At 44.9% G+C, this 142682-nt stretch overlaps 5 protein-coding genes across 5 annotated transcripts in view; 3 read left to right on the top strand and 2 right to left on the bottom strand.

Moving 5' to 3' along the window:
- Positions 1 to 48274: 48274 nt before the first annotated feature.
- On the top strand, positions 48275 to 69918 carry KEL (Kell metallo-endopeptidase (Kell blood group)). The gene is made up of 19 exons (XM_025379536.1): positions 48275 to 48761; positions 49092 to 49169; positions 49471 to 49612; positions 49865 to 50041; positions 52539 to 52663; positions 52994 to 53140; positions 56397 to 56459; positions 56552 to 56740; positions 56968 to 57116; positions 58276 to 58405; positions 64712 to 64822; positions 66292 to 66390; positions 66646 to 66723; positions 67161 to 67261; positions 67448 to 67558; positions 67701 to 67768; positions 67983 to 68152; positions 68499 to 68594; positions 69619 to 69918. The coding sequence occupies exons 2-19, from the start codon at positions 49146 to 49148 to the stop codon at positions 69778 to 69780; spliced, it is 2142 nt and encodes a 713-aa protein (XP_025235321.1). The 5' UTR covers positions 48275 to 48761; positions 49092 to 49145; the 3' UTR covers positions 69781 to 69918.
- A 244-nt stretch (positions 69919 to 70162) lies between these two features.
- On the bottom strand, positions 70163 to 71517 carry LLCFC1 (LLLL and CFNLAS motif containing 1). The gene is made up of 2 exons (XM_025379537.1): positions 71269 to 71517; positions 70163 to 70679 (listed from the first exon to the last, which is right to left on the bottom strand). Exons 1-2 carry the CDS (start codon positions 71399 to 71401, stop codon positions 70444 to 70446), a joined length of 369 nt encoding a protein of 122 aa, XP_025235322.1. The 5' UTR covers positions 71402 to 71517; the 3' UTR covers positions 70163 to 70443.
- A 5598-nt stretch (positions 71518 to 77115) lies between these two features.
- TRPV5 (transient receptor potential cation channel subfamily V member 5) lies at positions 77116 to 102284 on the top strand. Its single transcript, XM_025380742.1, has 15 exons — positions 77116 to 77500; positions 80373 to 80470; positions 80639 to 80761; positions 81256 to 81393; positions 81700 to 81798; positions 81954 to 82129; positions 82582 to 82728; positions 85077 to 85289; positions 94397 to 94483; positions 94582 to 94658; positions 94920 to 95085; positions 95262 to 95328; positions 97198 to 97466; positions 100378 to 100484; positions 101169 to 102284. Exons 1-15 carry the CDS (start codon positions 77373 to 77375, stop codon positions 101461 to 101463), a joined length of 2190 nt encoding a protein of 729 aa, XP_025236527.1. The 5' UTR covers positions 77116 to 77372; the 3' UTR covers positions 101464 to 102284.
- A 20119-nt stretch (positions 102285 to 122403) lies between these two features.
- TRPV6 (transient receptor potential cation channel subfamily V member 6) lies at positions 122404 to 137584 on the top strand. The gene is made up of 15 exons (XM_025380743.1): positions 122404 to 122754; positions 130309 to 130406; positions 130562 to 130684; positions 131051 to 131188; positions 131494 to 131592; positions 131748 to 131923; positions 132429 to 132575; positions 132965 to 133177; positions 133479 to 133565; positions 133665 to 133741; positions 133989 to 134154; positions 134501 to 134567; positions 134931 to 135199; positions 136302 to 136408; positions 136791 to 137584. Exons 1-15 carry the CDS (start codon positions 122627 to 122629, stop codon positions 137071 to 137073), a joined length of 2178 nt encoding a protein of 725 aa, XP_025236528.1. The 5' UTR covers positions 122404 to 122626; the 3' UTR covers positions 137074 to 137584.
- A 108-nt stretch (positions 137585 to 137692) lies between these two features.
- EPHB6 (EPH receptor B6) overlaps positions 137693 to 142682 on the bottom strand; it is a 9132-nt gene continuing 4142 nt past the window's right edge. The window contains exons 6-16 of the mRNA XM_025380741.1: positions 142526 to 142650; positions 141984 to 142146; positions 141049 to 141163; positions 140722 to 140774; positions 140412 to 140531; positions 140034 to 140281; positions 139627 to 139800; positions 138832 to 138981; positions 138398 to 138591; positions 138123 to 138278; positions 137693 to 138011 (exon numbers count right to left, since the gene is read on the bottom strand). Coding sequence (XP_025236526.1) covers positions 137903 to 138011; positions 138123 to 138278; positions 138398 to 138591; positions 138832 to 138981; positions 139627 to 139800; positions 140034 to 140281; positions 140412 to 140531; positions 140722 to 140774; positions 141049 to 141163; positions 141984 to 142146; positions 142526 to 142650 — 1607 coding nt within the window. The 3' untranslated portion in view covers positions 137693 to 137902. The remainder of the gene's footprint in view (positions 138012 to 138122; positions 138279 to 138397; positions 138592 to 138831; positions 138982 to 139626; positions 139801 to 140033; positions 140282 to 140411; positions 140532 to 140721; positions 140775 to 141048; positions 141164 to 141983; positions 142147 to 142525; positions 142651 to 142682) is intronic.

The following is a 142682-nucleotide window of genomic DNA, read 5'->3' as shown; positions in this document are numbered from 1 at the left end:
CTGAGTTGTATGAGCTTAGGTCAGGTATCCACTCCTGTGACTATGAGAGGGACCACTTCTTAGGAGATGAAGAACGTAAAAAATACAGGAGCAGGTTCACATCTGGCCATAAGGAGCAGGTTCACATTTAAGGAGCAGGTTCACATTCAAAGGAGCAGGTTCACATCTGGCCATAAGCTTCAGAGGTGGAAGAGCCATCTGAGATCATCTACACTTTTCTTTGATCTTTGGATTTCTTTTTTCTTTGAATTTGGGCAGTAAATCACTGGTTACATGGTTGGTCATGTCCATGCTAGGAACCAAGCTTGGGTCTGCTGAAAGATAAAACAGAAGGTAGACTAGGGAGGAAACGGTGCAAGGGAAATAACACACATATGTATTCTTCTTTTTTTTTTTTTAAGATGGAGTCTTGCTCTGTTGCCCAGGCTGGAGTGCAGTGGTGCAATCTTGGCTCACCACAACCTCTGCCTCCCGGGTTCAAGAGATTCTCCTGCCTCAACCCCCCAAGTAGCTGGGACTACAGGCATGTGCCACCTCACCCGGCTAATTTTTATATTTTTAGTAGAGACTGGGTTTCACCACATTGGCCAGACTGGTCTCGAACTCCTGACCTCGTGATCTGCCTGCCTCAGCCTCCTAAAGTGCTAGGATTACAGGGGTGAGTCACTGCGCCTGGCCAAGAAAACACATATGTATTTTTTTTCCCTTCCCTTGCACCTCTTCCTATTTTTTATATATATATATATATATATATATATGAGATCCATATATATTTTCACAGGATATTATATATAACATATATAAAATACATATATAATATATGTTTTACATACAATACACAAAAATATATTATATATGTAATAGAAAAAGGTGCAAGGGAAAGAATATGTAAATAATAATATATATATATTTATATTTCATAGGCAAATTAACAGTAACAAAGACTGCAAGTTGGTTAGATTGCCCAGGGAACCAATGGAAATAGAGGAAGATTCATAGTCAAATCCTAAAAAGAATTTCCCAGGGTGCAGAAATGTAACTAAAATATGAAAGGAGGGAAACATAAATAAGTGAATGTTGATAGGTGAAGGAGTCTGTCTGTTCATTAATCTATAAGCAAGATTACCAACTCAAAGTAAGATGACCCAGCCCTTCCAAGGGCAGGCCAGACGTGACAGAAGCAGAAACCTGTGGCAGGGGCCACAGGGCAGGGGACAGCTGCCTGACCAAGCCTTTCGACTGCCGCTGTGTTCCCCTCTGTATGCCAAGATCTGCTGCTTTGCAGAAAGCTCGAGACCCAGGCCATGGTAAGAGAGAAGGGGCCCAGGTCAAAAATGTTGGCAGCAGTGACTTTTGGGCCTTTTGAGAAAGAAAGGTGGTATTACGGTGAGTAATGCTTCTAGAATGTTGTGTATGATGGAGGGAGAAAGAGTATGAGCTATATGCATAGATCATGCAGTGTTGCGAGATGAAATATACAACTAAACACTTCGAAAGAAGTCAGTGTGCAGAATTAACGTGTTAGAAGAAGTTTCAGATGAAAAAAATAATTAGAAAGATTGACTTGTCTAATGATGTAAATTGGCCAGTATCTTATTCATATCGATTATGTTTATATTTTTCCCTTGAGCTAAAATAAATGTATGATGTGTTGATATAAATTTGAGTGAGAAACTGGAGAGATGGGGAAGATGGAGAGACGTGTGAGTAGATATCAAGATAACTGAAGACCTTCAATGTGTGGAGGGACAGAGACAGATGGAAGGAGACTTGGGGACTGAGTAAGGAAGAAAAGACTAGACGTTAGAGAGGATGATTCAGCTTAGAGCAGAACCAGAGACGACTTGAGGCGGTGAAAGGAAGATTCATGAAGTCAGGGCTGGGGAACAAGGAACACAGGTGGGGGCTGGTGGAGCTAGGGAGAGTTCCAGCATGCAAATTCCGGGGGACACTAGCTCAACTGGCTGACACTGGGGCAGAAAAGCTGGTGTCCAGTAGGCAAAGATGGGAGAGTCTCTAAATATCACAGAAACAGCAAAGCTGCTTAGGAGTGAAACTTAGCTTTTAGCAATAACGACTACCATTACTGACAACATACTTCCAGCCCTCATGATGAAGACATTGCATACATTATTGCTTTTTTAAAAAAAAATCGTATTAAATTTAAGAGGTAATTTTGTTAAATGCATAGATTGCATAGTAGTTAGGGGTTTTAGGGTATCCATCTCTCAAGTAGTGTTTATTGTACCCATTAAGTAATTTCCCATCATCCATCCTTCTTTTCCTCCCCGCTCTTCTGAGTTTTCATTGTCTATCATTCCACACTCCTGTGAGCACATCATTTAACTCCCAATTATAAATGAGAACGTGCAGTATTTGTCTTTCTGTGTCTCAGTTGTTTCACTCAAGATAATGACCTCCAGTCTCAGCCATCGCATACATTGTTTCTAATACTCACAATAACCTTGCTAGGAAAAGGTTATTATCTCCATTTTACAGGTGAAGAGTGTGAGGGCCACAGAGGTTAAGAAACATCTTGAAAGTGACAGAAGTTGTATTTCAACTTGGTTCTGGCTGATGCCAAAGAGCTACCTTGAGGTTTCCCAGCCATTATTGTGAGGTGCTCACAAACCTCTGCCAATGCACTGACTGAATAGTACTGGCGACATTCAAGCGTATGCAGCTGATGCTCCTACAAAGAAAATGCCCACCCACTGAAAAGTACTGCTGATTTTGCAGTTTTGTATTGCATGAGTTTTCTCAAGAAGGGATAAAAAGGATCCATTTAATAACTTTGTGTCAGGTGGGGGATTCTGACAATTTGTTAAGGGAGTTCTGCAGCTGAAGGAGTTTGGTAACCGCTGTGTGCTGCCTTTCCCAAATCAGCCATGCTCTGCAGCCTGTGTAATCTCCAGGCCAATAGCATGCACAAAGTACTCAGTTCAAGGACCTTGACCGTGTGCAAAAGGCACTGTGCACTGCCTGCAGATGTGTGAATGTGAGGCGCTCAGAGGAACACACTGCAGAACGAATGAGGTGAAGGAGAGACGAATGGGCTGAGCCTGGGGTATTAAACTGGATCTGTATGAGAGGAAGTCGCCGTTTTCCGTGGATGCTGCTAATTACAGCGACCAGAGGTAACATGAAATGATTTTTGCTTGAGACAGTTTCTGCTATCATTGTATTTTTCTCATTTTCCAAGTTAAGTGATGTTTATTAGCAATTTGTTGTTACCGCCTACCTTCCAAAGAAAGAATCAGGACCCAGAGAGGCCGCGATGCCAAGTGTCAGAGGCGTGTGCGGTCTCAGAGGTGTGGATTCAGCTCCACCTGGTGGCAGCTCTACGTAGTGCAGCGGTGGTTCCGGGGCGCTCAGGCCTGGGACTGCAAAGCGTGTTCCCTGGAGGATGAAGGGAGAAAGGGGGCAGAGCCTGTGCTTATTGCCAGAGTGAGGGGGAGAGTAAAAAACACAAAAGATAGAAAATATCGGGGACAATGTTTTGAAAACTTGAAACAAAAATAAGAGACATTCTGAAGCAAATCGAATTTTAAAAAATGGTTTGAGGGAGACCCACGAATCGAGAGACTCACTGAGAACAATCGGAGAGACTCGCTGAGAATAATCCGAGACTCGCTGAGAATAATCCGAGACTCGCTGAGAATAACCCGGGAGACTCGCTGAGAATAATCCGAGACTCACAGAGAATAATCCGAGACTAACTGAGAAGAACCCGGGAGACTCACTGAGAAGAACCCGGGAGACTCACTGAGAATAATCCGAGACTCGCTGAAAATAATCCGGGAGACTTACTGAGAATAATCCGAGACTCACTGAGAATAACCCAGGAGACTCACTGAGAATAATCCGAGACTCGCTGAGAATAACCCGGGAGACTCACTGAGAATAATCCGAGACTCCCTGAGAATAACCCGGGAGACTCACTGAGAATAATCCGAGACTCCCTGAGAATAATCCAAGAGACTCACTGAGAATAATCCGAGACTCGCTGAGAATAACCTGGGAGACTCACTGAGAATAATCCAAGAGACTCACTGAGAATAACCCGGGAGACTTACTGAGAATAATCCGAGACTCACTGAGAATAATCCAAGAGACTCACTGAGAATAATCCGAGACTCGCTGAGAATAACCCGGGAAACTCACAGAGAATAATCCGAGACTCACTGAGAATAATCCAAGAGACTCCCTGAGAATAATCCAAGAGACTCACTGAGAATAATCCGAGACTCGCTGAGAATAACCTGGGAGACTTACTGAGAATAATCCGAGACTCACTGAGAATAACCCAGGAGACTCACTGAGAATAATCTGAGACTCCCTGAGAATAATCCAAGAGACTCACTGAGAATAATCCGAGACTCGCTGAGAATAACCCGGGAAACTCACTGAGAATAATCCGAGACTCACTGAGAATAACCCAGGAGACTCACTGAGAATAATCTGAGACTCACTGAGAATAACCCAGGAGACTCACTGAGAATAATCCGAGACTCGCTGAGAATAACCTGGGAGACTCACTGAGAATAACCCGGGAGACTTACTGAGAATAACCTGGGAGACTCACTGAGAGTAATCCGAGACTCGCTGAGAATAACCTGGGAGACTCACTGAGAATAATCCGAGACTCGCTGAGAATAACCTGGGAGACTTACTGAGAATAACCCGGGAGACTTACTGAGAATAACCTGGGAGACTCACTGAGAATAATCCGAGACTCGCTGAGAATAATCCTGGAGACTCACTGAGAATAATCCAAGAGACTCACTGAGAATAATCCGAGACTCACTGAGAATAACCCGGGAGACTTACTGAGAATAATCTGAGACTCACTGAGAATAACCTGGGAGACTCACTGAGAATAATCCGAGAGACTCGCTGAGAATAATCCGAAACTCGCTGAGAATAATCCGAGACTCACTGAGAATAATAACAGAATGATTTCCATGAATAGGGAAACACAATTTAACTTTTTTTTTTTTTTTTTGAGATGAAATTTCGCTCTCGTTGCCCAGGCTGGAGTGCAGTGGCACTATCTTGGCTCCCTGCAACCTCTGCCTCCTGGGTTTAAGCTATTCTCCTGCCTCTGCCTTCTGAGTAGCTGGGATTACAGGCATCTGCCACCAGGCCCAGCTAATTTTTTGTATTTTTAGTAGAGATGTGGTTTTGCCACGCTGGCCAGGCTGGTCTCCAACTCCTGACCTCAGGTGATCCACCCACTTCAGCCTCCCAAAATGCTGGGATTACTGGCGTGAGCCCCCACTCCTGGCCAATTTAACTAATTTTTAAAAGTTCGATTGAACTGTGATCTTAAGAAGAAAGGTTAATTGAAAGGGATTCAATGCTGTGTTGATTCCCTCCAGAAGAGCCTGGGGCAGAGGCTGATAAAATGGTTAGAGCTGTAAACCCAGGTTGCTATGACTGGGAAAATCCTGTTCTCAGGTATGCATTTAACTGGGCTGTTATTAACACGTTTACTGTCTTCTTGGGGATTACAGGAGGCACAGATTATACTGTTTTTACTGAATATATTGAATGCTACCAATAATATAACCAGTCCGTGGAGCACTTGCCATGAAGTAGGTCTGTCAGAGGGATATTACCTGCCTTGTCCTCACCACAACCATGTAAATTAAATACTCTGTCCCACGTTAAGGATAAGGAAAACAGGGATTCGGAGATGTCAAGTAACTTGCCCGAGTTCTAACTACACAAACGCCAAGAGGAGATTTAAATTCAGGTCCCTAATTCCAGATCCTGTTCTTTCCATTCTATCATGGTGCTTTTCTTTGAACCACGTGCATTTGAAATTTGATTTTAAAGTTTGTTTTAAATTGATTTGTCAAATTATTAATAAATTCAAACGGCATAAAGTTCAAAAAGTACACAAGTAAAGGACCGCGTGAAAACAAAGAACATATGAAAAGCAATCTCTCTCCTAGCCATCCAACCTCACTTCCCTGAGGCAGCTGTGTTGTCAGAGCCTTGTATATCTTTCCAGGGTATATGACCATGTGTAGGATTAAGAAATGTCAGCATCAAAATGATTGAGTCTCTAGCATTATAAAAAATTTTATTTGCATAACTAAGGCAAAAAGTCACAATAAGAGGTTAATTGACTTAAACATCAAAATTAAAACAACTTTGCTTGCTCCAACAGAAATTTAAATTCAGTCAAAAGCTAAGCACAGAGGAGGTTCAAAATAAAATGTGTTAATTCACCATTCAGTCTTTTGAATAGTTTTGAGTCACTACTAATGGAAGGCTTCAAAATGATTGGGTAAATTTTCTCCGAAGCTTTATGCACATTTCCAAAACCCTGTTAGAAAGCTCCGAATTATCCAGCCTGTCTTCCTTTCCTTTATTTTATCAAAAATGTTGTTCTGATATCCAGGTCTATTTCGTGGTTATTAGATTGGCCATTAGCCAACCAAGTGAATGTTGGCTAGAGATACTCATCAAGATTCTGGGCCAAAATGTCAGTTTGGATTTTATTTCTGGTTATATTATGGACACACTAGATGGTCATTTCTCTAAGAAAACATCTTGAAGTCTTAAAAATGCTCCCAAACTCTTTCCCCCACACGTTGTTTTGTCAGTATGAGTCCAGTTTTCACATGCAAAGTGAATCAGATCTATCACACGCAGTTTTAAGTACATTTTTGCAAGAGGTCCCATTTTTAGCCAAGTCACAGCTGAGCTTTACTTTCAGCTAATTAGTACTTGTTCTTAAATTGGGCAGTTCCAACCCAAGCTAGGAGATGAGATGCAATTTACTTCCTCTCTACTTTCCTAAAATTAACTGAGCTGTAAAATGTGAGTGTTCCCTTGTTTTTCCCTGGGTTTGGTTCCATCATAAGGAATTCAACAGAACTCAGAATATTTCAACAAGTCTTGCTGTTCTCATTTGAACAGTAATAGAGTACTTCCTTTCAAAACCTCAGCTCTTTGGTTGCCAAGCAACCATTAATTTATTGTAACTAACTAGTTTTAAAATATATGTGATGATGAAATGCAACAATATGCTTTTCTTGCTCCTGAACGTACGCAGCATTGGCCAGATCCGAAAGAATATGGCGGTCTTGAAGTATCAAAAACAATCATGAAGAATGCTTTCTGAGATCAAGAGAAGAAGAAATCTGTTCCCTGTATGAGCTCCTTAAGAGTGGCCTTAGGGAATACAGGAATCTGTAAGGGTTATAAGGTTTACACAATTCGATGTCCACAAAATTAGAGAAGCCCCAGGCACTGGAAGATCCCTAAAGAGTGACATGAACTAGGAATAAGATATAGGGTTCCCTTGAAGGGCCCTGACAATACTTCCATTCAGTTCATTGGCAGAACCTTTTAATTCATCCTGTATTATGTAAGGATGTTATAAAGTGTGTGTAGTCGATTTATTAAATGTGCTAAATTCAATGGGATAGAAATAGGACAGACCATATTTTTCCCTCTCCCTTTGCCTCCAACAGGCTCCATCAGGTCTCCCTGTCCTTCCCCTGTCACATTTAGGGTAGATCCTGTAATTTTCCTCGCTTTGCTTAAAAATGCCTTCATAGTGTCCATGAAGACCCATTATGAGGTGTTAAATTGTGCTTTTCAATCTATATTAGAGCTTCAATATTGAAAGTTCCAATTTAAAGAACTTCTTTTCCACTGGTCATAGCTGACTGGCTATTTAGAGACCTGCAGGTGGAGAGCAGGAATGGTTTGCTCTTTTCACTCCTCCTTGCTCATCTACTCCAATCGCCCATCTCTGCCTGGATCCTATGGTATTAAGACAGGGAAGAGGAGGTCGGGGGAAGGGGATGATGTCTTTTCACTTGTCTGGAGCTGTTTGTCCCATCCCTAGCTGCTGATGCCCTTTCGTGGGGCAAGCATCCAAATGGTATCTTTCTTACTGGGTGCATTTGTGGATTCTTTAGATACCTTGTAGGAATACCTGCATTTCACATTGCCTTGTGATCCCCTTCAATTCCTGTGCTTGTTAAACTTATAGCCTCTCAATGCTGGGGTCTCCTCATTTGAGGAGGTAGCGTTTTTGGGCCAGGAACCTTCAAGGTTCATCATTCCCATGGCATCCACGTGGCCCCTTTTGCCCTATCAATGATAGGAATACCAGCTTGCTATCATAACTTCCCATTGATAAGACAAGAGGACTCTTTGCTCTCTCAGACTCTGAAGATAGGTGTTCATTGCTGTAACAGTGAAATAGCAAGAGAACTAACATAACTAACTCCATTTTTGTTTCAGGGGCCTTTACCCATTCCTGCATGTAGGCTAGGATAATTTTAGAGCACTGAGATATTACATAAAAACGGCAATCATGTAGTTTTAAAAACTGACTCTGGGATTAAAGGAGACTTATGTAAACAATTAACTATGTTTTGTTAAAGATTTATAGGAGCATCGTGACCTGACCAAAGACAAAGAAGTTCCCCGCCTCCTCAGACCCTTGCTGGTGCCCGGATGTCTGTGAGGTCATTGGTCACCTCTGCATCCCAACCCCCTCCTCCTTCTCCAGCATTAACATAAAAAGAGTACAATTCGTACTGACTTAAGATGGTACTTTAGGATGCAATTCCATCATCGTCTCGGTTTGCTGGCTCTCCGAATGAGCATGCTTTTCCTCCCACCAATTCGTGTCTCATTTTGGGCTTTTCAGCAATGAGCAGCTGAATCAGGGTTCGGCTACATTGCTTCCTGAGATTCTCTCACCATGTCACTCCCCTGGGGGCACCAGGGTGGGTCTCTTGGGGCTTTGTGTTCAACCAGGAAGTGGTGTAAGAAACAGACCTAATTTCTATAGGATAAGTAAAGGACCTAAGCCTCTTGGAGATTGCCTTTACTTGCCTAGGGCATGGGGGAGAAGGAGCTATAAAACTGTACTACTGTGAATTTCCTCCCTCTAGTAAACACCCTTTTTCTTTCTAGCATGGGTGGGTGGTGAAACAAAGGCCAATGGGTTGTCATGGCATTTTTAATAAGTCTTACAGATCTGTGACTGGCACTTTTTAAAATTATTTTGGTACTAAATGCCTATTTCTTGTGGCCTTGAAATTCTGTGATATATGAAAATGTTAATTTTCGTATGTCATTATAGAGGCAACCACAAGAGGGCAATGTTTCAGCAGCAGAAACAAAACCCTAGGAGAAGATGGCTGCCCTCCTTGGAATCCACTGATGTTGCTCTGATGCCTTTGGTCTACTTAGGTTGAAAGCTAGATAGAAAGTTCAGAATTGGGACAAGGTCAGGGGTCACATCAAGAGAATGCAAAGAGGGAAAGGTGTAGCAACGCAGCAGGACACCAGACAGGCAGACAAAGACTAGAAAGTTTGGGAAGAAATCTGCAGTTGAGAAATGGGAAGTAAAGCATTCTTTTCTCACTTCTACTCTTACCCTACAAACCTGCTCCAGGCTATTCCACTCTGTGGTAGGTGGAGTCTTCCAAGAAGTAGACACCCAGAAGGATCAGAAGTCTGAGCAATTTCTTTGGGAAAATACGGAGAGAGAAAGAAGAAGCCTGGCATTGGGAAGGCAGGGAGAGCCATCAGATAGTAATGGGGGCATGAACATTATGAAGGAGAGAGTCAAGGTGGGAAGATTGAGTGGAAGATCTGCAACAGCTGTGCAGCTCCAACAAAGTCCAACAAGGGCACCGAGTTGTTCTTAAGTTTACATTGCTTACTTGAGTGGCTCCCTGCCAGCCACAGTCATTAGCTGGGAGCAGTCTGTGGGAAGCAAGACCTAACAAAGACATGAGAAGGATTTTGGAGCATAGCAGCTAGGGCTGCCAGTCAGCTGTGCTCCCTATCGTTAGAGATATGAGAGGGGCATTTGCAGGGCCACTGCACTCCCTAAACAATGAATGAATGAATGAATGCCCTTTTCTTATAGTTGTTTAACCACTACGTTACCATCCAATCTTATATCTATTTCCTGCAAAGCTTTTGAAATACAAGTACATACCCACTGTTATTATTTCCATACTTCACATGCATTTTTTTTAATCCACAGCAAGTTGGATTCTCCTTCCCACTGTCCACTGAAACTGTTCCAGCCAAGGTGATCAGTGACTTCCCATTTATTTGCCCTATTTCCAAAGACTGCAGGAATTTGGAGCTCAGAAATAAAGTCAAGTGGGGAACATAATGGTGGATACAGAGATATTTGAACAGCCAAAAATGCGAGAGAGGGAAGGGAGATAAAGCTTTGAACATTTTATAAAAGAGAAGGAAGAAAAGAAGAAGACTGAGAGGTTAAAGAAAGCATGGACTTTAAAAAAAAACTTCTGGGATACTGAAAAATCTTTTCAAGCAGGTGAATCAGGCAAACCCAGGGACTTTGTGATCACATGAAATTGAAGTGGAAAAAAGAACCAATCAAATCTTCCATCTTCTGGCTACCCTCAGATTTACCAGAAGAGGTCAGCAAAGACATCGACATCAGTCTTTGCCCTCCCTGGAGGAAGGATGGTGGGTTAGAAAGTGCTTTCTGCCACTTTGATTAGAATTTATGCAAGGCTTCCATTATCCATACCCTTATCTTTTTTAGGCCCTCTTTCCAGAGTTTAACAGCTGCCTGAGCTCCTGGTGAGAGGACGGATCAATCCAAAATAAATAATAACACACATAATCTGTGTGTCTTATGGAATGACAGATCTTCAACTTAAATTTATGTACTGCATCTCTATGTAAACTAATTAAAATTTCTGGCATGTTAGCCTATGCAATTAGACAAGAGAAAAAAATGCAGGGGCAAGATGTTAAAAAGGAGGAGTAAATAAGATTAACATGAATTTTAAATAATTTGTTTATCTGGAAATCTCAACAAAATAAAGTAAAAAACCCATGTGGCTGGGCACAAAATTTATATTGAGAGTCAAAAAACTTCACATATAAAACATATTAAGTTAGACAATGTAGTGGAAGAAAAGAACCTCATTTACAGAAGCAAAAACAAATATAACATTATTAAGAATAAGCTTGACAAGTAACGATTTGCATTTAAACGAGATTGACACTTAAAAAAAATGCTCCTGAAAGACACAAAAGTAGATTTGAACAGATGGAAAGGTGGAGTAAACAATATAAAGATATCAATTCTCCCCTAAGTGTATCCATAAAAATGTTACAATCACAATTAAAAATTCAATAGTATTTTTTAAAGCTAGACAAGCAGATTATATTTTATTAATTCATTCATTCATTATTTCATTCATTTATATTTTTAGAGACAGAGTCTTGCTCTGTCACCCAGGCTAGAGTGTAGTGGCATGATCATAGCTCACTGCAGACTTGAACTGCTGGACTCAAGTGATCCTCCCACCTCAGCCCCTTGAATAGCTGGGATTACACACATAAGCCATTGTGCCAAGCTCAGATTATATTTTTCATTATGGAAAAATAAACAAGCAAAAAATTTTCAAAAACATTCTGAAATGGAGGCATAATGAGGAATAACTATATCTGTAAAACAGATTATATAGCTATAATTTAAACACTCAGTACTATCATTGGGAAAAAATGAATTATTTAATAAATGGTCAAACTAGGCAGCTACCTAAAAAACAAAAGTTAATTCCATTACTGCCTATGTCATACCAAGCTGTTTAAAATGGGTCAAATATTTAAATGTAAAAAAAAAAAAAAAACATAGATTTAACATAAGAAATAAAAGAATGTTTATAAAAATGGGTAAGACCTTTCTTAGGATGACATAAAACACAGATGTCATAGAAGATTGACAAACCTGACTTTATTAAGAATTTTTTAAAAATTTGCTTGGTTAATACTACCCCAAGGTAAATAGACACACGAAAACATCAGAAAGTATTTTCAACTCATATCACAAAAGGTTAATTTGTGTCATGTGTAAAAGCTCCTATAAGAAAAAATATAACTTCTCAGCAGAAAAATGGGCAAAAGATAAGCACATATGAGAATATTTTCATCTTCATCCATAAAGAGAACAATAAAAATTAAAACCATATTAAGATACTATTTTCACTTATTAAACTGGCAAATGTCAAAAAGTTTTATAATACACTGCGTGAAAATAGGTAGTGTAAAATGTAATCACCTGCATGAAGGGCAGTTATGTAATATATATTAAAGCGACAAATGCTTTTACGCTTTGGTCTAGCAGTTCCTCTTCTAGAAACTGTCATTTAGATATTCCGGTACAGAGAAATAATGTATGTATTCCATTTGGTGGAATAATCTGGAGTTATTAAAAAAGGAAACAAGAACCAAGAATGTCTTATGTATAAATATACAGTGATCTGTACTGCATAGGACATATGTTCAATATACTACCATTTGTACAAAAAGAAAATGTGCTTGTATGCATTTACTTATGCAGACGTATATGCTTAAAATTACCTCTGTAAAGACATAGAAGAAAGTGATAACATTGGTTGCCTTGAGGGAGGAGGATCAGGTAGAAAAGTGTTTCAAAGTATCCTTTAAAATTTTGAACCACGCGAGTATATTATGCTTTGATGCTTTAATATTTGAGTATAGTTATATCTTCTTTTGATATTCTGGCACTTTTAAAAACGTCTGTATTTGAGGTACTCTATGATCCTGATTCTCTAGGTGTTATAATTAACATGTATGTCTTATTAATCCAAAACTCAACTATGTAGTCTTTCTAGAACATAGCTAGGCATCAGAAAACAGCAAAATAAACCAGCAAGCAGGCAAAATAAATGTGGCAAAGTCCATGAACTACATAAAGCTTAGTCACTTTACTCACAGGAAGTCTGTTAGAATCCCTTTTATCTGTTTATTTATTCATTGGAAATAAGCTTGATAAAATGATTTACTCATAGAAAGGAGATAAGAAAAGGCAGGGTCTGTTGAAAACAACAAGCAGTGTGTTAGCTCTCAGTCAAGAGGCATGTTGGGAGAAATTTAAAACCAACTCTACAAAGCTGACCCAAGGACTTAAGACATTTTTGTTTGTTTAGTGCAGGAGCGAACCTTCTCCGAGATCATGTGTATATGACAGGGGCGTCTAATGATGGTCTTGAGAAACCAAGAAGACATTCAGATATGCTCAATAGAATCTGTTAAGACTGATTTTCATACCTAACATTTAAATACAATATAAAAACTTTTGATGATTAAGTCTAAAACTTAGGGTCTCTGGAAAATGGAATAACACATTTCCGGTTGGTGGTGTTTTGGAGTATATTTTTAAATGCTTAACTGAAGATGTCACCAAATGCCAGAGTAATTGGTCAGAGATTTCTTTTTCTATTGAACACAAATGAAAACATCAGTATCAAAAATTAGCAGTAGATATGCAAAAAGGGAGTCAGGAAAATTATTCTTGCACAAGAAAACAACTTTATAGTGCATAAGAAGTCAGGAGAAACTTCTAACTTTTCTGCAATGGAATGACTCCAACAATCACAGTGAAAATATAAAGAATGGGTAATATGTTTTAGCAAATAAATGAGAGGAATTGTAGCAGTCATTAATCTAGGACAGGTTAGAATAAAAGCGATAGTAACATAATGATTAACTATAACAGAGTAACTAGTACTATTGCTGGCATACTCTTTGACCCAGCTATCCATTTCTTGGAATTGCTTTTCTAAATGTACTTACACGAGGGTGCGGAGATATGTACAAAAGGACCCATATACCCTTGTTGGAAACATATATATCCCTTGTTGGAAACATGTATATCTTTTGCTTTAAAATAATTCAGTTTGGCTGGGTGCAGTGGCTCACACCTATAATTCCAGCACTTTGGGAGGCCGAGGCAGAAGGAATGCTTATGCTCGGGAGTTTAAAACCAGCCTGGGAAACATAGGAAGACCCCCATCTCTACAAATAATTTTAAAAATTGGCTGGGCTTGGTGGTGGACACTTGTAGTCCCAGCTACTCAGGAGGCTGAGGTGGGAGGATCGACCCTGGGAGGTCAAGGTTTCAGTGAAGTGTGATCACACCACTGCACTCCAGCCTGAGGAACAAAGTAAGACTTTGTCTCAAAAAAAATAAAATAAAATAAAAGAATGCAACTGGAAGCAGCTTAAGTGTCTAAGGAAAGGGAAGTGATTAAATAAATTCTGTTATATTTATTAAATGGAATACTTACTATGCAACCATTAAATAGAAGTGGGGAATACTATGTATATTGATATATAAAATTGACTACTTTAAAATAAGTAAAAAGAGCTATAGAATACCATACAAGGTATCATATATTTTGTTTTAAAACATTTCTCTGTTTGTGTGTGTGTTTTAGGATATGATTAGGAAAAGGGTTAGAAAGATACCCACCGACCTGTTTTATGTCACTTGGCTGGAGATTTAGGGTACATGGACAACGGGCCAGAAATATTCACATTACTTTATGCATAGCTGTAGTTCTTGATTTTGTAAAGTTATTTTAAAAATGTCTATAAAGAAGATTATTGTTGTTAACCTTGAAAAGTTAATTGATGGGATAGACCAGGAAATCAAACCCAAACTATAACTGGATTAAAATAAAACATTAAAAATGACAAAACTTAAGAATGGTGTATAATAATCTGTCTTGAATATAAAGAGAATTTCTGAATAGGTGGTGTCAAATGAGTAAAAGTTATTATAATGAATAGGAATTGTTTTGTCTGCCTAGAATGCCTTCCTCCTTTCTCTGAGGAAGCAACTTTTTCCCTTGGGAAATGCTTCTTTCACCTTTGCAAACATTTGGCTTAAGAACACGTGATTTTCCTTCCCAGTCTATGCACCTGACCACAAATAATGATAGGCCTGAGGTGCACACATAACTCAAACTGAGCCAACCATTTAGACAACACTTCACCCCTCCAGTGATAAGAGATGGTGTTGGTGTCTACCTGACTCGAGCAAGACCAATCATAGCTCTCCCTCAGCATATGCCAAACTGGACTTGGAGGGGAAGGAGTGTCATTGCTTTGCCGACACTGGGACTCAAAGGTGCATTCCTAGAGCACCCACGTGGAGGAAACCAGGTTGCAGAAGAGATAATGGAGCCAGTGTTAGAAAGAAGCTATGATAAGGGGTGGAGGGCAAAATAGTCCAGCTATACCACTGCTCCTCTTCCTTTCTTGTGGTTACATAGGAAAAAATATTCTCTTTTTGACGACATTAGTTCGGGTTGGGTATCAGTCGTTCACATCCAGAAACAGACTGACCAATAATAGAAAAAAAAAGAAAAACTGGTGAACAAGCCCACGCAGTTACTTGCTTCCACCTTTCATTTCAATGGCAATGTAATGATGATACATGAATCTAAAAATAAGCTGATAATATTCAAAATATTGAAGACTACAACTTTTATTCTTTTTTGTTTTTCTTTCTTTTTGAGACAGAGTTTTGCTCTTGTTGCCCAGACTGGAGTGCAGTGGCACGATCTTGGCTCGTTGCAACCTCTGCCTACTGGGTTCAAGCGAGTCTCCTGCCTCAGCCTCCCGCCTCAGCCTCCCGAGTAGTTGGGACTACTGGTGGCTGCCACCACACCCAGCTAATTCTTGTATTTTTTTTTAGTAAAGATGGGATTTCACCATGTTGGCCAGGCTGGTCTCAAACTCCTGACCTCAAATGATCCACCCACCTCGGCCTCCCAAAGTGTTGGGATTACAGGCGTGAGCCACTGTGCCTAGCCTAGGATGACTACAACTTTTAGAACCTATATAATAAAATCCTTGAAGAGGACAATATTGGTAAGTTATTGAAGCAAACCTACTCCCCCAAAGACCATTTTTTCTGATTAGGTGATCATTTATTTGGGAACAAAACAAAAAGTAGAAAAATTACAGATTCAAAGGCCAGAGAGAGATTTGCTGACCACATTTATTATCTCTGAATAACATTTAAAGTTATTTTTCTAAGAAACTTACTGAGTGGGAAAATCATGTTGAAAGCTATCATTGAGAACCCTGACAGCTAATGGATTGATGTCATGACTAGTATAATACTGGATTTAAAACCCTAGATGAGATAAAAAAAGAGAATGGAGACAAACATTTGAACATAAAACCACTAGTACAAAACTTCACATTAAAGAAAGAAATCCAACATTTCTATTTCCAGTTTAGAAATAGAAATTTTGTTTACACTTTAAAAAAATTGAGGTAAAATACATGTATAAAATTTACCGTCTTTACCATTTTAAATGTACCATAATAATAAATACATTTATATTATTATTTTCCCGTTTATTCCTCCCTCCCTCTTACCCTTCCTGGCTTCTGGGTAACCACCATTTTATTCTCTGTCTTCATGAGATTTACTTTTTTAGCTTATATAAGTGAGATCATGCAATATGTATCTCTCTGTGCATGGCTCATTTCACTGAACATAATGGTATCTAGTTCCACCCATGTTTCTGCAAATGACAAGATTTTACTCTTTTTATGGCTGAATAATATTTCATTGTGTATATGTAGCTTTTTTTTTTTTTTATCCATTCATCTGTTGATGGGTACTTAGGTTGATTCCACATTTTGGCTATTTTGAATAGTGCTGCGTTAAACATGAGAGTGTAGAGACTCCACACTCTGTTTAATATATTGCTTTCCTTTGTTTTGGATGTGTGCCCAGTAGTAAAACTGCTGGATGGCATGGCAGTTCTATCTTTAGTTTTGTGAGGAACCTCCATGCTATTATAGGGGCTGTAATAATTTACATTGCCCCCAGCAGTGTGTGAGGACTCCCCTGTCTAGACATCCTCACCAGCATCTGCTTTGCCTATCTTTTTGATACGAGTCATTTTAACTGGGATGAGATGATATCTCATCGTGGTTTTGATTTGCATTTCTCAGATGATTAGTGATGTTGAACATTGTTTTCAAATACCTGTTGATCATTTGTATGCCTTCTTTTGAGAAATGTCTGTTCAGATCTTTTGACCATTTTAAAACTGAATTATTTTTGTTTGTTTACTTTGCTATTGAGTTCTTCAAGCACCTTATGTATTCTGGCTGTTATTAATCGCTTGTCAGGTGGATACTTTGCAAATATTTTATCCCATTATGAGAATTGTCTTCTCACTTTGTTGACTGTTTCCTTTGCTGTGCAGAAGTTTTTTAGCTTGCTGTAATCTCATCATATTTTTGCTTTGGTTGTCTGTGATTTTGAGATCTCAGACAAATAAAATTTTCACCAGATCAATGTGCTGGAATATTTCCTCAAAGTTTTCTTCCAGCAGTTTCATAGTTTCAGGTCTTTGATTTAAGTTTTTAATCAATTTTGATTTGATTTGTATATGTGATGAGGGATAAGGGTCTAATTTCATTCTTCTGCATATCCCAGTACCATGTATTGAAAAGATTATCCTTTCCCCATTGTATGTTCTTGGCGTCTGTCAAAGATGAGTTGGCTGTAAATGCATGGGTTTATATCTCAGTTCTCTAGTATGTTCCATTGTCTATATGTCTGCTTTGATGCCAGTACCATGCTGTGTCGATGACTATAGCTTTGTAGTAAATATTGAAGTCAGGTGGTGTGATGTCCCCTACTTTGTACTTTTTGCTCAAGATTGAGCTGGCTGTTTGCGATATTTCGTGGTTGCTTATACATTTAGGATTTTTTTTCTATTTTTGTGAAGAATATCACTGACATTTTGATAGAGATTGCATTGAATCTGTAAGATGCTTTTGGTATATTGTCATTTTAACATTATTATTTTTTCCAATTCATGAGCATGAAATATCTTTCCATTTTTCTTGTCCTCTTCACTTTCTTTCATCAGAGTTTTGCAGTTTTCCTTGTATAGATCTTTCATGTCTTTAGTCAGATTGATTCTTATGTATTTTATATTTTTTGTAGCTATTGTAAGTGGGATCGCTTTCTTGATTATTTTTTCAGATTGTTTGACATTGGTGCATATAAATGCTGCTAAATTTTGTATGTTGATTTTTGTATCCTGCAACTGTATTGAACTAATTTATCAGCTCTAACAGTTTTTTTTTTTTTTTTTTGAGGGGTGCAGTCTAGGTTTTTCTAGTTATAAGAACATGTCATTTGCAAATAAGGCTAATTTGACTTCTTTCTTTCCAATCTGGATGCCCTTTATTTCTTTATCTTGCCTAATTGCTCTGGCCATGACTTCTAGTATTATATTGAATAACAGTAGTGAGAGTGTGCATCCTTACCTTGTTCCAGTCCTTAGAGGAGAGACCTTCAATTTTTAAGCTGTTCAATATGATGTTAGCTGTGAGTTTGTTATATATGGCCTTTATTGCTTTGAAATATGTTCCTTCTATATATATTTTTATGAGAAATTCTATCATGAAGGGATGTTGAATTTTATAAAATACTTTTTCAGCATTTATTGAAATAATTATATGGTTTTTTGTTCTTGATTCTGTTAATCTGATCTCCTTAGGGTTAGTCACTGAATTTTTGCTTTGTCCTTTTGGAGAGGCCATGGTTCTCTGTCTGCAGTTGTTTCTTGTGGAAATATTTCCTAGTTTTTGCATGGGAGGATTATTTATTCCAATCTTCTCTGTCCGGCTTGTTTTGGTTTCTAATGGATACATTTGCTTACTGAATCTTTACTGCTAGGTTGCTGTCTAATTTTAAATTTTTATTTACATTCTCTCCTAGAATACTTCCTTTTAAAATTTTACTTTAAGTTCTGGGATACATGTCGAGAACATGCAGGGTTGTTACATAGGTATACAATATGTGCCATGGTGCTTTGCTGCACCTATCAAACCATCATCTAGTTTTTAAGCCACACATGCATTAGATATTTGTCCTAATGCTCTCCCTCCCCTTACCCCCCACCCCCGACAGGCTCCAGTGTGTGATGTTCCCCTCCCTGTGTCCATGTGCTCTCATTGTTCAACTCCCACTTACGAGTGAGAACATGTGGTGTTTGGTTTTCTGTTCCTGTGTTAGTTTACCAAGAATGATGACTTCCAACTTCATCTATGTCCCTACAAAGGACATGAACTCATTCTTTTTTATGACTGCATAGTATTCCATGGTGTATATGTGCCACATTTTCTTTATCCACTCTATCACTGATGGGCATTGGGGTTGGTTCCAAGAATACTTCTACATGCTCCTTTATCTTTGCAATGAATAGCCATGCCAACTCAGATACGTGCTATTATAACATTCCTCCTCATTAATAACAACATCTTTGTACTGAATAACATCTCTAGCTCATCATTACAGGTGATTATTTTAGTCTTTATGTTAAACAATTGAAATTGTTTTGATCAAAACATCTTTTTAAAGTGAGATTTAAGTTTTATTATTTATTTATTTTCCTTCCAAATTTTATTTTAGGTTCAGGGGGTACATGTGCAGGTTTGCTACATGAGTAAATTGCATGTCGCAGGGGGTTGGTGTACAGATTATTTCACTACCCAAAACTGTGACTTCGAATTCTTGGTCAGAGAGCTCACATATTGCCATCTCATTAGGGTCAGTCACTGTATTTTTGCTTTATCCTTTTGGGAAGGTCATGGTTGCAGTTGTTTCTTGTGGGTATATGTCTGTGTCTTTGCAATGAAGGATTGTTCTTTTCAATCTTCTCTGTCCAGCTTGTTTTGGTTTTTACTGGACATACGTGCTTAGTGAATCTTTACTGCTAGGTTGCTGCCCTGTTTTTGGCTCAAGATGGGGCTAGGTTCACCTCAGCTGTAGTAAATGATCAGAGCACTGCCTATCCTGAATGGGGGAGATTCCAAAGGGATTATCTAGATGGTATCAAGGCTGGCTAGGGCTTTGTGCCCAGGAGACCTGTGGAATGTACCTTCTAAAGCATGGTGCTGCTGAACAACCGCTCTGATTTGGTGTCTTCTTTGGCTAAGTAATAGATCAATTTCCATAGCTGTGGATGTTAGTCCTTCCTACACACCTTGTCTCTGCCTCTCCCTAGGGATATTTCTCCCTTTAGGCCATCATGATGCTTTCTATGGGTTAAGGCAAGAAAAAGTCTCCTGCCAGAGCACCCAAGATGATGGGGAAGCTGGTTAACCCCCTCAATCATATTTTTCAAGTGTAGGTTGTGTTGGGGGCGATTTTCCATGTATTTGGTGCTGGACAGAATGGTGGGGGAGGAGCTTTGCAGATGTGTAAGTCCAATTCTCTTACCATCTGCTTAGTTTTCTTCACTTCTTTGTGGCCTTGGAAACTATTTCATTCTCGTATTTGACTTCTGGGTGGCTGCTGGTGAAAATCTCGGCACTATATAATTGTTCTCAGTTTTTTGGGGGGAAAGTGAAACCATCTTGCTTCTATATTGCCATTTTGGAACTAGAAGCAAAAAATCTTTGTATTAGTTAACTTTGTAGAATTGAATTAAATAAAGCTATCTTCAACTCATTTTAGAAGAACATGTAAATATTGTCTACATATAAAAAGGCATAAATGTTAAAGCAGAGCAGGATAAGAAGTATAGGCAGGTGGCAAAACAATTTCGTTGAGTGGATTTCAACCATAATTACTATTTTGGAAAGCAAAAACAAAAACAAAACCCATCTCTCAGAAAACTATCATTCTATATTGAGAAATAAAGTCAATTTATACAATTTCAAAAATTGAAGATGAGCTATGACATTTCTAAATTACAGGGAAAGTATAAATAATATTCAAAATAGTAGAAATCATAGCGTGGCATAGTGGCTTAGGCCTGTAATCCTAGCACTGTGGGAGGCCAAGGTGGGCAGATCAGTTAAGACCAGGAGTTTGAGACCAGCCTGGCCAACATGGTGAAACCCCGTCTCTACTAAAGAATTGTTTGAACCCAGGAGGTGGAAGTTACAGTGAGCCAAGATTGCATCACTGCACTCCAGCCTGGGTGACAGAGTGAGACTCTGTCTCAAAAAAAAAGTAGAAATCAATACATAAATTATTAAGCATAGTGGTAACTATATAATGTAATGAAAAGGCACAATAGAAAAGAACACTTAACACCTTTACATTCAATTAAACAGTATATCATTAAAACATTAATGCACAATTGTTTAACATGGAGGAGAATGTGGCAGCCATCAAAATTCTCTTTGCAAACCTCCAAGTATATGGAGCTAATTGAGGAGAGTTCCAGCTGCCAGCTTTGGAATCCATCTCTATGGGAGGCTATGCCACCTACATACTGCTCTCATGGGATTTAAGGCACAACCTATTCCTGGAGACTAGGATTATCTCTGACTGCAACTTTCGATTGAGGACTCCCCGTTGGTTTTCCCAACCTTCTTAGACAATGTAGAAAGTTTCCACTCACCTTGTCTCTCTGCATCCTTCACTCCAGGTCAGACTTGCTTTGTGGCTTGATGACTCTTCCCAATGTGCTCTGGTTCCTTCTCCATATTCCTTCACAGACATTTCCCCCTAATAAGCACCTGCATGGTTAATCTGGTTTTGACATCCGCTTCTCTGAGAACATGGGAAAACACAAAAAGAATCACAAAATAATGCATTTGTGGAGAAAGATCTGAATTGCACATCATTGAAGTTAGCAAGTTCAAGCAGCAGGCATACTAGAACCTCAATATTTCACGTGTGGCAGAAAAATGACTTTCTAAGAGGGGTAGACACTAGTGGCAAAGATTTCTTTTGGCAGAATTCAATGTTTTGAGAAGATCCCAAGTAGTAGTAGGTCTCCAATGCAGGATGCATCAGCACTGGGAAGTAAATGGGAATGCATAATTGTGGTTGACTCCTCTCTTCACCCAGCTACTGAGGGTTTAGGGAGCAAAATCAAGCTCCCCAGGGAACAACAGTGGTCAAGGTGGAGCTGATATCCAGTCCTAGAGTTTTTGCAACCAGAAATGGGGGCCGAATTTCTATTGCATCAGTCGATACAGAGGTCATGGTCAGAAAGCAATCACTCTGGAAGCTCACCCAGTCATCACAAATAACCTCTTAGGAAAAAGAGGACTCATCACAGACTTCTTGTATGGGCAGTAGTAATACCTTGGATGTAATTCTTCTTGGTCAGGATTACCTCAAAAAAGAATGGTGGTTCTTAGGAGTGGGTAAGGCAGGGACTGAAAATATCAAGATGATAAAACTAATTAATGAAAATATTGAATACTTGGACAATCCAGTTATTCAGGCAACTTCAATAAATTGTAAACTTGGATGAGTTTACAATTAATTAAAATTACAACAAATTAAAACTATATCGGTGTATAGCTGTTACCAAAAAAATCTTAAATAAGCCATAAGGATATATTTACAAATATTAACCACCAACCTCTTAATGGCAGAAATTCTGCCCAATACATGCTTTAACCATATTTTAAAAAGAAGTAAATAATGAGAATATTGACAAATTGTTTAATTTTTTAATATTAAAAATAATTTTTTATAAGTAAAAATTGGCTTAGGAAACAAATTAAGAATGCAATAAAAATCTATTTTAAAGTAATAATAAACACAGCTCTGCATATTAAAATGTATTGGGATGTAGGCCAAAACAGTGTTTAGAAGAAAATGTACTCACTTAAAGGTCTTTAATAAGAAGAAATGAAAAAGAGATATTCACAGAAAAATGATTATACTGTAGAATTCTGGAACAGAATAAAGTATTAATTTAAAGCAAAATAGGGAAGCAATATAAAAGCATAAATTAATAACTTGGAAAATAAGTGGCATAATTATATACAAAATTAAAAGCCAGTTATTTGATGAGAGGAAGAAAATTGAGAAACCTGTGATAAAAATGTAATTTTTAAAATATAGAATAATTCTAGTGCATAAATATATTTGTGTGGATACCACAATATGACATATCCAATTTGAAAACATCAGGCTGGGCATGGTGGCTCACATCTGAAATCCCAGCACTTTGGGAGGCTGAGTTGGGTGGACCACTTGAGGTTGGAGTTTGAGACCAACCTGGCCAAAATGGTGAAGCCTGTCTATTTTAAAAATACAAAAATTAGCTGGGCATGGTGGTGCATGCCTGTAATCCCAGTTACTTGAGAGGCTGAGGCAGGAGAATCACTTGAACCTGGGAGGCAGAGGTTGCAGTGAGCAGAGATCACTCTACTGCACTCCAGCCTGGGTGACAGAGGAAGACTCCATCTCTAAATAAATAAATAAATAAATAAATAAATAAATAAATAAATAATCAATATACACACCTAGAGAGAGAGAGAGAGAAAAAAAAATCCTAACGTTCTTTAAATTAATCTCCTTTCCTGGGTACCCTATTCAGTAAATGGTGCTGTGAAAACTGGGGAGCCATATGCAGAAGAATGAAACTGAACCCCTATCTCTTGCCACATACCAAAGTTAATTCAAGGTGGATTAAAGACTTAAATGTAAGACTTGAAGCTATAAAAATCCTAGAAGGAAATCTAGGAAAACTTCTTCTAGACATTGGCCTAGGCAAAGAATTTATGATAAAAACCCCAAAAGCAAATGCATCAAAATAAAAAATAGACAAATTAGCTTCAACTAAACTAAAAGGATTCTGCACAGCAAAAGAAATAATCAACAGAGTAAACGGAATCTACAAAAAACTCAAGTAACTCAATTGGAAAGAAAAACCTGTTAAAAAGAGGGCAAAGGATAAGAACAGATGTTTCTCAAGAACACATAAAAGCAGCCAACCAACATAGGAAAAAAAGCTTAACACCACTAATCATCAGAGAAATGCAACTTAGAACCACAACGAGACACCGTCTTACACCAGTCAGAATGGCTATTAATAAAAAGTCAAAAGACAACAGATGTTGGCAAAAATACAGATAAAAGGAAACACTTATATACTGTTGTTGGGAATGTAAACAAGTACAACCTCCATTGGGAACAGTATGGAAATTTTTCAGAGAACTAAAAATAGAACTACTGTTTGACCCAGCAATCCCTAAGTGAGTGAATCTCTAGGTATGAAGGAAGCATGCTAGCTTTGACCCACCACTGCTCACAGAAGAGGATCTCAAACTAAAGTATACAGTATTACTGTAGGGCTTCTCACTACCCCAGGCACAGTGTGTTTGGAAATATTGAGAGAGAAGTTGTGGCGGGGCAGGGGAAGAGGGGCTCCTCATGTCAGTCTGGAGGCCCTCAAGGCAACTGGCTGTCCTCAGGTTTAGTCAGTGGAGGAACAACAGTTTTAAGTGGGTTTCTGTAGGTTCCACAGTAGAAGCCAGAACAGGGTGCATGTCATGTAGCTTTAGACATTCACAGCCAGCCAGCTTCTGGGTCATCTCTTTTTTGAGTGAACAGAGTGTGGTTCTGACCCTTCTCAGAAGTTGTTAGGTATTCCAGGCTCAAGTAACCCACTAGTCTTTTAAATATAGATAGTACAAATCCAATAACACTCTTACATTTCAACATAGCATTGGCACCAAAACCCAGACTGCTGTAATAAAATCAAGTTACATCCGCCAGTTCTATATTTATGGACCACAGGCTTTAGAAAATTTAGAGGACAATCTGGAAAGCAAAGTAAGAAAATTTTATTTCAAAATAGGATTTGCTTGGGAGACTCCAGGTCCCCAAAAGAGAATTATCATAGAGACCCCTTACCAAGACAGCCACACAAGTAGATCTAGAGTAGGTTTAGAGCCAAAATACACATTTTGCTTTGTCAAATGATAAATCTGTATAAATCTTATCTTGTTCAACTAAGAAGTAAAAGCAACAATCTGGGTCTAGACCTCTGAGATTATGATGCTAGAGAGTCTAATAATGGGATGAAGACATAGTTTCAGCCTACGGCTTCAATATGGTTTGTCTCTACCAAAACTCACGCTGAAATCTGATCCCCAATGTAGTGGTGTTGGGAGGTGGAGCCTAATGAGAAGGATGTGGGTCATGGGGATGGATGCCTCATTAATTACTTGGTGCTGTTCTCACTGTAGTGAGTGAGTGAGTCTTTTTGAGAATTGATTAATTCTGAGCCTGGACTCGTTTTTTTGAGAATTGATGAGTTCCCTGAGAATTGGTTATTATAAAGACAGGGCTCTCCTTGATTTTGCCTCTTTGCACACATTTGCTTCCCTTTTGATTTTCCACCATGTTGTGAGGCAACGTGAAGACCTCACCGAAAGCAGAGCGGATACCAGTGCCATGCCCATTGAACTTTCCAGCCTGCAGAACCATGAGCAAAATAAACCTCTTTTCTTTATAAATTACCCAGTCTCAGACATTCTGTTACAGCAACACAACATGGACTAAGACAATTTTTTATTTTTATTTTTAATTCCATCTCCTGAGTATAAGATGTATTTCCAGATAGATAGGTTTCAAGCAGCTCTGGAGCTAAATGCTTTCTCCCTTGTGCTAGTCAGGCCTGGATGGTGGTCTTATCCTAACAAACATATGTCTTGGGCTCCTTTAAAACTAGACCAACATAGGTCATGTGCCCACTCCTGAACCGATCACCATGATAAGGAGTGCCAGACACTGCAGGGTTTAACTATAACTCTACCTGAACTAATCACATTGGGCAGGGGAATAAAATCACTGTGGTTTGCTCAGGTCAAATATGATCCATCCCGGATATAATGGTAGAGTGAATCCCATCGAAACCTCATGTCTGTTTTACAATGGGGTATGGGTGGAATGGATAATGGGGTGTTTATTACTGCTATTACTAGGTGTATTACAGCTACTTTTACTAAAATAAAAATGATTTTTTTCTTCTGTGTGCTTTTATGATTTTCAGTGTTGCTATAATAAACATGTATTTTGTAATAAAAAGGAAATACAAAATAAAATTAGAAATAGAGAGGATATATAGCAATGGAGAACAATGTTAAAACTAAGAAGGGTTAGGCACAGTTATATGCTAATAAAATTGGAAAGATAAGTGAAATGTATGTGTTTCCATAAAAATACAACATATTAATATTGAATCAAGAAATAGAGAACACCAAGAACTGAAGGAGAAAGTGGGTAATTTATCAAAGAAACATACTCCCTTCTCCCTCCTACCTACTCTATCCAGCAGAACTTGAAAATTTTCTTTAGATCTTTAAAAAGCAAATTTAGTCTCTTAGTTACAAAACGTGGTATTCTATCTGTAGTGGACATTTGTTGTGTTTGTAACTGAAAAGTATCTTTTGAACATCTCTCTATATTTGGAGAATTTCCCATATTATAAATCCCTCTTCTCCAAGATAGAAATCAGACCATGCTCTCCCAGACTCCCTTGCAGTCAGGCACAGGCTTTGACCAGGGCTTTGCTAATGAGATGCATCTGCATCAGACTTCAGTTGCCAAGTAAAACATGGGAGAAAGAGTACATAGTGTAGATCAACTTTTGGCAAATATAGTGCCAGGGCCTCTGGCAACCTGCTTTCACCACAGGCCTCTGGAACCTGGCAGGAGGAGACTCCTCAACCACCATGGACACTCGAGTTGGCAGGGAGCACTGCTTAGAGAAGCAGTAGAGGCAGCAAGGCAGCTGACATGGAGCCTAAGGGTTTGATGTGGGAGTGTCTGCAGTGGAGCACCTCCAGGGATGGCCATCCCCCAGGCCTGACTTGCTCCCACAGGGGACTTTAACCCTAGGGGAACTGTCACACCTGATCTTTCAGGGTGGTCTTGCCCAACAGACCAGGTTGGTCTGACCTGAACACCCGTTGGTCTGCTGGCCTCTCCTAGGGCCCTAGCCAGGCCACACCTGCTTGCAGGGCAGTCTCCAGTGCCCTGGGGGCCCACGACCATAGCTTCTGTGCTGGTGGACTGTGCCTGATCAGTGGAGAGCTCCAGCTGGGTTGCTCCATGGCCACACACCAGCCTACCCATTCCCTCCCCATACTGTAGATTCCTCCAGGCACATAGCAACTCCCCACATCTCTTTGCTGGCACATGCCAACACGAGTGGGAGGGGTTTGCTTTCTTTTCCCTGTCAGTGGAGGGGAGTGCAGTCTGCTCCACTTCCCTTTGCAGGCTGCCATTGCAGATGGAACCTTGGTGGGCACAGAGTCAGAAGCCCCATCCCTGCCAGTGCCTGGCCCTGAACTAACACTGTGCAGAGAACAGCAGATCCTCCTCCACCCTGAACAATCACTTCTGCTTGTGGGTCATAGAGAAGGCACCCTGCACCAGCCAGCAGCCCACACCAGACCCAACACTACCTCCAGTGCGACCATACTCACAGTCTCCAGCAGGGCCCCTCACCCCACTGTCCTCCACCCCAGCTGCATTGCCTGTGTCACTGTGGTGATCACCTGCAAGGAGGCATTCACTTGGCACCCACTAGCAGTCTGCCACAGCTGCTGCACCTCACCACACTACCCCCACCACCAGCACATTGTATTCCATGACTCAAGGAGCGAGAGAACAAAACTGGGGCCTAATGCAAGTCCTCCAGTTAGAGAACACAGTACAGGAGTTGGAGCTAAGCACTGGCCTACTAAAATCCTTCAGAAATGAAGCCAGTTGGCTGAACCCACCTTATACTACAAACAAACCCTCAAGGTCACCAAATAGGTTTAAAAAAAAATCCAAAGGTCAACAACCTCAAAGATTGAAGGTAGATAAGCCCACAAAGATGAGAAAAAATACTAATGCAAGAACCCTCAAAACTTGAATAAAAAGAAAAGAAAAACTGCAGTCCCTTCTTTCCTCCAAATATCCACATCACCTCTCCAGCAAGCGTTCTGAACTGGGCTGCCATGGATGAAATGACAGAAATAGAATTCAGAATATGGATAGAAATGAAGATCATTGAGATACAGGAGTTTGTTGAAACCCAATGCAAGGAGGCTGAAAATCATGATAAAGCAATGCAGGAGCTGACAGACAAAATAGCCAGTATAGAAAAGATTATAACTAAGCTGATAGAGCTGAAAAACACACTGTGAGAATTTCATAATGTAATCACAAGTATTAGTAGCAGAGTAGACCATGTGGAAGAAAGAATTTCAGAGCTTGAAGACTGGCTTTCTGAAATAAGATAGTCAGACAAAAATGGAGAAAAAAGAATGAAAAGGGATGAACAAAACCTCTGAGAAATATGAGATTATGTAAAGAGACTGAGTCTTTAACTCATTATTGTCCCTGAAAGATATTGGGAAGAATGGAACCAACTTAGACAACTTATTTCAGAATATAATCCATGAGAACCTCTCCAACCTAGCCAGAGAGGCCAACATTCAAATTCAGGAAATGCAGATAACTCCAGTAAGATACTACAGAAGAAGAACATTCCCAAGACACATAATCATCAGATTCTCCAAGGTTAAAACGTTAAAGGCAGCTAGAGAGAAAGGTCAGGTCGCCTACAAAGTGAATCCCATCAGACTAACAGTGGACCTCTCGACTGGGTGCAGTGGCTCATGCCTGTAATCCCAGCACTTTGGGAGACCAAGGCAGGTGGATTACCTGAGGTCAGGAGTTCAAGACCAGCCTTGCCAACATGGCAAAATCTCATCTCTACTAAAAATATAAAATTTAGCTGGGCATGGTGGTGTGCACCTATAATCCTAGCTACCCAGGAGGCTGAGGCACAAGAATCCCTGGAGCCTGGGGGGCAGAGGCTGCAGTGAGCCGAGATTGCACCACTGCACTGCAGCCTGGGTGACAGAGCAAGACTCCATCTCAAAAACAAAACAAAACAGTGGACCTCTCAGCAGAAACTCTACAAGCCAGAGGAGATTGGGGGCAAGAAATTCCAAACCAGAATTTCATATCTGGCTAAACTAAGCTTCATAAGCAGAGAAATAAGATCCTTTTCAGACAAGCAAATGCTGAGGGAATTTGTTACCAACAGATGTGCCTTACAAGAGCTCCTGAAGGAAGCACTAAACATGGAAAGGAAAGACTGTTGCCAGCCACTACAAAAACACACTGAAGTACACAGACTAGTGACACTATAAAGCAAACACATTAACAAGTCTGCAAAATAACCAGCTAACATCATGATGAAAGAATCAAATTCATATATATCAATACTAACCTTAAAAGTAAATGGGCTAAATACCCTAATTAAAAGACACAGAGTGGGAAGCTGGATAAAAGAACTATGGCCCATTGGTACGCTGCCTTCAAGAGACCCATTTCACATGCAGTGACATACATAGGCTCAAAATTAAGGGAAGGAGAAAAGTCTACCAAGATAATGGAAAACAGAAGAAAACAGGGATTGCAATCCTTATTTCTGACAAAACAGACTTTAAACCAACAAAGACAAAAAAGACAAAGAAAGACATTATGTAATGGTAAAGGGTTCAAGTTAACAGGAAAAACTATCTATCTTAAATATATATGCACCCAATACAGGAGCACCCAGATTCATAAAGCAAGTTCTTAGAGACCTACAAAGAGAGACTTATACTCACACAATAATAGAGGGAGATTTTATCACCCCATTGTCTAACATATTGACAATACTAGACAGATCATAGAGACAGAAAATTAACAAAGATATTCAGGGCCTGAATGCAGCACTGGATCAAATGGACCTGATAGGTATCTATAGAACTCCATCCAAAAGCAACAGGATGTATATTCTTCTCATCGTCACATGGCACATACTGTAAAATTGATCACATAATCAGAAGTAAAACACTCCTCAGCAAATACAAAATAACTGAATTCATAAAAAACAATTTCTTACACCACAGTGCAATCAAATTAGAAATCAAGACTAAGAAATTCCCTCAAAGCCATAAAATTACATGGAAATTGAATAACTTGCTTCTGAATGACTTTTGGGTAAATAATGAAATTAAGGCAGAAATCAAGAAGTTCTCTGAAAGTAATGAGAACAAAGATACAACATATCAGAATCTCTGAAACACAGCTAAGGAAGTGTTAAGAAGGAAATTTATAGCATTAAATGCCCACATCAAAAAGTTAGAAAGATTTCAAGTTAACAACCTAACATCACAACTAAAAATGCTAGAGAACCAAGAGCAAACAAATCTCAAAGCAACCAGAAGACAAGAAATAACCAAAATTAGAGCTGAACTGAAGGAGACTGACCAGGAGCAGTTTTTTTTTTTTTTGAATAAAATAATAAAATAGATATACCACTAGCTAGACTAATAAGGAAGAAAAAAGAGAAGATTCAAATAAACACAAATAGAAATGACAAAGGGGATATTACACTGACCCCACGGAAATACAAACACCATCAGAAAATATTATGAACACTGCTATGCAAATAAACTAGAACATCTAGAAGAAATGGATAAATTCCTGGAGACATACATCCCCGCAAGACTGAACCAAGAAGAAACAGAATCCCTGAACAGACCAATGATGAGCTCTGAAATTGAGTCAGTAATAAATAGCCTACTAAAACAAAACAAACAAACAAACAAAAAAACAAGCCCAGGACCAGAGAGATTTACGGCTGAATTCTACCAGATATACAAAAGAGAGCTGGTACCATTCTTGTTGGAACTATTTCAAAAAATTGAGGAGAAAGGACTCCTCCCTAACTCATCTGCAAGGCTAGCATCATCCTGATACCAAAACCTGGAAGAGGCACAACAACAGAAAAGAAAATTTCAGGCCAATATTCTTGATGAACATCAGTGCAAAAATCCTCAACAAAATACTAGCAAACCAAATCCAGCAGCACATCGAAAAGCTTATTCACCATGATCAAGTAGGCTTTATCCCTGGGATACAAGGTTGGTTAAACATATGCAAATCAATAAATGTGATTCATCACATAAACAGAACTAAAGACAAAAAAACACATGATTATCTCAATAGAGGCAGAAAAGTCTTTTGATACAATTCAACATCCCTTCATGTTAGAAACTCTCAATAAAATAGACATTGAAGGAACATACTTTGAAATAATAAAAGCCATCTATGGGAAACCCACAGCCAACATCATACTGAATGGGCAAAAACTGGAAGCAGTCCCTTTGAAAATCACCACAAGAAAAGGATGTCCTCTCTCACCACTCTTATTCAACATAGTATTGGATGTCCTGACCAGGACAATCAGGCGAGAGAAAGAAGTGAAGGGCATCCAAACAGGAAGACAGGAGGTCGAACTATCTCTATTTGTTGATGACATGATCCTATATCTAGAAAAGTCTATAGTCTCATTCCAAAAACTTTTTAAGCTGATAAACAATTTCAGCAAAGGCTCAGGATGCAAAATCAATGTGCAAAAGTCACTAACATTCTTTTCCACCAATAACAGTCAATCTGAGAGCCAAATCAGGAACAAAATCCCATTTACAACTATCACAAAAAGAATAAAATATGTAGGAATACAGCTAACCAGGGAAATGAAAGGTCTGTACAAGGAGAACTACAAAACACTGCTCAAAGAAGCCAGAGATGACACTAACAAATGAAAAATCATTCCATGCTCATGGATAGGAATAAGTGATATCATGAAAATGGCCACACTGCCCAAAACAATTTATTGATTCAGTGCTATTCCTATTAAACTACCATTGAGATTCTTCACAAAACTGGAAAAACTATTTTAAAATTCATATGGATCTGAAAAAGAGCTGAATAACCAAGGCAATGCTAAGCAAAAAGAACAAAGCTGGAGGCATCATGCTACCTGACTTCAAACTATACTACAGGGCTACAGTAACCAGAACAGCATGGCACTGGCACAAAAACAGACACACAGACCAATGGAACAGGATAGAGAGGCCAGAAATAAGACTGCACACCTACAGCCATCTGATCGTCAATAAATCTGACCATAACAAGCAATAGGAAAAGGATTTCCTATTCAATAAATGGTGCTGAGATAACTGGCTAGCAATATGCAGAAGATTGAAACTGAACCAGTTCCTTATGCCATATACAAAATTAACTCAAGATAGATTAAAGACATAAATATGAAACCCAAAACTATAAAAACCCTGGAAGGCAACCTAGACAATACCATTCAGGAGATGTAAATGAGCAATGATTTCATGTCAAAGACACCAAAAGCAATTGCAACAAAAGTAAAAATTGACAAACGGGATCTAATTAAACTAAAAAGCTTCTACACAGCAAAGGAAACTATCAGCAGAGTGAACAATCCACGGAATGGCAGAAAGTTTTTGCAAACTATGCGTCTGACAAAGGTCTAATATCCAGCATCTATAGGAACTTGTAAACAAATTTACAAAAAAAAAAAAAAAAAAGGTCCATTAAAAAAAGTGGGCAAAGGACATGAACAGATATTTTTCAAAAGAAGACATACATGTGGCCAAGAATCAAATGACAAAAAGCTGAATATCACTGATAGTTAGAGAAATGCAAATTAAAACCACGATGAGATACCATCTCACATCAATTAGAATGGCTATTATTAAAAAGACAAAAAATTACAGAGGCTGGCAAGGTTGCAGAGAAAAAGGAATGCTTATACATTGTTGGTGGGAGTGTAAATTAGTTCATCCACTGTGGAAGACAGTGTGGTAATTCCTTAAAGACCTAAGAACAGAAATACCATTCAACTTGGCAATCCCATTCCTGAGTATATACCCAAAGGAATATAAATCATTCTATTTTAAAGACACATGCACACATATGTTCATTGCAACACTATGCACAATAGCAAAGTCATGGAATCAAACTAAATGCCAATCAATGATAGACTGGATAAAGAAAATATGGTACATATACACCATGGAATACTATGCAGACATGAAAAAGAATGATACCATCCATGTCCTTTGCAGGAACATGTATGGAGCTGGTGGCTATTATCCTTAGTAAACTAATGCAGGAACAGAAAACCAAATAATGCACATTCTCACTTATAAGTGGGAGCTAAGTGATGAGAACGCATGGACACATAGAGAGAACGACACACACTGGGGCCTATCAGAGGGTAGAGGGTGGGAGAAAGGAGAGGATTTGGAAAAATAACGAATGGGTACTAGGTTTAATACCTCAGTGATGAAATAATTTGAGAATACACCTTCATGACACAAATTTACCTATATAACAAACCTGCACATGTACTCCTGAACTTAAAAGTTTAAAAAAGTTTACTCCTTTTTACTACTGAGTATTATTCCATGGTATAAATTACTACAGTTTGTTTAACCATTCACTCATTGAAGGACATCAGAATGTGACCAGATTGTTTATTATGAATAAAGTTACCATAAACATTTGCATACAGAGTTTATGTGAACATAACATTTTATGTCTCTACAAAACTATATGATTTTACTTACAGTTTCACCACCAATGTATGAGTGATCCAGTTTTTCCACATACTCTCTAGTATTTGGTTGTCATAATTTGTTTTAGCCATTCTGATAGATATGCGGTGATATCTCACTGCCATTTAAAGTACATTTTCCTGATGGTTAATAATTTTAAACATTTTTCAATGTGCTTATTTGCCATTTTTTATATTATCTTTGATGAAATATCTCTTCATGTCTATTGCCCTTTTCAAATTGAATTTTTTGTTTTTTTAATGTTGAGTTGTGGAATGTTTTTATATATTCTAGATATGAGTCTTTTGTCAGATACATAATTGCAAGTATTTTTTTCCCAGTCTCTAGCCTATCTTTTAATCCTCTTATTATGGTTGATTGCAGAGCAAAATTGATAATTTTGACAAAGTCCTACTTATTCTTCTTTTTGTGGATTGTGCTTTTGGTGTCAAGTCTCAGAAATCTTTGTCTAGCCCTATGTTGCAAAGATTTTCTCCTATGCTTTTTCCTGTCAATTTTATATTTTTATGTTTTATACTTAAGTCCATCATCTATTTGGGGTTATTTTCTGTATAAGATGGGAGGTTGAGGTCAAGGCTCATTTATTTGCCTATAATGTCCAGTTGTTTTAGCAACATTTGTTGAAAAGGATTTCTTCCAATGAATTGCTTTTGCACTTCATCAAAAATCAGCTTGATGTGTTTATGTGGGCCTATTTATGGGTTCTCTCTTCTATTCTGTTTCATTGATCTCTATGTCCCTCCAGCACCACCATTGTTAATTACTGTAACTATGTAATCACTCCTGATACCAGGTAAATGGATTTCTCCTACTTCATTCTTATTTTACAAAATTGCTTTATATATTCTTTTTCCTTTTCCTTTTCATATAAATTATAGAATAACTTTGTCTATACCAACAAAAAATCATACATACATGTACAGTCACGCACCATACAATGACGTTTTGGTCAATGACAGACCATGTATACAACAGTGGTCTCCTAAGATTATAAGGGAGCTGAAAAAATCCTTTTCCATGGATGTGTTTAGATGCACATATACTTACCATTGTATTACAATTGCCTGCACCATTCAGTATAGTAACATGCTGTACAGGTTTATAACCGAGGAGCAATACACTATACCACATAGCCTACGTGTATAGTAGGCTATAATATCTAGGTTTGTGTAAATGCATTCTATGATGTTCTCATGATGAGATTGCATAGTCACGTTTCTCAGCATATCCCCATTGTTAGGCAATGCATGACTATATATACATATCCTGTTGGGTCTACTTCTTTGAAGAACCTTGACTATTACACTTTTTGTTTGCTAAGTATTTTTTGAGTGACTATAAACATCATTATATTTTTAATTTGAGTGTCTATGTGTTCATGACCAGCAAATAAAAACACAACTGTTTTTGGTATGTTTATCTTGTATGCTGTGACCTTAATGAACTCACATTTGCGTTTTAAAAATTTTTTGTATATTCTTTGGAATTTTCTATGTAGGCAATCATGTTATCTTCAAATAGAAACCATTTTAATTCTTTTTTTTTCTTATCTGTATTGCCTCTATTTCTTTTTATTTCTTTGTTGTAGTTATTATAGCTTCTAGCACTACATTGAATAAGAGTGATTGGAGTGGATTAGGCATGCTTACCTTGTTCCTGATCTTATGGGGAAAACATTCAGTTTCTTATCACACATCATGTTAGCTATAGGATTTTTTTTTTTTTTTTTTTTAAACGGAGCCCAGGCTGGAGTGCAGTGGTGTGATATTGGCTGACTGCAATCTCCACCTCCTGGGTTCAATCAATTCTCCTGTCTCAGCCTCTTGAGTAGCTGGGACTACAGGCACATGCCACCACACCAGGCTAATTTTTGTATTTTCAGTTCAGATGGAGTTTCACCATATTGGTCAGGCTGGTCTCAAACTCCTGACTTCAGGTGATCCACCTGACTCGGCCTCCCAAAGTGCTGGGATTACAGGCATGAGCCACTGCGCCTAGCCAGCTATAGGATTTTTGTAGATGCACTGTGTCAAATCTAGTCCTATTTTTCTGAGAGTTGTTATCATGAATAGGTGTTGAATTTTGTCAAATGTTTTTTCTGAATTACCTGATACGATTATATGATTTTTCTTCTTTACCCCATTAATCTGGTGGATTACATTGATTAATTTTCAATGTTAAACCTATGTTGCATCCCTAGAATAAATTCTACTTGGCCATGGAGAATAATATTTATATATTACTGAATTCTATTTTATAATATTTTATTAAGAAATTTTAATCTATGTGAGGATTATTGGTCTGCAGGGTTTGTGTGTGTGTGTGTGTGTGTGTGTGTGTGTGTGTGTGTGTTTGGTCTGGTTTTGGCATTAGGGTGAAAGTGGCTTCATAAAATGAATTGGAAAGTATTTCTTCCTCTCATATTTTCTGGAAGAGATTGTATGTAGAATTGGTGTTAATTCTTCTGTAAATGTTTATTAGTTTTCCCCATAAAATCACTAGAGGCTGGCAATATCTCATTTGGGAGTTCTCAATTACAAGTTAAATTTCCTTTTAAGGCTATTCAAATTCTCTACTTTATCTTAAATCCAGTGTAAGAGTTTGTATTTTTTTAATAAATCAATTGATTTTTATTGAGGTTGTCAAATTATGCATGTAGAGTTGTTCATGGAATTTTGATGTTTGCAGGGACAGTGTTATCCCCTGCTTCATTTCTGATATTGATGATGTGGTGATTTGTGTCTTCTCTTTCTCACTCTCTCTTTTTGTCAGACTTGCCAGAGATTTGTCAGTTTTAATCATTATCTTTTTAAAGATCCAGCTCTTTTTCATTAGTTTTCTCTTCTGTTTTTTAATTGTATTGATTTCTGTTCTCATATTTATTATTTTCTTCTTTCTGATTGCTTTGGGTTTATTTGATTCCTTTTTGGCTGAGTTCAGTTCTTTTTTTTTTTTTTTCTTTGAGACAGAGTCTTGCTCTGTGGCCCAGGCTGGAGCGCAGTTCATGGGAACCTCCACCTCCTGGGTTCAAGTGATTCTCCTGCCTCAGCCTCCCAAGTAGCTTGGACTACAGGCAGCCGTGCCATCTCACCCAACTAGTTTTTCTATATTTTGTAGAGACAAGGTTTCAGCATGTTGACCAGGCTGATCTCAAACTCCTGACCTCAAGTCATCTGCCCACCTCAGCCCCACAAAGTACTGGGATTACAGGTGTGAGCACTGTGCCCAGCCTCTGACTCAGTTCTTAAAGTGGGAACTTACATTGTTGATCTGACACTATTCTTCTTTTCTAATGTGTGCATTTGGCACTATAAGTTTCCCTCTCAATCCTTCTGTGTGGCACAAATTTTGATGTATTGTGTTTTCATTTTCATTTAATTCACTGTATTAAAAAAATCCCTCGAGACTTCCTTTTTGACCTACAGATTAAGAGGTATGTTGCCTAATTTACAAGTGTTCAGAAACTTTCCTGTTATCTTTCTGGTCTTTGATTTCCACTGACTGGAGAACACAGTCTGTATGATTTCAATTCTCTTAAAATTTTTGAGTTTTACAAAAGGATATCGTCTACTTTGGTACACGTTTTGTAGGCTTGAAGAGAATGTCTATTCTGCTGTTAGGTGCAGCGTGCTATACGTGTTAACTAGAACATTGACTTCTTTTATATCCTTGAGGATTTTTTGTCTACATAGTTTATAATTTGTTGAGAAGGGGTGTTAAAATCTCCAACTATAAGTGTGACTTTATCTATTTCTCTTCCCATTCTATCAGTTTTTGTTTCACATATTTTTCAGTTCTGTTGTTTGGTGCACATAATTTTAGGACTGCTATGTCTTTTTGGCGGATTAATCTTATATAATATCTCTGTCTCTGATGATTTTCTTTGCTGTGAAGTCTATTACATATGGTATTAATAAAACTACTCCTCCTTTTTTTTTTTTTTTTGAGACGGAGTCTTGCACTGTCACCCAGGCTGGAGTGCAGTGGCACGATCTCAGCTCACTGCAAGCTCTGCCTCCTGGGTTCACGCCATTCTCCTGCCTCAGCCTCCCAAGTAGCTGGGACTATAGGCGCCCGCCACCACACCTGGCTAATTTTATTTGTATTTTTAGTAGAGACAGGGTTTCACCGTGTTAGCCAGGATGGTCTCCATCTCCTGACCTCGTGATCCACCCGCCTCAGCCTCCCAAAGTGCTGGGATTACAGGAATGAGCTACCGTGCCCAGTCCCCTCCTTTCTTTTGATTAATGTTTGCATGATATACCATTTTCCAGTATTTTACTTTTAAGCTGTCTATATCATTGTATTTTAAGTGAATTCTTTGCAGCAAGCATATAAGGGGGAGATGTTTGTAACCTACTCTGCCAGTCTCTGTCCTTAACTTGGTTCAGCAGACTACTTACATTTGATGTAATTATTGGTGCATTAAAGTGTTACATTTATTTAATTTTTTGTTTTACCGCTTCTTGGCCTTTTAGCTAAGATTGAGTGTAATTTTTTGTTTTATGTTTAGTCTCTTTTATTTTTGTATTTTTGCATGGCTTTCTGTGGGTTACTTGAACATTTTTCAAACTATTTTGATTTATTTATAATCTTTTTGGGTGTATTTCTTGCATATATATATACATATACATACATATGTATTTTTTTTGACACAGAGTCTCGCTGTGTCTCCCAGGCTGGAGTGTAGTGGCATGATCTCAGCTCACTGCAACCTCTGCCTCCCGGGTTCAAGCGATTCTCCTGCCTCAGCCTTCCAAGCAGCTGGAATTATAGGCACACGCCACCACGCCTGGCTAATTTGGTATTTCTAGTAGAGATAGGGTTTCACCATGTTGGCCAGGATGGTCTCGAACTCCTGACCTCAAGTAATCCACCCACCTCGGCCTCTCAAAGTGCTGGGATTATAGGTGTGAGCGCCATGCATGGCCCTTGCTCTGATAAATTTAGTGGTTGCTTTAGTATTATGTTACATGTACATAATTAATCATAGTCATCTTATTTTCTCCCATAGTTATAATGTAATGGTCTTTCTCTACATTTATATCAGATACATTATAATTTTTACTTCAATCATCAAACACAATTTCAAAGTCTCCACAAAAAGGAAGGTCTATTTTATTTACCTATATACTGGTTTACTATGTTTTTTTCTGATGTTCCAAGTTTCCTTTTTTTTCCTTAAGACAGAGTTTCGCTCTTTTTGCCCAGGCTGGGGTACAATGATGCGATCTCGGCTCACTGCAATCTCTGCCTCCCGGGTTCAAGTGATCTCCTGCCTCAGCCTCCCAAGTAGCTGGGATTACAGGTATGCAACACCACACCTGGCTAATTTTTGTATTTTTAGTAGAGATGGAATTTCACCATGTTGGCCAGGGTGGTCTCGAACTCCTGACCTCAGGTGATCTGCCCATCTCTGCCTCTCAGAGTGCTGGCGTTAGAGGCGTGAACCCTGCACCCGGTCCCAAGTTTCCTTCTTTCTTTTGTAATTTCCTTCCTGTTTAGAGAACTTTCTTCAGTCATTCATTTAGGATGGTTCTGCTAATGGTAACCTCTCTTAGTTTTCCTTCGTCTGAGATGTCTTGACTTCCTCTTCGTTCCTGAAATATATTTTTTCTAAGTATAGGATTCGGGGCTGGCAGTCCTCTTTTCTCAGCACATGGAAAACATTATGTCACTTCCTTTTGGCCTCCATGGTTTCTGATGAGAAATCCACTGTCCTTTGAATTGTTTTTCCGACATAGACTTTATTTTTTCTTGATGCTTTTAATATCTTTCTGTGTGTCTAGTTTTCAGAAGTTTAACAATGATGCGTCTCAGTGTGGATTTTTTTGGGTTGATCTTGTTTGGGATTTGCTCAGCTTCTTGAATCTGTAGGTGTTTGTCTCTTGCCAAATTTGGGAAGTTTTCAGTTATCGTTTATTTGAGTACATTTTTAGCCCTGCTTTTTCTGATGAAATGTACGTTAGATCTTTTTTTTATTTTTTATTTTTTGAGACGGAGTCTCACTCTGTCGCCAGGCTGGAGTGCAGTGGCACAATCTTGGCTCACTGCAACCTCTTCTTCCCGGGTTCAAGTGATTCCCCTGCCTCAGCCTTCCGAGTAGCTGGTACTACAGGTGTGCGCCACCATGCCTGGCTAATATTTTTTGTATTTTAGTAGAGACGGGAGTTTCACCACGTTGGCCAGGATGGTCTCGATCTCCTGACCTCGTGATTCACCCACTTCGGCCTCCCAAAGTGCTGGGATTACAGGTGTGAGTCACCATGCCTGGTCTAGATCTTTTATTATAGTCTCACAGATCTCTGAGGCTCTGTTCAAATTTTTCCCAGTCCATTTTCTCTCTGTTGTTCAGAATGGGCAATTTATGTTGTTTTATCTTCTAGTACATTGCTTTTTTTCCCCATCTGTTCCCTGTTGAGTCCATTCCCTATTGAGTCCATCCACTGAGTTTTAACTTTGGGTTATTTATTTATTTTGGGGTTCTAATTTTGCATTTTTGAGTTCCAAAATTTCTGATAGATAATTCTAATATTTCTATCAACTCTATGCCAGTATCTTTTTTTTTTTTTTTTTGAGATGGAGTTTCTCTCTTGTCGCTCAGGCTGGAGTGCAATGGTGTGATTTTGGCTCACTGCAACCTCTACCTCCCAGGTTCAAGTGATTCTCCTGCCTCCACCTCCTGAGTAGCCAGGATTACAGGTGCACACCACCAAACCTGGCTAATTTTTGTATTTGTAGTAGAGACAGGGTTTCACCGTGTTGGCCAGGCTGGTCTCAAACTCCTGACCTCAGCTGATTCACCTGCCTGGGCTTCCCAAAGTGCTGGGATTACAGGTGTGAGCCACCGTGCCCAGCCTCTATGCTAATATCTATTGATTAACTTTTTCTTTTTCTTTCAGTTTCAGATCTCTAGGGTTGTTGGTATAATGAGTGATTTTCATGGAAACCTGGGCATCTTTGTACTATGTTATGAGGACCTAGATCTTATTTAAACCTTCTATCTTATCTGGCTTTTTCAGGCACTTCTCCAGCAGAGTGGTGGCAGTAGGGAGCACCCTTTTGGTGAGAGTAGAAATTTGGGGTTCCTCAATTGACCTCTGTTGACAACCCAGTTTCATTATTGTTGGGAAAAGTTAGGATTTCAAGCCCTCATTTGGTGTCTATTGATACCTTTCTGTGTGAAGGGGTAGGACTTTCTGTCTGGAGGGATAGGAGTGACTCCCCACATGACCTCCAATAACACTATGGCTGGGGCGTGGTTTGCTCTTCTTACTACTGACTGATGGTGAAAGTTGTGACTCTCCCTCTACCAGCACCTCTGACAGGAGGGGATGGGGGCCTCTTTATTGTCCAGTGAGGATGAAATTTCTGGCTCCTTACTTGGTCTTCTCTGATACCACGTGTGTGTGTGTGTGTGTGTGTGTGTGTGTGTGGTGGGAGGTTGTTTGCATGACTCACTATGCCTTTCAAAGGTGGAAATCTAGGCTTTCCCATCAGCCTTTGCTGGCATGGATGGGAGAGGAGCCACCATTTTTTCTGTGATAATTGGCTTGAGTAGAGTGACTATTACAAGTTTTCTGTCTTGGTAGGCTGCCCTTTTCCTGCTTCTTTCGCTGGAGAGAGCAGGCTTCCCTTGGGGCTCTTATTGTCTGCATCTATTTCATTTCTGAGTTTCTGAATTCTTCAGCTCCATGACTGGGATATATGAGGCTAAATGAAAACCCAGGGGAAGTCATCTCATTCTGCAAGTCACAAAGTCACCGCCTTGAAAGTCACTACAGCCTTGAACTCTTGTGTTCAAGTCATCCTCCCACCTCAGCCTCAGCCTTCTGAGTAACTAGGACTAATTTTTTAAATTTTTCATAGAGATGTTGCCCAGGCTATAAAAATGACATTTTTAAAAAGAAAAACCATAGACCATGCTTGCTTATTAATACAGATTACACTCTGGAAGTAAATATTCATAGAATTCAAATGATGCCTGATCCATTCATCTGGGGATATACGTGATGTCATATGAACATCAGCAACCCAAATATCCTGTTCTTGCCTCTCTCAAAAAGTTCAAGTGTTTTTGGAATTCCCTGAGGGTTAGGTTTTCACAGGAATTAAATCATACAGTCAGCTTTCTGAACACACAATAGCTAAGATCCAAGCTGGGATTAGATACCCCACTATGCTTAGCCCTAAACCTTCAGCTGTGGTTACTATGCAGCATCCACTGTGTTTTTTTCTTTTTCTCTTATTTCTCTGAGTTAATGTTTGTTATCTGCAGAGGTATTTGAAGGAGGCTTACTTTTATTACTGCTGTTGCAGACTATCATAAGAATAGCAATGTCTATTTCAAGGATGCTGTTTCCAGATAATAAAAACATCTAATTTTCAAGATACTGAGGAGTTCTGCATAAAAGAAGCGTTTTCTGCTCAGCTTTGAGCCACCCATGGTAACTTGGGCTATGAAGCAGTACTGCGTGTTCCCAGTGCTTTTATGCATGAATCAAATACTCCTACAAATACTCTGTGCCAGTCACTTGCCTGTTTGCAGGTCAGTTTCCTGGCTTCCTCTGTTCTGCTCTGTATCACGAGGAACTATGTTTCCCAAGGCTTTTTTATTTCTGACTTCTGCAAAGATTCAGCCAAGGGGAAGAGGGAGGAAGTAGAGATAAAACCAGGATATTTCTCCTTTTCTCTCTCTGCTTCAGGGGGCACCTCCACGGGCAGGCATATGTCCACAGTGGCTCCATCTCCCACCAAATAGTTCTTTCTTCTAAGATCCCAGCTTACTGAGAAGGTCCAGAATAGTCCATCTTCTGTAGGTGGTACAGCTCCTGGGCTCTGGTAACACCCCTTCTCCTCTTTGTTCCTCTAAACTAAAGATTTGTAGTAGTTTTCTTCTGTTGATAATTTTAGGACTGCCTCATTTTCCCTCCCCCACCCATTTAACTTCTCAATTTTTCTATTACCTACGTATCTAGTTAGATGTATTAAGTTTTCTCTGAAATACCTAGAGCTGTTTCTGTTTTCTTGGGAGGATTCCAACTGTTATAGACTTCTAAAAGTGGCCAGGTACAGGGGCTTATACCTGTAATCTCAGCACTTTGGGAAGCCAAGGTAGGTGGATCACTTGAGCCTGGGAGTTCAAGATCAGCCTGGGCAACATAGTGAGACCTCGTCTCTACAAAGTAAACAAAAATTTAGCCAGGTATGGTGGTGTGTACCTGTAGTCTCAGCTGTTTGGTGGGGCTGAAGTTGAAGGATTGCTTGAGCCCAGGAGAGGATGCAGTGAGCTGTGATCATGCCATTGCACTGCAGCCTGAGTGACAGAGTGAGACCCCATCTCAAAAAAGAGTGTACAATTCAAACTTGTACAGCTGGGAGGTTGAGGCTGCAGTGAGTCAAGATTGCAACACTGCACTCCAGCCTGGGTGACAGAACAAGACCCTGTGTATAAAAAAAAAAAGAAAAAAGAAAAAACACAAGTCGAACAACTTGAGCAAGAATACTGAAGTCTCTGAGTGAACCAACAAGAAGTATAGGAACAACATATTAATATGAGATCAACTTCCTCTTTCCACATCATACTAGTTGTTAGGTACAAGGTTGTCATGTGGCTCAACCCTGTAGAAAACCATTCACATTTTAGTTCATGTAATTGTCAATCCTTAAAGTTGTGCAGTTCACAACATGGTCATCTGTGTCTAAAAACAATGAGTAGGTAGACATTGTCAAACCTCAATTATCTTAGGTATTAATATTTATCTATTAGTAGGGTTAAAGTTAGTCTTCAGTAATAGAAAGAAACTACAGTAGCCTAAAGAAAACAGTAATTTTCTCACATGTAAAAGTTTGTAGAGATGCAATCTAGAGCCGCTATGGCCACTTTTCTCCACAATGTTCACAGCACCCAGATGCTGGGTTCCTTTTAGCTCAAGAGCTCAATAGTTCCCTCAAGTGTGAACCTCATTCCTGTCATCCTGATCTTCCTAGAAGGAAACATCTTCCTTCTAGGCAGCAGAATAGAAGAAAGGACAAATAAAACAACAGCAACAACAAATCATGCCAAGGCAATGGAAAAATACCAAGTATCTCCTAAGGAAGAGTCCCAGTAACTGCTATATGACATCTCCTTGGCCAGCACTTTCAGGACTAGGTTAGTGGGTTTAGATAGTTCCTTCTTTCATCTATGGTAATCTTTAAGGGGGAGAGAATCAGTTACCATACATTGATCTAATGCTTTGACCTTAAACTTAAGAGACTTTAGAAGATTTGGGTCCTTAAAGCCCCCTCAAAAGAAATAGAGACCAAACTTCAAACCTAGAAACATAGATTTTCAGTGCTAGATTTTATTGAGGTGAAAAAAATTAGGTAAAAATTACCCAGCTACTTTAAAACTGATGTAGGGACTGAAAACCGGGTTTTCCAACTCCTGGTTCAGTGATCTCTTCATGATAGGTTGCTTCACAGGAAAACTGTCTTCCTCCTGTGGCATATTAAACATGACTGCAAATTATTTGCAAATCCTTCCCTCAAGTGGTGGAGTTTATTTTAATCTCAGCCGGCCTTGGGACTTGCATTGACAAACAGAATATGACAGAAGTGATATTGTATAATATCAAGCTTAGGCATCCAGAGCCTCGCAGCATTTACTCTTGCTCTCTTAGAATCCAGTTGCCACAGGAACTGCCCAAGCTAACCTGCTAGAGGGTCCTCATGGGAAGAGCTCTGAGGCACCTTGGCCAACAGCCACAGCCAACCAAGAACCATGTGAGTGAGACCATCCTGGACTAGGTAGCCCTGGACTGGCCTGCTATGTGAAACCAAACACGCAAATGAGTTCAGAGGATACTTCAGCTGTTCCTAATTTGCCAATCCATAGAATAGAGAGCCAATAATTTTTTTCTAAGGCACTGAATAAGGGGTTGTTTATTATGGAGTAATAAGTAACTGGTACGTTTGCTAAGAGGGAGACCACATACCTTGTCCCATTCTTTTGTTTCTCATTGTTCCAAGTGAGACATTTAAACATAAGAATAAATGCTTGTTCCTCTAACCATTGTGTTTTGGGTGGTTTGTAACAAAGCATTATTATGGTAGTAGTTGACTAAGATCTTAGTTTTAGCAAGAGCTTATGTAAATTTTCTTGAGGAAACATACGTTGAATTGACACAACTTACTAGAGTCTCTGTGTTCAGAGTACTACCTTCAACACCTGCTAGATTGGGAAGAAAAATGTGGTGGCATGTAGAAAATACCAAAAAGAAAAGAAAAAAGGACAAAGATTCTCCTTTTGAGCTGTTTCTACCCGTATATAAGTAAAACTCCAGTCTTCTGAGCATTTTCTTCATTTTTGATATACTCAAGTACCAATACAGCTATTGATTGTTTAATATATTTTAGTTGATTTAATAATTAAACAGAGACTATGTATTTTAGTCTTCTTAGAGTCATGTATCTATAAAAGAAAAAATGTATATAAAAATTAGAATATTGGGCCGGGTGCAGTGGCTCACGCCTGTAATCCCAGCACTTTGGGAGGCTGAGGTGGGTGTATCAGAAGGTCAAGAGATTGAGACCATCCTAACCAACATGGTGAAACCCCGTCTTTACTAAAAATACAAAAATTAGCTGGAAGTAGTGGCATGGGCCTGTAGTCCCAGCTACTTGGGAGGCTGAGGCAGGAGAATCACTTGAACCCAGGAGGCGGAGGTTGCAGTGAGCCAAGATCATGGCACTGCGCTCCAGCATGGTGACAGGGCAAGACTCAGTCTATCTATCTATCTATCTATCTATCTATCTATCTATCTATCTATATATATATACACACACACACACCTATTGAAAGAGGTCCGGCCGGGCGCGGTGGCTCAAGCCTGTAATCCCAGCACTTTGGGAGGCCGAGACGGGCGGATCACGAGGTCAGGAGATCGAGACCATCCTGGCTAACAGGGTGAAACCCCGTCTCTATTAAGAAATACAAAAAACTAGCCGGGCGAGGTGGCGGGCGCCTGTAGTCCCAGCTACTCGGGAGGCTGAGGCAGGAGAATGGCGTGAACCCAGGAGGCGGAGCTTGCAGTGAGCTGAGATCCGGCCACTGCACTCCAGCCTGGGCGACAGAGCGAGACTCCATCTCAAAAAAAAAAAAAAAAAGAAAGAGGTCCATCTACTTATCACTTAAATTATTTCAAAAGCCAATTTGTGGTATACTGAACTTAGAAGTTACTCTTCCCCAAAGGAGCTCCCCAATTGTCAAGTATTGCTTCCTTTGAAAGAGCAATAAGAACACCCCAAAGCCTGCCCCCCATGGTCTGTTTCTCCATCATCTTCTGGGCAAAGTCCATAACATTGATTGTGACATCAAAGCTTACTTCGGTTCACTCAGAACTGGGTTTATTGTTCTTTAGGGAGTAACTTCTTAGTTGCTATCACTGCAATCAAGTGATCTTAGAAGCAAATTGCCACTCATGTGCACACTTGAGAGTATCACAATAGATATATTAATGTCCTGTCCTTGATTTTGATACCATATCCACTGTGGATGGCAGCTGATTATGGATAGAACATTGTGGCAAAGTCCGTGATCTTCAGATGATGAAACTGAATGTTGGAGAGTCTGAGATTACCAGCCCCCAAAACTGTCACCTCACAAGGCCAAGCAGTGAAAAATAAAGAAGATAAGAAAAATAAATAAACTCTCTAAAAAGAAGAATTTAGATGAAGGAAGATGTTTACTATGAAGACACTTCCAAAAAACAGAAACTTAGTGACTGAGAGGCTCAATGGTTAAGGTTTTGGTTCAATTCTTGGTTCTGATAATTATTAATTTTGTAACTTTGAGTAAGTTCACTGTACTTTCATATCGCTCTGACTGCTCATCTATAAAATGGGGAAAATAATAGCTGTTATCTCCCTCACAAAGTTGCTGTGAAGACTGAAGGAAAACATACAAGCAACATTCCTAGCACAAAGGAGGTGCTCCATAAAAAGTGGTTATTTTTATTATTACCAATATTTTATTTTGATACTATTATGACATCAAACAAAAGCTCCTGGAATTAGAATAAATGGACAGGACAATTAAGGCAAGCAGGAGGCAGCATCCGCAAAGATAAATGTGGTCCATGTGCCACAGTTGTTAACACACCTCTTCTCTGTGTTTAGATCTGAGTGAAGGCTGCTGCATGGCCATGACTGGGTATGGCTGTGCTGGTGATGACTCACCATGGAGTAGGATATGGGTAATAAGAGGAAGTCATGCTCCTGAGACAGCTCCCAGGACGGAGGTTGCTTGGCTTTCAGGAGGCAGCTGAGTAGGAATGGTGGACCCGGCAGCTGTGCTGCCCTATCCCTGTGGCTGGCTCAGCATCTCTGACAGGGAGAGAACCTAAGTCTACGCTGTGGTGGCTGTCCATAGGGGAATGTCACAGAACATACTCTTTCTTCAACTTTTTCTTATCTAATCTAAGTGGTCTCCGTTATCATTTTCCCAGGGAAACATGAGCTCAGGGGATTTGATTGACAGAAAAGGAGTGAGGAAGGGAATATGTGTGAAGGAAGCTAAAAGCCCATGGGGAGAGTACTGGACTTTCTGTGGAAGGGAAGTTTGAAGACGAGGCACCATCAGGATGTACCCACACAGACCAAACACCTCTAGAATCCTGAGTCAGCATCTTCCCCTCATGCTGATTCCTACTCCCCACCCTAATGAAAATTCCATTGTTCGCTGGCATCACTATTCCCCTAGTCATGCAGAAATGCAACTTGGAGCTCCTCTGTGGCTCTATTATAAACCCCTCCTCCATTCAATCCATTACCATGACTTTATTCCATACAGTTTTTCTTTCTACGCACTTCCCTCCCCTCTGCCATCCCGCTGCCTTCATCACTCCTGCAACACCAAACTAACCACTCTGTTTCTTGTCTTTATCCAATCCGTCCAGATCCCCAGTACCACACCAGCGTTTCTTAGATATTATTGTGTCTTGCCACACCTTTCCTCAAAAGCCTTATTTTCCCCAATGCTTTATTTTCTAATGTATGAAGTTCTGACTTTTCGTTATGACTTTCATGATTCCCCACCAGCTGGCTCCAGGGGGCACAATGGCTTTACTCCACTTCTCCACACCCACCCTCATCCCAGCAAGTGCACCATGGCCCTGGCACAGTGCTGATGGAATCTGAAAATATCACCAGGGAATCATTTGCAAGACTATCCTAATAAATTACATTTTTTTTTTCCTGGAATGGGGAAACAAGGGACAGAGGGTGAAACACTTTCCCCCAAAAATGTGCTTGCCTCACTGAGACCACAGGTAAGGGCTTAATATGATGTGAGAAAGAGGATTTCTAACTTGGAATGTAATTCATTTCCTTGAATATTTAGAAAGCATCTTGGATGGGCAGGAATGAAAACCAGATACTGTACCTGCCATGACATAGTTTTCAATCAATAAGGAGATGAAGAGGCAAGCTACCAGTGTAACAGAAAGCAGAATGAAAGAAAGAGGGACTCAGTAAAGCCTTGTTCTTTTGTTGAAGGCATGAGATCCTATGAGGTAGGCATGGGCAAGTATTACCTTCATTTTCCAGATGACAAAACTTGCTTACCTGCCCCAGAGTTTAAGTGGCTTGCTTATTGTCACAGAGCTAATAATTAGCAGATTAGGGTCTCCTAGCTGGGTGATCTTTTGAATGCATGCCTCGGCCAGCAGCCAGCAGAGCTATGAAACACCGAAAGAAACAATTAAGCCTGCTTGGGAACAGTGTGAACGGGCATGGAGCTGGCAGGTCTCCTGGGAAAGGTGGCATTTGACCTGGGAATTGATGAATCCCAGAAAAGCCAATCAGAGAGGTGTGAAAACAAAACTAAAATGGAGACTGGGCCTGAAAAATTCCCAGGCAGACAAAGCCGAAGACCTTAAAAATAGCCATGTTCTTGCTAAAACTACAAACATAAGTGAAATTTAACTTGGGTCAATTTCCGATAAATGCTTATGACAGAAATAACAATTTAACCCCAGCTGATGATAAGTAGTCAACTAACATATGATTATGTGACTAGGGACTTTCCAAAAAGTTACTTTAAAAAGGCAATTATGTAACTGCAAACCAGTCAAATAATGTTTTATTTTGCTTCTGTAACTTCCCAGTAAATGCTTGCCTCTGACACTTTGTCATCGCAACACTAAACTTTTGTCCGTCTGGTGCTGCCCAATTCATGAATTGCTTCTTACTTAAATAAACTCTTTAAAATTTTACTGTGCCTCATATTTTTTAATAGAGAAGAAAGGAGAGAGAAGGAAGAATATTTTAGAAATAAAGGAACTTCACGGGCAGAGTCACAGTGCGAGACAAGAGGAGCAGACCAAGGGCAAGATTGTTGGGGGAGTGAGGACTCCCTCCCTCTTCTCCCCTGAGAAGCTGAGATAAAGGGGGAGGAGAAACCTGGGTGCCCCCCACTGATAAGCAGGCTCCACCCAGAGGCCAGTCCTGTGTGTCTGGGGACAAGGGGAAAGAGCAGCAGAAGTGTCCCTTCTCCAAGATCAAGGAACTGGGGTGGGGGCAGAAGGGGGACCGTTTCCTGGACCCCAGTCCTCCAAATCATCACCTAGAGTGGAACCAGGAACGATTCTGGAGCCACAGAGGATAGACAGACGGTAAGTCCCCTTTTGGAGTCAGAGGCCTTGGGTGGGGTGTGAGGGTGACTGTGTGCAAATGTCCTGCCCCCACTGCAGGGGAGGGAACCTGAGGCTTACAGAGTAGAAAGGGGGAGAGAGAGGGAGGTAATGGGAGAGGGAGTGAGAAATGGCACATCCAGGGGACAGGTTCATTCTGAAGCCCATCTGGGAAGACTGCCCTGAGATAAAAATATGTGTGTGGGGGCAGGGCGGGCAGCGAGGGTAACAAAATGGCCTGAGAAAACTCTCTTCAATGCACCGTTTCCTGCACCAGCTTCTCTCTCCTCCTTCTCCCTCCACTCACTTCAGGAAGGTGGGGACCAAAGTGAGGAAGAGCCGAGGGAACCCAGTCAGGCAGGTGGAATGGGGACTCTCTGGAGCCAAGAGGTAAGTGGCCTCCTCTCCTAGGGCTGGAATACACTAATGTTGTCACTCTGGGCTCTAAAATCCCACAAACATTCATCCCCTAACTGTCTGCTTCATCCTCACCCAAAACAGTTGACATGTTTTCTCATCTTCCAGGAGTTAAAGTAGGACTGGGTTTAGGAAGAGTTGGGATAATTATTTCTGTATAAAGTGACTATAACACTAACAGATGCATTCTCTCTCCCCTCTCCTCCTCCTCTTCCCATCCCTGTCTCTCAATCCCCTCCACCTTTTATCTTTCACCTCTTGGTTCCTCCCACAGAGCACTCCAGAGGAGAGGCTGCCCGTGGAAGGGAGCAGGCCATGGGCAGTGGCCAGGCGGGTGCTGACAGCTATCCAGGTTTTGGGCCTGCTCCTTTGTTTTTCTGTGCTTTTGTTCTACATCTTCCAGAACTGTGGCCCTCGTAAGCAAGATCCCAGACACCCTAACCCAGTCAGCCCTCGCCCAGCCCTGGCACCTGGGCCCAGTCCCTGCTCCTGGGGCTTCTGTGCTCCCTGACCCTTGGGGTCCCCATGGTTTTTCCTCCCTGCATCCTAACCATTTCTTTTTCATCAGCTGCCCGCTTAGTTACTCACCTGATGTTCTTTGCCTAGCCCCTTGGGAGAGCCCTGGTCTTTTTGCCTCTTCTTTCCCAGCTCTGAGCTTTTCCCCACAGGCCCCTGTGAGACATCTGTGTGTTTGGATCTCCGGGATCATTACCTGGCCTCTGGGAACACAAGTGTGGCCCCCTGCACCGACTTCTTTGGCTTTGCCTGTGGAAGGGTCAAAGGGACCTATAATTCTTTTCAGGAGCTTGCCACAAAGAACAAAAACCGACTTCGGAGAATACTGGGTGAGGAAAGCACAGTAGAAGATGCTCTGTGCAAGTGGGTGCCTAGAATGACCATGACTACTCCAAACCCTATGTAGTTGTGGAACAACTGGTTTGTGCCATCCCAGGTGGGATTATATGGATGGATGATTGGAGATGATGGGGGAGTAAAAGAGGTAGGATGGCGGGAGCTGCCTGGATTTGCTCCTCTCTCACTGTTTCCTGTTGCCTTACCTTGGGTACCCCTCTTCCATTTCTCTTGGTCCCTCTCTGCATTTTTTTCTTTATCTGATTTCCATCTTCTTTGCTTCTCCATGTATCCATCATTACTCCATTCTCTCCAACTTGTCCCTTTTAGCAAGCTCCATCTTTGTTGCTTCCTCCAAATGTTCAGTTTCTATCCTATGCATGGTGTCTTCCTCCACAAGCATCTCCTCAGCACCTCCTGCATTTCAGTTCTTTTGTCTGTCACTCTCATTCTCTAACCTCCAAAACCTCTAGTCTCCCAATGCCTCCTTTTCAACGTTATCCTCTCTCTCTCACCGTGCCAAAGCTCCCCTCTCTCAAAATGATCTCTTTCTTCTTGCTTCTCCTTTGAAACCTTGGACCATGGCAAGCAAGTTGATCTGGAACAAGTGGGATGATAGAGATGGATGACTGGAGATGATGGATGATGGTGGAATGAAAGGGGTAGGATGGTGGGGTGGGAAGTGAGAGAGGGCTTCATCACTGTGCATAAGAGAAAAAGTGGGTAAGTACAAAGGATATGTTGGAAGAATAGGAGAGCTGAGTTAATTGGCAGTGGAAGTAAAGTTCCTGCAGATGGGGGCTGGAGAGGAAAACTGCCAGGACTGAGAGGAAAACCAGAAGGATACACTGTAACTGTATAGGAGGTTGGAAGTGCGTCCCAGGAAGTTGGTGGATGGTGATGAGGATTTGGGAATAAGAACATGTAAGATAGGCATGCGTTTCCAGTGCAAGGGAACCTAAAGAATGTGTTGACACTATCAATTAGAATCTGGGAAAAATAATGCACCCCTCTGCCCCCCTTTTTTGATGGGGAAAGAGTGGGAGGTGGACTCTCTTTGGGTAGATGGATACTTTCAGGGAAGGCTCAGAGATAAAAAGAAAAAATATGCTCAGGATAAATTCTATTGCCTACAGTGGGATGAATAGATTTCAGGGGGACTGAGGGTGGAAAGAGTGTTAGATATTAGAGGGTGGATGATTCGGAGAGACTTGCATTTGATTATTGTAGTGTGTTTGTTTGTTTCCTGGGATCAATGGATGGGAAGTCTGGACTAGGAGAGTCCTCTCCTGTTTCTTCTCTTTGCTAAACCTTTCCTTATGAGTTTTCTTCTCTCCAATTCCTTAAAGTTTTCTAGTTCCCTGAATTTGTCTAATTTCTTCAGTCATTTCTTTCTTTCCTATCTTTCATTTCTCTCTTTTATCCTTTGCCCATATCCCACTTATTGCTACCTTTCTCTTTTCGTCCCTGTCTTTTCCTTCTTGATTTCTTTCCCACATTTCTTTTATTTTCCATATTGTCTTCTTCTCCTCATTCTCTTTCCCTGCTTTCATCATTTCATCAAGTTGGTCTATCCCAAATTGGGCAGTGCTCTCATCCTTCTTATTTTCCTCATCTCTATTCCTCCCCCTCCTTCCATCTTCTGTGGGAGTCTTTCTTTCCTGTAAGCTCCCTGTCTCCCACCCTCCCTCTTTGCCTCTACACCAGTTGCCACTCCTTTAATTCTCCTGCCGACACAAAGAGTCAAACTCTGTAAAATATTTGAAAAGATTTATTTTGAGCCAAATATGAGTGACAATGGCCTGTGATACAGCCCTCAGGAGATCCTGAGAACATGTGCCCAAGGTGGCCGGGGCACAGCTTGGTTTTATACATTTTAGAGAGGCACGAGACATCAATCAAATACATTTAAGATATACATTGGTTTGGTCCAGAAAGGTGGAACAACTCAAAGGGGCAGGGGTGGCTTACAGGCTATGGGTGAATTTAAACATTTCCGGGTTGACGGTTGAGTTTGTCTAAAGATCTGGGATAGATAGAAGAAATGTTCAGGGTAAGATAAAGATTGTGGAGACCAAAGTTCTTTTGAAGTCTTATAGTGGCTGCCCTTAGAGACAATAGGTGACAAGTTTTCCTGTTCAGATCTTAGTTAATCAAAAGATCTAGCTATGTTAACAGAGATATGTTAATAGCTAATAGAGATTCTTTATAGATGCAAATTTTCCTCCACAAAGAACAGCTTTGTAGGGTCATTTCAAAATATGGCAAAGAATCATGTTTTGGGGTAAAATATTTTTATTTTCTTCTTTGTCTCATAATGTTATGCCAGAATCAGGTTGGAAAGTAAATCATGTTACATGGGGTTAAATAAAACCCATCTGATGAGAACTTACGATATAGGGCATGACTCCCCAGACCCCTTTGACAGGAATTTGGGCAAGATAAAAATAAAATCAGAGTTTAGTCCTCACTCCCATGCTTCCTTTCTAGAGGCCCGGAATTCCTGGTACTCAGGCTCTGGGGAGGAGAAAGCCTTCCAGTTCTACAACTCCTGCATGGATACACGTGCCATTGAAGCTGCAGGGACTGGTCCCCTCAGACAAGTTATTGAGGAGGTGAGAAAAGCTGGGATACTAACTTTTCTGGACACATAACATATGGGACCAATGCATGCTTAGGGCTGCCATTTTTTTTTCCTAGGGGGTGGATCTTCTTCCTAGGGCCCCCCAAGTTCTAGGAGGGAGATGGAGATGGAAATGGTTATGCCCTGTGAAAATATCAGGACCTTGGGAGAAGACAGATAAAAAAGGACAGATGTGGCGCCCTAGAGGAATCAAGGCGCCCAGGGCAGAGGTCAGGCAGTAGCAGCTGTGTAAGAGACGACCAAGACAATGAGGGATGGGCTCCACAGATCCTATGCTCAGCCCTTTCTCTCTCCTTTAAAGCTTGGAGGCTGGCGCATCTCTGGTAACTGGACTTCCTTAAACTTTAACCGAACGCTGAGACTTCTCATGAGTCAGTATGGCCATTTCCCTTTCTTCAGAGCCTACCTGGGACCTCATCCTGCCTCGCCACACACACCAGTCATCCAGGTGAGGGATGCACTGGCAAAGATACAGTTGGACCTGGCCTGACTCCATCTCTAGTCAATCATCCCTTAGAGGAAGGTTGCAGGTTGGGAAGAGAGGACACCTGTGTGATATAGGAAACAACCCAACCTTAAGGGAAAATTATTGATATGAAAGTCAGGGACATTAGCTGGGGGTGGGAAATGGAGCAGCAGAGCCAGTGCTGGGAAGACAGAAGTAGGCCTGGTCTTTCTTACTGTTAATCTGGATTAATCTCAGAGCCCCTTAACTAGTCCTCCTATCTCTAGGATTGCTCTCATTTTATTTACTCTTTATTTTTACTAGAGGGAACTTTTCTAAACCAAGGGCTAACTATACTACTGTCTGTATTTAAATGCTTGTCAATGACCCAGTGGCTTGCCAGGTCATCAGAATCTAGTCCCTAATCTTTAGTAAAGCTTTGCAAGCACCTTGTGATCTGACCCCTACACACTTCTCCAGCCTTATCTCCTGTACATTCCTTCTCTCTCTTACCCCCAAGCCATGCTGACTCACTGCTACTTCCAGGAATATTTCTTAGTTCTTTGCCTATGCTGCTCCCTGTGCCTCCAACCATCCCCCACACTGAACCTGGAAAACTTACATGTTTTTCAAATGTTGGCTTTATTATCTCTTCCAGGAAGTCTTCACCGACACCCTGGTTATGAGTTAGATGAAGCCTTTCTCTCGCTTTTCTCATTTCCTCATGCTCTCAGCATTTATCACTCTGTGTTGAACATTGTGAGCCTCCTTAGAAAAGGACCATGCTTTATTTGCCTTTGTTCCTTAGGACCTAGCACAGGGCCAGGCAGCTAGAGGCTTTTGCCAGGTATATGTTGAGTGAGTAACTAAATAAAAACACTGGAGCTGTCACTATTGTGGTTAATGTAATGCTATCTGCATATTTGGACCCTACTGTCAAAAGAGCCACAAAATTACTAGAGGATAACTACAAAAGAATTGATTATCATTATGAGGTGTTCTAAAATTCAGTTCTAAACAGTGTGCTCAGTAGTTTAACTGATGTAGTCTTTGGGGGCCAGTAAAGATCTGGTTAAGAAGAGGCCCAGAGAGGAGAGAATGAGAGAAGGCGTACTAAGCAAGCCTTGAAACATGGTTAATTCACACAAGTGGAGGTGAAGCTATGGGGTGTTGGAAATCCTCAGCCAGGGGGAGGACCTGGAATGATGTGATTCCTCCGTGGGGTCAGTGAGGAGGCTGGTCTATTAACTGAGGATTTGGGAGGCAGACTGGGGTGCAGTGGGAGGTAAAAGTGAGACTGAAGACATAAGGTTGAGCCTGATTATTTCTAAGAAGTCAGGCAGAGGTGAAATATTTGACATAATAGAAAAAAAAAAAAAGGAGCTACTGAGGCCTTCCAACTGTTAGGACAATTGTGCATAGAGCAAATATTTTGATGGTTGTGCATCGTCAGCAGTTTTGAATGTCAGTCTGGGGGTGTCAAGGAAACTAAATGACCATTTTTTGAGGCCCTGAGATAGAGGTAGAAATGGAAAGGAAGAGCCAGGCACAAGGATTTAGGCAACTTCACCAAAGTGATGATAGTCCATGCTGTTTCTAGAGGATTTGGTGACTGATTGGATATAAATAAAGAAAGTGGGGGATTACACAATGATCCCATTGTTTTGATTTAGTGTGAATGGGAGGAGGGTGGTTATCATCAGTGTGAGCCTAGATAGTCTCTTGGGTTAAAAGCAGGTAGGAAGGATGGACTACAGAAGGAGAACTTCAAAGACTGAGGGCAGAAGGGAGCCAGGGAAGAGTGAGTACAGTTGGAGAGATGGGAGCTAGACCAGTGTCGTGGGCCACAAAGGAAAGAAAAGGAGCTTCAGGAAGGAGGGGTCAGCTCAGAGAACAAGGAATGAGAAGACACCCTTGGATACCTAGAGATACTTTCCAAACAGTTATGGCAGTGGACACAGACTGTACGGAGCTTAGGAGGAAGGTAAGAAAGTGGAAACAGTGGGCATAGATGCTTTTTTGTTCCTTGAACTGTGGACATACAATGTAGCAAAAGGGTCAAGTGAAAGTTTTTTTCAAGACAGAAGGAAAAGTATATGGCTCAAGATAAGAGTGGGATATTGAAATTGGAGAAGAAAAGGGAAAGGGTAGAAGCAAAGATCTTCAGAATAGAATCAAGGATTCATCAGGGCGAGACTAAGGTGAAATATACATGGTGCTTACCTGGGGTGCTAATTTAAGAAGGTCCCCAAAACTCAGTATCATGATAAATAGTATTTTAATACATGATGAACCAAAATATCAAACTTTTCTTCATTATGAATTTTTTGACAAAAGATTATGCTTTTTTCCCCAAAATGGAACAAAAATCTATGTGAATCATTTTGAAAATACTAATGATTTTTCTTTTCAAAATGAATCAAAAATACACTGAGGACTTTTCTTGAACACAACATGATTCTTTTCAAAATTGACTAAAAGTATGTTTTTTTGGGGAAAAAAGTCCATGATAAACAAAGTTTTGAGATTTTATTTGTCATACATTTTTGGTAGTAATTTTGATTTTTTAAAATGTTAATTAAGTATTAATCTTGATTACTGAGTTTTTTTTAAAAAAGAGTTTATTTGAGCAAAGACTGATTTGTGAATTGGGCAGCATCCTGAAGGAGTAGAGGTTCAGAGAGCTCCACCCAACAATGTAGGCAGGCAGTATTTACAGAAAGAGGAAGTGACACCCAGAAACAACTTGATTGGTTACAGCTTAGCAATTGTCTTTAATGCGCATGGTCTGATCACTTGACAGCCTATGGTTGCCTGAAGATCAGTTGCTATGGCTGGCTGAGATGGAGCTACCTATTGCAAGAATATACTCCTAAGTTAGGTTGCAGTTTGATTACTGAGTTTTTGGTGCATCTTAGATTTTGTACCTGGGACAAGTTCCTCACCTCACTCACCCTGGCCTTGTTCCTGAGACAAAGAATAGCTCCTTTTAGGATGCTGATTATTATGCTTCTGCCTTGCTTGGCACACCTACATTGGTTGTAATACTCACCATCTCTTCCCATTCTTACATCTGGACTCTTCTTCTCTTGCCCCTTAACCCCTAATCCCTTCCTTTCTTTGTACTCTTGCTTCTCTTCTGTCCAATCTTTATGTCCATCTCCCAAGGCCGTCTCCCATGGTATATTCCCCACCTCCCCACGCCTGCCCTCTCCATCTGCCATGCTCCCCACTTCTCTCCAGTCTCTCTTGTGTCCAGATAGACCAGCCAGAGTTTGATGTTCCCCTCAAGCAAGATCAGGAACAGAAGACCTATGCCCAGGTAAGATGGCACATGGACAAAGGCCCTGCCCTCTGAGGCCAGGAGAAAAGTGGGCACCTCTGGCACCTGTGACTGACATTTCCTTCCTCCAGATCTTTCGGGAATACCTGACTTACTTAAATCAGCTGGGAACCTTGCTGGGAGGAGACCCACACGAGGTGCAACAACACGCTTCCATGTCCCTCTCCATGACTTCACAGCTGTTCCAATTTCTGAGGCCCCTGGAGCAGCGGCGGGCACAGGGCAAGCTCTTCCAGATGGTCACTATCGACCAGCTCAAGGTGCCTGGAACTGGGGGCCAGAAGACTGTGGGCACAGGAACCTTCCTCCCAAACATTACCTCATTTCCTTCTTCCTCCTAGTGCCCTTAATTCCTTTTCATTCTGTCTCTGGCTCCATCTCCTCCTCCAATTAGCCTCTTTTCTTCTTTTTCTCACACCCAAGGGGAAGCCCTTTCCCCTTCCTTCTCTTTTCCTTCTCCCCCTCAGCTTTGTGTCCCTCCTCTAAGGAAATTGCCCCTGCCATCGACTGGTTGTCCTGCTTGCAAGCAACATTCACACCGATGTCCCTGAGCCCCTCTCAGTCCCTCGTGGTCCACGACGTGGAATATTTGAAAAACATGTCACAACTGGTGGAGGAGATGCTGCTAAACCAGAGGTTCGCCCCAGGTGGGATTGGGGAGATCATGGAAATGGAGGAGAGCCTGTGCACCATAGATCTTGGGGGCAGAGGAAACCTTAGGGAAGGCAGGCTGGTAAGGGCCTCCCAGGAAGATAAGAGGAACTTGCTACCTGTGGGGGCAGAGAAGCGTGGGGTGGGTGGCACAGAGAGGATGGAGGGATGTGTCTTGGGAGCACGAGTAAGGGAGGATACACACGACATGAAGAATGGAGGGTCAGCCAAGACACAGGGTCTGCTGAGAGTAGAACACCAGCCACTCAAGAGCCTCTGAGCTGTAGAAGATGCTGGAAGACCCAGACACAGAGGACAGTTGAGTGCATGTATGTCTTTTTAGCAGCTGAGGACTGTGGGCTGTAGGAGGAGGCACATGAGATGAGGAGATGAAGATGGTGAAGGCTGGGGGTGCTTAGGGGAAGAAAACAAGAGGAGGGGCCATTCCTCAGGTGTGGTGTGAGGATTCTGGAGCTCTTATGGGAAACAATGTCTAAGAGCATTTCTGCTAGTATCAGGAAATCAAGGGGGTGTTGGGGTTGGGGACATGAGAGAGTGGCTCTTTGTTAGGGTCTCTGCCTCCCCTGATCCCTGGGTGGCTACCACCTGAAAGCAGTGGATTTCTTCCAAGGGCTTGGGCCTAAGGGCCTTCTTCATGGTGGCAGCAGCATCTAGAAATCCTTTTTGAGGGCAGTAGCTGCCCGTTCACATGGGAGTGAGGAGGCTTACATAAGGGTGCAATGCAGTCCTGGCAGGAGCATTGCCAGTGGAGCAGAGAGGAGTCACAGAAACCAGCTTACTTCTGCTTGTGAGATACATCTGAGGACAACCTGAGATACCTTGACTGTAGAAGTAGAATCTGTTTCATGACATGAGTCCAGACTCCATCTAGCCCAGAACTTTCTTTCCCTGTGATTTTGAAGGCTGCTTCTTCATCTAGTTTTTTTTACTAAGGAGCTAGATCCCACCCCAACCTACACCACGAAAAGCTCTTTTTGACTTGGGTGCATGTTAAAACAGTTATTAATACAGAGGAGAAGGGGCTGCCTTCAGGAGGATCAAGGTGACTTATACAAGGGGAGGCTCTTCTTGAGGCATCCCAAGATTCCTGGGGTATATGTGTGGGTCTCTTTTGTCTGCATAGGGACTTTCTGCAGAGCCACATGATCTTAGGGCTGGTGGAGACCCTTTCTCCAGCCCTAGACAGTCAATTCCAGAAGGCACGCAGAAAGCTCAGCCAGAAACTGCGGGAACTGACAGAGCAACCACCCATGGTGAGGAGAGGGGCGGGTGTATTTGCCCAGATACTTGAAAGGAGTATCTACTCTTTTGAGGGGTAAATGTTGGCATCTGTCTCTCAGGGAGGGGGCCATGATGGTAGATGCCCCTCCATGTCTTGGCTTTCCATAGAAGCAGGCAAGTTGGACAGACAAAGTTTAACTTGAAAACCAAGATACCATGTGCCAGACCTTCAGGCACACATCTCCCAGCCTGACTACCTCTCTGGCTTCTTGCTGGGTGTTTGAGCTCAAATATAAAACTCTGAAATTGTCAAGGACTGCCCTTTCTTTGTCATTACGCTTATACTATTTGCTCAGGATAACTTGGACTTAGAGCTTACGATTTATTAGGATGAGAGAGAGAGATGTTAAGCAGTGGCCTTCCTTAATGTCTAGTTGATTTTATGTTCAAACATGCTTCACAAAGAGTTTATCTCTGATATCCAGTGGGATCCATTGGGCCACATGTAGGCTTTGTGGCACAGATGTGGATATAGCTGAGGAGGGGCCTGGGTAGAAAATGCACTTCACTCACCAGAGTCTACTTATTACATAAGACGCAGAGATGCTCCTTTGCTGAGAATCTTGAAATCCCAAGTTGGATATATCCAAAAGCGAGCAGAAGAGTCTAGTACATTGGATATGTCCCAACCTCAGTGAAGGCCTCGGTTTAGTCTTAAAAATCACCGGATTTTTTTTTTCTTAGTAATTTGTGGGACGTTTCCCTGCCTTGGAGAAACTCTCTGCTTTGGCAACCTAAAATTGCTGTGGAATTCAGAGAAGGAAAAGGCATTCACTGGGACTGGAATGTAGCTATTGCTTATCAAGAGCTAATGATGCGCTAGACACTCTTTGAAACCCTTTAGATCTATTAGCTGATTTAATCTTTACAATTCCATGAGGTACCATGGGTGCCATTTTGTTCCTGTTTTAAAGATGAGGAAACAGAGGCACGAAAGTTAAGAAAGTTGCTCAGGTATGACAGTAAGTTAGTGGAGTATTTGAACCCTGGCAGTCTGGCTCCAGGGTCTGTGTTGTTTGCTCATTGTGCTAAAAAAGCAGTCTTCCTGAGGAGCATCACTTGGGTTGAAGAGTCGCCAAGAAGCTTCTGCCCAGCTTTTCTCTGGATTCAGATGAAGCAGACCAGAGCCCCAAGTTATCTTAATTGGAGTTGCTACAAAATCCTGGCAACAAACAGCTACCTATAAACGCCAGCACCATAGCCTCATGGCACTTCTTGGAGGTTGTAAGAGTGCTAATGTTGAGGGTCAGGCTTAAAGAATACAGAAGGCTTAGATGTCCTGAAGCCATTATCTTTTCCATTAGGACACGTAATTGTCCTTGGGCTTAAAAGCTGAATTAATCTCTGCCAACAAATAGTTGTGTGACCTTGGGGAAGCCACTTCCCCTTTCTGAGACAATAGTATAAAAGATGACATTTAATGATAATAGCTGATATACATGGAGTAGTCATTGTCTGTTAGCACTTAGGACAGGTTATTTCGTTTAAATCTTCCAGAAACACTTGGAGGTTTATAATCCCTGTTTCTCAGATGCCAAAATGGGCTTAGAAAGGTCAAGAAACTTTCCCAAGACCACACAGCTCACAAGTAAATGAACAGACTCCAAAACAGATGTTTTGGCTCATAAAGTCATGTTTTTAACCACACACTGTACAGGATTGAGAAATAAGTAGGTGCTACAAACAAAGGTTAGAAAACTTTTTTATAAAGGGCAGGATAGTAAATACTGACTTTATGATCCATAAATGATTGGTATTACAACTGCTCAACTCTGTCCCTGCAGTGCAAAAACAACTGTACACTAAGTAAATGGATAGGTATGGCCGTGTTCGCAGGGGATCCTGATTTAGATAGCAGATATTCTTGGAGTTCCCGAGAGGGAGAGATCAGGGAGCATTTGAAGAATCAATGGGATCTCTGTGCAGGAGGTGGAACTGACAAAAAGTTTAGAGAGAGGAAGAAGTTTTCTGGTGAAGAAAGGGGTAACATCTCATTGGGATAGGGCCGGAGGCAGGCTGGCTAAAACTTGGTGCAGAGTGAGGGATCCTCCTGGTGGCTCTGGCTGAGAGGAGAAGACTAGGCTTGCATGGCAGGCTGTGTCCACTGATGCCCCTGGAGCGTGCTCCGGGTGTTTGAGAATCAGCAAGGAAGCCAGGGCACCTGGATCAGAGTGATTAGGACAATAGTGGGGAGGGAATCAGAGCAGGAAGGAGAGAACCATACAAGGTCTGGTAGGTCACTGAAGGACTTTTGCTTCTCTCTCTATGAAATAGAGACATGCAGAGGGATTTATCTCATTTGTATTTTAAAAGAACATATTTTAAGGTTAGCAATGGGATGTCCTGATGATGAGTGATGTGAGAGGAAGAATGGAATCAAAGACATGACCTAGAGTTTGACCTTGATAGGATCAAAATGTTTGGTTCGATTCAGTGGCCATTAATTACCGACTTCTGATCATATTCTTTTGAATGAATTACACTCTATGGTGCCCTTATACAGAAGATTTCTAAATCTCATTATTGGACCATCTTTGGATGATTAGTTTTGAATAGAGTTATAGTCAATGAAAATGGCTGTTAAGTCAGGTTTTCTTTTATGAAACTTGGGAAGGTGGGTTTTGAGAAGTAAAAGCAGAACTTCACATTTGTGATGATTAAATGTGAATGATTTATATTTAGCCCAACATCTCAATTTATTCAGGTCTCCCAGCTTTGGATCATTTGCAATTTTATTCAGTGTATCTTCATCCAGACTACTGTTAAGATCCTGAAGGGAGAAGGGCATCGGATCAGGTTATTGAAGACCTAGCTATGGATTTATGCATTCGTTTTTGTAACAAACATTTGTTGAGAACCTAGTGTACTTCAGGTACTTCTCCAGGCACTTGGAATGCAACAATGAACAAAACAGACAAATAAATAACCCTGCCTTCAGCCGCATATCCTGGTGAAGGAAGAAAGGCAATAAACAAACTAATAAAATATGTTAGGTTGTGTTATGAAGGAAAGCAAAACAGGAAATGAGGAAAGGAAATGCTAAGTGAGTGGTAGTTAGGATTCTTAGTAGGAATGTCAGGGGAGGTCAGGTTAACTTGAAATCATTCACCATTGATGTTTACTTATGATTTGGCCAGATGAGACTCCACTCTAATTGCACTATCATTCAACATCAGTTTCTCTAATTCACTAGGACTCAATCTGTATTTTCCAAGAATGGCTAAATCAAGATAATGCCAACAGAGTGGGGTAGTGCCTTAGAGTACTTGAAAGGTATTATTTCACCTGATCCCCAAACCTGTGAGGAAGGTAGACTAGAGATTGTTTTCATTTTGACAGCTGGTGTCACTGAATCACAGGGGTTTAAGTTAACAACTCAAACTTAGAAGTGCTAATACTGTATTCAGTGGTAGGATGGTCGTGGTGCTTGAAGATGTATTTCATCTATAGATGGGTTTTGTTAGCCTGTAGAATCTTTTGCAAACTTTGAATTAATCACCAATATTCAAAAATTAAGATATGGCATGCCAGCATTCAGGTTTCCACCCTGTGTGTGTGTGTGTGTGTGTGCGCGCGCGCCAGGTTTCCACCCTGTGTGTGTGTGTGTGTGCGCGCGCGCCAGGTTTCCAGCCTGTGTGTGTGTGTGTGTGTGCACGCGCGCGCACGTCTGTGAAGCTTGGGAAACACTGGGCTAGCCTTCTCCTGTGGCGACAACTGACTGTCGCTACATGGCGCAGCTCGGGGCTGGATGCGCTCTCTGTAGCCCCACCATGCCCTGTGGCTCTGATGTTGCACTGCTGTTCTCTGTTGTGCCTCTGCATGGCCCCTATTGGAGTTTGCGGCTTCTGGTCTTTCATATGCCTTAGTTACACAAGACTTTTAGCCAGAGGAATTTTTATTATTTTGACATTATTTTTCTTCAGTGATCCTATCATAGTCCTTAGTAGTTACACATTATTTTCCAAGTGTTCAAAAACTGTCTAACGATTCGTTCTACAATTTTGCTTGGAAATTAACATTAAAGTTTCCTGGTTGGCCTGTAATCCCTAAAATTTCCTTTCATCCTATAGAAGATTGGTCAAATTTTTGCTTCCCTCCGGACTTGTAGAATTTGTCCTGATTTCTATCATTTCTCAAATACTATTTGTGGTTCTGAGGTTATATGTGCAACTTTTTTTTTTTTTTTTTTTGGTGCCCTAAAATTAGTCCACTGAGTTTCATTATCTTGGGTTTGAAATATTTTTTCTATTGTTTATATTTTGGAGACTTTTTTTCTCTAATTCTATTTCTCTCCTTCTCTCTCTCCCTGTAACTCTCCCTTTGCAGTCAGTGTGGTATACACTACCATTCCACATCTTGAGAGACAGCTGTAGCAGTGGTCTGCAGTGGCGATTGTACTCTCCAGCAGTCAGGTCCCATGGCAAAGCATGTTGGAGAAATGATCAGGCTCCAGCAAAGGGCATCAGGAAACAAATCAAGAACAGGAGGGGTGAGCAGGGTAGGCAGATCCACACTTCCAAGCTCAAGTGAGCTCTCTTTTGATGCTGGTTGCTGCTCCAGGTGTAGCAACTGTCTGATAAGAGGTATTCCTGGAGCCAAGCTTGTCCAGCAGAATGTGGCTGGCAGATTCTCAACTTGGCCCTATAATTGCTTTCAGACCCGGATTTCCTTTTAGTTCCTGTTGTTTCAGAGCTCCAACTCATGCAACATGAGAAGAATCTGAGCCTCTTTTCTTTATCAGAGACAAAATTGGCCAGGTGTGGCGGCTCATGCCTATAATCCCAACACTTTGGGAGGCCAAGGCAGGTGGATCACTTGAGCCCAGGAGTTTGAGACCAGCCTGGCCAACATGGCAAAACTCCATCTCTGGTGGTAGCCACCTGTAATCCCAGCTACTTGGGAGACTGAACAGAAGACTCACTTGAACCCGGGAGGTGAAGATTGCAGTGAGCCGAGATCGCACCACTGTTCTCCAGCCTGGGTCACAGAGTGAGACTCTGTTACAAAATAAAAATAAAAACAAAAATAAAAATAGACAAGGTTAGCAGACCTCAAGATGCAACAGAATACAGATGTGGGCAGCCAGGCCTGCAGCAACCTCCAAAATGATAACCTCTTTAACTGGTGGGTTCAGAAGTTTCTTCTTCAGTGACTACCAGACTGGCCTCTTTGGTCTGTTTCCTCTAGTGGGATGCACATAAACCGCCTCCATTCCCAGGACCAGCCTAGCTCCTGCAGAGAGAGTATTAGTGGCACCCTTCCTACCTTCCCTGTGGACAGGTCTTTGGGAAGTAAAAACATCACAGGAATAAAGTTTTGAGGCTTCATCCTGCCTAACCCAAATTAGCATATTAGCTGGTATTTATTAGTTCCAGCTCAGCTTTCCCTCAGGCCAGCTACCTCCTCCTGCCCCTGGGTTCCTTGAGTGTGTGTCTCCATTTACCCTGTGTCATCTCTGGGTTTACACCTTGGTCAAGTTTGCAAAGCCATTCAAGTCCACCACCAAGACCTTCTCAGCGTCTGTCTCTTATGTTTCTCATTCTCGAGGTCCTCAGCTGGCACTGCCCTCTTGGGTGTTTGTCCATGGCCTCCTGCCTCTACAGTGAAAGCCCTCTACCTTCCTGTTCTATTCTTTCCCCTCTGACTTGGCTGGAAGTCTTCCAGCTCTATGAATTTATACAATGGGTCTTGTCTTGTGTCCTCTTTTCCTAGCAAACAGTATGGCATCTAAAACCCAGTTCTACTCTGATAATTTTCTTCTTTATAAGATGCTACAGTATAATACACCATGCCCACCTGGAGAGAGGATAAGGGTGATGGTGGTAGAACAGAATTGCCATCCGCAATCTCCGTTTTGAGCAAAGAAGCATGGAGGATGGGAATCATTGCTGGGACCCCGGAGTAGAGTGGTTGGGAGGGGTGGGGGGAACAGGGGGAACATCAGATTGCCGAGGCATGAGGTTTGGGTTCTCATCTTCTTCCCAGGAGCCTCTTGGTCCCCCAGAATGATGCCTCCTAGAGGCCTTGCTGTCAAATTCAATAGGCAATAACATGAAGGATTTGCTCAGCCAGGCTCATGAGACCAGCTCTGAGGAAGATGTGCTTATTTTGTACTGAGTGGTGATGTGCGTCACCCTAAGGGGTAGTAAACTGAGATGAATCCCAGAAAGTCCAGTCAAAAGAGCACCCTCTGGGAATGAAGATCTAGTGAAGACTGGGGAGACAGATGAGGAAAGAGCCCTGAACAGGAGCCACTCATTCCAGCTTTGTCTCCATAGCCTGCCCGCCCGCGATGGATGAAGTGCGTGGAGGAGACAGGCACGTTCTTCGAGCCCACGCTGGCGGCTTTGTTTGTTCGTGAGGCCTTTGACCCAAGCACCCGAAGTGCTGTATGTGAGAGCTCTTCCCAGCCCACATCCCTCCACCCCTTCCCACCCAACCCAGCCTTCCCTCATTCTATCAACTTTGACTTTCTCAGTGGTATGTGTGATTGGGGAATCGGGCAGTCAGAGAGAGAAGGGCCACTGAGAGATGGAACCCAAAGGCCTGCTCCATCCCTGGGGTGGAAACAGTTCAGCTTTAGGCCACAGAGTTTCCATGACATGCTCTCACTTGGGCAAATCACCCAACTTTCCTGGTCTTGTGTTTCTTCAACCATCAAATGAGAAAATCGAGCCAGGTGCGGTGGCTCATGCCTGTAATCCGAGCACTTTGGGAGGCTGAAATGGGTGGATTACCTCAGGTCAGGAGTTCGAGACCAGACTGACCAACATGGAGAACCCCATCTCTACTAAAAATACAAAATTAGCTGGGTGTGGTGGTGCATACCTGTAATCCCAGCTACTCGGGAGGCTAAGGCAGGACAATTGCTTGAACCTGGGAGGCGGAGGTTGCAGTGAGCCGAGATCACGCCACTACACTCCAGCCTGGGCGACAAGAGTGAAACTCCATCTCAAAAACAAAAACAAAGACAAAACAACAACAACAACAAAAAAGGAAAATTGAACACTATCATCTCTAAGGCTCCTCCTTGTTATATCTAAGATTTTTTTAAACAAAAAATGACGTCAGAACGGATGACATAATCTTGCAGAGGGCAAATAAGTCAAGTAAATCACCACTGAGTACTTTCTGAGTACCTACCACATGCCTGGGACTCCTTCAAGCACTTTGCATGAACTACGTCATTTAGTTCCTGTTATCCTGATTTTATGCAAGAGGGAACTGAAGCAAAGAGAGGTTAAGTGACTTGCCCAAGGTCACACAGTTACCGAAAAGCAGAGACAGGGTTTGAACTCAGGCATTCTGATGCCAGAGCCCAGCTTCTTGATATTGCCTTTCATTTCCCTCCAAGAAAGGATTTACATGAGGTGGCAGGTGGCTGGGGAAGCAGTGAGTACACACTCAGGTTGTGAAGCCGGGGAGACGTGGGGGACTGAGCTGAAGAGCTCAGGAGGATGAGGAGAGGGAGTGGACACTAAAAAAGATGGTGTGAAGATAAGGGCCCTGAGCCAGAGGAGAGAAGGACAGCCCTCTCCTCCCTCTGCTTGCTGGGAGGTGTTCCTGCCCCCGGGAGTAAGGACACACTGTCTTTCTCCCGCATCAGGCTACTATATCCCATGGAAAGGAACTATATCTCCCTGATGGCCTTCACGGATGGCCAGGCCCCACTTTCCCTTTGTGGGCTTGGCACTGCTTCCTTTCTCCACAGATCCTTTAGTTGCTTTAGTTGAGCTGCTGCTCAAGCAACAGCTGCAGCACAGGCAGCTCCCTGGGGCCAAGGTCTTTTCCAAGGGTCTTTTCCAGGCTGAGGCCTCTTCTGATCCTGTCCCCCTGTCCCCGGACCTCACTCCCACAGGCCATGGAATTATTCACTGCGATCCGGGATGCCCTCATCACTCGCCTCAGAAACCTTCCCTGGATGAATGAGGAGACCCAGAACATGGCCCAGGACAAGGTCAGATCAGGCATCCTGGCTGGTATGGGAGCCTGTGCGGGGAATGGAGTATTGGACCAAGCGAGATGGGGACTGGAAGCAAGTGCCAAAGGCACCCCAGGCACAAGCTAAGTAGGGAAGGCACTGGGCTGCATACACACACTGGCAACAATGTGAGAGGCTTGGGAGGCAACAATGGGACAGAGCAACGAGTGGGAGAAATTCCCTCTGGTAGACTCAAAGAGTGTTCCTACCCCCTTCTGTGTCTCTTTCCAGGTTGCTCAACTGCAAGTGGAGATGGGGGCTTCAGAATGGGCCCTGAAGCCAGAGCTGGCCCGACAAGAATACAGAGATGTGGGTCCCTGTGTTTTCCAGCTCCTTCTCAGTCCTTGACTTCTCCTCACTTCTCTGACCATCCTGAGTCTTTGTTGGACACTCAGTTTTCCCTGGGTGACTCAGCCCTGTCCTTGCCCTGGTGCTGGCTGGGGTCGATGGGGGAATATCCACACTGGGTCTTGTTGGCAGAAGAATAGAATCTTTTCAGGTCCCAATGCATGTCCCCACACACATGCATGCATCCTGTGACTTGTCTGGGCGTGTTCATCTGTGTGCTGATCTGTGTAAAGCCTCTGTGTGCTGTGTGGTGATGCCACTGGGCTGCTGTCTCCTAATCCCTGGATGCCTGTGTGTCAGGGCTTGCCTGTTTTGGGTCAAATGGTCCCATTGGTGTATGTCAGCATGCATCTGTAGAAGTGTCTGTGTGCCCAAGTCACCTCCTGCCTCTTCCCCAGATACAACTTGGACCAAACTTCCTGCAGTCCGTCCTGAGCTGTGTCCGGTCCCTCCAAGCTAGAATTGTCCAGAGCTTCTTGCAGCCTTGCCCCCAACACAGGTATGAGTGCAGGGGAGGCACAGGCACTCCATCCCGGAGAGATCCATCCACGATTCGTAGGAAAGGAAGCCAGGGCTCAGGGCAGGCAGCCTGAATAGTAACGGCAGTTGGGAGGGACTGCGTAGGTCTCAGGGTGGCAGGGCAATATGTGGTGGGGGCTGGAGTTCACTTGTGCTCTTCCCACAGGTGGAAGGTGTCCCCTTGGGAGGTCAATGCTTACTATTCAATATCTGACCATGTGGTAGTCTTTCCAGCTGGACTCCTCCAACCCCCATTCTTCCACCCTGGCTACCCCAGGTATGGGTCACTCTCTGAGGGTAGGTAGGGAGTTTCCCAAGAGGGGCCGACAGGTGTTATAATGAATGGGACTTACAGCTGGAGAATTGGAGTCAAAAATGCCAAAAGATTCTGGGGGTCAAACAAGCCCTTGTCTCCCTAGAGCTGTCAACTTTGGCGCTGCTGGCAGCATCATGGCCCACGAGCTGTTGCACATCTTCTACCAGCTCTGTGGGTAACAGGGGCCACTGGGAGGTGGGATTATAGGGAACCTAAGGGAAGGCCACAGGGGGGCCTGGAGGGGAAAGGGAGGTTATTTAAGGTTTGAGGTGGGGCAGTCCTGGGAACTTTGCCATGCTCCTGGGAGCTGGGTCAGTTTGTGGTACCACCCACATCTTCACCTCGGCAGCACCAACCCTATGTTCTCTTGCCCTGTTTTCAATAGTGCTGCCTGGGGGGTGCCCAGCCTGTGACACCCATGCCCTCCAGGAAGCTCTCCTGTGCCTGAAACGCCATTATGCTGCCTTTCCATTACCCAGCGGAACCTCCTTCAATGACTCCCTCACATTCTTGGAGAATGCTGCAGACGTGGGGGGGCTAGCCATTGCACTGCAGGTATGCAAGTGTCAAGGGCCACAATTTATGTGCACTGGCAGACTAGAAAACATGTGCTCAAGTTTTCCTGCCACCCTTCCTGATGCAGGTACAGTTGTATGGCTTTCTGCCCTTCACATCCCCCCTGAACAGACGGCAACCTGGGGATCCCCCTCCTACCCCAGAGATCTTCTGTTTTTAGGACATCTATAGGTCTTCTGGGAATTACTCTTTCTTCTGGCTCAGATCAACTTGTCAGTGCAGAGCCAGTGAGCAAGGGCCATGGGTTTTGGGTACTGTGTGGAGGGACTTACAAATGGCCACAGGTCTAGAGCCTGAGGGCCCTTCTCCACCCACCCCTACCCAGGCATACAGCAAGAGGCTGTTATGGCACCGTGGGGAGACCGTCCTGCCCCGCCTGGACCTCAGCCCCCAGCAGATCTTCTTTCGAAGCTATGCCCAGGTAGGTACAGCCACCTCCTGCCACAGCTTGCTTTATGTCAGTTTGAACGCCTTATTACTGAAGCTCATGGAACTCCCCTCCTTGGACACTCCGCCAAATACCCCAAACCCTCTGCTGCAGATGTCCTCACTGTCATCTTTTCTCATCCCTCCCTACCCCTTGGAATCACCCCTCAGATGACTACAGTTTCTTCTACCTAATTCAGCACCCCTACAACTCCAAAGGTAGAAAAAACTCTACTCCCAGGTTCCTCCAGGAGAGGAGAACAACTTTTTTCTCCTCTCATACCCCCAAAATGCAGATGCCTTAAAAATAAGCCTGTGGCTGGGCGCAGTGGCTCATGCCTGTAATCCTGGCACTTTGGGAGGCCGAGGCGGGTGGATCACTTGAGATCAGCATTTCAAGACCAGCCTGGCCAACATGGTGAAACCCCGTCTCTACAAAAAATACAAAACTTAGCTGGGCGTGGTGGCGGGCACCTGTAATCCCAGCTAGTCGGGAGACTGAAGTACGAGAATCGCTTGAACCTGGGAGGCGGAGGTTGCAGTGAGCCAAGATCCTGCCACTGCACTAGAGGCTGGGCGATAGAGCAAGACTCAGTCTCAAAAAAAAAAAAAAAAAAAAAAAAAGCCTGCGACAGGCTGACTGTATGCCACATTCCTCTTCAGACACCTGACATTAGGTATGGCGGCCACTTGACATCACCTCCTTAAGCACCCTCTGTTCCCTCAACAGACTCAGGTGCCAGGTCTTCAACACACTTAGATTAGACTTCACCCCAGAGCTCCTGTGCTAGGCCCCACCTCTCGGTCACTGATAAATGGTATCATTATACAGCCCAGGCCCTCCTCCTGGACTACTATCACCAGATTAAGTGAACTATACATTTCAAATGCTCCATGTGGCCCTTGGAGCACTTGATCCCCTGTTCCCCTCTTTGTCTGCTGTCCCTGATCACCCCTTGTCACTAGGTCAGCCTTGTCTTGTGGACCCTCCTCCTTCAATGACCTCTCTTCCTGCTCAGGTGATGTGTAGGGAGCCCAGCCCCCAGGAATCTTACGACACTCACAGCCCTCCACACCTCCGAGTCCATGGGCCCCTCAGCAGCACCCCAGCCTTTGCCAGATATTTCTGCTGTGCACGTGGTACCCTCTTGAACCCCTCCAGCCGCTGCCAGCTCTGGTAACTTGGTTACCGAAGATGCCACAGCACAGAAATATCGACCAACACCTCCCTGGTCACATCCACGGAATCAGAGCAAGATTTCCTTTCCACTTCTGTTCCAAAAATAAAAGCCGGCACTTGGCTTCTGCTTGTCTCTTAATGACTTGTTCCTGCTATGTTCTATGCCTAGAAGTCATTAACTATAGGGGAGAAAAATACCTGAAGTCAGAAAAGATAAGAGGGAGAAATGCCAAAAATATTTCGTGGACACAAGAAAAGGAAAAAATCAACAATTGGTGACCTGGTGGGTTTGAAGACCACCCAGTGGACCAAAGATTGGACAATAAAGCAGTCTAGCTGAAGACGAGAAGGGCTTGGATTAAGTATCGGAAAGCTGCTCCCAATTGTTCTCAGAATTTTATTGTTATTTTACTGTCATTGCCTCCTGCCTCTAATCTGCTGTCCTGAACAAAACCAGGAGAGGTGTGGGAGAGAAGGATGTGAGTCTGCTGTCTCTGGCTCTGGGAGGTGAAACTCCGAACCCGGAGAGGCAGTCAGTCAGCACTGATGGCAATTGGTAACTCTGATGCTGAACGCTGAGGTACAGTGATGGTAATCGGAGGCAGAGAGCCACGCCTGCATCTTCGTTGGGAGTTGTGACCTGGAGCCCATAAGGGAGGGAGGGTCAGTAAGTGAGCGTGAAGTAGAGATGGATATTTAGGAATGTCGGCCTCAATGGCCCTCCTAAGAAAATCATGACACTGGCCAAACTAAAGCAGAAGCCAAGGTGGAAAGAGGGCTTGTGAATAGCTGACGTCTTGGACGACTTGTCTTCTTCTTGCTGGGCCATGTCCACCACCTGCCACATCTCACCCACTGAGGAGGCCACAAAGTGCTCTTCGAACTGTTCTTGATTCTGGTCTGGAACAGGGGAAAAGGATGAGGACTGAGCCCTGACCCTGGCCTGAACCAGAAAGGAGAAGTTAGAATAGGAAAAACACGTTGAAGCCTAGGGCTGCAGTCCCAGTTGCCCATATCCTTGGCCTTGACCAGAGAGGGGATGCTATTTCTAGAGGTTTTTTCTGCTCTGTGTTCAACCACAGCCACAACTCACACACACCCACCCACCCACACACACACACACACACACACACACCATTGCTAAGGCTAGCTGCCTCCTCTAGGGTTTCAGCACTGGGGGAGTCAGGGGCCACCTTGAAGCATGACAAAAGCCAGCCAAATGCATCATGCTTACACACACAGAAGTTGCATGCAAGCTCCGCTGGCCCATGGTGTTCCTTGACACTATTATTTCACGCGATAACCATCAGCAGCTGGAGTTACCCCCAATAAACCAGACCTATGTCAGGTCTCACCCTAGCCTCATCAGTGACCTGGGGCCCGGCTTCACACAGACCTGACCCTGAGCCTCCAGACTCTCCTATCTTTTTTTCTACCTGCCTGAAGAGGGTGTTTTCTCTGTCTGGCTCCTGTCTTCTTTCCTACCTACCTGCAGAGGGCGTTTTCTCTGTCTGGCTGCCATCTTTGGGGCCTGGGCTCCCGTTCAGAGGCTTCACCTGCAGCAGCAGCAAGATGGGAACCAGGAACGCTGCCCTGCAGAGCTGGGAGGCCAGGGGAGGCATGAATCTGCCCACCCACTGCCTTCAGCCGCCCCCTGCTCCCAGTGACCAGCAGGATCCCTGCACCTCCTGCCCCATTCCTGTCCTGGCCCTTACCCCTTTCCAGAGGCGTTCTCTCCCCTTCCCTTCCATAGGACCTCTGACTTCACATGTTCTGTGACATCACAGCCATGGGCCTGACCTTCATTCCGGCTCACTAGAGCATTCCATGGCAAGGCACGAGAATAGAGCACAGCCAAAGGCATGGCAGAGGCTTCCAAGATGAACACAGTGGGTCATCCTGTATTTAGTAACAGAAATGACTTAAGAGTTTGCAAGGTACATTCACATCCATTACACCATTAGATCCACGTAGCAACCAGGACTGCAAAATCATAGTGTTCTCATATCCATTATATGCATGAGGAAACTGAGGCTCAAAGAAAAAATGACTCTGTCACTCAAAATCACCCAAATATTAAGGGGCAGAAAAGGACTCTTGATTAACTTTTACTTTTAAATATGATATCTTCCCACTATTCCATGTGGCCTTTCTGTAACAAGAGTGGTTTGCATAGGATGAGGCCCAGAACAGGCGTGCCAGCCAGGATTCTCAAGTCGTGGGCATGAACATGCTGCTCTACATGAAGCATGGGTCTGCCAGAAAATAAAGATGGGAGGAGCATAGGGCGAGGATGGGCAAGGGCACATGCTCTGTGTGTGTATAAAAGACAGAGACAGGGAAACATAGCTTTTTTCAAAAACCAGGCAGAGATAGACAGAGACATAGAAAAAGTGAAAGAGACAGAGATAGGCAGAAACTGAGGGGTAGAGACAGAGAGAGATAGAGACGTAGAGACAGAGAGACAGATGAAGAGAGAGTGATCAGAGAGAGAGAGAGACAGAGCAGGGTGCCTTGCAGCCAGTAGAACCCATTCACACCCTCTCTTCACCCTCCCCTGGTTTTCCCCCTTTTCTAGCCTTTGCCCTCTTGTACCACCAGGCTGAAACAGCCTCTTCTTTCACTTTACACCTTTCTGTACTCTTAGACAGAAAGAAAAGGTTGTTAGAGACTCATCTCCAACCTTATTGCTGGCGGAAGGAGTTAGAGTCTGCAGAGAAGCCGCAGTGTGGCAGGGAGTCTAGGATCCCAAATAACAGATCTGGAAGAGTCGTGCCTCAGTACCTGGATGTGCCTCCTGCCCATGAGCCTGGCGAGCACAGATCTGTTGGCAGCAACTGGCTGTGGGTAATCACCCCCAACTGCTTCTTGGGCAGAGATGGTTGGAGGGTTGTGAGTTAGGGAGACAGAATGAAGACCTTTTTTCAAAAACCAGCAACAGAGACGCGGGCCATGAGATGCAGGATGGCTGCTAAGACAGGTAAGAGGAGACTTCAGTCACTCCTGAACTCTCATAACCAGTTCACACTGCTCCTGCTCATCCATGCATACCAGACCTGAATGAAACACCACAGGCAGGTCCAAGGACACTGCGGAGACAGGCACCCTTTCCGCAAGAGCGAACTGCAGACAGAGACACACACAAGGAGATGCTTTCCCACAGAGGTTACTTGTGTCAGCAGACATGCCCACATGGATGCTCTCTCGCCTACGGCAGTACCATCTCTTACACTTCCTGATGGTCCAAGCCAGATGACAAGGGACTGGGGAGTGGTACAGGAGGTCACTTGAAGGTGAGTAAGGAAAGATTCAAGTAGGCAGGTGACCCTGCTCACCCCTACCTTGAACCCATTGACCTGAGATCCAAAGAATAATGCTTGAATGGAAAAAACCATCACTAATCTCCTCCCTCCTGGCTATTTTTGGGGGAGGAGCCTCTTGGTTTCCTGGCAAAAGGAGAAGCTATCTCCCGCTCTGTGGGAATGAATGGGTAGGGTGGCTGGGGTGAGAATTGCCTCCCGGGCAGGCTTGAGTGGAAATAACTGAGTTGTTTCCATTACTTCCATTTCCTTACCACCACCACCAGCCTGACACCACCCCCGCACCCAGTGTTGAAAGAGATAAATTCTTGCAGAAAACAGGGAATCCCTTAAATACTTTTTCTTATTACAAAAGTATAAAATACAGAAAAATACAAAACCCCAAAAAAGCTAATGATTCCACCATCCAGTGATAATTACTTTGTTGTTTTTGAGATGGAGTCTCGCTCTTGTTGCACAGACTGGAGTGCAATGGCACGATCTTGGCTCACCCGCAACCTCCGCCTCCTGGGTTCAAGTGATTCTCCTATCTCAGCCTCCCGAGTAGCTGGGATTACAGGCATGTGCCACCACACCCAGCTCATTTTGTATTTTTAGTAGAGACGGGGTTTCTTTCTGTTGGTCAGGCCGGTCTCAAATTCGTGACCTCAGGTGATCTGCCCGCCTCGACCTCCCAAAGTGCTGGGATTACAAGTGTGAGCCACTGCACCTGGGCACAATTAGTTTTAAGGTATATTATTTGAATCCTTTTCTTTTATGTCTTTTTTTTTTTTTTTTTTTTTTTTTTAGACGGAGTCTCTCATACTGTCGCCCAGGCTGGAGTGCAATGGTGCGATTTCGGCTCACTGCAACCTCCACCTCCTGGATTCAAGTGATTCTCCTGCCTCAGCCTTCTGAGTAGCTGGGATTACAGGTGGCTGCCACCTTGCCAGCTAATTTTTTTTTTTTTTAATTTAGTAGAGACGGGGTTTCACCATGTTGGCCAGGCTGGTCTCGAACTCCTGACCTCGTGATGTGCCCGCCTCGGCCTCCCAAAGTGCTGAGATGACAGGCATGAGCCACCGCACCTGGCCCTGAATCCTTTTCCTAGACGGCTGTGGCCACGTGGGGTGGGAGTGTAATTCTTAAAAATGGAAATCTAGGAATTATGTTTCCTCCTCCTCCTTACTATGTTAGAATAAGAGGTCAGGCTGCTTTGGTGTGAAGGGTTCTGGGACCTGACAGTGTAGTTTGATGCCCCCAACCCAGTTCTCCCGGGTGCCTGGAGGCATTACTGACCGTGCATCAGTGGCAGGGAAGCTGTTCTCTGAAGGGGAGAGTTTGCAGGCATCCTCACTTGCAGAAAGCTGAGAGAGGCATGAAAAGAAAGGAGAGAAAAGGAAAAATAGAATGGTAATGTTGAATATCACAAGAGGAAGAAACAGTAGGGAGAGAAGGCCAGGAGAGAACAGGAGAGATTCCAAATCTCTGGTCTACCAGCTGGGACTGTGGGGGACACCGTGGTCCTCACCCAGGCTACTTGTCCATGCCTTTCCCACTGGGGAGGACAAGGTAGGCAGAGAAGGGCAAGTGAGAAGGAGAAGGCCCAGGGATGGCGGTGGGAAGGGGAGGCCTCAGCACTGGGCCTCCCCTTTCTCTTCCCCAGACCCCTGGACAATGCCCTTGGCGGCAAGTCCCTGCACACCTGCTCTGTGCAGCTCAGACTGGGCCAGCCTCCTCCCCTGCCGGCCCCCCATGTCCCAACCCCCCTGCTCCAGGACCAGCTTTATGGGTTGTAGTTTCCTTGGCAGGTGCTCCTTTCCTGGCCTGCCTCTCTTATCAAGGCATCTACAACCCCCACCTCACCCTTATCGCTCCCTCCATCTCCTTAGATTGGAAGTCACTCCACAAGGGCGTCACCCCCAGCGAGGCAGAAAAATGTCCCACAAATTGAGCCCTCCCCACTCCCAGTGAGAAAATAATTCCACTGTATCTTTTTTTTTTTTTTTTTTTTTAACTTTTCCTTCTGGCTTTTAATAAGAAAAAGATCCAAATGTTCCCCCTTAGGAAACATCAATGAATATTAGCTCCTCTTAGTTTCCCTATTTATTTTCCTTTCAATTTTTTTCCTTCTCTAAAGGTTATTTGGTCCATCCCTCAATCTCGGGAGCAGATCTCTCTTTCTTACAACAAAAGAAGGGGGCAGTCCCCATTCTTCAAGACCCCCAGAGGGAGGGTCCCAGCGTATCCTCACACTGGTCTCTCACATCTTTATAGCCAAAAGATTCCCAAGAAGGAACAAGTTCTGGAGAGTGGTTTGGAGCTGAGATCTCAAGTTCATGGCCAGTTCCAGTCTCGCCACTAGCCATGGGGCTTGGGGCCAGCACACCCAAGAATTCTCACACAGAGAATTCTTCCTTGTTCTCATTTACCTGATAGGTCTATTGAGTGAATGCAATTCAATAATATTGATGTACCTCTGTGAAAACAATGAGAACATAAATACGAGCTATCATATACAGAAGTCCCCTCTTAACCTCAGGGGATACATTCCAAGATGCCCCAGTGGATGCCAGGAACCTTAGATAGCACCAAACCCTGTGTATACTATCTTTTCTCCTATATATACACATACATACCTACATATGATGAAATTTAATTTATAAATTAGGCATAGTTAAGAGTTTTAGGCAGGCACAGTGGCTCACACCTGTAATCCCAGCACTTCAGGAGGCTGAGGCAAGCAAATCACCTGAGATCAGGAGTTTGAGACGAGCCTGGCCAACATGGTGAAACCCTGTCTCTACCAAAAATAAAAAAATTAGCCGGGCGTGATGGTGGGCACCTGTAATCTCAGCTACTAGGGAGACTGCAGAAGGAGAATAGCTTGAACCTGGAAGGTGGAGGTTTCAGTGAGCCGAGATCACACCATTGCTCTCCAGCCTGGGAGACAAAAGTGAAACTCTGTCTCAAAAAAAAAAAAGAGTTTAACAACAATAAAACAAAATAGAAAATTATAATAATATAAAGTTATGTGAATGCTCTCTTTCTCTCTCTCAAAATATGTTATAGTACTGTACCCACCTATTTTCCAACTGTGGCTGACCTTAGGTAACTGAACTGTAAGAGAGTGAAACTGTGGATAAGGGAAACTACTTAATATATAAAATATAATATAAAATATATAAAATTACACAACATTACTCATTCCTCCTAGTGTTTCATTCCTGGAAAGAGTCCCAAACATGGAATCACGATTTCTTTGTCATCTACCTTTGCCCAGTTTCTGCTGTTCAACCTCCATAGTAACTCAGGGCCCCTGGGGGCTCCTCTGGCCCGCCTCCCCAGGTACAAGAGAGCCTGCTCGGTGATGCTCCGGGAAGCTAGCTGGTCACAGTCATGAGGAATTCTAAGAGAGAGGGGTTGGCCTGGGAAGTGGGGGACAGAAACCCTCCTTTGAGATGCAGGGTTGAGGACAGAGATGACAAGACACATAAATGGGAAGCTCTGAGAAGAAGCCCGGGGGGTCTCTTGAGCCCACTTGTGGAAGGAGGATCAGCAGTGATTGAGTACTTGTGACACGTGCTTTACCGATGCTCCTGTGAGGCAGCATAGCTGTTACCCCGATTCCACAGGTTAGGAACTGAGACTGCGAAGTCTCACTAACTGTAAGGGATAAGAGTCAGGATTTGTACCAGGCTCTGACTCCTGAGCTGGAGGTCTTTACTTCCTCCTCTCCTTCATCCAACTAACCGCACACCTTGTTTGTGGACCCACCTTCCATCCCTTTTCTTTTCCGAATTCCTCTGCCCTACCCCTCAGCTTCTCCGGGTCTCAACTATCCCAGCCCACAGTTAGGAACCTTCTTTCCCCTCCTCCTTTTCTTTTCCAAGGTGGTTCTGTGGCCCTGGGGCTCAGCTCTGGAAAGAGCTCCTCCCCCTCCAGGAAAAGCACTTCTCCCCAGGCAGGGCGGTCAGTCCCCTCAGCGCACCTGCATGCACACACACCACCTCACAACCACACACTGCATGCAGACACACCACCTCACAACCACACACTGCATGCACACACACACACACCACAGCCACACACTGTGCACACACACACACCTCACAACCCACATACTGCATGCACACACACACCCACAAGCTGCGTGCTGCATACACAAGTCATACAGGAGATAAACTCAGAGTATCAGCCCCAAACAGACTCCATCTCTTGCTCAGTTGCTGTCATCCTAGACCTGTTTCTTTCACCACATTTCTATAATCTGCCAGGACCTGCAAGGAGAAGCATGGGGGGTTTTCTACCTAAGGCAGAAGGGCCTAGGAGCCAACTCCAGAAACTTCTGCCCTCCTTTCTTGTCAGAGAACAAGACTGGGACCAGCACCTGGACAAACTTCATATGCTGCAGCAGAAGAGGTAGGCTTCCCAGAAGGATTTGTGGCCCTACCGCCGTGATCATCAGACCTTCTGACCCACCTGGGCCTGCTTCCCGAACAGAGCACCCCAGAATTCAGTGCCAGCCACTCAGACACACCCTTTCCTTCCAGGCCACCCAATGACGGAATCCCAGCTGGCCCCTTTTAGTGGTGTGGAGGACGTGACTTTGGGCCACCCAGGGAAATCTTGAGGGTAGACCTAAGGACAGAGGCAAAATGACAGCCCAGGGGGAGTGAGAGGACCAAAAAGCACCAGAGGGAAGAAGCCAGGGTGTGTGGGATGGGGAGGGCAGGCAGAAGCAGGCTGCTGGAGAAGGGATGCCCTCCTGTGGGTGGTGGAAGCACGATGAGGAAACACCATTCATTTGAATGAAAGTGGATTGTGTGGGAAAGGGGAGGAGAGCTTTGTTTGGGGTAACACTGGGTGCTGACCAGTTGAGGAGGGCAGCCCAGGTGACACTGGAGGGTTCTGAGTTCAGTCCATCTGCCTTTTATTGAGTCTACTGTGTGCAGAGGGGTGCTAGGTCCCAATGACACAAAGATTGAATGAGACTTGTGCCTGCTCCTGGAGAGCTCTCAGTTCGGACAGGGCTAGCACACCTGCAGGTAAATCATTTCATGGCTTAGCCCTGAGGTCCAGTCCCAGGAAGAGCAGCTGGGGCAGGGACGAATCCTATGGGCAGCCTCCGCCTCCAAGTGTTTTGGGGCTTGCCTCCCGCCCAAGAGCTGCCTGAGGGGTGAGGTTGGTGAGCAGACATTAGCAGTCACAAAGGTCTCCCCTGTACTCCAGAAGATTCCTGTGCTTGGTTCAATGCCCTGCTGTCCTCGTCTTCAGATTCTTAATAATTTTGAACAAGGGGTCCTGCATTTGCAGGTTTACGTTGGGCCTGGTCCCAAGTCCCTCTGAGCCCTCATACCGGCAAGCCCTCTGCTTCCTCACCTCCCCATCCAATACCTGCAGTGGAATTTTCACCTTCCTGCTTTAGAGTGGGACCCCTGGGTCTCTGAGAAAGTGAGACTCCAGCCCAAATCTGGACCCTCTGCAGAGGGGCAGTGGGACTAGAGGGCCAGGGAGGCAAGGACTTTCTTTGTGCAGTGACCTCAGGATGGGGTTGAGTTTGCAATCTCAGCCCTGACCACTCTGGGCTGGTCAGGGACACTGGGCTCCCTGGGACTGATTCCCTGGGTGAGAAGGGGCAGGGAACTGACTCCTCACAATGGCCCTTCCTAGGAGCACTGCTCTAACAGGTAAACCCAGGCCCCAACTTTAGATTAAAAGCTTCTTCTTTAAATGAAAACACTTTGGCTGGGTGTGGTGGCTCACACCTGTAATCCCAGCACTTTGGGAGGCTGAGGTGGGTGGATCACCTGAGGTCAGGAGTTCGAGACTAGCCTGGCCAACATGGTGAAACCCTGTCTCTACCAAAAATAAAAAGTTAGTCAGGCATGGTAGTGGGAATCTGTAGTTCCAGCTACTTGGGAGGCTGAGGCAGGAGAATCGCTTGAACCTGGGAGGCGGAGGTTGCAGTGAGTTGAGATCACACCACTGCACTCCAGTCTGGGTGATAGAGTGAGACTCTGTCTCAAAAATAAATAAATAAATAAAATAAAAACACTTTTTCTCTCTGGCTCCTGGGGCTATTGAAACAGAAGGATTTGGAAGTGGGGAGGAGCCACTCATCGGCCTGTCCTTTCTGTTCTTCCCCCCACACCCTGTGCTTGCCTTTGGGGCCAATACACATATGTCTAGTTGGAGAGGCTCCAGCTTTATCTCTTGTTGGATTCAAATCTGGGTATGGTAGAAACAAAGATTAACAGAGGTCCTGTAGAATGAATATCTCAACCTGTTTTGCCTTGAGGCACCCAAATAAACAAGCTGTTTAGACCCTTGCATCTAAGGGTATCACACAGGAGAAAGAGATACCCTGTAACTCACCCCACAACTCTCCACCCCCTGCAGGGATCTGTATCTAAATAACCGGAGGAGGCTGGGCGCAGTGTAATCTCAGCACTTTGGGAGGCCGAGACGGGCGGATTGCCTGAGCTCAGGAGTTCGAGATCAGCCTGGTCAACATGGCAAAACCCCGTCTCTACTAAAAATACAAAAAATTAGCTGGGCGTGGTGGTGCGTGCCTGTAATCCCAGCTACTTGAGAGACTGAGGCACGAGAATTGCTTGAACCTGGGAGGCAGAGGCTGCAGTGAGCTGAGATCGTACCACTGCACTCCAGCCTGGGCAACAGAGCAAGACTCTGCCTCAAAAAAAAAAAAAGAAAAAAAAAACCCCCGAGGGAGTAGTCAGAACTTTAGTGCCTCACACATTTCACAAATTTCAAAATGCCTAAGAAAGATCTAGCAGTCGGCCCATCCCTCCTCCCTCTCTGTTTTGGTCTCCTAAACCCCCCTTGGTTAAAGACAGTAGGTTCAGCAGGCCCAGGAGCAGGGGGACCGCAGATGGAAGTGCCCTCTGTCCCGCTCTCCAACTATCCGGGATCTGAGACAGTTTCTCTGGTTAGATGAGTTCAGCCAAGCCTAGGGTCCTCTTCTCAGAGACTCTCACACCACTCTTTCCAGACCACAGGTTGTCTTCCTATTAATTCTTCCCCTCCAGCAGAGTTTCAAGGGCCATCCTCACAGGAGAATCACCATGAAGTGAATTGCAAGGAAGGCCCTGGGGCTGACCCTTGCCCAAGTCCACCCTTGGTCATTCGAGTCCAGTAGGCACTTCTTTCCAATTTGTCACTGCACACTGTGTGAGTCACATTGGTCTTAAAGAATGTCTCAGATCCCCTTTGCCCTTGGCCTCATTCTGCTCTGACTGTCTCCTCCAAACTCACGTTCACCTTTCCCCAGGATTCTAGAGTCTCCACTGCTTCGAGCAGCCAAGGAAAATGACCTGTCTGTTCTTAGGCAACTTCTACTGGACCGCACCTGTGACGTTCGACAAAGAGGTGGGATCTGGATTTAATGGGATGGAGGTGGGAGCAGAAGCACCTACCCCTCCTCCCCAAGACTTCGACTTTGTGAAATGGGGCCTTGGAGGGTGTCTCTGGAGCCTGAGGCCCCTTCCTCAAGGGAATCTGAAAAGTGTCTAACATTTCTGTCTTACTCCACTCCAGGAGCCCTGGGGGAGACGGCACTGCACATAGCAGCCCTCTATGACAACTTGGAGGCAGCCTTGGTGCTGATGGAGGCTGCCCCAGAGTTGGTCTTTGAGCCCACCACATGTGAGGCTTTTGCAGGTAAGGAGGCTACACAGTAATTGAAGGCAGAAGCTTTGAGATGGAGGGTGTGCTGTTGTCTCTTAAAATTGGCTTCTGAAGGATGGGTTGGGGTGGGGTGATAGAGGGTCAGGAGAACAGGCTCAGTTGAGTTGGGAGAAATGCAAAGGTCCTGGTCTTGGCTTTTACCAATCTGTGGCTTCCTTTAGCATTTCCTTTCAATCCTCCCACAGTCCCTGTAGGACCTATCTCAATTTCTTTCTCTCATAGCAACACGAGAACGATTGTATTCATAGCAATCCCCTACTGGCTCCCAATAACTAAGGGGTAGGTCAATGAGCAGGGCAGCCTGAAGGACAAATTGCTCTCAGTCCCAGGCCACCCTGCCAAGCCCGGGGCACAAGTCTATGCAAAGATCTATCAGGAACCTCCTGAGAGGGATGGTGGGGGATGCTGTGTCCCTGAGAGAACTGGGAACAGAGGCAGACCCCTGATGATGGCTGTCTCTGGGCCAGGTCAGACTGCACTGCACATCGCTGTTGTGAACCAGAACGTGAACCTGGTGCGAGCCCTGCTCACCCGCAGGGCCAGTGTCTCTGCCAGAGCCACAGGCACTGCCTTCTGCCATAGTCCCCGCAACCTCATCTATTTTGGTGAGAGCAGGGTTGGGCTTGGAGGATGGTTGGCTGGAGAGGCGGGCAAGGCAGAAGGAGGCCAGGGCAGGAGGTTCCTGCCTTCAGCTCCATCTGTTGGGCAGCTGGGATGGGCAGCCCTTCTAGGGCTTAATTAAGCCAGAGGCCAATTCCCCCGATGATCATTCCTCTGGTTCTGCTGGAGGAGTGTCCCTCAGCCTAGAGCTGAGATGTGGGGGATGAGGAGGAGGCCATTACTTGGGGGAGACTGCCCACCCCATCCTGCCATCCTGCACTCTCCTGCCATGGATCTCTCTGTGTCCACAGGGGAGCACCCTTTGTCCTTTGCTGCCTGTGTGAACAGCGAGGAGATCGTGCGGCTCCTCATTGAGCATGGAGCCGACATCCGGGCCCAGGACTCCCTGGGTAAGAGCTGGGATGGGGAGGGGAGCTGAGATGCTGCAGGGAGTGAGGGGCAGGGTGAGGAGAGGGACTGGGACCTTCAGGAAGACCCCAGGGTGGGGATGGGGACATCAGGGACTTTAGGCCAGTGGCCACATGATACCCTGTGTCCTCCCCAGGAAACACAGTGTTACACATCCTCATCCTCCAGCCCAACAAAACCTTTGCCTGCCAGATGTACAACTTGCTGCTGTCCTACGATAGACATGGGGACCACATGCAGCCCCTGGACCTCGTGCCCAATCACCAGGGTCTCACCCCCTTCAAGCTGGCTGCAGTGGAGGGTAACACTGTGGTGAGAGACACTCCCCATCCCTGAGGTGTCTTTCTAATGACCCTCAACCTACCCCCTGGCCCTGGGAGAAACAGAGGTGAAGGATCCACCTTTCTCTAAAATCCCTTTTCCCCAAACTCCTCAAAGGGATGGTGGTCCCTTGCTTCCTATTCCATCACTGAAATCTTCAGCCTCATGTTCCTTGGCTCAAGAGGATTTGAGAACCTCATGTTAACGCATGTGCTATGGTAACCCAAAGCTCTAGCTTCCTTTGCCTCTTTTCTTCTTTCTGAGCTTTCTGGGGTTTTGGAGAAGGAAAGATGACAAAAAAAGAGGAAGCTTGTAGATGCAGAGGTTTGTTGATTCCCACTGTCTGTCTCAAGGGGTGGGCAACTGGCTCCATGCAATGGAGTTGTTCCCTTTGACCACCTTCTCACACGTTGGCCCCCTCACTCATCCTGGTGGTCTCACAGATGTTCCAGCACCTGATGCAGAAGCGGAGGCACATCCAGTGGACATATGGACCCCTGACCTCCATTCTCTACGACCTCACAGAGATCGACTCCTGGGGAGAGGAACTGTCCTTCCTAGAGCTTGTGGTCTCCTCTGATAAACGAGAGGTATGGATGCCAAGGAGGATCAGGGCTGTCATGTGAGGGAATTTAGTGTTTGTGCAGATTCTGTCCACTTACTAAGATCCTGGGCCCAAGGCACTTCCCAGCCTTATAATAGGTGGAGATGAGAATAGTCTCCTGGGACCTGGGGAAAAGTCCAATGCACACTCCTCTCCTGAATCCCCTGTCTCTCTGCTTAGCTCTAGTCCCTTCTACCTACCTTTCTCATTCTAACATTTCAGATGAGAAACTCCAAATAAGAGTTGTTTCCTCATATTCATTCATTGGTTCAGCATTGATATGGTTTGCATTTGTGTCCAAATGCAAAAATTTCATGTCGAATTGTAATCCGCAGTGTTGGAGAAGGGGCCTGGTGGGAGGTGATTGGATCTTGGGGGCAGACTTCCCTCTTGATGCTCTCGTGATAGTGAGTTTTCACAAGATCTGGTTGTTTAAAAGTGCATGGCACTCCGCCTGCTCTCTCTTCCTCCTGCCTCGGCCATGTAGGATGTGCCTGCTTTCTCCTTGGCCTTTTTCCCTGATTGTACATTTCCTCAGGCCTCTCCAGAACCTGTACAGCCTGCAGAACCATGAGCCAATTAAACCTTTTTTATTTATAAATTACCCATTGCCAGGTAGTTCTTTATAGTAATGTGAGAATGGACTCTTGCAAGCATATTGAACACCTGCTGTGTGTCAGGCACTACACAAGAAACAAACAATACAGAAATAAATACAACACAGTTCCTGTTCATCAGCTTCCTCAATTCTCAGTCCCTGCCCTGAATAATTGCAACAGACTATGACATATACCATAATAGTTGTGTGTACCATGTATGCAGACAGCCACATTGAGGTAGAGTTAATTTGGCTTGGATAGACCAGAGAAGATGTCACAGAGGAAATGCTGGGGCTGGATCTTCAAGGAAGAATTGGGAGTCACCAAGAAGATGAGGAAAAAAAGAGCTTTTTAGAGAGGGAGCAACATGTAGACCATTCAACAATGCTGGGTTGAGTGATGTGCGGGAAAGGAAAATTTGTTGAAGACTGCAGTAGAGAGGAGAAAAGACTTTCAGGTTCCAGGACACTCCATGAGAGTGCCAAGATATGGTTTTTGCTTTTTATCTGCCATGTGAGAATTTCCCAGGAACTTTTACAGAGCCAGAAAACATGAATGATTATTAATACTAACGAATAGAAGAAAAGTTGAGTGGCCAATTTGTGAGATCTTCCTCAGAAAATATCCCTGGAAACAGACACACCTTGAGCAGGATTTCTTAGGTATTGAAAGCACAATCCCACTGTGTGGATATCGCCACCACACATCCTTGGTCTTTGATTTAAGCTATTCTCAATATTCTCCAGCAGGTTTCATACATGTCTTGGGTCACTTGCTTTTTTCCTCCGTAAGTCTTCCTTTCTAGCCCCCTTTCACATCCTTCACTACCTTCAGCTGTAGTTCAGAAGACCTAGACTCCTGCCTTGGGACCTAGACTCCTGCCTTAGGACAAAAATAGAGGCTTTCTGACTGGGGATCCTTCAGCTTCCTGCCCTACACTGCCAGGCATGTCTGGGAACTGCCCACTGTCTCTCTTCTCCCCTCCAGCTTCAATAGAAAAGGTATTCATGCTGTTAATGGCGAATCACTCTACTGCGCTTTGAATCTGCCTCTTTCTAATTTCTCAGATGCCTCCTCCCATCCATCATCCCCTCTCCTGTGTATCTTTAACATCTCACTGGCTGCTTATATCAGAGCACCATCCCACCCTGCCACATCCTACTGCCTGTAACCTCCATTGCTTCTTTCCAGCCCAACAATACTTCTAGAGCAAATCTGATCACTTCCCTGCTTGAACTCCTCTGTTGCTTTCTGTTATATTTAGAAAAAAACAAAAATACAAACTTCCTACCTTGGCATTTACAATGCATGATGATCTGGCCCTTTTCTTCCTCAGTCATTATCATTTCTGACTACCACTCCCAGTAGATTCTCCCCTCTCCCCAACCACATCTCAACTGCAAATGGGCAATGGTTTCTCGGACTTTCCTGACCTGGCAACTGCTGCTACCTTATGGTATGATCTTTCCTAACTCTCCCTTTACTCAACTAACTACTACTCATCCTTTAAATCCTCTTTGGTGCTATGGTGCCTTGTGGTTACTGCTATAATCGTTTACCTGTATCACTAGCACAAGGCCCAGCCATATGCGAGAAATATACTAGTTGTCCGTCAAAGAAGTGACTGATGAGCTGAATGAATGATAGTTGCCGCCCTGCCTCTTCTGGTACCCAGTGGGATAAACAACATCCTTCTGTGTTGGTCATCCCAAGTTTCACTCTACTTCCATGCCAGGCTCGCCAAATTCTGGAACAGACCCCAGTGAAGGAGCTGGTGAGCTTCAAGTGGAACAAGTATGGCCGGCCGTACTTCTGCATCCTGGCTGCGTTGTACCTGCTCTACATGATCTGCTTCACTACGTGCTGCGTCTACCGCCCCCTTAAGTTTCGTGGTGGCAACCGCACTCATTCTCGAGACATCACCATCCTCCAGCAAAAACTACTACAGGTGATTCTCCTTGGAAGGGGATGAAAGGGAATTGCATCCTGGGGTGATGGTGCTGGAAATGAAGCCGTGTTGTTCAGGGACAATGCCACCTTCTGGGTTCCAGCAGGTTTAGGCTCCTAAACACCCAGGTAGAAATTAGACATGAGACCAAGAGGCCAGAGATGGGGTTTAATGAGCACAAGAGCATTTGTCCAGGGAGCTGTGGATTTTCTCACACAAACTTTGAAAGCGTGCTTGGCATGAGTAAGCCTGTGCTTTTGTGAATTTTTTTGGTAATTTACAAAAAGGATCAGGGTTTTGTAGTGGGATGTTCAAGGTAAACTCTATTGCTCCAAGGAGGAAAATTGTGCTCTAAGTCCGTTTCTGAGTCCATCTTTGTTGTGTTGGGGCAACACAAACAGCCCTGCTGGCCTGCATCCTCTTCTGTGTGCTGTCTGTATGGGCCCATGGGAATAATGTGTCAGCTGTCTGACTGCCTTTCAGACACTCTGCAGAAGGATGTCTGGATTGGGTATCAGGTTGAAGTAAATACTCTCTGAGGCTCCATTTATTGTTGTGGGCTTGCCATTCTGTGTTGCGGTGGCCAAGGGAAAACTAGGGTGAGGAAGAGGACTTATTAGAGGTACAGAGTAAATACAGAAATCTGCTGTTGAAGAAAGTAAACCCTCCTTTTAGTGCAACACAAAGGGTAAACTCTAATGAGCACTTCTGAATATACATATTGAACAAATATAGCTACATTTGGGGAGTTGACTCTTTGTGGATTACTAAAATTTTTGTCCTGGTGAGCTGAAAATACACAGAAGGTGATGTAGGTATGTAGCAGAAAGCAAAAGACCAGGAAAAAGAATTTTGCAAAGCAAGTGAGAGCTAAGTGATTGGAGATTTATCTCAATGCAGGAGAGAACAGTCATAGGTATAGATCAGCCTGGACTAGGAAGCAGGGTAGTTTGGGTCAGAAAGAGAATTTAAACTTTCTATAGCAAAGAAGCAAAAACCCTGAGTTGGTTTAGACCAAAGACAGCAGTATGCACAGAGAACAGGGCAAAGAGCCCCAATGAACCCTATGACAGGCAGAGACACTCCATCTCTCCTGTTTCTAGAATTGCATATACACACACACACACACACACACACACACACACACAGGCTATATATATATAGGCTCTCTCTCTCTCTCTATATATATATATATATGCAGTGTGTCGTGTGTCCAGATCCACTGCCTCTCAGCAAGTAGGGCTTGCTGCCTGGGGAAGACAAGCCTGAATGTGTTAGAGATGCTGGAAGCAGTTGTGCTCCATACATCTCAGTCTAGGCACAGAAGTTGTCCCTGGCATGGAGACATGAGGGAAATAAGGACAGTTAGGAGATGGCAAGTGGAGGGAGGAATAATTAGAAATTGAGAAAACACAAATAAGGTGGGGATTGCTGGACTTTTCCAGTGCTCCTGGCTCTATATCCTCAGATGTGTCTTCTCCAACCTTCCTTTGTCTCAAACTTACTTGGAGATTTTCTGCATTTTCAATGTAGACAGGACTCTGGGTTAAAAGGTGGGCAATGCTGAGCCACTGATGACCAAAAATCTCCTTCCTGTGTGTCTCTATCTCTTTGGGACGGGGATTGTTATGTACAAACACATTTCTTTTATCCAGATATTCTATATTTAAAAGATCACCTCCTTTGCTTCAGGACTCAGAAGCATAATTATAGCTGAACATCTGACCCATCCTTCTTTCTTTCTCTCTTCTGCCTTTCTTCGTGTACCTTGGCATTTTTACCCTTTTGCTTTCTGCTTCAGTGAAAGCCACTTCAGCTCAAAGAGAAGACTTTGGACTTTCAGATATTCTTTTCTTGGTGGAGAAGTGGGTGGGTAAGAGGACTGAGAATGCTGCTGGAACGGGTTAGATAACAAAGAACGTTAGTGAAAAGTCCCTATGCTTTGAGCCCTGGACCTGATTTATGGGATGACTATGTTCTTCTTATTCAGTAGTAAGCCCATTTAGATTAGATCTGGGGCTTCTAAACTTATCATCATGATTTGAAAGATTCTGTTTTCACAGTGCACCAGATTTGTTAAATAATAGGAAATTCCTTTTTTTTTTTCCTGCTGTTTTCTTACTTGAAAGTCTTAGAAAAAATGAAAACGCACAAATACAGTGTCTTGATTTGACGCATGCAATTGTTGACATATTCGTTAGCTGGTGGAGCTTTTTCTTAGATGAATGAATACTTTACTGTCCAATTATATTAATAACTCTGGGGTCACAGGGATCTGAGTCACTTCAGGACTTCCTCTGCAGATCTCTTGGGATCTGTGGAAATCACTGGGCTCCAGGACCCCTAAGATCCTTTCTAGTTTAATATCTGGGATTTTATGAGACTAGTGCAACATCACCATGTCAGAACAGATGAGAGAAGACAAATTCCTCTGTATAAGGTAACAAAAACTACACTAAAGCTGATGTTTGTAAAGCTGGAGTTAGTTTATTTCTGTCCAATTTGGGGGACATCTTAATGACTCTAAGGTACCTCGTTGCTCAGCCGTTAAAGTTCTGCTTTACTAGAGATTTCCCAGAACTCTATTAATTTGAGTTAACTTCTATCTCCATATATTTCTACTTGGTTTAGACAGAGCAGCATGAACTGTAGTACTAGTTCTCTTAGATTTCCAGGTGAGTAAAATGTTCAAAGTCCAAGAGTCCAGCAGCTCAGGTTTTAGCCCTAACTCTGAAATTTAATAGTTGTTTGACCTTAGGAAAATCTTACTTCGTGCTAGATCTGTGATTTTTAACCCAGACTGCACGCTAGAAACCTAGGAAGCTAGTAAAATAACTAGGCTACACCCTAGACCTAATAAGTTAGAATGTCTGAAGCTGACGCTCTGGCCTCAGTATTTTTAAGAAACTCTTTGAGTGAGCCAAATGTTCTACCAGGGTTGAGAACCCCTGGCTTCCATCTTTGAGGTCAGTGCAGCTCTGCCTTTCCAGTCCTAGGCCCACCACTCTGGTCATTTAGATTCCTGGAGTACTGTTCAGTAGGTGGTTCAAATTTCTTGTCACATCTCTTTTTTGACTTTTGAAAAAGATTCTCTTCAGCACTCCTTTGTTTTTCTCTTTCCCAGAAATATTTTGCTAATCCATTAATTAAATAAACTATTATTGAGAGCTTCATGCAGGCCAAACAACTGTTTCAGGTGATGGAAATTCAACAACCATAGTCTGAGCAAAACACACATAATCTCTGCTTTCTTGGAGTCTACAGACTGGTTTATATTAATCAAATGATCATACAAATAGATACTTCATTATAATCTGTGACTGTTGGCATCAATGTTATTTTTTTCTTATAATGAGAAAAGCACAGAGTGGGAAAAAACAACTTATAGCAGGGGCCTGGTCCCTCTGGGAGGCCAGACACTGCTTCTGAGAAAGATGACTGAGCTGAGATCTAGGTATGAATTCAACGTGAAAAGAGAGTTCTAGACAGAAAGAATGCATATTCAAAGGCCTCAAGGCAGGAATAACCTCGCCAAAGTCTAGGAACTGAAAGAAGATTCACTAGAGCACAGGGAGCTGGGGTGGGTACCTCCAGGTGAGGTTGTCCAGACAGATCCTTCCCAATTTATGTAGAGTCTTAAAGGCCATGCTGAGGATTTTACACTTTATCCCCAGGGTAATGGGAAGTCAGAAGGATTTTAAACAGGGGAACTTACTTGCATGGTGAATAACAGATGTGGGGGGTGGTAGGAAGGACATAGGGAGACCAGTCAGGAGGCTATTACAGTTTAGCAAGCAAAAAATAATGGTGGCTGACGCCTGTAATCCCAGCACGTATTAAAGTGGCCTTATTAAAATGTGGATTCTGACAGTAAGGCTGGGTGGGACCTGAGACTTGGCATTTCCAGTAAGCTGCCAGGGGAGGCCAATGTTGTAATTCTGTGGACCATATTTTGAGTGACAAAGCATTATTCTATCATTTAATCTTCGTAGAAATCCTAACAAGTAAATACAATCATCACCACTTTAAAGATGGTGAATCTGAGGTCAAGAGAGGTTAAATACTTTGGCAAAGACACTGAGCTAGCAAGGGCAGCACTGGGATTGGGCTGCAGGTCTGCTTCCTTTCAGAATCCTCACCTTTACACACCAGACAAGGCCATTTCTCCCTCCAGAGTGATGTGCTAGGTCCCAGTCTTCTCTCTTGGCTAGCCAGGGCTTGCCACACTCACTTGTATTTACACATCTCATCTTTTCCTGTCAAGATTAGAGGCACTTGAGAAGTGCTGTGGGAGGGGATCAGATATAGAAGGATTCCCACCCCCAGATACTGAGCTACTGGCTCTTCTCCAGTTTTGATAATTGGCACTATTTTTTGATGGGGTTAACCTACTGGCATATAAGGCAAGTCATAATTCTGTGGGAATGGGTGAAGACTCTTCAGAAGAAAGGGGTAATCTCCCAAGCCAATCCCCCTGAGAAAATGCAGAGACCGGGACATGAAATTAACCCTTGGAAGGCAGTTTGACTTACATGGGAACCAGATCTCTCTCTCTCTTTATGGCCCAGTGGTTCTCAACTTGGGGTACACATCCAAAACACTTACAGAACTTTTCAAGAAAATGCCAGGTTCTTGCTCCAAATTAACCCAGGGTCGGCCTGGACATGTGTGTTGTGACAAAGATTTACCACTTGATTCTGATGGGCTGGTTAGGAACTCATGTCCAGTTAGGGAATTGGAGAAGCTCTTCATAAGAGCTAGCAGAGCTTTCTCTGAGAACTTCATTCCTTCGCAAGTCTGGGATCGTGGGAAGGAAAAAGGTCTAGAGCTGGGCTTGACAACTTGTTCTGGGGCCTTCCCACTTCCCACTGGGGCGGCCTATGTTCCCCATCCTTTCCTCATGGTACATCCCTGGCCCTTACGACCCAGTAGTGCCCCAGGCATTGCTGTGCCCACTCCTTCTGAGCATTCCCTTCAAGGCAATGAACTCAGCTGGCTGGGAAGTGAGAGCAAATCTCATTAGGACAATTCTCAGTGATGTATAAATGCCAGCCTGTGTAGGGGATTTGGTTGTTGATAGCTCCTTAAATTGCAAACCATGTTGTGGAGTAAAAAATTCCAGTCATTGTTAGATGATATTTATTTTTACAGGGGTGGATTGGAGTATTTTCTGTGTGCATTGTTAGCCAGGCCTGCTTAGGTGACCTTGATCTAGGAGTCTGAAAATTTCAGAAAAGCGCAATTAGTTATCATTATTTTCCTGTTAGGCCTCCAGATAGGTCTCTCCATCCCTGCTTCTTGTCCTCCTTACCACCCTTCTGCATCTCTTAGGCAGTGCTCAGCTTGCACCTGCTGTCTCCTCTCTCCTTTTTCTCCTTCCTTCTTTCCTTTCTTACCAATTGAGTGCCTACCACATTGTGGGCATTTGTGGATAAAAAGTAGGAGGGAGGCATCCCTGCCCTCAGGAAGCTCTAAGACTACTGGTGAGACATGGGGTACCCAGACACTTTCAGTGTGATGAGAGAGGGCTGTCAATACGCAGCAGCTCCACATGTCCCAGGAGAGACACATGACCTGGGCATGGAGGGGCAGGAAAGGAGGCCCAGGAGGAGTGTTGGCCTGACCTGAGTCTTGAGGCATCAGTGAGGATAAGCCAGGTCAACATGGTGGAGGAAGGCATTCTGACAAAGTGGCACAGCCTGCGCAGAGTCCCGACTTAGCAACCCAGAACCCCAATAGCTCAATGTGGCTGGAGCTCACACAGGGTATGAGGACACAGGGCAGGGGCCATAGTGGTGAGGATTTTGTACATCCCGTTTGGTACTCTGGTTTTATTTTTTACATTCTTATCTCACATTGAGCTTTCCTAATTAAAAGAAAATGATGTACATCGTGCTCATGACTTACAAATCAAGTGGCAGATCTGATAGCGAGCAACCGCGTCCTGGACAACCCCTCCTTCTCACCCATGTCTTACTCACGGAGGACAACCAGTTTTTCTTTCTTTTAGCTCTTCCTTCCTGCATCACCTCTGCATCCCTGGAATCAAATGCTTCTATCTCTAATTGCTAATCAAATCTAGACCTTATATAGTGAATTTCTATGATGATAAAGATTAAAGAGCACCCTCCACTGCCACCTCTCCTGCATTTCTATTCTGAAGGCATTGGGGAGCTAGCAATGATGTTAAACAGAGAAGTCTCAGGATGATATCTCTGTTTCAGAAAGATCAATTCAGAAGCATTGTGGGGGGTGGGTTGAAAAAGCGGAAATAGATGTAGGGTAAACTAGATGGTAGATGGCATAGGTTTGCCCTAAGGCAGTAGTTCTGTTAACCAAGGAAAAGGAAAACATGTCAGAGAGAACTGGGAACTGAACGAGTAGGACTGGAGAATGGGTGCTCTGATAATTTACTTTGCCAAACATAACCAGGAAACAGTGTTTTCATAAGGACCCTAAATCTAGAGAGTTGTGAATCAGCATCTCAATCTAGAAAAAAAAAAAAAAAAGTCTTGAATGCAATTTCCAAAGAATAGAATTTTAAAAATTAAAAGAAACATCCATTACCAGTTTGGGCTTAGGATTTAATTCTAGGGGTGCAAGGTGGTTAATTAAAAGGTAAGCCTATTTTCACTTCAATTTCATGCCCCTTTCCATCTCTGAAATACTGAAATCTTCCTTACCTTTGCAAAGAGTATCTATTCTAAAGCAAGAGCTAACGTTATATATCAGTGTGAAACACTGGAGTTGCCCAGAAAATCTAAAGAAAATCAAAGTGCTTTAAAAGCCCACTATCATCATTATTTCTATTGCAACTTTTACACACATATATTATTTTTGTTTTCCAGAGACAGTAGTTTACAAAACAAAGCAAACAAAACCCTACAGAAGGGTTTGTATTCTGGTCTTGGAGAACAGCAAGGAAGGGGGCTCTCAGGAGTCTGTGGCACTTTGCAGCCTGGTTTAAGGATAAGGACCCCAGGGACAGAGTGCTGGAGGTAGCTTCTCTAGGTCAGTCAGATCCCAGGTAATGCAGAGGCAAAAAATTGGGGTTTCTGAACACCTCCATTATGCCCTAGTGAATTTGTGCAGGGGAATGTGTACTTGTAAAGAAATCTGTTGAACTGGTGAGAGGAAGCCCCAGCAGGAGAATTTGGTGGCCAAAATTGTCCCCAGCATTAGAGGGTTTCATTTTCATCTCCTGAAGGAATGGCTGCTGTGACTCCTGGCTGGCTTCTAGGGGCGCCCTGATCTTCCTAGCTCTCCTCGCCAACTTACGTGTAGTTCTTTTCTTCTTGAGGCAAGAAAAGATTGGTAGCATTTTTTCAGACATATTGAAGCAAGACACAACATTTTAAAAATAATAATTTTTTACAGACACATATATGGCATAGATGTAGTTATTTCTATATTTAATGTTATTTTGTTTCTAAAGTAATGTATTTGTTATTTATCCTCCTACTCACTACCTGACTCTGTGAAGGAGTAGGCATGTTTTACACTAAAAGACAGATGCTATAGAAACATTAAAATAAAGAAAAAGAACACAGTCCATGAACTGAATTTCAGGAGAGAAGAGAAGGAATTCAAAGATAGTTGCTAGAGCGGAGGACAAAAACAAAACAAACAAAACAAAACAAAAACTCTGAAATTCTTTGGAAGCAAGTAAAAAAAGAAATTTTCTATTATATGATAAAATAAAATTTACTAGTTTCTCAAGAGAGAGACATGTCAGAAAAGCTTACAGAGCATACAATTTTTTAAGCCAAAAAAAAAAAAAAGTGTTGACTGATGTCTGGTCACAGGTTGTTAGACCACAGAGATCTACACACACACAGACAGAAGCTTCTGTCCTAGTGTCTCTTGGTTCCCTATGTCAAAAGCGCTGCCTCTCACTGGACAGGTGAGTGTGCTGCTGCAGTAGCGTCTGGAGAGATGCTTACAGGTTCCAGCTGATTAGCAGAGCAGGGATAATTGCTGTTCCTTATGCTAACAAGGGATCACATTCTCCCCAGCTTAAATCATCAGCTTTCCTGCTGGCCCCAGGGGATTCTCAACTCCTTTCTTGGGTGCACTATTAGGAGATGTGACCTTGGACAACAGAGCTCCCAAAAGTCAAAAGGCTGCTTGCATGTGTTGAAATTATTTGTGCAATATCATGTGGGAATTCTCTATATGTGAACACAGTTTTCTAGAAAGAAGGTATACAGTTTTTATTATGTTTTCAAGTGAGCTCATAACTTCAAAAAGATAAGGATAATTAATGTAGGATCCTAGCACTACATCTGTGATATTGCATAAGTTTCACCATGAAGTAGCATGCATTGAAGTAGGGTGGTCTTCATTCCACCTTGACCCTTGGACTGTACCTTCTACAACTACTGCTCAGGATAGGCAGGGACCCTTCCTCATAGTGTCTCTAGCCCCTTTTCTGCTCTTTTCTGTAATGTCAAATCATAATAAAACCACAGTGAATATATCTATAGTGCTTTATGATTTATAAAGTTCATGCAAATATATCATTAATGTAAGCTTCACAATGACTCTGGGAAGTAAGCACTGTAGCCTCCATTTTACAGATGAGGAACCTCAAGTTCAGAGATTTTTCCATGAATGGTTCAAGGTCTCACTAGAGGTAGTAGATTTTGGGCCCGTGAGGGAACCTCAATTCTGTGATATGTTTACAGTGTATTCTTCCCACTGGGAGCCATGATGAGTTTGGAAAAGGTGGACTTTCCACATAGCTGAAACCATCCCAAGCCACTAATACCTCTTTCTGTTGGCTCACTTGATGCTCTGAAATATGTTCTCAGCTGCTCAGTAAATACATCATAAATTTCTGCTTACAAGCATCTATAGAAAAGGCGGTTTTGCTAGATGGTAGCTCAAGACATTAGCATATGTGACGTCTATTAAACCTTGGATACATAGACTCCTGTCCTGGTCACAGAGTTACCCACAATGGCAAGTACAATGGGGGTGGGGTGATGCTGGTGGGAAGGGGAGCTTTCCTTTATTGTGGATGGACTTTAGCAGCTTTCAATCACTTGCACAAAAGGATTTGACTCTTTGCCAGTCAGAAAGCACTTCTGAATTTCCCCACATAGGAGGCCTATGAGACACATGAAGATATCATCAGGCTGGTGGGCGAGCTGGTGAGCGTCATTGGGGCTGTGATCATCCTGCTCCTAGAGGTGAGGTGCAGGTGGGGTCCAAGCTAAGCCCATCCCATCTAAGGCCCAGACTGAACCGCAGTCCACATTGTCTTTTTGTTTTGCTGTCCTTTCCCCAGATCCCAGACATCTTCAGGGTCGGTGCCTCTCGCTATTTTGGACAGACGATTCTTGGGGGGCCATTCCATGTCATCATGTGAGTATCCCCTCATTCCAGCCCCCTGCCTTTCCTTGCCAGAATCTTTTCCTGTCTCCAGTTCACTCTCTGATATCTAGGCCTTGGGTCACTCTCACTCCAAGGACTTCTCTCCAGTGGACTTGTAGGTGTAACTGTATGTGTGTTTTAGGTGTAAAGACGAAGCCTGAGTGTGTGGGTGCCACCCCAGTCACCACTGTGCTGTAGGGACCTAGAATAGCTCCAGCTTGTCTCTCACTCCCTGCTGTCTGCTCCCCCCAGCATCACCTATGCCTCCCTGGTGCTGGTGACCATGGCGATGCGGCTCACCAACACCAATGGGGAGGTGGTGCCCATGTCCTTTGCCCTGGTGCTGGGCTGGTGCAGTGTCATGTACTTTGCTCGAGGATTCCAGATGCTGGGTCCTTTCACCATCATGATCCAGAAGGTCAGTGCTTTCCCAAAGCTTCCTCTGCCTCAGGCACAAGACCTTCCCAGACAGAGGGATGGAGGTAGAGTGGGGCTGGTGGAACTATGGGAGCCTCCTGATCTGTTAGCGTTAGCTCCTCAGAGGCAGTGGAAAAGGAATCATCCCACCCTTTCTCCCTTCTCTGTTTCCTGCAGATGATTTTTGGAGACCTAATGCGTTTCTGCTGGCTGATGGCTGTGGTTATCTTGGGATTTGCCTCTGGTAAGGCACCATTCCCTCTTCTACTACAGCAGCAGATCCAGTTCTCCAGAAAGTTCACTCTCATTCTTGCTCTCAGTTCTCATTTGCACTTCATTTTGCTTTTTTTTTTTTTTTTTTTCCTGTTGGAAGGTGAGTCTAAAAGCACACCCATATTTATAGACCAGGGGCCACTCAGGTTGGCGTAGGAAGGTAAAGTCATGTGTTCAGGGCCAATAACATTCATGTTCACTAACTGCCTTGCAAGATCTTTAAAGGAGAGACAGAAAAAGACTTTTGGTGAGAATAGGGCATTAAACAGGAAAGACTGGCCAGTCATGGATCTCAGAAAACCATGTGAACAAACAGAGATAGTGCCATGCTTAACTCTCCCATGTTTACAATTCAGAAGAGGAAACATAAAGCACTCAACAACATATAACTTGCTTTTTTTCTATATGTAGTCATTTAAACTTGAGAAAAAATATGAAAGAATTAGAAACAGGAGATGCAGAAAAACAGTTGGACAGTTTGAAGAATGACAGAGAAAACAAAAAAGAAGAGTTGTGAAGAGAGACTGTGAGAACAGGGACACACAGGCACCCAGTCAAGAAACAGCCAGTGAAAGTGCCAGGGAGCAAAAGAAAGGAACAGCACAGCAGGAAAACACAGGCAGGTGGAGAGCCAGAGGGAAGGAGAGGGTGGGTGGAGGAACAGAAGAGAGTCCTTAGGGAGGGGCAGAAAGAGGAAGGCCCAGGTCTGAAAGCAAAAGGCCAGTAGCTCAAATTCAGTCCTCAGTGTCTGCAACTGATCATCTATTAGATAAGAAGAGTCACTACATGAGCTTTAAGAGTCCCTCCCATCTCTAAAAAGCAGTGACTCAGTGCAGAGGACTCCATTACTATCCTCAGGAATTTCCCGTTCAATGGGGATTCCCACAAAACAACAGACCAACAAAAACAACAACAAAACAAACAACAACAACAGCAACAACAACAAAACCCCCACCAAAATCTGAAATGTGAAAGAGTAAAACGATGGCTTTCTGCCTGTTTGGAGTTTTCCACCCCAAGCCCTTATGTACCCTTTCCTCCCACTCCTTGGCCATCTACATCTATACATAACACAGATTACAAAATGAGGTGATGGTCGCAGAGTGGCTTTCTGCAGATGTCCTCTATCCAGAGCTCTCCAAATGATCACTTCTTGGTCATCGCACTTGCTTTTCTCTTAAATAAATAAGGAGGCAATGCTTTGTCATAGACCTTGTTTCTGCTCTCAGAATCACCTTGTGCTTCAGCTCCTTATGCAGAGAGGAGGCTTTCAAGCAGTCTAGTGCTGTCCTGAAGTTCCATTACGCTCACTGCTATCCAGTAGGCTCCACCCTGAGCAGAAATCCGTTTCCTATGTTGGTTCAGGTTCACTCAGGGAATGTCAGAGTGATGGAGGGTTATTTAGAGGCCATCAAGATAAAAAGGGGCTCTTCTTTTAGCCTGTTCATGTGTTCTGTTGTTTAAAAATTGTTGAAGATTCCATGCATTCTTATAATAACTTGCCTTTTAAGTATTTGGTTTTCTAAAATGTAAAAACCAGTTAGGTGACCTATTATCCATTATCCATACAAACACACACACTGCACACACATACAATTTTGTTGTTGTTAAATGACTATTACCATGACCATTACCCAGAGTGGTGAACTTAATCATAGGACATCTTAGGGTTAGACAGTTCCACAGGAAACTACGTTTATTAGTATGTAATTATCTGTGCAAGTGTGCAAGTGTATTTAGATATACATATATATCAGAGATAGAGTAAGTGCTAACCATGTCCATGCTTATTGTGATAACTCCATTATCCAATCTCCATGTCTCTTCCTGGGCGGAGCAGCGTTCTATATCATTTTCCAGACAGAGGACCCAACCAGTTTGGGGCAGTTCTATGACTACCCCATGGCACTGTTCAGCACCTTCGAGCTTTTTCTCACTGTTATTGATGCTCCTGCCAACTACGATGTGGACTTGCCCTTCATGTTCAGCGTTGTCAACTTCGCCTTCGCCATCATTGCCACACTGCTCATGCTCAACCTGTTCATCGCCATGATGGGTGACACCCACTGGAGGGTGGCCCAGGAGCGGGATGAGCTCTGGAGGGCCCAGGTAAGTTTATTTGTGTTAGTCTTGCTAAGAGGCAGGGGATGGAGAGAAAAATCAAAGTGGAAAATGTTATGGTGAATCATTCTTAAAAAAGTCACAGAAAAACTCAATGAGGCTGTCACCTCAACAGAGGTTTGCATAAAACTGAGGTACATGTGGATAAATGGAAGGGACAGAAGGAGGATTAAATGGAGGATAGTGGCAAGAAGTGGGGTTGTTGCTTACAGGTGAAAAGTAGACCTAGGAGTGATCCTGGAGTCCAGTAGGAACTAGAAGTGACCTTGTTCTGGTATATTCCAGTTTTCAATTTGGACCTTATCTTCTCTTTGCTTCTATAAATCCCTGTTTCTCTATGAACTTTTCTTTATATCATCATAGACCGACAAATATTAGAATTGGAAGTGACCCTCATTGGCCCTCAAGTTGACCTCCTACTTAACATAATAATCATTTATTGATCCGAAGGTCATTCAATATCTTCTTTAATACTGATTAGGACTTTATTATCTTTTAAATTCAGGTAGAGGTTTGGAGGAAGGGAGTTTTCCCATATTTTTAAAGATTTTGTTATTAGACATTCATGTTGCATTGAGCTAAAATCTATCTTCTTAAAATTTCATTCTTTGGCCCCAGTCTTTCCCTCTCATATAACACAGAACACATTCTTCCATATAAGCACCATTCAAATATTTGAATATAGCCATCATTTTTCCCTTAGACTTTTCATTCATTTAATGATGATCATTTAGACCCTGCTACATGTTGGCAAACACCTAGGAGCTAGGGACATGAGCATTAACACAACAGATACCATCTATGCCCTCACGGAGCTGACGGTTTAGTTGGAAAGACAGGCATGAAGTGAATGACTTCACAAAAAGCTGTAAAATTACAGCAGCAAAAGTGCCATAGAGAATGTAAGGTGCTAGGAAGAGGATGCAACAGAGGAATTGAACTGGGAGGTGAAGACGTGCTTTCCTGAGGGAGCAACATTTAAGATGAGAACCCAAAGGTGAGCAAGAACTAGCTAGTTAAAAGGAAGGAGGGAAAAGGATGCAGGTCAAGGTTAGTAGCAATTAGGACTCTTGGCTACAGGGACAGAAAATCAAACTCAAACAGACTTTTAGATTTTTAAACGGGGAGGAGGATGTGTTAGTCTTCGTAAATGAGAAGTTTAGAGAATTAAACTAACTTTAGAAGTATCTGGCCAGAATGCAGATCCACATCTTATACATTACATCCATTCCTCTGTTCGACTCTCTTTTGACCTCTCTTCTAAGGCAAGCTCTCCCATCGTGTTTGTGAGATCACTTCTAGAAGCTCCAAACTCCAAAAAGAATGAGGACCTGCATTGCAATATGCAGCTCTAAGGGCCCCACTCATGTTGTGTTCTGTGAGGCTCCTGGTGCCAGGCAAAACTGTAGGCTTTAAAAGAACATCTTTCCCTCTGCCAATTCCTTCCATGTTCCATCTCATGGGAACACATTTGGGTCATAGGCACATCATTGAATCTAAGGAAAGACCAAGGACTAGATAGTGGAGGTGTTGGTGATGGTGGTGGCGGGGAGGTTTGGGGGAAAATAAATTAATTAAGCGGAACTGTGTGAAGCCCAATGCACTGAAACCAATGCACTGAAACCCACTCAAACCAATGCACTGAAAGTGATGAGGGAGCAATTCCCTAAATGAAAACTGGGTGCTGTTACCTGAGGAAGGACGGGGCTGCATGATGGCTCAGGAAGAACAATAAACATTCCTTTCAAGGCAAAGAAGAACAGCTATCCAGGGTAAGAGCACAGAATGACTGGAAGTCCTGGGCTAGGAGGGAACTTGGTGCAATTAACAAACTGAAAGAAGTGTGGAGTAATGAGGAAGACAGGGAGTAGAAAAATGTGAGGTGAATAATTTGCTATTTTGAAGATTGCCACTCCTTCAATTAGGAAGCCTTCCTGGTTCTGATCTATTCTGATTGGACCCTTTTGTTCATGCTCTAATAGATCATGGTTCCTTTGAAACTAGAATAGTCCCCAATATGATTGGAGCAATGCGGTACAAAGCGGGACCTTGACTTTGCTTACTTGGACATAATGCTAAGGGCATGTAAAGCAGAGTCAGGTTGTTTAGTAAATATACAAATGGCCCTTATTAAGCCTGTGATCAGCTGGCACACCCACATCTTTGTTCTATGACTCACTTATCTAAGCTTCCTAAATGTAAATGTAGGACCTTAGATTTGGTTTACTTAAATTTCTTGTTAATGATTTTACACCAGCATTCCAACCTAGTGATATCATTTTATATTGCTTCTGTTGCCCCACTTATTACATATCCCTCCCAGTTTTGTGTCACAGGCATATTTGATAAGCTTGTTTTCCACGTTTCATCTAAGTAATTAATGAGGGCTGAGCAAAGGACAGAACGTGTGGTGGACTTGCTACCAGAAATTTCCCTGCCAACTTTGCAGTCATTAATCAACCCGTTTCCTTCTTAAGATATGGATATTTAATTTGCTGAAAATTCCCTGAACAGTAACAGTATCAATTCATCCCCAAGATCACAGAGATTCTATTTAATCATTTTATTTAAATCAAGATAATTGGTCCATGGCTTTTATATGAGAAACAAATTGAGATTAGTTTGGAGTGACTCATTTTCCATGAGTCTGAATAGTAACGTAAGGGTCACTATTTTATTCAAAACACTCACAAAAAATCCTCTCTCATTTCTTGATGAGTGAAACTGGTTTCACGGTGCCTGGCACAGGCTGTGGGGTGAATAGGTGGCTGTTCTCACTACTGACCTCTAGTGTCCTATCTCACTGGTTGCCTTTGGTTCCCTTTGTCAGTGGCCTCCGTGCCTCTTTGAACCTCATGGCTCTTTCAGAGTTTTTCCTGTACCTCTTGCCTCCTTCCAGGTCGTGGCCACCACAGTGATGCTGGAACGGAAGCTGCCTCGCTGCCTGTGGCCTCGCTCCGGGATCTGTGGGTGCGAGTACGGGCTAGGGGACCACTGGTTCCTGCGGTGAGTGACTGTGTGCACATGCAAAACTGCAGATATGTATAAGGCCACGGAAGCAAGGGTGACCGACAGGTGTCCTGGAGCCTGCATTAGCTTGTCTAGGGGAGGGGGCTGGAGCTGAAGTGGAGGGGTAGGAAGAATGCTGTGTGTACCTCAGGGCAGCCACGTGTAAAAGGTTGTGTGCATGTGTCCATGCTCAGACGTCAGCATGGGTTACCAGACTTGCTGTCACCTTGTTCTGAGCTGACCTTCATTTTCAGTGTACTTTTGGCTTGGATCTAACTTCCTCCTTCATATTCTGCCCTCATCTCCTGGCGTGATCCTCCTCTCTCCTCAAATTTACTTCCTGAATTGCATCTCATCATCCTCGTGACACACTTATCTATTAGTTGGCTCTGTTTTCTTTCACATTCCCATGTATTAGTAACACACACACACACACACACACACCTGTGTGCGTCCTACCACCCTGCAAGCCCTGATTGCTCAGCCTCGATTATCTCTATCCCAGGTTAGCCTGCCCTCCAGTGACCTCCCTTCACCTGATCCGAGATACTCTTCCTGTTTCAACTCTGCTCCCTTCTTTCTCCTTCCCTCTTGACCCTGCTTTCTAAATGTTCGCCTCTACTTGTCCCCTGCCCATCTCTCCCCACCTGGACTGAGTCCTTTCCCCTTTCCCCTCATCAGGGTTGAGAACCGCAATGATCAGAATCCTCTGCGAGTGCTTCGCTATGTGGAAGCGTTCAAGAACTCAGACAAGGAGGATGACCAGGAGCATCCATCTGAGAAACAGCCCTCTGGGGCTGAGAGTGGGACTCTAGCCAGAGCCTCCCTGGCTCTTCCAAATTCCTCCCTATCCCGGACCACGTCCCAGAGCAGCAGTCACCGAGGCTGGGAGATCCTTCGTCAACACACCCTGGGGCACTTGAATCTTGGACTGAACCTTAGTGAGGGGGATGGGGAGGAGGTCTACCATTTCTGATTAGCATCGCTGTCACTCTTGACCTTACTCCAGGTTGGCCTGGGGACGGGGACAGAGACGGAGACCTCTGCCTATGCAAGTGTCTAACTTCTGTGCCTGTTAATCATGGGAGGGGGGGAAAGAACAATCCCGAAGGGGCCATATCTCACATTTCACATCAGAATTTTGGCAATGGGCAATGGTCTTCTGTTGTCTCACATATTTTCTGGGTTCTTGGAAGTCCCACATCTCAGGAAAAAGGAGGTTGGCAATTAAAGATATGAGGTAAGGATGCTAGATTAATGTCAGGACCATTTCTCTTCTGCCCCACGCAGACCCTAGAAAGTAGTAAGCTGTGAGGCTTTTCTGGCTTCCCAGGGCTTATGTGGGAAGAGCCAGGCATGGCATAGAGGTTGTTGCCCTTCTTTTTTCCCCAACCTCCTGTAGGTCTCTCTCCCCACTTAGCAACCAAACCCCAACTGCAATAAAATAGTCTCCTTATTCTTGCCTTCTTTAATTTTTTATTGGGGCACAATACATGTCACATAAAATTTACCATATTATCCATTTTTAGATGTGCCACTCAGTGGCATTAAGTACATTCACATTGTTGCGTAACCATCACCATTATTCATTTATGGAACATTTTCATCATTCCGAACTGCAACTCTAATCCCCATTGAACAATAACTCTCCAGCTATCTCTCTGCCCCGGCCCCTGATAACCAATATTCTGCTTTCTTTCTATGAATTAACTATTCTAGGCATCTTATGTAAGTGGGATTCTGCAATCTTAGTCCAAAATCTGCGACAGTTTATTTATTTATTCATCTACCAATGGACATTTGAGTTTTTCTACCTTTTGGCTGTTGTGAATAATGCTGCTATGAATATGGTATACAAATATCTGTTCAAGTTTCTACTTTCAAATACTATGGGCATACACCTAAAAATGGAATTGCTAGACAATTCTTATGTTTAATTTTATAAGGAACTGCCATACTGGTTTTCACAATAGCTTTCACCATTTTACATTCCCTTCTAATGGGTGTGAAGTGGTTTCACATTGTAGTTTTGATTTGCCTTTCCCTAATGACTAATGATACTGAACATGTTTTTATGCACCTATTTATTGGACATTTATATATCTTCTTTGGAGAAATGTCTTTTCGGTTTATTTGTCCATTTTCGAATTAGGTTTTTGTTGTTGTTGAATTGTCTTATCTTTGCTCTTTGAGACTCACAGTCTGAAGTGTTTGCATCCTGTTGTATGTATGGCAAATTAGGCCTATATTTGAATAGCCTAATCCTTTTCCAGGACCCTCCTGCTCTGTTCCTAGCAGTTAATCATCCTCCTGCCAGGAGGCAACAAGCTCCTGCTTGGTCTCCTGACATAGCCATCCTCCATTCTCATCCCCTTTTCCCCACACTGAGTTGTGAAAGGAACAGCAACAATAGAGGAAGGGTCATCCCTCTCCAGGAGGGAAATTAGGAATCATGTGTCCAGGGCACCCATTATAGGTGCTCATGGGCAGCCTCTCTTGTGTCTCCAGCACTATACTTCTAGTCCCAGCCCCTATCATCCCCCTTAGCAAAAAGCCATGTCAGCTTTTCAGAGAACTGTGGTCTGGGATAACAAAGAAGTAAGTGGTATTTGTGAAACCACAGACAGTTAATTCAGATACACCAGCTCAGGACTGAGTGCCCAACAGTAAGGGATCACACAATGTGTATACACATGCCCTCACACACTGGGACACAGTGGTGGCAGGGTGTGTAAAATTGCTCAGTCAACATCATTCTTCTTTATTCTTTTCATAGTGGAAGTGCTTTAAAACTCTGCTTCATAGTCCTTTTTATTGAGACAGGGTCTTGCTCTGTTGCCCGTGCTGAAGTACAGTGGTGTGATCACTGCTCACTGCAGCCTTGACCTTCTGGGCTCAAGTAATCTTCCCCCCCTTAGCCTCCCAAGTAGGTGGCACTACAGGTGTGCACCACCACACCCAACGAATTTTTGTATTTTTTTTAGAGATGGGGTTTTGCCATGTTGCTCATGGCTAGTCTTGAACTCCTGGTCTCAAGCAATGCATCTGCCTCGACCTCCCAAACTGCTGGGATTACAGGCATGAGCCACTGCACTAGCCCTGTAATCCTTTTAATACTTGCTTAACTTGTCTATAAACTTACATGTCTTTTGATTTGAGCCCTTGGCCTACCCCCAGATATTGTCCTTTGTCCTGGCCTGTGTACCTGGTATGTAATTAAAATTGCTTACTGCCTAGGTTTTTCACTAAAATAAGAATTACTAAGAGTTAACATTATGAATTAATGAATGTAATTAAAACTACTACGTACATACAATGTGTATTAAAGAGGTAGGATGTGTTTTTTTTTTTTTTTTTTTTTTTTGGAGAACAAATGTTAAAATAAGTCACGGGAGTGTGGTTCTTTTTTAAGATAAAGTGTTTTTTTCTAGTTTAGAGGATTTTTAAGGATTGTTTCAAGTTAATAGAAAGGACAAAACTGAAGGTTTAAGCAAGTTGTAGAAGGTTTCTGGAAGGTTGATCTTGTAAAAGGAATTTTGTGTGTGGTCAAGTTTGGCTAAAATTTTAAGGGGATTATTTAGATTTTATACAAATTGAACATTAATACAAATAGCACATTGATGCAGGGTCAGAATCTGAGCACTGTGTGAGGATAACAGGATTTTCTTGGAATATTGATCTGTTCTTTAACACAAATTTGTAAAGTTTATAAAAGCCTCATGGAAATCTTACCTTACAGTCAAACTAATTAAAATTTGATTGATTTGCTTATAATATTAAAGCTTTAGAATTAATAATACAGTAATACAAAAATAAAGTTTGGTTTTCTCTTTTAAATAAGATTTTTGTATAATATTAAGAGATAGTAAAAGATTTTCATTTGCCCTTTGAATAAACTGCCAAAAAAAATAAAGAAGGAGAGAGACAGATTCAGTTGGCTTCATGCTGTCTCTATTAGGTCCTGTTTTTCAGAAAACTGAGCTCTTCTTTGTCAAGGAGTAAAGATTTCTGCTTTTTTTTTTTTAATTGGTGAGTTATCACTTTAGCTAAATGACCTACTTTATAATGACCTATAATCTCATTTTGTGATATCAAGTGCTTTAAACTTTTAATGTTTGACTAACTTTCAAGATTAAATTCTAAATGCAGTCTTTTAACCTCAAACTGACTTTTAAAGGTCCAAGAGAGATATATTTGGCTTATTTGATATGTTAAAATCATACAGGAGGCATCTCCAAATATAAAATGGTGTGTAACTTTCTTTGAGATATATTTATATAAATGTGCTATTGTTATGTTTTCCAAAATTGTATAATATTCTTATAATTTTAATACATCTTGGTATATGTTATCAGTAATAATTATAATTATGTTAAATTATTATGTGCCACAGAAATAACCAGATTTCCTTGTCAATTATATCTTTGACCATGGATATCTTTTGTCATTCACAATTATTATTTTACTTTGTTCCTTTTCAAAAGGTTGTTTATAATCAGCTATAGGACTCTGATGATGTATTAGTTCATTCCCATGCTGCTATGAAGAGATACTTGAGACTGGGTAAATTATAAAGAAAAGTTTAATTGACTCACAGTTCCACATGACTGGGGAGGCCTCAGGAAACTTAGAGTCACTGCAGAATTGCCTCTTCACAGGGTGCCAGGAGAGAGAATAAGTGCCAAGCAATGTGGGTAGCCCCTTATAAAACCATCTGCTGCCCATGCTGGAGTACAGTGGGCAACTCACTGAATGAGTGAGTTCCCATGAGAACTCACTAGCATGAGAACAACATGGGGGGAACTGCCCCCCATGATTCAATTACCTTTCACTGGGTCCCTCCCACCACATGTGGGGGTTATGGGATTACACTTCAAGATGAGATTTGGGTGGGGACACAAAGCCAGACCATATCAGATGGATACTTTTCAATGCAGTTTTCTGACAGCTTTGGAGATTGTGCCATTAAAATAGAGAAAAAAAATCTTCCAGGACACTCATGGAGATCTGATGTATTCATGAGGATTGTTGACCCAGTATCAAATAGAACAGAAGTTAATTGCATGAACTGGTTTGATAGAAGACTAAAATAATTTTTGTGTGAACTTTTTGTCTGAAACATTGCTGATTCTTTTCATTTTTGGGGTTGTTTACAGCTTTTAACAATTGAGTAAAATATGCTCTTGTGAGCAAAATTTAAAGCATATTTCTTTCTCTCTACCTGATTTCTCCAGAATTTGAAAACTGTCTTTGAGTATTCTTAATTTATAACAATATAGTTATTTGTATGAGTTCAATAAGAATCTGCTTTCTTTTGTAACAGGACACAATTGGAGACTATTATTTTACTAAAGCTTTGACTAGAATGAAATATTTTAAGATATAAACAAAACAAACTGTTTTAAGGAATTGCCATTGACTTATAGAATCAATAAAAGATCCTTAAAAAAACTGGCCTTGTACCTTGCCTACACAATTCTTTTACAGGGTTCCCAACCTGTGATAAGTAAAGAATGTTACTTTCTGGTAGGCTCGGGAACCCCAGGTTATCTTGGGACTATGAAGAGAGGCATTCACCCAATTCATAGAGATATCTGCAGGCACAAATAAATTCTTGTCTGGGCTTGGGGCCTTTAAAAAGTCTAAACTGAGATTCCTTAAATAAAAGAGTTTCCAGCAAAGTCAATTAAAAAAGGAAATAATTATTCTTGCTGCACTTTATACAAAGAATCAGGCCAAGTACAATACAACTAAAGCTTTTTTACAAATAAATTAGTCCTACTATGATATGTCTTTGATAAAAATGGAGGACTAAGGAGATAAAAATTATGTTTTTTTTAAAAAAAAAATGTATAAAACACCTATTCTTAGACTCCATCTTATCATTGTTTCTCAGTTTTATTCTTTGTTAAAATGTATTTGGACTGAATCCTAAGTTCTTTCCTAGCTACAAGTCTCCAAATTACTGTTCATTTTTTTCCCTTTTTCTTTCATTTGTTTCCATTTTTTTCTCATGTGGAATCTAGAAATTAAAACTAGAAATTTTAATTTAAAATTAAATTAAAATTAAAACTGTGCTTTTCTGAAAGTTCTGCCAAGTGAAACTAGAAACTTAAACTTTGGGAAAAGTAACAGCAAATTATTTATATATATAAATCACTTTTGTGCCTGCCTACTCATGCATGGACTTCAGAGTAATATAGCCTAAATCAGTTTTCCAGGATTACTTTCCCCTTTTGTTGTCATTATGTTTCCTCCTTTTTTACTGGTTTTCTTTCTCTCTTCTTTCCCCTATTTTTCTCTGTGGAACATGAGACTTCACAACCTGCTAAGAATGATCCTTTCTAAAATGAGGGACCTAACCATCTAGAAATAAACTGTCCTAGTGACAAGGGATCAGACCAAACCTGAGATCAGAGACTCACTTTCTTCTATAATGCTTTCCCTGAAAGATTTGGAAGAACAGGGTTGGGGGGATGTGAAAGGAAAATAATATCTTGGGACCTCAAACTCACTATGTGAAAGGGAAAAGTTAAGTTTAGAAACTGAGTCAAACTTTTGGAAGTTACCTTTCTTCTAAAAAGTTTGGAAACTGCCGGTCTTTTTGTTCCTAAACAGATAGCCTCAAGACAGAAGGCCACATTATCTCCCAAGATGGCCTCCCTCACCCTGACATTACAAATTAACAGTTTATCTTCACAGGTACAGGAGAAGAGAGGAATAGAAATCGTCCCTCCACCTACCCTGGGATGAAGGCATATTTGACTTCTTCCTCTAATTTACTTTGTTTTATGTAAAGTGCAGATTTATTGAGCATGACACAAATACATAAATGACTGTTCCTCTGCCCCCTGCTTCTCACATGCAACATGTGGATTCAGTGAGCACTAATCAAAGCCTCAAAAGAATGTAACCACTTGTGTGATTTGTCTACTCTCCCCTACTTTTCTTTAACTTCCCTCCTTCCCCTCCTGCCCACTTTTACTCCTTTAAATACTGAAGCCTTCAAAATACACTTTGGAAAAAGTGCCGGCCTCAGATCTTACTGTGGCCCATGTCTCTTTTCCCGAGTGTGTCCTCAACCTTACAAAATAAACCTCTAAATTGATTGAGACTTATCTCAGACATCTTTTTCTCAGTTTACAACTTCCACTCCTGTGCAAAGCTAAACTCCCATCTGTATTCTAGATCCATTCCTCACTCTCTCTTTTCACACCCCGTGTCCCTCACTGTCTCCTCTGACCCCTCTCACATGTGTATCTTCAACTTCTCCTTCCCTGGTAGCCCTGTCAGCAAATAAGCATGCTCTATTCTTTTGCATTTTCAGAGAAACTGCAAACTCCCTCCCTCAACCCCACCTCTCCTTTCAGCTACTGCTTTATCTTTTTTACTCCCTGTTCAGGGTCAAACTTCTTAAGAGTAAACCCCATTGTCTACTGGCCTCCTACTGATACCTCAGCCCACTGTGATTTGACCCTGTCTTCTCCGTGATACTGATACCTGTAGTTAAATCCACTGAACAGTCTTAGTTTTGCTTGAACACTCTGTGGCATTCAGATTACAGTTAACTATGCGCCACTTCTCAACACATCTTGTGCCACATATCACAGCTGCTCTGGCTGCTTCTCCTCCACTGATCCCTTAAAGATTGGTTCACAGGCTGTTTTCCTCACCACCTGGGTAGTCCTGCCTAATTTAATAGATTACCATGCACAAGCTCAGAATCCCTAGCTCCTTATCTTCACCTTAGATCTGTCTCCGGAGCTCCAGGCATGAACAGCTTGGACGCCTATTGATTGGAGCGCTCTACCTGGATGTTTTACAAACACCTCAAACTCAACATGTCCCAAACTGAACAGCTTTTCTTCCTCACCAAACCTGCTCCTCCACCAGTGTTCCCAACCAACTATGTGGCAGCACAACAAAGTTGCCTAAGCCAGGATTCTAGACGTCCCATCCTCCACACCTCTATCTCAACTCTCAAATCCAGTCAATCTCACATCTTGTGGATAGTCTAGTCCCTAAATTTCTCCTTTGAAAAATAACTAATTTTGATTAGATAACACATCACATGGCACAAAACCCAAAGAGCACACAAGATATCTAGGAAAGTAAGCTCTCTTATCTATGTCTCAGCCTCTTGCTTGTTATTCTCAGGGACATTCACTGATGAAAGTTTGTTATTTATCCTTCCAAAAATACTCTAGGCATTTCCAAGTATATGTATGCATATGTTTCTCTTAAAATATAAAAACATATAATAGCATAGTAGATTAGAAAAGGAGTTGTTGCTTTTGTCACGATATTTTAAAGTGTCTCATTCTGCACATGGTTTCACCATGATGTATTATTTTTATTCCTGGGTAGTGCTATATTCTCCTTCCCCCTGGCCTTCGTAATTTCTGGACCTTTCTACCCCTCTGCCTCCATTTCCTCTTTCATTGCTGTAAATTTTATTCATCCTATTGGTCTCAGCTTAAAGATTGTACATGTAGGGTGTATGTATGTGCACATGTGTGGCAAGAGAGGGAGCTCCCTGACTCCTAGGCTAGGTTAGAGACTACCTGCTTTATGTTGCTAGACCACCTTTATTTTCTTTTTATTACACACACTGGACTTCATTGCACTTCTTTGTTTAAATGACTATTAGCTCCACAACAAAGGTAAAGATGATGTCCATCTTATTTGCCCTTGTATTCCCAGTACTTGGCACAATTCCTAGTACAATATATTGTGAAATAAATATTTATTAACTGAACCTATGAATGATTGACCTATTTTTATTCTAACTTTTCTTACTGGCCAAACATATTTCCATTTTTTTCCTACCTCTCAAAGGTGGTAAAAAAAAAAAAAATAGCTGCCTTTTCGGTGAGGTTTTGTAATTAAAGATGAGCACATAATATGAGTGGAACACTTTGGAAAGAATAAAAACCAGTGCAAATGTGATTACTGGAACTTTTTTTAGTCTAAATATACGTGTGTGTGTGTGTATGAGAGAGAGAGAGAAAGAGAGAGAGAAGAAGGAGGAGGAAGAGGAAAAAGGTGGTGGAGGAGAAGGGGCAGGAGCGGGACTGACAGAGAAGAGAAGAAGGAGGAAGGGGAAAAAGATGAAGAATAAGAGGAGGAAGAGGAAAAGGGGGCAAGAAGTCCTTCAGCAAAGCTCTGGAATAGTGCTTACTGTCTGGTATGCGGTACCCTCTGAAAGAGGCATTAAGATAATCTGTGAGATTCCACATCTGCCCTCAGGAGCCCGAGTGAGAAGGGAAGAGAACACACACACAGACATCAGCTCACTACAGGGCAGATCCGGGAAGTGACCCAGGTGCTAAACAAGATGGCAAATGTCTCTTCCTGCCAGGCAGCTGCAAGGCTTCTTTACAGGGCTTCAGAGACAGGGACAGGGAGTAGAAGAAATAGCTACTGCTCTCTCTGCCTCAGGAATTCTTCAGGTACCCACAAATGGTTACTATTTTTCCCTCCTGTCTCCCCCGTCCCTGATTATTTCAGAATATAGATCACAAAAAAAAAAAAAAAAAAAAAAAAAAAAAATTCATGCTTCTGTATGTCTCATAGGCCAGAGGCTAGAAAACAATGAGAAAATGTTGTTCTCAGCCGGGTGCGGTGGCTCATGCCTGTAATCCCAGCACTTTGGAAGGCCAAGGTGGGCAGATCACCTGAGGTCGGGAGTTCAAGCCCAGCCTGACCAACATGGAGAAACCCCATCTCTACTAAAAATACAAAAACTAGCCAGATGCAGTGGCACGTGCCTGCAATCCCAGCTACTCTGGAGGCTGAGGCAGGAGAATTGCTTGAACCCTGGAAGTAGAGGTTGCAGTGAGCCGAGATTGTGCTATTTCACTCCAGCCTGCACAACAAGAGCAAAACTCTGTTTCAAAAAAAAAAAAAGAAAAAGAAAATGTTGTTTTCACAGGCATCACTGGACTTTTAAAATGCCTCCCTGCCTCAGACATTTGCAAAGTATGTTATCGACAAGGTGCTGGGTTCTGGTGAGAACAGCTGAGTTGTGCCTGAGGAATGGCTCTGCTGACAACCTCAGGAAGGGGGACCAGAGGTCAGCATTCCTCCCCCTGTGTTGCATCTGAAGAAATGCAAGATAAGGTCTGGGCAGAGCTGAGGGAGGGGAAGAAAAGGAGGAGGGAGAGCGTATCCAAGGTAGGGCTGTCTTAGCAGGTCCTTAAAAGCAGGATGGCATTGCATGGCAGGGCAGAGAAGAGACATTGGAGAGAGAGAGGGGCCAAGAATGGCATCCAGAAGGCTGCTCGGCACAGCTGAGATCACTCCAGGAAAAGCTGAATGAATGCCTTGATGTGGGGTCAAGGATCATTTACCTCCCTGAGCCAAGCTCACTTGTTTCTTAAAGGTTAATGAGGAAAAGATGAGAAATGGGCATGGTGAGAAATACTTTAACCGGGTAATGCTGAGTGATGTCATGCAGACAGGGAGAGGTTGGTGAAGTGTGGCCCCCCTCTCTCTGCCCTGCGATGGCAGCCAGGTTGGAGCCACCTGGGGAAGGACTGGACACACCTTCTTCATTTTGCTTGCGCCTCTTTGTTATCCCTGGGTTTGAGGAGGCGGCAATTACGATCAATTGAGCCTGAGGGGGTAAGGGCTTGTACAAGCCAGCTGCAGCCTGGCAAGCCTGAGTGTGTGCCTCCACACTTACCTGTGCAGCGCTTCCTGCACTTACCTGTGCGGAAGAGCTTCTCTTTCATGATTCCTTTTTTTTTTTTTTTTTTTTTTTTTTTTTGAGACAGAGTCTCACTGTGTTGCCAGGCTGGAGTACAGTGGCGTGATCTCGGCTCACTGCAACCTCTGCCTCCCGGGTTCAAGCGATTCATCTGCCTCAGCCTCCTAAGTAGCTAGGACTACAGACACGTGCCACCACGCCACCCAATTTTTGTAATTTTTTAGTAGAGACTGGGTTTCACCATGTTGGCCAGGATGGTCTCTATCTCTTGACCTTGTGATCGCCTGCCTCAGCCTCCCAAAGTGCTGGGATTACAGGCGTGAGCCACCACCGTGCCTGGCCTCCTTCATGATTCTTAAAGGCCATTCTCTTATCAACAAAGCTTTCTCTCTTTGGCCCTTTTACTCGAGCTGCTTTTTTTCTTCTTCCTGACCAAACTATGGTGCCCACTGAGGGTTACAACGTGCCTCCAAGACACATCATCACTACCTCTGTGCCCCAGCCACCACCAGGGCCTTCTTTGGTCGGTACTGTCTTAGGTGCTGGGTTAACCCAAGGCCACCTCAGCTGCTGCCTCTTTTCTCATCCCCATGAGCAGAGCTCCCTCGAGAACCGGGGCCCTTGACGGATGACGTGTGCATGTGAAAACCCAGTTGTACTCCCCGGCTCTGCCATGGTATTAGCTGAGGAAACCTGTACTTCAGTCAGTGATGATGATCATTTCCTACATGTGTACTTGACATGATTATGACAAGAAAATGGCACCAAGCATGGGAAAGCACATACGTTCCTAAACTTTTACTGCTGTAAGGAGTGATTGCGATACCTTGAGCTGCCCTGGATCCCTTCTCTTGTGCTCTTGCTCCCTCTGCTTTTTCTCAGCCCTCTCTGGATACTGTCTTCCAACTCAGAAATAAGGAGATAAGGGAAAGAGGTGTAGAAATAAAAGGCCATGGCTCCATGAAGGTGACACTGGCCAGGTCCTTAGAGCCTCTGTCATGCCCATGGGTCAGAGAAGGTAACCCCCCAATGATTCCTTCTTCAGGAACTCTCAGACTCCAGCCCCTCATCCCGTAGTCTCTCTCTTCTCCCTGAATAAACCACATCCAGAGAGGGCAGCTGCAAAGGGAGGGTTGCAACAACTTGTTCTTTCTTTTTTGTGGGGGATAGGGTCTCACTCTGTCGCTCAGGCTGGAGTGCAGTGGTGTGATCATGGCTCACTGCAGTCTCAACTCAGTCCTCAGTCTCCCAAATAGCTGAGACTACAGGTACACCACCATGCCTGGCTAGTTTTTTGTTTGTTTGTTGTTTGTTTTTTGGCAGAGATGGGATTTAGCCATGTTGTCCAAGCAACTTGTTCTTTCTTTACCCAGGCAGAAATTTCTGTCTCTTCCCCTTCTCTCTCCCTCCCTCCATGGGTGAACTTGGTGAACCTGAGGGGCAAGAAGGAGGCAATCCCAGGTTCCATGGCCTCTGTGCCAACTCCCCAGGTGTCAGGTCAGTGATCACTCCTTCCCTCTGGGTCCCAGGCCAGCCCTGATGGGGAAGCCTAGGGCGGGAGGGTGGGAATGGCTGGGGACACAGGTGTCTTTGCTACACACACCGTGTCCTTTCTTCCATCCTAGCTGCTGCTCCCTTCCCACCTTCTCCAGGCCGATTAATCTTTCAAGAGCAGATGGCCATTTCTCTGTGTGTGGGCTGGGGATTGAAAACCCTCCTCCCCACCCCCACCAGGCACACATACACACCTCCTTGCCACCTTTCCTTGTTCTTCACCACCTTCTGAGCCCCTCTCTTGCATACTGGGCCACCTTTACCCTTGGGGCCTAGGAAAGAAAATATACCTATTAAATAGCTTGCAATTTCCCAGGCACAGCTCATTCCTCATAAAATGTAGTTCATCATAAACTCTATGCCAGGCACTCCAACGCGGAAAAAGAAGAATGTGATGTGATTTAGCCTCTTCCTTTGAGACTCTGCAAGTGGGAAAAATAGGCAAGCAAAGGCACACTGTTAGTGCAGTAAGATCCTTTCCATGCAGGGCAGGAGGGAAGAGAGGTGGGGGCACAGAGGAGGCAGGGACTGGTCCTGACTGGGTAGAGCTGGGTGCCTAGGGAAGAAAAGAGAGAATTTGACATTCAAGTTGGGCTTCAGAGGATGAGCTGGAGTTTATGAACAGATCATCTGGGACATCTTCCTGAACTGGGGCAGGATTGGCCTGGTTAGAGAGCCTGGTGTAGGGGAAATGCCAGAACCCCTATTTCCTCACTACTCAAGTCAACAGTGAAGAAGGGACTTAGATGTAAACAGTCTCTTTGGGGGAACAGGGGGTGAGGTCTATGGAAGGGATGATACAGAAACCCACTCTGTGTGGGTGGTAACAGCCTGAGGCTGGATCTACTCTAGTCTTCTGGAGGGAGAGAGTGGATTTTCTCACCAGAGGGTAATGTGGTCTATCACTGAAAGGGCTCCAAGGCAGAATAACAGCCACAGAAGAGAAGAATGAGCGAATAAGAACAGTATATTTGGCACGGGCCAGCCCTCCCACACCCTTCTTTCTCATCTAATTCTCAGGAGCCTACAAGTTAGCTGTTGTCATCCTTATTTTACAGACAAGCAACTAAGGCCCAGAGAGGGTGAGTTACTTGCCTAAGGTCAAGTGACTATTACTGTGCTCATTTTGTAGACAAGGAAACCGAGACTGAGAGGGGTGTGCTAATTTGCCTAATATCACTCAACCAGTAATTAGCAAAATCTGAGTTTGAACCCAAATTTATCTGGCTCCAAGACCTTGTGCTTCTACCTCACGATTCAGAGCCCCTGAGATAAGACAGTTCTAAAGTCTCTACCAGAAAGCTGTTTCCTAGATGGGTTGGATTTCAAATACTCCCCCCAAAGCAAAACGATAAAACAAGTGACTTGCATTCATATGACACTTTATGGTGTATAAAGTCTTTTCACGGTCTTTATCTTCTTTAATCCTAAAAACAACCCCATAAAGTAAACAGAGCAGTATTAAGCGTCCCTATTTTACAGACAAGGAAGCTGATTCTCAGAGAGATTGTCTGATTGAAGTCACAGGTCTCACCAGAATGGAGCAGGACAATGACCCAGGATTTCTGGACTCCTGGAGAGATCTATCTCCACAAGGGCTCCCTCGTTGTATGGACAGATGGACAAATCCAGATCCAGGTGGGTGGAGCACGACCCTCTTCACAAAGTCTCTAGCAAGGGTGAACACAGATAATGGAACTAAGAGACACCTCTGAATCACTCAGCTCACAAGCACCTGCATACCTTTGACAGGTGTTTAGTACATTGCAGCAGCCACCCTCCATGCTGGGCACACAACTGCAGTCACAGATTCACCCACCAGCACCTTCAGTGTTGACTCGGATAGGCAGCTCTGTGCCGATAGTTTCCTTCTGCACTCTGGTCTGCGTGCAAGAATTTTAGGCCCAGTACTGCCTGCAAAACAGTTCCTGGACTTCCCAGCAGCTTGAAGACTCAGGGGTCCCTCAGACACTCCAAAGTCAGCTCTTGTAGTTAGGAACCTCGGCAAAGCAATGAGAAGGAGGACGAGAAGATAAAGGAGGGCAAGTGGGAGCCCCGGGCAGGAGAACTGCTCCCGGGGTACAGCACATAGCTCTGTGATGACAGGGGTGATGAGTGAACAGATTCCTATCGGGAGATCATTGTATACTCCACCAAAGGCTCATTCCCGCCTTGCCCCAAGCTTGTACCAGCACACACATGCTTAACCAAAGCCAAGTTGCACAGTCCAGCATCCACACTTCCACGTGCACAGGGCACTACACACAGGAGGGAACCATGCCACATGCTCCAAGAATCATGTGTGATGGGGGCCAGGGAGGTGAGGAGTTGCAGAATAGCTGAAGTCTTTTTTTTTTTTTTTTTTTCAATTTTCTAGTTCCTGTTACTGTAGTGACTGACTAGAGACCTCAGGCTTCTGGTGCCCAGCTAGGTCCAGGATTGCCGAACAGCCATCTGGAGAGTGCTCTGTTTGGCTTCCATCCCTCCCTGTACCCAGCTGGGACACCACCTCCTGGCCCCCTCAGCTCCTGCCACTCCATCTTCCTCTCAGCCTCCCAGCTCAGGTATCTGCCACCGGTCCCTGGTGCCTCAGTTTAGCACTACCTTGTGGTCCAGGGGGAGGCTGGGCCACCACCTTCTCCCTACTGCAGTTCTATCCAGGGGCAAAGCTCCAGTTGTGGGAAAAGTTGGGGAAAGGTTTGGACCCTGACTCGCTGGTGCCTCCTAGCCCCTTGGTTCTTGGGTATGTCCCTACTCCACCTCCAGGGGACTTCCTCTCCCTCAGTTCTGCTCCTTTCCTGATCCTGGGTCTCTCTGTCCTGGACCCCTCAGACCCAGACCTTCCAGAAGAAGCAGCTTGCTTCTATGAAAAAAAAGAAAGCCTATATGCTGCAAGGTATTTGTAAAGCTTCCCGAGGGTCTGCAGCCTCTCTTCTTGGTTGTCTTTTGTGCCTGCAAGTGAACAGATGGGGCCAGGTATGGTAGAGTGAAGAGGATTGGGGTCCAGTTTTCACAGGGGGGACCTTGGGGTCTGATGAGGAAGAGAGACAAAGATGAGGGGCAGAAAAAAGAGGCTTGGGGGAAACATGACGAGAAGGACCAGAGGCTGGGCCCAGGGCAAGACTGAGGAGCTTGGCATCCTCCTGCAGGTACCAGATGTCAAGGGACCCATGCAGGGGGCAGGGGGACTCTAGCTGCGGCTGGATGGGACAGGTGGGGCATGTGGGCTTCCTCCAAAGCTTCAGGCCCCCTCTCACAAACCCAAGAGGGTCAGTGCCCATTCTCCCCAGATCCGCACTCAGCCCCTCCCCTGACATCTTCTGGCTGGGGGACTCAAACTCATTGAGAGGGTGATGGAGGGGCTATAAACTACATGAGCCCTCCCAAGGTTGGACCCACCTTCCGCTGAGGAGGTGAGTGGGAGAAGAGAGGGGTGAGAACTGGCAGACAGTGGAGAGAAATGGACAAGAGAGGAGGGTGGCCATCCAGAGGTCCACGTAGGCCCTTTGGGTGCATTCTACACAGGGATAGTGGTCCAGGAGGACTGAATGCCTGTGGCTCTTGAAATCTATAGACTGCTGGGAGGATGCTGGAAAACAGACACCTGCGTGCACACACACAATTGCTCTTGAACATCACTGTCGTGTATTGATTCATTTTGACACAAAATATGCCATGCGTAAATTTATGTCAAATAACGTGCACATGCATATCTAGATGGTGAAACTGGCTGCCTGGTGTGGCTGCTCATCGCCTCTGCCTCCCTGTGCCCTATTTTCATCTCCAACTCTGCCCTTCAACCACCGTCCTCTTGAATCTTGCCCCCAGATCTTGCCAAGGAAGCATGTGGAGTGTGAAGCTCCTTGGGTGCGGAGGCTTCATGGGGCCAAGGACTGGGAGGCAGGAAATGAGGGCTTGAAGCCCCAGGGATGGAGCTAAAATGAGTGACTGGGATGAGAAAAGGGATCTGGGACTAAAGTCACTTTCTAGGGAAAGGTGCATGGCAGTTCTGCAATAAATTAGGCCTCTTGACCTATAAAAGTTGAAGTGACTTCGTGTGCACTTGGAACTGTGGGTGAAGCATATTTCTTCAGACGCACTGGATGTTTGAGTACAAAAGGACATTGGAGGGTTTCAGAACAAAGTGCTTCCCAGGGAACCACAGAGCCAGGGTGAGAGTCAGACACCTCCAGTCAGGCACTGCAGCAGCGTACCACACCCCCATCCCTGGGGTGGGAGGTGTAGGGGTGTGTGGGGGTGTGTGTGCAGTGTGTGTACTGTGTATGTGTGCATGATGTGTGTGGTATGTGGTGTGTGTGCGATGTGTGTGGTGTGTATGTGTGCATGATGTGTGTGGTATGTGGTGTGTGTGCGATGTGTGTGGTGTGTATGTGTGCAGGTGTGTGTGGTATGCAGTGTGTATGCGATGTGTGTGTGGTGTGTGATGCATGTGTGTGTGGTGTGTATGTGGTGTGTGGTATGTGTGGTATGTGTGGTATGTGTATGTGGTAGGTGTGTGCTGCATGTTTGTGGTATCTGTGGGGGTTGTGTGGTGTCTGCTGTGCATATGTGTGTGGTGGTGGTGTGTGTGTGTGTGTGTGTGGTAAGTATGTGGTGTATATGTGTGGTATGGGTGGTTTGTGCTGCCTGTGTGTGTGCTGCATGTGGGTGGGTGTGGTGTGTGTGGGCTGTGTGACGTGTGGTGTGAGGTGTGTGTGTGTGTAATGGGGTGTATGTGTGTATGTTGATGTGTGTATATGTGGTGTATACATCTGCATGTGTGTGTGTCTGCAGGTGTGTGTGTGTATGCACTCACTGTCATGGGCTCCTTTGCAGGCTTTATGAGTTGGCACACAGCTGGTGAACCCAGTGACTGGAACAAACTCCAATCCGAGTGAGTTAAGCAACGCTTTTGACCTCACTGCCTCTTGCTGGTTCCATCCCTCATGAGCAGAGAGCAAGGACACGCCCTCCAAAAGGCCAGGGGCAGTGGGCAGCCGGCGGACCTCATGAGACAGAGGACAGAACAAATCTAGCATTCTGCAGAGAGACCACTCAGTCATAGATACACACACACACACACACACCCCCCACACCCCACACATGCCCACACTATACATAAACCACATACATAAGTGCACACTACATACCATACACACAACACAGCCAGACATCCCCACACTACACATAAACCACACAGACATTGATGCCACACAACACACACAACACATGCACACACTACATATAAAGTACACACACATGCACAACACACAACACACACCTACACATTACCTACACAAATGCGACACACATACCACACACAACACACAACACACAAACACATAAACCACATATATAACACACATCACAAACAACACACCTACACAGATGTCACACACACAGACACCACACAACACATACATATCTTGCAATGAACACGTGCACACACACCTCACACCCCACACATACCAACCTCCCCCACCACACACTGACACTTGACATACCACAACCCATATACCACACACACTATATAAATACACCAGTACACCCCCAAAATACCACACACTATACAAATACACCAGTACACCCCCAAAATACCACACACATGCGATGCATGTGCACACACACTACACACACACATACACACCCCTCACCACAGAGACTAAGACCAAGGGAGCAGAGATACTATTGCACAGTGACAGTAAGGCAGGAAGAGAGGAAAAACTGAGCAAAACACAGAAAGATATAGAACAAATAAAAAGAGACAAAGCCAGAAAAAGACTATATATATATATATATACTCTTCTGGCTCTAAATCAGTGGTTCTCAATGGAGAATGATTTTGCCAATGTCAGGAGACACTGGGCAGCGTGTAAAGACACTCCTTGGTGGTCACAATGGAGGGGAGGGACATGCTACTGTCACCCAGTGAGTGGAGGCTAGGATGCTGCTAAACTTCCTACAATGGCTAGGACAGCTCCTGCAGAAAAGAATTATTTGTTCCGAAATATCAATAGTGCCAGGGTCGAGAAATTGTGCCCCAAATGCGGAAACGTCAGGGGCACAGGAGCTTCAAACAGCTCCTATGCCCCCAGCTCAGGGCTGTGTACCTGTGATCTCTCTGCCCCTCTCAGGTGCCCTCAGAGGAGGCTCTGACACTCTGCCCTGGGGCCCCCAGGGAAGCCTGAGGACCTCACTTTCACTTAGCATTTGAGGCTCAGTCCCAGGCAGGACTGGTTTAACCACCTGGTCCATGGGTTGCCTGTTCCAGTTGTGTCCTCCCTCCCTCTTGGCTCCTGACCTCTTGAGTTCTCTCCAGGGCTTGGTCAGAAGCCACCATGAGGGCAGACAAGAGTTCAGTCCATGCACTCATCATTATGGATGAAACCATTGAGAGGGAGAATGACTCATCATTATGGATGAAACCATTGAGAGGGAGAACGACTCACTCGGAGTCACAAAAGTCTTATTTTTGGAGTCTGGGCAAGGGAACTGGGAGAGGCCAGCCCTGTGAGTGCTCTCCCAGGAGCTCCAGTCTCCCCCTCACCTCCTTCATCCCAAAATCCACAGCCTCCTGGGCATACCCACTCCTTGACTGTGAGTTACAGAACCGATTCCTCCCATGTCAGGAGGTGCTGCCCTGGCGTGGAGTGGCACAGGGAGGGCTGTGCTAGTCTTAAGGGAGAAGGAGGTCCAGGGTGTCCTTCCTGACCCTGGAAACCAGCAATGTGGGATGCAGGTTTAAGATGCGAGACTGAGGCTGGGCGTGGTGGCTCACGTCTGTAATCCCGGCACTTTGGGAGGCCGAGACAGGCAGATCAGGAGATCGAGACCATCCTGGCTAACACGGTGAAACCCTGTCTCTACTAAAAAGACAAAAAATTAGCTGGGCATGGTGACGGGCGCCTGTAGTCCCAGCTACGCGGGAGACTGAGGCAGGAGAATGGCGTGAACCCAGTAGGCGTAGCTTGCAGTGAGCCGAGATGGCGCCACTGCATTCCAGCCTGGGCGACAGAGCAAGACTCTGTCTCAAAAAGAAAAAAAAAGATGTGAGACTGAAAGTGATTGGTGGGGGTGCTTTCAGGAGCTTCTGGGGGTAGTGCCACCTACCCTAGGGCCACCTTCCCTTACTGATACGATGTTAGGTCCAAAGACCAAGAGAATATTGCAGCCAGAAGCTTATATCCTGCAAATTCGTCCTCCCCTCCAATCCGGACACCCCTATTTTGAGTCTGTTGGCTGATTCATGCACAGCACCAGGTGGAGGAGGCTGAGGAAGAGGAAGAGCATTGGAAAACGACTTTGTCCTCCTCCTATCCTCCTCCCTTCCCAAGCCTCCGTCTCCCAACCTCCCTCCCCAGCATAACGAAGGCCTCATTGCTTTATCCCCTTCCCCACCAGACACTAAACTGGGGTCTTTGAAGCTAAATAGGTCTTTAAAGCTAAATGGATCAACAAGTGACAAACCACTGGCTTAATGGGCACAAAGGTCTTGGGTTCAAGGTTTGGGTTCTAGCACCTTCCCCCAACCTGGCCCGAACCCACTGACCTGGGTGGGTGGGGATGAAGATAATCCAAATGAACTGTTTGCTCAGGACTGTGTGGCCTGGCCTCTGCCCAGCGGCAGGAACACAAATAGTTTTCCACTTGAAGGGGTCCTTCTCTCCCCTGCCCTACTTCAGCATCCACCTCCCACCACACACAGACTCCCCCAACACACAGCACATATGACACACGCCTGATGACATACATACACACAAAACACACCACACACACCATACATACACACATACCAAACCCACCATACACAAACCATGCATACTATACACCAACACACACACACACAGCACGTACATGCACACACACTTTATATGTACCATATACATCACCTACTACACACCACACACACAACACACATGCAACAATATTTCCACGATACACATATACACAACACACACGTCACACATACCATCACAGATACCACATCCACACACTCTACAGGCCATACCTACACATACCACATATGTCATACACACATAGACACATACCAAACACACCACAGGCACATCATATACATACAGCATACCACACACAAAACACACCACCAATGCACCTCATGAACACACGCACACACACCACACACAAATGCACATGGGCACACATGCCATACGCACGCCACACACACACTCCCCTTGCTGGGTCTTCCAAGTCTGAGTCAGAGAAAGTTAGGACAAAACAGACTCTGAAGCTGGGAAGTGATCCACACACCTGTGACTCTGAACACCCAGGCACCTGCCCCTAGGCTATTGGCACCTGGCTGGCACCAGGAGGTTGGATAAGCCGGGGTTTCTGCCTCTTTCCAGTGGAAAAGTTGAACTAAATGACCTTTCCGACAGCTTCCAGCAAGCTCATGATGGAGCTCTTTGTTGTGGGAAGACGATGGGCCGTGCTTAATGCCATCATTCTTCTGTATGACTGTGCGAGTCACTTGACATCTCTGAAGCTGTGTCGGCCAGTTAGAATGAGGGGGTGTGCTAGGGAGAAAGAAGTGGGCTTGGAATGAGGGATGGGTGTGAATCTTGCCTCTGCCACCTCTATGGCCTTGGGAGACTTCCTTCGCCACGGTGAGCTTTGGTTTCTCCCATCAGTACAATGTGGATAATAATACCTGCCTTGCAGGTTTGTTACGCGTTTACCTGGGAACGCTCAGTTAAAAGGCCTAGCACACGGTAGCAGCTGAATAAATGTCACCTCCGTGGGAAGGCTGCCAGATAGAATACTTGCAAAACGTGGGGTATATTTATACTAAAAAATTCTTTGTTGTTTATCTAAAATTCAAATTTGTCCACGTATCCTGTATTTTATCGGACACCCACCCCATGCATGGGGCATTGTGGACTGTCTGTGGAGCTCCTGAGCAGGAGGTCTACCCAGAGCTAGATTTTGTGCCCTGGCTGGTGAGTGAAGAATGCATTTAAATCTTTGGGGGTTGTTAGAAAACAACCACCACAGCAAAACCAAAGAATAACGTACATTAAAGAGTGCACATAGCTTGCAAAACCTAACATCTTTACATTTCCTACCAGCCCTTCCAGAAAAAGTTTGCTGACCCAAAGGTGATGGGGACTGAGAGGAAAGTCTGGGAGAACTGAGAATCTTCACAATTTATATACCTATTTTGGGCCTGGCAAGAATGAAACGGGAAGAGTCCAGAAAATGGAATTCTCCAGGACATAAGTAGGGGGAAGCAGAGAGTGAGGCAGGTGGCTGGCAGAAGAGGCACTGTGGGAAAGTGGGGTGCTCCCTCCTGGGAGCCCTCAACCCTGGGAATGGGCCTGCCCTGACTCCTCCCCTCCTTTCTCACTGCCTAGAGTCTCTCAGGGTAGGCCACTGGGTATTCTGACGTCCAAGGGAGGCCTCACCAGCCTCTCTGAAGGCCTCCCCGGTTGTGACTGGCCTGGGGGCAGGGAGAGAGCCCTGGGTGGAGAAAGAATTGGAGTTGGCACAAGGCCCCCTTGGTAGGCAGGTCTGTGGCTGGCCTGTCTCTTTAAATCTCAGGTAATTTGGGAGGAGGGAGGGAGTGTCCATGCAGCTTTGGCTCCTCCTGCTCACTCCCAGGAGGAGCTCCCGACAGGCCAGCCCTGCAGAGTCCTGGCTGGCTCTGCCAAGTGTAACAAACTCACAGCCCTCTGCAGACTGGCTGGGGCAGCTGGGAGACTCCCAAGGAACTCATCAGGAAGGCAGGAGACAGGAGACGGGACCTCTACAGGGAGAGGGCGGGCCGGCCCTTGGGGGGGCTGATGTGGCCCCAAGGCTGAGTCCCGTCAGGGTCTGGCCTCGGCCTCAGGCCCCCAAGGAGCCGGCCCTACACCCCATGGGGTTGTCCCTGCCCAAGGAGAAAGGGCTAATTCTCTGCCTGTGGAGCAAGTTCTGCAGATGGTTCCAGAGACGGGAGTCCTGGGCCCAGAGCCGAGATGAGCAGAACCTGCTGCAGCAGAAGAGGTAAAGCCCCCTTGGTCTGCTTCCCTTCCAACCTCCCCAGGCCTGCACCTCTACCCCTCACCCCTCCCTCACCTCCCATCTTTGTTTGGCACCTCTGGCTGGACAGGTGGTGCTCCCAGGCCCGGACTGGCTTCTTGGGAGCATTCTGTCTCAAGAGCCTCAGCCCGTAGGGCTGGTGAAAGAGGATGGGGCTGAGATGGGCACAGGTGTTTACTATCTTAAGATCTAATTCAATTCTGCACGCCTCTTGTGAGTACTTCCCTGAGGGCCAGGCGCCTTGCTGGGGCTTGTAAGGATAGAACATCATAGCCCCTCCACCCAAGAGGGGACAAGAGAGGACAGCAGATGAGGACAATGCCTTCCGTATCTCGACTGCTTGCCTCTAGAACAGTCTCTCTGGCAGGAACACATAGTATACATATGTTCGCATGGAGGAATGAGTAAACGATTGAATGAATGAAGCAGAGAGAACCACAGGCACCAGGAACCAGAAAATAAGACAAAATGTGAAAAAAAGTTACCATTCCTATGCATTTGTCTCATCAGACATTGACCAAGGCCTTACTATTTGCCAAGCACTGCGGGGATATGAAGACCCACAAAGCTCAAACCCAACCTTGAGGCTTATTTCTCTCTCTTAGTGTGGGTGGGGATGTGGGGGAAGTGGGTCAAAATAACAGATGTTCTGAGGACCTGTGCTCTCCCGCATTCAGGTGATGGAAATCGAGACTCTAGAGTTTAAGCCCTAAGGAAATTCACTGGCTGCTTCCAGCTTCTGAAAACTTCCTAAACCCATGTGCTGCTTTCTTCACCATGACAGCTTAGAGTACAGAGCCGGAGAGGAGCAGGGAACCGGAACTCGGGGCTATCCCTGCATGTGGTCTCTTCTTCAAGGTCTCTAATAGAGTTCCCTGCCCAGTTGGTGGCATGCTAGAAAGAAGTCCTGCCTGTTGGGGCTTTCCCTGGGTCACAAAGGAGGCAGATACTATGTCTGTTCATAGACGAAAGCCTGAAGTCTTTGTGTCTTTGGGTTTTTTTTCTGTCCCCAGGAGTAGGAGCCTGCTTTAGCCTGACCAGGGAGGCTTCCTGGAGGCCCCTGTGTTTTCTTTTGCTGAAGGATTCTGGGCTGGGGATGGTCTCCTTCTGTGAATTGTGCCTTCCTATCTCTCACTCCAGCCGCCCACCTCTACCCCAAAGGCCTGGGAGAGTGGGGACTGGAGCACATGTTTGGCTGATGACATCTTGGGGCAACAGAATGGCTTTGTTGTTAGAGAGTAGGTCGTCCTCACTGGCTTCACTCATCCTCTTCCCACTCTTAGGACCCCAGGGTTGGGGGATCCAGGCACAGCATACAGAAAAGGCCTGGTGGATTAGAAGGGGTGGTGAAGATTCCCTGTGTGGGATATCAGGGGAGAGCAGAGTGGAGGCCCTGAGCTGAGTCTGGCTGAGAATAGGCTGCTTCCGCATGTCCTGTCTGCCCCCACTTTTCCTCAGATCATATGGGGGCTGCCTCTGCAGCCTTTGGCTAGAAAGCCTTGATGTCACCCTTGGGAGGGATTCCCCCCTCCCTGCTCTGATCTCCCCACTGGCCTCTGCACTTTCTTGATCTTCTTCTTCCTGGATATCAGGTGTCCAGAGCAATGACTCTCCTTTGGGTGGGCACTTCCCAGAAGGATGCTGAAATTGCCTGCAAGGGGAGTTTCCTAATCTGTGCCGTCAACTAAAGAGAAGGCATGGGGGCACTGAGATAAACATGGGATGACTAAGTAAATAGGAACAATATGGACAAGTGAGGGGTGAGCTAATGGAAGAAAGGAGCACACAATGATTGAGAACCCAGTGCTGTACTAGGTACTACCACCTGCCTTATCTCTGTCATCCCCGTAACAATAATGGAAGGTGGGTCCTGTTACCCCCCTATGAATGGGGCAGGCTCAGAACCCCGGAGCAAGTAAATGGTGAAGTTGAATTTGTTCCAAAGGGGACTCAGAGGGATAACTGTGGGGTGGGATTGGGTGAGATTCCATGGTGTACAGGATGGTCTAGTGGGAAAGGAAGGCTTTGAGTCTCTCCAGGATGATTGGTAACCCAAAACTCCTCTCTCTACAGTGGACGTTTCTTGGGGCTTAGCATGCAGCCCCCTCTGCTTAAATCTACGTTGTTGAGACCCAAGTCAAGCTCTCAACTTTCTCCCATGTCTTCCAGGTCATCTCTCCCTTGGGCTTGGATTTTCTCACTTCCTGATATTTAACGCATTACACATTTATCGAACATAAGGCACTCCACCTTTCTGCAGAAAATGAATATGACACAGTCCCTGCTCTCAGGGAGTTCTCATGCCTAGGAGCAAAGTTTACTGACAGGCACATACTTGGGCTAAAGGTGAGCTTAGTGGACATCACTAGAAGGGTATAAATGAGTGTTCTGGAAGCATAGAGGAGGAAGTGTGAGATCTGATTTTGGCTGCTGTGGGGTGTCCTGGGCAGCTTCATAGTGGCTGCTTAACCTGAACATACTCCCGCCCATATGCTGACACTTCGTCATCTAAGGAGCAATTTGGAGGGAATGCCATGCTTGTTGGAGCTTTTCTTAGGGTTAAATGCCTGCATGAAATACGTGAATCAAGGGTCTGAAAAGTCAGCCCTGGGCTTCTCTGGTATATTGTGCTCGCCTGCCACGGTAAATACTTACATACATGCCTACTTGCAAATGCGCAGATAGACAGGTGCACAAAGGAGCTGTGGCACTTAGGATGGCAGCTGATTCCAAATCTCTAAACAACCACTTTGGCTTCCTCATCCCCACTGCCAGGAACATGAGCTGGAGGGAGGTGGCTCACAAGTGCCCAATGTATGCCTCCACCCCACACATTACCGCTCTTTCCTTCATCTGTGGTCACTGCGCAGGCCTGCCCCCCCAACCTCCAAGAAAAATCAGGAGGAGCCATAAAACTAGAAGAACCACATAATTTAGTGGTCAGAGCCTGGGGCTGGATTCTTGGCCAGGCATCCTGCCTTTAACTCCATGTGATCTTCTGGCAATGATTTGATTATGCCGCTTCAGTTTCCTTTTCTGAAGCATGGGAGAACTATTCAGCCGGTGTTAGAGGGTTGTGAAGAGCAAAAGTGATAATGAGTGAGATGCTGCAGGAATGAGAGGGGCCATGAACTTCCCCCGCATAGCATTGTATCCACCCAGGAATGCAAGGAGCCATGCACTCCGAGCAGCCCTGTTGTGTACCAGCACCAGCCCTGCCCAGAGGGCACACTCGCTGGTGGGAAAGGTATTTGTGGTGAGACCAGTGGGACCTATGCCTGTCTTCTCTAACTCCTCTTCCAGCCCTGATTAACACTGAGAATCGCAACCAAGAAATGACCAGTGGGGTACGCATCGTGGCTTTGTCTCTGACTTGCTTCCTCCAGCTGTTACATGAGCAAATTTGACTCAATTTCTGGGGGCCTTTCTAGCTCTAAAAATCTTATTTGAACTTTTCTCAAGAGTCTTGTGATCCTGCCTTTTTTTCCAGCAACTAAAACCCAATCTGGACCCATGCACAGAGTGCACATATCTACAAGGATGGAGGAGCAGATGAGGGCATGGGGTGGAGGAGATGGAGAGAGGAAGTCAGGAATTTTTCCCTGGTGGCCCAGAGGCAACCCTGAGAGGGAAGTCATTGATCTGTTTGCTCAAGAAATAACGTGCTAGATTTTGTGCCAGGAAACCCTTAGTTGGGTTTTCACCACTCTAATGTTCAACTAGACCATTCAATTTTATTATAATTAATTGCCTAGTAAAAGAAAACATTCTAGAATCTGAAAATACCTTTCATATTGTTACAATTTCAGATTTGCTCTATAATCTCTTTTGACTACTTCATCAGTGGGAGCTTAAAAGGCTTCACCTTTCTTTCTTTCTTTCTTTCTTTTTTTTTTTTTTTCGTTTCTCCCTTAGTTGAGTATTTAATGATCCATAAGAAAACATTTTTATGTATAGGATATTTCTGATTCCTTTCACAGTGAAGACTCCTCATTCTAAAACGGATGATGAATAATTGTACCTCTGAATCAGAGTTTCTCCGCCTTGGCACTATTGACATTTTGGACAGGATAATTCTTTGCAGTCAGGGCTGTCCTGTGCAGGGTGCTTAGCCATGTCCCTGCCCTTGACCCCCGTGTTGTGATCCAAACTCCCGTGATGAGTTGCTACTGAAAAATCTATTTGTCCCCCAAGCGCAGGAATCTTTGGATAGATCCGCTCTGTGCACCTCCTTCAGGCACCCAGGAGAGTCAGGTGTTTTGAGTTCAGCCTTACTCCCAAGCAGGTGAGCTAGGGCTTTCTGTGCTGTCCCCTTGTGGGCATATGAGGTTATTGCAAGTAATGGCTGGGCCGGACACCTTCAAAACCCATCCACATGCAGGGCCCCCCTTTTTGTTGGATTCTGGAGTTTGCAGTCAGAGGAGGCTAGTTCTCTACAAACCTTGCTGGGTTGGGTCATAAGCTGGTTCTTCACGGAGGGTGTGGTCTGGCTAGGTTGCCAGATAAAATACAGGACACTCAGTTCAATTTAAATTTGAGATAACAAATAAGCTGCTAGTATAAGTGTATCCCAATATTGCATGTGATATTACTTATACTAAAAAAAAATTGTGCATCTAACATTCAAATCTAACTGAGCATCTTGTATTTTTATTTGGTAATGCTAGCAACTCTGGGTCTGACAGTAGCTTTTTGTTTTCCCCAGGCCACTAGAGTGTCAGCAGAGGCTGAAAAATGAATTCATAGGAAATGGAGGTTTATGGGGGACACTTTCAGCTTCAGAGATGCGTAGGGACCAAAGGGGAATCTTTGAGCCTGCCACTGACTATACCACCACTAACATCTAGGATACAGCAAGTAGAACTCTGGACTTGGAAAACGTGCTCTATCGGACCCATTTCTAGATTTGCCATCAATCTTTCACACATTTGGTCAAAATGGGACACAAATGTGGAAGCATATTGGAGGAGGGCAGGGAAGGAATATAAAGATGAGTTAGTGGCTGGTCTCTGCCCTCGAGTACCCTTAGCATAGAGGAAGAGACACAGATACATAGCAATTACAGCACCCAGTGAAAGATGCTGAAATAAAAGTAAGACCACAGGAGAGAGTGAAGGCCTTCCGTGCATCTGTATGTATGTGTGTGTGTGGTGCTAGCGATTGCTTTTCCCCAAGTCTAGGGTATCTAGAGAGGAGAGCTTTGTGCAAATGGTTGATGTGGTGGTGGTGATGAAGGGAATGTAGAAAACTTGTTTTGAAGCTATGTTTGCATACCAAGTGTTCTATTTTTCACTTATACATGCTTGCTGAAGGTTGGCTTAGGGGGCAGCTGATGAAAATAATAAGGAGGAACAGTTAAGTCAAACCACCTTTTGGCATTGCTGCTGATTCATTCACTCTACAGATGGTGTCAGTGAGCATCTACACCATTCTAGGCGTATTTCTAAGCATAGGCGGTGCAGAAGACACAATGAACTGGGGGCTGGGGGAGTTGGATTCTAGAAGGAAAGAGCCATAGGGATATAGGGAGAATGGTGTGCTCTGCAGTGCTGAGACAGGATGAGACCAAAATGCCAGGTCTAAGGAGTGGGTGGGACATGCAGAGGGTGGAAAAGTAGTTGCACAAAGACCTTAAAGAGCTTCTGTGTTCCTTATCCTTAGCATTTAAGGACCCATTGGACTTTTGCATTTGCCATTTGGAAAGATTATCTCAACAGCATCAAGAAGGATAGATGGGGATAGAGTGCAGGGAAACTGGTTAAAAGAATATTTTGCTAATCTTGGGCTAGAGAATGAGGACTTGAATTAATGAAGGTTAGCAGGAGCAAGAAGGTAGGGACTGAATGAAGAGAGAGCTTTCCATGTTGAACTGACAGGACGTGGTGGCTGCTGCTGTGCATGGGGGCAGGGCAGAGGAGATGAGTGAGCTGATGTCTCCTCTCTGATTGCCCTCCCACCTCCAGCTCTGGAGTCAATTTCTTGCCACTGCCAGCATTTTAGAATGTGAGCTCCTGTCTATGTCTTTTTATATGTCACATAATTGTCAAATTATGGATAAATAGAGTTATTTCATTTACTCCCATAGAAAGACCAAATGGCTCCAGGCCAAGAGAGAAAATTGAATCAAAGGGACCCATGTGTCTTAGTTGGGGTAAGTTCTAATTTTAAAAGAGATTTTTTAGCACACAGTAGGAATAAGAATAAAGAGATGATCTGGGGAGTCAGAGAAGACAATTTTGCCTAAAACAAGCGAGAAGTGGATAATAAGGAGAGACTAATCTGACTCAGGGAAAGAAACTGATCCATGAATCCCAAATTGGGTAAATCCAAGAAGGGTCAGAAGAGGGCAGAATGGGAACATTCAGATTGACATGAAATTCAATGAATGAATCCTCTAGATTGGATTCTCTTTTTTCTCTGCACCTATCATTGTTGCCCATAGTTTATGTCTTAGGGGCCAATAGCCAAAACAAACTAGCACCTAAAGTCCTCTAGATAGCTGGTCTGAAAATGATGGAGAACACTGCTTCGCCAACTTTAATGTGAGCTGTTTGGAAACTCAGCCCCCTGAGCTTGTGTCTGATTTATTGCCACTGGTTTTTGCATGCAAGGATCACTTGAGCAATGCTTCTCAAACTTTCATATGCCCAGCAATCAGCTGGAAATCTCAAACTGCAGATTTGGATTCGCTAGGTGGAAGGGTCAGTCTGAGCATTTCCATTTCTTGTAAGGGCTCATGTGCTGCTGCTGATCCAGGGGTCCACTTTAAGAAGGAAGGCTGTTGAGATGATATGAGAAGAAAGACGAGAGACAGAAAGGAAGAGACAGAAAATGAATGAATGAATGAATGAATGAATGAACGAACACCTAGGAGGAAGGGAAGCTGGGAGCCAGGCTAGTTCTTATGGTCCACTGTTCTTTTGTGTTAAGCCCTGAAGATGCTATTGTTGGGAGGGAAGTACCAGTATTGAAGGGTTCTGCTGAGAAGGTTGAGTAGGCAGAGGATGGTGCACCAGGAGAAATCCTGCTAGCCTCTGCATATGACTTCCTCCACAAATATGAGACAGGAATTCCTTGCACTCCTCGGTCCATGCAAAACAAGGCTTATCCTGGAGGGCAATCTCAGGGCACCTGGTGAGGGTAAAACAGGACCACTCCAGGGGTAAACTAGTTAGCAGGTAAGCCACATGTCTAAATAGAACTCCTCCCCTCTGTACCTGAGATGCACTGATAATACATTCACACATGATATGTTCTGGTCCCAGGACCCCAGGAGGGAGGGGGAAGGAAACCAGGCATGGACAATCTCAAACGCGCGCAAAATGGGCAACAAGTTGATGTGTATTTACTGACTGTAAAGAGAAAAGACATCAATGGCCCCACCTGCCTTGATTGAAGACCCTGAGGTTCCTGCTGCTGAGGCACATACCTCTGTGTATAATGGAGTCAAGCCAGGGTGTCTCCCTCCACAGCTAGGTATGCTTACTGTCTCCAGCTTTCCTATCCATTCCTTTGTAGGATCTGGGAGTCTCCTCTCCTTCTAGCTGCCAAAGAGAATGATGTCCAGGCCCTGAACAAGTTGCTCAAGTATGAGGACTGCAAGGTGCACCAGAGAGGTAAGAAGCAGACACGCAGCATGATCTCCTAGGTGAGCCCCACACATGGGGCCTCCCAGGAGTGCCCAGGACCTTGTGCTATTAGCCTCTGAATCTATTGTCCCCAATCCCCTGTCCCATGGAAGCCATATAACCCACCTCTCTGTAAATGCCAGGAGCCATGGGGGAAACGGCGCTACACATAGCAGCCCTCTATGACAACCTGGAGGCCGCCATGGTGCTGATGGAGGCTGCCCCGGAGCTGGTCTTTGAGCCCATGACATCTGAGCTCTATGAGGGTGAGGGGCCCACGGGCCTGGGGTGAAGAGCAGGAGTGGCTGATGGGGTATTTCAAGTCAGTCTCTGGTGGATAATTTGGGAAAGACAAAGGGGATCTGAGCCTCCTACTCTTTTCTCTTTGCCTCCCTTCTGTGTCAGTCCTGACTGCCCATCACTAGCATGCCTGCCCCCTGAAATGCCAGGGGGCCTAGAGAAGAGGAAGAGATGGGCAGCAGCTGGATCCCCTGGGAATCCTGAACACCCGAGGGCTCCCTGTTCTCCATCCCAGGCTGCCCCCGAGGGAAAGAGACCAGGGGTGCATATGGGAGGGACCCCCTGCAGGATCCTGGGGACAGACCCCTGACTGACAGCTGTCTCTGGGCCAGGTCAGACTGCACTGCACATCGCTGTTGTGAACCAGAACGTGAACCTGGTGCGAGCCCTGCTTGCCCGCAGGGCCAGTGTCTCTGCCAGAGCCACAGGCACTGCCTTCCGCCGTAGTCCCCACAACCTCATCTATTTTGGTGAGAGCAGGTCTGGGCTTGGAGGACGGGCAGGTTGGAAAGGTGGGCAAGGCAGAGCAGGGCCAGGCAGAGGAGGATCCTGCCTTCAGCTGTATCTGTTGGGCAGCTGGAAGGAACAATCCTTTGAGGGCTTAATTAGGTTAGAGGCCAATTTACCCCACGACCCTCCCTCTGGTTCTGCATGAAAACTGTCCCCAGGCCCTGAGCTGAGATGTGGGGGAAGAGAAGGTTGTCACTTGGGGGAGACTGCCCACCCCATCCTGCCATCCTGTGCTCTCCTGCCATGGATCTCTCTGTGTCCACAGGGGAGCACCCTTTGTCCTTTGCTGCCTGTGTGAACAGCGAGGAGATTGTGCGGCTCCTCATTGAGCATGGAGCTGACATCCGGGCCCAGGACTCCCTGGGTAAGAGCTGGGATGGGGAGGGGAGCTGAGATGCTGCAGGGAGCGAGGGGCAGGGTGAGGAGAGGGACTGGGACCTTCAGGAAGACCCCAGGGTGGGGATGGGGACATCAGGGACTTTAGGCCAGTGGCCACATGATACCCTGTGTCCTCCCCAGGAAACACAGTGTTACACATCCTCATCCTCCAGCCCAACAAAACCTTTGCCTGCCAGATGTACAACTTGCTGCTGTCCTACGACAGACATGGGGACCACCTGCAGCCCCTGGACCTCGTGCCCAATCACCAGGGTCTCACCCCCTTCAAGCTGGCTGGAGTGGAGGGTAACACTGTGGTGAGAGACACTCCCCATCCCTGAGGTGTCTTTCTAATGACCCTCAAACTATCCTGCTGGCCCTGGGAGAAACAGAGGTGAACACGATCCCTGATGCTTAGGTCCCACTCTCAACTCATAAAAAATTTTCAACCCCTCTTACTCTTGTTACCTGTTCTCTTTCTTGCCCACTCTTTTCCCCCTGAGGCACTGGGGGTTACAGAGTCTAGATCCCAAGCTGGGATTATCTGCAATGCCCCAGCCCACCTTTCCCTTTCAGCCCCCAGAGCAGGGCCCTCCAGCCTCTCGTCTCTCCTTTCCAAGCTCTGGAGGGAGTCATGGGAGAGGATGAGGAACCTAGGGCATCACTGTGAATGTGGGTTCTTCTGCCCTCTAAAGGCTGTCATCCAAATGAAAGGGCAGCCACCCTCTCCAGGGGTGCTATCCTCCTGCACATGCATCCTATCCACATTCTGTGACTGTCCGCTTTGCTTACTGCTCCTGAGTCATCTTCACTTTCCCTTAGATGTTCCAGCACCTGATGCAGAAGCGGAAGCACACCCAGTGGACATATGGGCCACTGACCTCGACTCTATATGACCTCACAGAGATCGACTCCTCAGGGGATGAGCAGTCCCTGCTGGAACTTATCATCACCACCAAGAAGCGGGAGGTACGGTTCATCACAGCAGGCTGTGTCTGGGGAGGGGTGTCAGGGTCTCTGAGCTGCCTGTTCTCCTTTTTTTTTTTTTTTTTTTTGAGATGGAGTCTTGCTCTGTCACCCAGGCTGGAATGCAATGGCGCGACCTTGCTCACTGCAAGCTCTGCTCCCAGCTTCAGGCCATTCTCCTGCCTCAGCCTCCCAAGTAGCTAGTACTACAGGCGCCCGCCACCAGGCCCAGCTAATTTTTTGTATTTTTAGTAGAGACAGGGTTTCACCATGTTAGCCAGGATGGTCTCGATCTCCTGACCTTGTGATCTGCCTGCCTCGGCTTCCCAAAGTGCTGGGATTACAGGCGTGAGCCACCTCGCCCAGCCCTGCCTGTTCTCTTTCTGTTGCAGGCTCGCCAGATCCTGGACCAGACACCAGTGAAGGAGCTGGTGAGCCTCAAGTGGAAGCGGTACGGGCGGCCATACTTCTGCATGCTGGGTGCCATATACTTGCTGTACATCATCTGCTTCACCATCTGCTGCATCTACCGCCCCCTCAAGCCCAGGACCAATAACCGCACGAGCCCCCGGGACAACACACTCTTACAGCAGAAGCTACTTCAGGTGACATCCTTTTAGGAGCAGATCAGCAGGGCAGGACTTGACTCTCTGTTCTCAGACTGGTGTCCCTTCCCTTCCTCACACCATTTCTCCCCTTGCTCTAATCTCAAATATTTGGGCACAAACTCCAAATGCATGCCCACAGAAACACACATACGCTCTTACTCTGAGAGCAGAGTTTGAGAAGAGCCAAACCTAACAGATTAAAAAGAATCTGCTGAGGCTGGTGACCCTGGGCACCATGGAAACACAGGGCAGATGCCTGAAAGCCCTGAGCATTTTGACCATTCTTCTCCCCCATCAGGAAGCCTATGTGACCCCTAAGGATGACATCCGGCTGGTGGGGGAGCTGGTGACTGTCATTGGGGCTATCATCATCCTGCTGGTAGAGGTGAGGTGTGGATGGAATCTGGGTGAGACTGTCTGCCCCAGGAATCCAGACTGAGTTCCGGTATCTGAGTGCCTTTGTGTCTCCCTGACTTCTCTTCAGATTCCAGACATCTTCAGAATGGGGGTCACTCGCTTCTTTGGACAGACCATCCTTGGGGGCCCATTCCATGTCCTCATGTGAGTTTCCTTCCTCTTACTCCCATCCCTTCCCTCAACAGGGCTCCAGTTCCACTCCCTGGATTCCTGACCTCTCAAGAACCTTAGCTCCAGAGTCCCCTCTCTAGTGCTATGTGTATGACCCTGTGCATTGAGTGTGGAGAGGCTGAATCTGCGTGTGTGGGTACTTTCCCAGCTATATTCTTGCTGTCAGGTCCCCAGGATCATCCCAGCCCTCCCCTCATCACCCTCCTCCCTGCTCCCCCAGCATCACCTATGCCTTCATGGTGCTGGTGACCATGGTGATGCGGCTCATCAGTGCCAGCGGGGAGGTGGTACCCATGTCCTTTGCACTCGTGCTGGGCTGGTGCAACGTCATGTACTTCGCCCGAGGATTCCAGATGCTAGGCCCCTTCACCATCATGATCCAGAAGGTCAGTCCTCCCCACAAGCTCCCTAGAGAAAGGCCCCAGAGCCGCAGTCAGCAGACAGTCCCATAAAGGGCCGAACAGTAGACATTCCAGGCTCTGCAAGCCACGCATGGCCTCACTGCATGTTTTTCTTCTTTTTTAACAATCCTTTAAAAATGTAGAAGCCCTTTTCAGTTCAAAGGCCACACCAAAACAGGCCAGGTAGATCTGGTCCGCAGGCCATAGATAGCCAATCCCTGTCCTGGAGGGTGAAGCTGTGAGATTTGTCGGGGTTAGACCTATTAGAGGTTGGATGGGGCAACTGCTTGGGGAATGTGTGCAGATGTTCTCTGCCTCCTGCTCCCTCTAGATGATTTTTGGCGATCTGATGCGATTCTGCTGGCTGATGGCTGTGGTCATCCTGGGCTTTGCTTCAGGTAATCATCTATCCAGGACCAGGGGCCAAGGCAGGGAGGAGAAGAGAAAGTCTAGGGGTCACTGTTTCTGGCTAAACTTGGGGAGGAGGAGTAATGCAGAGATCAGAAGAGACCATATGATGTCAGAGGATGGGACATCCTCCAGAGGTCAGAAAAATTGAGAGTGTTAGGGAGAGGTGGCTCTTAGGATCAAGAAGATGAGGCTCATAGAAAACTAGGGACCATAAAAACCCAAAGTTTGGAGCACTGCAGAGCTGATGATATTGAGATGAAGGGACCAGGATGGACATGGATGCAGAGCCCAGGGTGGACTGGTCGTCTGCATGGTTGCCATGGTAACCCTCACCCCCTTGGGTGGAGCAGCCTTCTATATCATCTTCCAGACAGAGGACCCCGAAGAGCTGGGCCACTTTTACGACTACCCCATGGCCCTGTTCAGCACCTTCGAGCTATTCCTTACCATCATTGATGGCCCAGCCAACTACAACGTGGACCTGCCCTTCATGTACAGCATCACCTACGCTGCCTTCGCCATCATCGCCACGCTGCTCATGCTCAACCTCCTCATTGCCATGATGGGCGACACTCACTGGCGAGTGGCCCATGAGCGCGATGAGCTGTGGAGGGCCCAGGTGAGCCCCCTGGTGGCTGGGAGGGTTAGGGCAAGTCATCACCTTCCTACCAAGGAACCTGCCAAGCTGAGAGAGAGGCAGGATATCTCCACCCCACTTATGTTTGGACAGTTGTGGCAAAGCAAGCAAAATCATGCAAAATGTACAGAAGCACTGATTAGCAATTCAACCAGGCAATACTGGAATCGCTGAGAAGAATGCCTCACAGTTCTCTCAACAGTTAAAAGCTCAGTGTTTTCTAGAGGAATCAACAAAAAATAAAAGAAAACTAACAGTGGCTAAAACTGCACTCTGTACATTTTGTTCCCAAATAAAAACTGGAGTATCAAGTCTTCTTGATGATATTTAAGTCTGCAACATTTGATATGGAAAGCTGGATGTGTTAAAAAAAAATAATGCCACCCAAACTACCTATAGTAGCAGAAGCTATCTTCAGCCAGATCTTCAAATAGGGAGAGAAGACCATGAGATGAATCAAATCCTCATTTAAAAAACACCTAGAAAATAATTTATCTAAAAAAAATTATTTCAGCAAAATAATGGAAATTTCCCAAACTGGAAGGCATTTAATTGTGCTGTGTAGAAAACGGAGTGGAAAAACTCAGCTGGGAAATAAGGTTCGCTGAGAAAAATATTTTCTCCAGGAATATACATTGATATTCTAAGTGGGATGTTTATATTTATAAGTGGCCTTTATGTCTGTAGGGTCAAAATATCTGGGAGCCCTTAAGAGTCCTTTCTATTTGCTTTGTCTGGTGCCTGTGCTCCTGAGAATGGGGCTTCCGCCTTCTGTCTTTCTCCTGCCTCTGGCCTGGCTGCATCACGGATGTCAGGCCATTGGGTAAAGAACTGTTGGTCTCAAGCTCTATCAACTCTCTCCCACTGAAGATGGTCAACAAAGGCTGCCCCACCTCCCAGATCCAGGGGTGTAGTTCATCACCCCTGGGGAAACCACGAGCTCCCAAGTTTCCTTGGTATTGCTAGACTGTTTTCCTTTGCCCCGCATCCTCTCCTCCTCCTGCCTTCTTCTCCATCTGCAGCTCTCTTTCCTCTGTCTGCACCCAACCCCATCTCTGACTTCCCCTTTTGTCCCCTTACACAGATTGTGGCCACCACGGTGATGCTGGAGCGGAAGCTGCCTCGCTGCCTGTGGCCTCGCTCTGGGATCTGCGGACGGGAGTATGGCCTAGGGGACCGCTGGTTCCTGCGGTGAGTGACATGCGGGGGTAGGTGTCCCCTGAGAAGCCTCATCGGCAGGGTATCCCTCTGCTCAGACAGCTTCCTGCTCCTGGGGTCCCTGTGGAGGCCTGTATGCTCCCTAGGCTCTATGCTTGTTGACTGAGCTGGTGAGGAAGGGGTCCCGTCTGGAGCCTGGATTTCTCAAAGCATCCAGGGAGCCTGTGGCAGAGTCTGCTGCTTCCTGAGGCCTAGCTGCCAAGGGGCCAGTGACCCAGGCATCCACCATGGCTGCACAGAAGGGAAAAGGCCAGCAATGGCAGGGATGGGGGGACCAGGGGATAAGAGACAAGCATCCTTCTTGGATCTGCTCTTCAAGTCCTGGCTGTGTCTCAAGTCCTCCTGCATTCCACAGGGTGGAAGACAGGCAGGATCTCAACCGGCAGCGGATCCAACGCTACGCACAGGCCTTCCACACCCGGGGCTCTGAGGATTTGGACAAAGACTCGGTGGAAAAACTAGAGCTGGGCTGTCCCTTCAGCCCCCACCTGTCCCTTCCTACCCCCTCAGTGTCTCGAAGTACCTCCCGCAGCAGTGCCAATTGGGAAAGGCTTCGGCAGGGGACCCTGAGGAGAGACCTGCGTGGGATAATCAACAGGGGTCTGGAGGACGGGGAGGGCTGGGAATACCAGATTTGACTGCGTGCTCTCACTTGACTTCCCGGAACTTGCTCTCATTTTCCTGGGAGCATCAAACAAAACAAAAACCAAACACCCAGAGGTCTCATCTCCCAGGCCCCAGGGAAGAAAGAGGAGTAGCATGAATGCCAAGGAATGTACATGGAGAATCACTGCTCCAGGCCTGCGTTACTCCTTCAGTTCTGGGGCAGATGGAGCCCAGCCCAAGCACGGGGCTGGGAGGGCGTGAGGAGCTCTCCTGCGGCCTGCTCCTCACCCATTCCGACAGGAGCACGGCACATCAGAACACTGTAAAAACAGGCCAGCCGCTCAGGCACTTGGTCTCCACCTCAGGGTCATAAGCGGGGAGAGAGAGTGCCCTTCCCAGGGCATCCAGGCAGGTGCAGGGAGGTGCAGAGCTTGTGGAAAGCATGTGAGTGAGGGAGACAGGAAAGGCTCCGGGGGTGGGGTGAAGTGGAGCTAGGTCTTGCCAACTCCATCTTCAATAAAGTCATTTTCGGATCCCTGCCCAGCTCCCCTTCTGCATCTCTGCGGTGCCACCTGCCCGCCCCACCCCTCTGTTCCTTGTTCGAGGCCTCCCTCACCCTTCCTTGCAGACTGAGGCCTCACCACACCGAACTTGCAAATTCCCTTCTTTCCCTTTAATGAGGAGGGGGCTGGTGGAGAGGCGGAGGACCAGGGAATGCAGCCATCGGGAGGGCTGGGTTTGCTGTGGGGCATCTCTCACAGAGGCTGTTGGAGCCCGGCTTACGTCCCACATGTCCCTTCTCGGACCAGTGTCCAGGCCTGAGTCACGGGCATCATCATTTCCCGGCACGCTGCCGTGGCCTCAGACCTCCACTGAGCCCTGCTGCCTCAGGTGTTGCTGAAGGAGCTGGATGTGGTGCAGCAGCTTCTTCTGGTGGCCAGCCAGGGTGATGCCCAGGGCAGGCAGGTCTCTGGTTGGGAGGGAGGGGATCAATTCTGGGCCAGCTTCTCTGAGATCCCCAGTACGACCCCCAGCCAGTGGCCCAGAGCATTCGCCCCCTACCCCACCACTCCCTGCTTACTCCAGGCTGAGCTGAGCCACATCACTGAAGGTACAGAGGCCAAACTTGGAGAAGTTGTCCTGGTAGCACTCCAGTCCAATGGCTGAAAGCCAGGCCTGGGGTGAGTCCAGACAAGGAAAGTCCAGGGCCACAGGGGTCAGAAGGGCCTGGGAAGGCCTAAGAGGGGAGGGGCAAGCAGGGTCAAGGTCTCTTCATCTTAGCCCCTCTCCTCAGTTTTCTTTAGGTTTGCATCTACCCTCCCTGGCTTTCCCAGACTCTAGCCCCAAGCTCCAGACCTTTCCCCTGGGTCTCCGCCAGCCTGCAGGGTATCCGGCTTGCGGATCATCTTGTCAAATGCAGCCACCAGCTGGTCAAAATGAGGCCGCCGGGCACGATCCTTCTGCCAAGTGTCCAACATAAGTAGATGTAATCCAGGAGGACAGCCTGGAGGTGGGGGCAGCCGGAACTCCTGCTCTATTGCATTTAGTACCTGGGGGTCAGAGGAAGACTATGATGATGGGAAGTTTTGTTAGTAGAGGGAAGTACTTTGTTGGGTAGGAGGGTGGGCTGGAATCTGGTGGAACATGAGGAGAAGGAACTCAAATATATGGAATCCAAGAGCCATGAGATCTTAGAATACAAATGGAGTAGAGAATGGAGGTCCTACTAGAATGTTCCAACCAGGGGGGGATCGGGGTGGGAAATCAGCAGTGTCTAGGTCGGTGCTTACCTCCTGTTCACTCATGTCCCAGTAAGGCCGTTCTCCATAACTCATCACTTCCCACATGAGTATCCCAAAGCTCCAGACGTCACTGGATGCTGTATGTTTTCCATGTGCAATGACCTCTGGGGCTGCCCAGCGAAGCAAACAACTTGGGCCCTGAGGGGTAGAGTCAAAAGCAAATAGTAATAATCATAGCAATAGTCACGTTTATTGAGCAACTACTTTGTGCTCAGATATGTCAAGGGTTTTACATCAAGCATCTCATTTAATCATCATAACAACCCTCTAAGGTGGATGATATCATCTCCATTTCACAGAAGCAGAAGCAATAGTCACGTTTATTGAGCAACTACTATGTGCTCAGATATGTTAAGGGTTTTACATCAAGCATTTCATTTAATCCTCATAACAACCCTTCAAGGTGGATGATATTATCTCCATTTCACAGAAGCAGAAGGTGAGGCTTAGAGAAAGTGAACTTGTCCAAGGTCACAGAGCCGGAGAGGAGAGTGTTCAGAATTTGTACCCAGCTGTGCTGACTCTGGAGTCTCTGTAATCTCCACAGTGGGGGAAGGACAGGGGGTAGTTCTAGATTGTTGCAGGTCTCCTCCCCTCCCTCATCCCCTTTCTTTGTCTCGGTCCCTGAGGTCACCTAGGCTTTCATCTCCCCCATTACACAGGAGAGCCTCCCTCCTTTCGGGGACTATGACATCCCAGCTGAGGTGCCCACCCCGGATTCCGGCTCACCACCCCTCCACCCAGCACCTGCTGGGGCATGTGCCCCCAAGGCTGTGCTCTCACCTGAGGACTGTGGCCAAGACGGGCCACCTTGCACACCAAGTGGCTATTTACCAGCACGCTGTGGGCAGAGAGTGAGCGATGGACGAAGGCAAAGCTGGACAGGTACTGCATGGCAGCAGCCACTCCCCGTTGCATGGCCACCAGCTGCAGGCTGCTGAACTGGCCCTCTCGCTGCTGAGGGGCAGGGGCAGGGGGCAGAGGTCAGTGACTGGAGACAGGGAGACCTCGTCATACTGCACAGCAGACAACAGCATGAGAGGGGGAGGGTGTGGAATCGGAAAATGGCCTGGGAAGGAAGGACAGAGACCATGGAAGGTGGGGTGGTAAGAAGCAAAGATATAGGACCTTGTCTCCTGGAAGCTTTCCTGGACCCCAGGACCCTCCTCCTTCACCCAGGCTGGACTGACCCTGAGGAAGCTGTCCAGGGGGCCAAGCTCCATGAACTCCGTCAACACCATGAGGGGTCGGCTCTTGGTGACCACACCCTCCAGCCGCAGGATGTTGGGGTGCTGGAACTGACCCAGCACCGCAGCCCGGCCCAGGAAGGTCATCTGCAGGCTTTCGGCGCCCCCGGCCCACAGGGCCTGGATGGCCACAGTCTGCTCCCTCCGTCCCCGTGGCTGCAGGCGGCCCCGGCGCACTTCACCAAAAGAGCCTGGGAGAATAGGTGGAGGTTGGGGTGGGGATCAAGGCTCACAGCGTCCTGGCTATGTATGGATGGGACTGGCCAGGGGAGGCCACAAGGGAGCCCCGTCGCTCTGATCCCTGCCTTGCCCCTGCTGTACCTGTCCCAATGACCTCCTCAATCTTGATATAGGCAGGATCGATCTCCCGGGCAAGTTCTCGGATGGCCTGGCAGGGGTCCTCGTAGGTGGAGGGGTCGATGTAATACTTCACCCCAGGTCCTGGAGGAGTGTGGAGTATGTTCTGAGTGAGTTGTGCAAGCAGGGCTGGCCACACACCCCAGACATGCCCACTTACCTCCAGAAGATTGTGCCAACGAGCTCCCCCAATCTTGGGGGGATCCAGCCTTCCCTGCCATGTGCCCCACCCGTGTGTTCCCCAGCCCCACCCATTTCTTCTCCTCATCCCCACCTGGGCTGCTGTATTGCTGCAGCTGCTCCATATAGCCAGTCCCACGCCGCTTCCTGAGGGACAAAACGGTGACCGGGGATGACGCTCCCATTTCCACCCCCTTGCTGCCCCCTTGTCACCCTCACAGACTGCTCTTTAGTTGGTCTGTGGAGGGGGACACCAGTCTGGCCCTCCTGCCCACCTCCACATGGGGCCCCGTGCAGGGGCTGGCTGATGGGAGGAGCACCCATGTGGGGTTTCTGCTGGGGGCTCCAGACTTGGCAGGACTTGAGGTTTGGCTGTGGAGTTAATGGCGCTGGGCAGAGTTGGGCAGGGGTGGGGACTCACCGCTGGAAGACGACCGCCAGCACGGTGATGGCTGCCAGCAGGAGGAAGGCCAAGGCCCCCAGGATGGAGCCAATCACCAAGGAGAGTCTCTCCGGAAGCTGGGAGGACAGCTCCCCTGGGGGACCAGCCGACAGGGTCACAGGTGGGCCAGGTGGCTCATAGGTGCTTGTTCATGTGCCCAGGCACGCACACACACCACAGGCACACACAACACGCATGCACATGCTGCAAACCTTCCACATCCACACACAGGCGCGCACACACACACACACACTCACAGCCCTCCCACATCCACACACAGGCACACACACCCCTACAGCCCTCCCACATCCACACACGGGGACACACACACACACACGCGCTCACAGCCCTCCCACGTCCACACACAGGGACACACAACACACACACACACACCCCCACAGCCCTCCCACATCCACACACAGGGACACACACACACACACACGCCCACAGCCCTCCCACATCCACACACAGGCACACACAACACACACACACACACCCCCACAGCCCTCCCACATCCACACACAGGGACACACACACACACACGCCCACAGCCCTCCCACATCCACACACAGGGACACACATACACACACGCCCACAGCCCTCCCACATCCACACACAACACACACACGCCCGCCCACAGCCCTCCCACATCCACACACAGGCACACACAACACACACACACACACGCCCGCAGCCCTCCCACATCCACACACAGCATGCATACATACCCCTACAACTCCCCACCTCCCCGAGGAGCCCCTAGGTCAGCTGCTGAGCAAAAGGCACTCTCCTTCCCCACAGAACTTCTGGTTGGAAAGCACTGGGCCAGGGTTCAAGGCCAGACAGTCCCTGGGCCTTTCCTCACTACCCACTTGGGCCTTTACCTGCCCATCCGGCCCCCTACCCCCACTCACCTTGAGGAAGCGTCTGGAAATAGACTTTGCCCCCGTAGGGGCCGTGGCCGGCAGCAGTCCGGGCTCGCACCTGGAAACCATAGATGTGGCCAGGGCTCAGCTGTGTCACGGTGGCAGTGTTGGTCTCGCTGGTCAGGGTGAAGGAGTGGGATTCGTCTTCTGCCTGGGGGTAACAGCCATTCACTCCCTGCCTGGCCCCCTCTTGCCCCTGCTTCTGCCCCTAAGGCCCCCAGCCACCATCCCTGGTTGACAGGGCTCTCAGACACATGCCCAGTGCTGCAGGCTTCTGGGCACCTCTCCTTGCCCATTCAGCCTCTGGCCCCCACTGTGGGGACTGTGAGCTCCTGCCAGCCCTGCTGCGGACCCCCTACTCCTCCTGTGCACCTGGTCACCTCTGGCCCCCACTGTGGGGACTGTGAGCTCCTGCCGGCCCTGCTGCGGACCCCCTACTCCTCCTGTGCACCTGGTCGCCTCTGGCCCCCACCGTGAGGACTGTGAGCTCCTGCCGGCCCTGCTGCGGACCCCCAACTCCTCCTGCGCACCTGGTCATAGTAGCGGAGCTGATAGTCCAAGATGTTCCCATTGGTCTGGTCGGGCTGCGGCCAGGACACTGTGATGCTGTTGGATGCCCGGCTCACCTGGTGCACCACAGGGACTGCAGAGGGCACTAGAGTGCAAAAGGAAAATTATTAGGGGGAT

The sequence above is a fragment of the Theropithecus gelada genome, chromosome 3, assembly GCF_003255815.1.
Source record: "Theropithecus gelada isolate Dixy chromosome 3, Tgel_1.0, whole genome shotgun sequence".
Taxonomy (NCBI): domain Eukaryota; kingdom Metazoa; phylum Chordata; class Mammalia; order Primates; family Cercopithecidae; genus Theropithecus; species Theropithecus gelada.
Note: the sequence above shows the minus strand (reverse complement) of the source record. Positions and strands in the feature narration are given on the sequence as shown.

Bases quoted from the DNA above. Each gene is read 5' to 3' on its own strand.
- KEL (XM_025379536.1), top strand. From the start codon at position 49,146: ATGGGGACTCTCTGGAGCCAAGAG. The intron at 56,741-56,967 runs GTGCCTGGAACT...CCCTCCTCTAAG, and splicing joins TCACTATCGACCAGCTCAAG to GAAATTGCCCCTGCCATCGA. The intron at 67,769-67,982 runs GTGGGTAACAGG...TGTTTTCAATAG, and splicing joins GCACATCTTCTACCAGCTCT to TGCTGCCTGGGGGGTGCCCA.
- TRPV5 (XM_025380742.1), top strand. From the start codon at position 77,373: ATGGGGGGTTTTCTACCTAAGGCAGAAGGGCCTAGGAGCCAACTCCAG. The intron at 97,467-100,377 runs GTAAGTTTATTT...GCCTCCTTCCAG, and splicing joins ATGAGCTCTGGAGGGCCCAG to GTCGTGGCCACCACAGTGAT. The intron at 100,485-101,168 runs GTGAGTGACTGT...TCCCCTCATCAG, and splicing joins GGGGACCACTGGTTCCTGCG to GGTTGAGAACCGCAATGATC.
- LLCFC1 (XM_025379537.1), bottom strand. From the start codon at position 71,401: ATGCCTCCCCTGGCCTCCCAGCTCTGCAGGGCAGCGTTCCTGGTTCCC. The intron at 70,680-71,268 runs GTAGGTAGGAAA...CCCCTGTTCCAG, and splicing joins AGAGAAAACGCCCTCTGCAG to ACCAGAATCAAGAACAGTTC.
- TRPV6 (XM_025380743.1), top strand. From the start codon at position 122,627: ATGGGGTTGTCCCTGCCCAAGGAGAAAGGGCTAATTCTCTGCCTGTGG. The intron at 130,685-131,050 runs GTGAGGGGCCCA...TCTCTGGGCCAG, and splicing joins GACATCTGAGCTCTATGAGG to GTCAGACTGCACTGCACATC. The intron at 134,155-134,500 runs GTCAGTCCTCCC...TGCTCCCTCTAG, and splicing joins TCACCATCATGATCCAGAAG to ATGATTTTTGGCGATCTGAT.